The following is a 144,179-nucleotide window of genomic DNA, read 5'->3' as shown; positions in this document are numbered from 1 at the left end:
TTCCCCCGAAGTCCCTTCATCTGTTATGTGGTCATCTTAGGCAGGATTAAGACTGTCGCTCGTCTTCTCTCTCCCACATGACCCATTTCCAGTCCACAAGAGACACAGGTGGATCCTTTCGCTCTGGCAAACTCCCACAGGCAGGGTGACACCCAGCTCAGCCATCCTTCCTTGAGCTACCAGCCTGCTTTCCACCCTTTAGGATAGGAGTTAGATACCGGTCCACTGAGCCCACCACATCAAGCTAACTGTGGGGGTCCTGATGAGGTCCCACTAGGCTTGAAGTGCAGGATACACTGTTTCTACCCTGCTTCCTTGGATGGTTGTGGTGAAGTGGGGCTCAAAGCACCCCGATAGCTCTCTTTCATACCTTTTTAGTCCTCAGATGTGAGTAGGGGCTTAAGGATCATGTAGTATTTTTTTTATTTCTCTTTTGAGAAAACTGACATCTTGGCCTGACACCTGACTTAGGAGTATTATCTAACTAACTTGAGGTTGCAGTGGGAAATATATTTTTTGCAGATACAGAATCTTAGAATCAAGGGGATGCATTGATTGCATAGAGAGGACATACCCTTATTTCAAGGGAAACTGATCTGTCTTCCAGTCCCCACTTTTTTTTTTTCCCAGAGGGAGAGTCAACTGTTATGAGAAGCTGTCCCAGATTTACTCCCAGTAAGATCATTTGATTTTAGAAACTAGGATCCAATACCACACTCAACAGCTTTCAGACCTATGCAGTCATTCTAATAAACTTAATAACTTGTCTGTGAACATTATAAATCATGTTTCATCAGCAAGCTGTCATAAGCAACTTTAGTTGACTTACAGCCCAAGAGAAGGAATGGAATCAACGTCTTTTCCCGGAAGCATTCTTGTAATGTCGCTGGTGTTTCAAAGATTTCTCATGTCTCAGCATTGAAACATCCATCTTGACTAATGGCAAAATTACACCCAGGGGGTTTTACAAAAGACAAAAATTGGTCCTCATCTTCTGTCTGAGTATCTCTTAGAATGTTTCAGCTCAGCGTCTCTGGAATACCATGTTTCTTGACCATGTTTATCCATATGTAGATGGAGGACCCTGTATTATTTTTCTTCTTCCGGTTTTGCTGATAAAATGGCATATGAAGACATTTTCCATGCTCCAATTTCAGAAGAAAGTATGAAATTTGTATCAGGGAAGAGAAACAAGTTTTTCTCAGGAAACCAAAAAGCCTACAAAAATATAAAATAAACTGCACTTTGAAAGCAGGTATTTCACAATAAGCTATTTGTTAACATAGGCACCCATCTTCTCCAAACTTATTTTCTGTCATTGTCTTATACATCTCTTCTCACTCACAGTGTCACATTTTCCCCAAATACCCATTTTCTATCAGATGTCCCCAATTCTCAAGCATGTTTCTGTCTACTAGGAATATCTTTCTCTTTTGTTGCCCGATAGCCAAGGCTTAATTCAAACGTCTACCTCTTACTTATAGGCAGAGCTGGCTCTCGATTCCCTTGTAATCCCCTAATACAGAGCACAGAGTTTGGCAACCTATAGTCCCATGGATCAAATCCAGCCTGTCACCTGTTTTAATCAATAAAGTTTTATTGGAACACAGCAACCTCATGTGTTTATTGTCTGTGGCTGCTTTTTTGCTACCATGGTAGAGTTGAGTCATTGCAATAGGGACCATATGGCCTGCAAAGTCTAATTATCCATTATCCAGCCCTTGAAAGGAAACATTTGCTGACCCCTCCCCTAAAATATTTGCATGTGTAGAATAGGGCCCCGGACATCTTGAACCGTAATTGTTTGCTTAGTTACCCCTTTGCCCTCCCACATCACCATACTCTTGGTCCTGCAAGGGTCAGACCAACAGAGAGGATAATGGTAACCTCACAGCATTGCTGTGAGGATTAATAAATGAGATACTACAAAAGTGCTTTGAGTAGAACATGTTAGCTGTGAGGAATCTCGGTGTCCCACACTGTAAGAGTGCCTGAAATCCAGTGCATTCTCAGTACAGGTTTCTTGTATTTGTTGAAGGAGTGAATGAAGAGAAAAAGACATAAATATTCCGGGGCGGGGGGGGCGGGGGTTCAAATAATGGGAAATGCCCAAAGTTGTAGACTTCATTCCATGCACAAAGCAGAAGTTTGACTCAACATACTTCAAGCAGGGGCAATAAAGCAAAGACATGGAAGTCTTCATAGCAGAAAGAGAAAAGGAGGAACTGAAAAACTTTTGTGACATAATAGAAAGTCTCCGTGAGTTACATGTTTAGTTAAGAAATGGAAGTAAAATAGATAAATGTCGTAGGAAAGCTTTCTCTCCATCACCCTGCCCTATTCCGTTGAGTTTGAAAGGATGGAAGCTGTGACACCAACATAACCTTCCCCTGCAGTATATGCTAAGGGAGAAGCTTCTGTAAATCCTTATGTACCATGATTATTAAATTAACTGAATATGTACCTCCAAGAAGTGCCTTCAGCCCGGCCCCAAATGGGGCTAGGTCCTTCTCTAGCTTGTGTATATCCAGGTCCTCAGCTGGCCATCTGTTTCCTGAGCCAGTGCTACCTAGGCTCTTTTAAATCCTACAGCCTCTTAAGCAGAAGCCAAAGCCATAGCACTTTAGCTGTGTCACTGCTAAGGGGACCTGTGCTAATTTGTCATGACTAGATCTTTGAAGGTCTTTGCCAGTTTGTATCAAAGCATAAAAAGCCATTATTACAATTAATGCAATATACCATGTGTTACTCTTTCAGAAAAGCTATTTCAGGGTAGATTTGCCATCTGTCCCTTTCAGAGTTATAAACCTTATCATTTAACTCCGTCCAGAATCCCAGGTTTTACATGTAAAACCTCAGAGAGCATCCTGAAAGGAACCCGCTCCATCATTTGCCTGTCGGGCTGTCTGAGGTCTCAGGTCCATCAACCCTCTTCACCGCCATTGTGAGAAAGGCTTTTGTGGCTGGGCAGGAAGATGTTAGACTCCAGCTTCTAAAGGCATATTTCGAAGGTTGTTTCTGCAGAGGGAGCCCACAGCCTGCAGAAGGAGCTTCCTTTGTGCTGTCAACAACCCCTTGCCTTAACACACACTGATGCTTGAAGATGCAGTCGACCAACATCGCTCTTGACAACCAGGAAATATGGGAAAAACACCCTAATTGGCATATGTTGTCTCCCAAGCCAAGGGAAATAGAAAAATGCTTGCCAGAGGGATCCAGGCCTGAACAGAAAAAGAAAAAAGGAGGCAGCAGAAATATGACTCCTAGTTTATATCACGTGTTTTAAAAAAAAATAAAAATAAAAATCGACATCTAAGATCAAAGTTCGGCTATCAAAGATCAAGTTGAAATGTAAAACAACTACTTGTTATTATTATCCTTTTTGAAACACAATAAAACCCCACTTGATATCCGTCTTTATCTTCCTCTCTATTTAAATAGATGGTTGGGGATTCTTGTGAACTATGAATGATGTAACCCATTTTTTTTATTTTTTTATTTATTTAGTTAGTTAGTCAGTCAGTCAGTTAGTTAGTTTCAGGGTACAAGCAGTGTAATAGTTAGACATTTACACCCCTCACAAAGTGGTAACCCGCGCCCCCAGTCTACTACCCCTCTGACATCCTATGTATAGCTGTTCCAATACCATTGACTCTATTCTCTATGCTGTACTTTACATCCTGTGAATATATATATATATATATATATATATATATATATATATACACACATACATACATATATATGTATATATATATATATACACATATATGTATATGTCAACATATAGTTGACATTCAATGCTATTCTACTTCAGCTTCAGGTGTGTAGCACAGTGGTCAGGCATGTACACAGTCTATGAAGTGATCCCCCTGATAAGAATGGGGAGAAGGGGAAGGGATTAGAAAGTGCTAATTGGTAGCCACAAAACAGTCATGGGCATATGAAATACAGTATGGGGAATATAATCAATGATGTAACCCATTTTTAAAAGCATGGTACCAACCAAGTAGCTGGAAAGCTCATACTTTGCCTCTCACCAATCTCCCTCATTGCTCTAAAAGAAATCTGGCTGCAGAGCTGCTAAGTGTATAGTGAAAAAAGAAACAGGACAGCCTTTTACCAGTGCAAACAGGATTTACAAAGACAGTGAGAAACAAACCAGCTTTTCTCCCTGTTCATACGTTTGGCGGAAGCAGTGGTTTCTTACATTTGGCACCTCCTTTCTCTCCAATAACCAAGACAATTTTATATAAGATATTTATACATCTATAAAGTACTATCTATATGTGATTTTAAAGGCTAAATACTTCTATAATTTGTTTAAATTCCAATGCTTTGGCTTGTGTTATACAATAACTTTTTTTTATTATTTTTATGGCGATCCATGTAGCTCTGGGTGATTGGTGGAAAATAAATTAGGTTCTTTGAGATGATCTTTGGAACTTTCAGAATTTGTTTTTCAGGAGACGTACTCTTTCCTGCTTGCCTACCTTCAGATGGAGGCAAGGGACTGGGATGAGGGCATTTGTCTGAGATGTAATGACAGAGTGTCCTTCCTAGTCCAGAGGGCGTTGGAGGGGCAGAGAGTTACACATACTGTTGCTGGAAACGTCCCATTTTCCTCAAATCACACAAACCAACGTCATGCTCTCACTTAGGCGGCATGGGAAATAGAGACGTAGGTATTCCTTATCAGCTTAAAACATCATTTCCCTGCCGATAATTTAACCATGTATTTACTGTCACATTTTATATTTGCTATCAGACTTTTGTTTATAAGTGAAGATATATAAATGTTTAAAAAATTACTATCAAGATGTTGCCTTCAAGTTAAGAGATATTTGAAGTTTATATGAAAGATTTGCCTGTGCATTTTCACGAGCTCATGTGTAAATGAAATATAATTTGCAAAGTAAATTAAATCAAGTTAACAGATACAAAAATCACCAATAGAGAGACCATTATTGTTATCTTAAGCTTATGCCCAACCCTTATATACCATTTCAGACTGTGAGCATTAGGTGGCAACTGAGATTCAAGCAAAAGGGTTGCAAAACCAAGTTGTCCCGGACGTGACTGTCATGTCACAAACAGTTCATTATTCCTTCTGAAAGAGTGGACTCTGACTGGACCAGTGTGGCTTGTATACGGCCCACGCGTAGCCCCCGAGTCACTGTGTACCACCTCTCGAGCCCTGTTAGATGGCCCTGGGCAGCCAGGCCATACGTCTGTCCAGTAACCTTACATGACCTCATACAAAGGACTCTGCCCAAAATTACTATAGTAGTGAACTAAGCCAAGAAGACTAGGTCCTTCCAGAATCTGAGAACACGTAAAGGAATGATTCATTAGGACCTAGAGGAGAATTGAGCCCACACACAGAGAGTCAGGAAAACAAGAAGGGGTACTTAAGAGAGAGCATAGACACTAGAAAATCAAGCTAGTCCTTGAAGATACCTTACTTCCTGATGGTTTTTGCCCCAGCCCATGCATGTTTTTATAATATGCACCCTTTTGCTCCAGTCGTGAAGCGAGCTTCTGTTCCTCCTTTCACTATGATGCTAGTACCTATTGATACTACTACTATAAATAGTCTCGTTCAATCCCTGGAACAAATATTATTATACTTAACTATTCTTGTTCTTCTTAAATATCTTCTTAAATGTACTCTTAAACCGATATAGAGCATAAATGACCACTTTTCATTTTCACTTGGTGCTGGGTAGACTTGATTTCTAGGAATGGAGTTTTTCTGCCATACCAGACAATTGAAGCTCTCCAGAGAATGTAGTTACCTGGTACACACCACCTACAGAACCAGAAGGCCTGCAGACTTCCCTGGTTAGAGTGATGGGAAAAAGCTGATCTCTGTTGGCTGAAGGCCCTTCTTTTTATTTGTGTGATTTTAAATATATATATATATATTATATATATATAACATTGGAGAAAATACAAAGAGAAAGACTATAAAGCTTAGGTAAAAAAAGAAACATCAGGGAACATGTGACATTTTTCAATCCTGTGGAGTATACAGACATGGATATAGGACTGCTTTTGGATGGTGTTGACTCCCATTCCTTATGAATTGGTTATAGAAAATAAGGGAAAGCTATGAGTTAATTCTCATCTTTAACCTGACGTCAAGTGGTACCAAACTTTGTAAAGGGAATCTGGAGTGGAACATGTACAGGAGATATATGTACATGGCCCAGCATGCTCAGTTCATTTAGTCAACAAATATTTAGGGAATTCCAGGCACTACTTCAGGTGGTGAGTATATAGCAGTGATGAGAAGTGATGGAAGTCCCTTCCATCTGGAGCTTACATTGTAATTCATGGTACCCTACAAACAGTCTGATAGTGATAGTCTAAAAGAGAAGGAGTCAATTTTAAATCTTGGAAAATACCTGGTTGAATGAAATTAATTATTCTTTTTAAAAATATTTTTATTAAAATATGGCTAACATACTATATTGTATTAGTTTCAGGTTATACCATAGTTATTCAACATTTATATACCTAAAGAAGTGATCACCCTGATAAGTCCAGCAACCGTCTGACACTATCACAATATTATTCACTATGTTCCCCATGCTTTACTTTACATCCCCATGACTATTTTGTAACTACCAATTTGTACTTCTTAATCCCTTCACTTTTTTCAGCCGTCCCCCAACATCCTCCCATCTATCACCCCCAACAAATCTAGTACCCATCTGGCACCATACATGATTATTACAATATTATTGACTATGTTCCTCATGCTGTACCCTACATTCCCATGACTGCTGCCTAACAAGCAATTTGTACTTCTTAATCCCTTCCCCTTCTTTCATCCACACTCCCAAACCCCTTTCCATCTGTCAACCATCAAAATGTTCTCTGTATCTATGAGTTTATTTCTGTTTTTGTTGTTGTTGTTGTTGTTTATTTTGTTCTTTAGATTCCATATATAAGTGAAATCTGTCTGAAATTGCATCTGTCTTTCTCTGTCTTACACTCCACTCAGCACAATACCTTCCAGATCCATCCATGCTGCTCTACATGGGAAGAACCCATTCCTTTCCACGGCTGAGCAATATTCCATTGCATATATGTACCTCGTCCTCTTTATCCATTCATCCACTGATGGACAGCCAGGCTGACCACACATCTTGGCCATTGTAAACAATGCTGCAATGAATATATGGATGAACTCATCCCCTCAAAGTAGCATTTTGGGTTTCTTTGGATAAATACCCAGAAGTGTGATTACTGGGTCCTTCTTTGTCTCTTGGTATAGCCTTTGTTTTAAAGTCCATTTGTCTGGTATAAGTATTGCTACCCAGTTGTTGTTGTTGTTTTCCTTTTTTTCTGTTTCCATTTTCATGAAATAACTTTTCCTATCCCTTTATTTTCCGTCTGTTTGTATTTTTCACTCTGAAGTGAATCTCTTGTAGGCAGCATATGTAAGGGTCTTGTTTTCTTATCCATTTAACCACCCTATGTCTTTTGATTGAAGCATTTAATCCATTTACACTGGAAGTAATTGTTGATAGATATGTAGCTACTTCCATTTTATTATTCATAATTTTGCTTCTTTTTTTTTCCTTCTTCTTAAAGAAGTCCCTCTAATATCCCTTGTAATACTGGTTTGGTAGTGATGAATTCCTTTAGCTTTTTCTTGTCTAGGAAGCTTTTTATCTGTCCTTCGATTTTAAATGATAGCCTTGCTGGGTAGTGTACCCTTGGTTGCAGGTCCTATCTTTTCATCACATTGAATATTTTGTGCAATCCCTTTTGGCCTGCAAAGTTTCTGTTGCTTCCTTATAAGTTACTAGTTGCCTTTCTCTTGCTGCTTTTAGGATTCTCTCTTTGTCTTTAACCTTTACTATTTTAGTTATAATGTGTCTTGGTTTGGGCCTGTTTGGATTCATGTTGTTTGGGACTCTCTGCACTTCCTGGGCTTGTATATCTATTTCTTTTGCCAGGTTATGGAAGTTTTCAGTCATTATTTCTTCAAATAGGTTCTCAATCCCTTAATGCCTCTCTTCTCCTTCTGGTACCCCTATGATGGAGATGTTGTTACACTTGGTGTTGTCCCAGAAACCTCTTAAACTATCCTCATTTTTTTTTTTTTTTCTCTTCCAATTGGGTGTTTTCTGCTATCATGTCTTCCAAATTGCTTATTCAATCCTCTGCTTCATCTAGTCTGCTGGTAATTTCTTCTAGTGCAGTCTTCATTTCAGTTATTGTATTCTTTACTTCTGACTGTTTTTTGTTTGTTTCTTTGGTTGGTTAGTTGGTTTTTTATGGTTTCTATGTCTTTTATATGCTTGCTATCTCTCTGTTGAAGTTCTCACTAAGTTCCTTGAGCATCTTTATAACCATTGTTTTGAACTCTGTCTCTGGTAAGTTGTTTGCTTCCATTTATTTTAATTCTTTTTCTGGAATTTTCTCCAGAAGTCTTTCATTTGGGACACATTTCTTTGTTTTCTCAATTTGGCTGCCTCCATTTTTTTGTTTCTATGTATTGGGTAGATCTTCTATGTCTCCTAGTCTTGGCCGGGTGACCTTACATAGTAGGTGCCCTGTGGGGCCCTTGTCACCTGCTCCAGGTGCCCCAGGAGTGTCCCTTGTGTGGATTGTGCCCTCCTGTTAGAGTTAAGCCTTGATCCCTCAGTGGCTGGCACTGGCCCTCAGGCTGACTGGCTGTGGAGTTTGACCACATCCATAACTTACGAGCTGTGTCAGTGGGCCCTGGTACCTATTGTGACTGCCCTTTGTGTGTGCTGCTTGCAGTGCTCATTGGGAAATACTCTGTTGTGATCTGAAGCCAACATCCAAGTATGTTGTTTTTATGGCATCTTGGGAGGGGCTCCACTGCAGGCTTGGGTCACTTACTGGCTGTGACTGGCTGGGGACTACTTGGTAGGAGCTATAAAGTGATCTGTGGTTGTTTGCTGCCTGTGCTAAACCTGGTGGCATGTGAGAGAGGTCATGATGTGAACCAAGGATGGCTGCCACCAATATCATGCCTGAGTAGCTCCACAAAAAGCCAGGACACCCCGAGGCCTTCTGCTACCTGACGACTCCCTTAAGATTCAGCCTCTGATAAAGCCCTGTGTGGTTATGCAAGTTGGGTGAGGCAGGGTCTCAGGCAATGACTAGAGTGGGAAGAGTTGTGGTCACCAGGTTAATGCAGACTCTGGTTTGGTGCCAGTGCTGAGCCTGGAATGACTCAACGAAAGTCTCAGAGCACACTGAGGCCAGTCCCACCCGCCTGGGGCCTGTGGCCCGTAATAGTTTTCCAAGGAGAAATGCAATGTGAGCGGGGCTGGCAGCTTGGGGAAGTTAGGTGGGCCTTGTCTCAGTGAAGCTCTTCAGGCCAATCAGATTCAGATTTGGCCTGTGGGGGGAGGGCTGAACAGAGGAAAGATGGCGTCCACCTGCCGGCTGCCGGGGAGAAGGCCCACACACAGCAAAAACGGTGACTGTCTCCCGGCCCTTGCCTCGAAGCCTCATCCCTCAGGCTGCCCCTCATATGCCTCCAACGCCCCCGGAGTCAACACCGGAGCCCAGGGTGAGTGCCTGCGAGCGAGTGAGCCCATGCGTGGGCCGTTTACAAGGTTTCCCGCAGCCTTCTGTCCCACCCCGATGGTTGGAATCCTGACTATTTTTCACAGCCAGGTGTTGTGGGGGCTCCTCTTCTCTGTTGCTGAGGTAGCCTTCCTGATTCTCAACCACCACCACCACCGGCAGGAGTGGGACAAGTCCGTTTCTCATCTCCGCCTCACCTACCAGTCTAGACGTGGCTTCTTCTTTATAATTTGGTTGTAATTTTAATGTGTTCATGGAAGAAAGCAAGCATGGTGTTTATCTACTTTGCCATCTTGGATCCTTCCCAGTAGGTTTTCTAATAACAGGTCTTCACAGCTGTATTATTTTGCTAGTGCTGCCATAACTACGTACCATAGACTGGGGGGTTAGACAGCAGAAATGTATTGTCTGGAGGCTTGAAGTCCAGATGAGGGTGTGGCCAGGGTTGGTTCTTCTGAGGTCTCTCTCCTTGGCTTACAGGCGACCATCCTCTCCTTGTGTCTTCACATGGTCTTTCCACTGTGTGTGTCTTGTCCTAATCTCTTCTTATAAGGAAACTAGTTATGTGGGCTAGAGCCCACCCCCAGTGACCTCATTTTACCTTAATTACCTCTTTAAAGATTCTATCTCCAAACTCAGGTCACTTGAATATATAATTTTTTTTGGGGGGCGGGGGAACAATAACAACAGCTTTGTGAACCTAAGTCTCCCAAAATTGCAAATCAGACCACATCAGTTCCATTTCCCTGCCTATGCTAAGGACCCTTTAATGAAAGAATGAACCCTAGTGTAAACTAGGGACTTTATAAAATAACATATCAATATTGGTTCATCAGTTGTAACAAAGGCAAACAAGTTACCCAGGAACTCCTACTTTCTGTTCTGTTTTTCTGTACTCCTAACACTGCTCTAAAAAATAAAGTCTATGGATTTTCTTTCTTTTTTTTTTTTTTTTAAGAACAAATCCTATATGAACAGAAAAAGACCCTTTGGATTACCAGAGACATTACATTTCCCATTGACCTTTGTAAGCTGTACCCTTTCTGCCTCCCTGACCTCTTCTCCTGGCTTCACTCTGTTCCAGCCACACTGACCTTCCTTCTGGTTCTCGAGCATGTCAGTTTTGTTCACCTCCTGGGGTCTTTTGCTAGTTGTTTCCTCAGCCTGCATTCTTTTTACTTCCCCAGAGTTTCCAGGTCTTGGCTTACATATCACTTCCTCAGGGAAGTCCTCCTTGATTACTTCACCTAAGGTACCAACAGGGCACTGTCCCACCCCCCTGCTTTTATTATCTTCACAGAATTCCTCATTGCTGGGTACATTTTATTTCTGTGATTGTCATCTACTTCCTTTTCTGCCCCCTGGTCCATGTTCTCACTGAGCCCTCACTGACCACTTATCACCATTTCCTCTGAAACCTCCTGGTCTAAGCTGCCATCTGCCCTGATCTATTGCGGCAGCTTCCTAACTGGTTATCAATAAGATACAAATGAAGATGGGTGGGAGTCCTTGAAGATGATTCCAACAATTTGTTCCTTTCAGTCCAATTTGGGTTTAATTTCATACACAAGGATTTCCCCCCCTCCACCTTTTTTCTTGAACAGTGTAGCTGTAAACACAAGGGGAAAAAAAGATGAATGCCCTTCTTCCCAGAAAGATCTTTGTTTAGCATTTCAGATGTAACATCTTGGAACTGTTAGGGTAACCACCTGAGTTGATCTCAGCTGGTATAGTTCAAAAAGGTGAGCCTGAAAACAGAAAGAATTTATGAGGCAATTTAGGAAAAGATAGATTTAAAAACATTGAGTGTTCCTGGTAGATTTTGGAGCACAGGTGTACTTTCTTGTATTTGGAAAGAATTGTGAAGAGATCCTGTCCAACCCTGATGTTGGCGGATGCATGCCAACAGCCCCTCAATTACCTCAAAGGAAATGGGCTTTTAATAGATGATTTGAGAAGTGGTGGTAGTGAGGGAGGGAATAGGGCTTTTCATGCCTCACTTTCCTGAAGGAAATAACCTGCTGTTTCTCAAAAAGCCATCACAGAGGTGAGAGAATTGATGGTTTTGTTTTGTTTCCTGTCTTTTTGTTTTATTTTGTGTGTGTATTTTGTTTTGTGTTTGCAAGCAACAGAAACAAACTCAAACCAGCTGCAGCGAAGAAGGGGAGTTGATGACAGGGACACAGGGGTGTCTAGTGGAAACAATGGGCAGAAACAGAAATCGCCTCCAGGAAGCTCCTGGAAAGCTGTCAGGGGCCCTGTCACTGCTGCTGTCTGCCTGACTGCACGCTCTTTGGCTTGCTTTATCTTTCCTTCTCTGTGCCACAAGGTGAGCGTCCAGTGCCCTCCTTCCATTGCCAGAGTATGTAAAACTTAAGTCTTGCAGCCAGAAGAGGCCGTCATGAGCCTCTTGATGTCAATCCAAATTCCTGGGAAATGTCGCTTTCATGACACAGGATCCACCTCTGGTTCAGTGTCTGTGGCCAAGGGGAAAGGGACAGAGACTCAAGGTACAAACTCACCTATTTCACCTCCAGGCTCTGTACCTTGTGGAGGAGAGTGAGGAGTGGGGAAGTGAGAAAATCCTCAGTGAAGAGGGATGGTGGGGAGCTGAACTAGTGTCCCCCCAGGGCTCCACCATGTGGATTCTCACCACTCAGTCATTAAAGATTTAATGAGCAGCTACTACAAGAGGACAGACAGGCAGGCACTTAGGACAACACCTGCCTTCTTAGAAGCTGGGAATCAAAATAAACATGTAGGGAAATTGTCAGGAAACCTGTAAATAAGATATTTTGGGATAAAATATTCATGGAGTACCTGCCATTTGCAAGATACTACAGAATGTTAAGGAATGGGGTACTAATAACTAGCACCTCTCCTCCTTGCCCAAGTTCTAAAACAATTCAGAAATAATATAAAGCACACAGAGGCCAAAGTACTACCTTTATTATTGATAAAGGCAAAACTGGGGAATGTAGTTTTTGTCTTTAGGCAAATGGGTTTCCTTTGCTAAACCCCAGAATTAGGCAGAGGTAGCTGAGGCCAGGGGTATATAGAATGGTGTTAGAAGGATATTCCAAACTCCATTTAGTCAACGCCAACTCTATGCCAGACACCACTCTAGATATGGAGATATAGCAGTGAACAAAATTAAGTTTCTGCCCTTATGAACTTGACTTTCAAGTGGAGGAAATAGACCAAAAAATAAAAAGTTATGTAATGACATATACACCTGTATTAGTTTGCTATGGCTGCCATTACAAATAGTATGCATTGGGTGGTTTCAATAACAGAAATATATTGTCTCCCAGTTCTGGAGGCTGGAAGTCAGAGATCAAGATGTCAGCAGGGTTCGTTTATTCTGGGGGCCATAAGGGAAGCCGCTCTCCCTGGCTTGTAGGTGGTCATCTTCTCCCTGTGTCTTTACTGGGTCTTCCCTCTGTGTGTGCCTGTGTCCTCATCTTCCCCTATGAGGACACCAGTCAGCTTGGCTTAGAACCCACCCTCATCAGCTCATTTTAATTTAATCACATCTCTGAAGACCCAGTCTCCAAGGAGGAGACAATTCAGCCCATAACAGCACCATAAAGCAAAGCAAAGCAGGGTTCCAGGATTTCTATGGAGGATGGAACACTGTTACAGATAGAATGAATGATCAGGGAAGACATTGCTGAGGAAATAAAATTTGAATAAAAGTTTTAATCAATAGTAAGTCTCTTAAAAGCTAGGGCCTTTGAAGCTATTTCTGGTGGGGGTAACATAAGAAGGACGTAGGCCTGGAAATGTGTGTGAGATATGTCAGTGGAAAGTGAGGACACAGATTGGGGTTAATCAGAGGACCTTTTTCGGTAGTAATAGAAATTAAAGTCACAAGCAGGGTGTATGTAGGGAGGTGATAAAATGCACTTAGTGTGAAGTTAGGAATTTGGGATTTATCTTTAGACAACTGGGCTGGGAGTCCTTTGAGGACTCCAGGAAATGGGAGGAACAGTGAACATGGTCTCTTGGGAAGAATTATGAGTGAGAATGAATGTAGAATGAGTGAGGGCTGGGACAGGCTGGAGGCCAGGAGATCACGCCGGAGCTGTTATGAGGGCCCCAGTATGTGGTCATAAAGACCTGCTATAGTTAGCAATTGGAGCCAGAAAAATTCAAAATTAGAGATAATTTCAAAGGAAGAATCATCTGAGTCCAAATCAGAATTCCGATCTCTTAGTTACATGAAACAAGTCAGACTCATTAAGCTCCCTGGAAATGGTAACCCAGAGTATGACTCTGCCCATATCTGTAGTTCATCTGTTGCTTCCATTAAAATGCAGAAAATGCAGCCAAACTTGGGTTGCAAATGCGAAGCAGGTCTCTAGTCTCAGGAGATGGCAAGTTCCTGGCTATGCTAGTGACTGGAATTTTTATTGTTCTTCTGTCTCTCAGGCATAGCCACATGAAGCCCATTGGATTGTGGGCTGACTTATGTCCCCTTCCCTCCCCAAATTCCCAGTACCTCAGCAGGTGACTAACTGCATTTGGAGACAGGACCTTTAAAGGGGTAATTAAGATAAAATGAAGCCATATGGGTGGGCTCTCATCCAATATAACTGGTACCCTTAGAAAAAGAAGAGATTAGGATACAGACACACAGAGGGTTGATGATGTGAAGACACAGGGACAGAACAGCCATCTATAAGCCAAGGGAGAGGCCTCAGAAGAAACCAACCCTGTCAATCAATACCTTGATCTCAGACTTCTAACCAGAACTGTGAGAAAATAAATTTATGTTGTTTAAGCCACCAGGCTGCGGTACGTTGTTATGGCGGCCCTAGCAAACTCCTACACCATTCTAGTCTGATGGCCACTTCCGAGTGTTCCAGAGAGTTCCAGAACCTTCCTTGATCTTGTCCTCAGGTTTTGCTCACTGCTTATGTACAGCCTCATTGCTTCAGTTGCAGGCCATTTCTCTGGTTCTGTCCTTTCGTAGAGAAAAAGGATTCTAGTCGTCCTCGTCATACTGTGCTGTCCAATGCACAGCCACCACTCACCTGGACTTATTTAGATTTAACTTAATGACAATTAAACATTCAGTTTCTCTGTTGACCTAGCCACATGTCACGTGCTCAGTACCACATGTGACAAGTGACTGCCTAATTAGACAACACATAGGTAGAACATTTCCATCATCCCAGAAAGTCCTCTGAGACAGGGCCGGTGTAGAAGAGAGCTTAACCCTCCGTTAGATCCCCAACCGGGCTGTATTTGTTAAGGTTCCCTCAGTGGGAAGCCATGTAAACCCACTTGAGGCAGAATAAGTAAACAAAAAGGATGTATAGGAAGGTGGTCCTTATTGGGAGCTATACATTTCCCACAGGATGAGAAGGACAGTTGAGAGAAGCCTGGGCAGCAGGTCCCGTTTCTGGGCCTTTCTTCTGTGGAGCTGTCAGTTTCCCCGTGGTTGTGTTCTTCAACTGAAAAATCAGGGAAAAGAATCTGAAACGGCCCGTTTTGAGACAAGGTTCTCAAATGTGGCTGAAAAAGAAATGGCAGTAGGTTCCCAGAGGACAAAATGGCCACAGGATGTCCACCCCGGTGTCTTCCCAATGATCACAGAGAACAGGAAATCACTCTGAGGGGTGTCACGAGCTCAGTCAGGGTCCACTGCTCTGGATAATGGTATCTCTGTAGTGGATGACCCAGAACCTTCAATTGCATATTAAGCATTGTATTATTTTGATCTTTACTTTTAGTAGTGCAAATAAACAGCCCTCAGACCTAAGGCCCTTCCTTCCAAAGCAACCATCTCATGTACTTTAATCAATTCCTGTTGCCAAGATCAGCCATGATATCTTGCTGAAGCCCACAATTTTACATCAGGGAGAAAAATCCTGTAATTTTCCACTTTCGTGAATGGTTCTCCCTAAAAGAGTTTTCTCACTTCAATCTTGTACATTTCATTTAATCAGTACACAGATACCTGAATCATGCTGTAACACTGAGTTCTGTGATTGAAGCTAAATTCCACACAAAGACTTCAAATCCCTTTAAAATATGCTGTCTACCATAAAGAGGCCACATCATTGCAGATAATTCAGTTTAGATGGAACTCTCTCTTACTTTAAATTATAAAAAATATTACACAAACAGAATATTAAAATAATTGCATCTGTGTTTAAAAATTAAATCACTAATGATTCCAAAATTAATAATCAGGAAACAAAGGGGGGGGGGTGGTGTTTGAGTAGATGACAGCAAAACTGTATCTCCTGACCAACAAAACAGTGCAGATTTTAATTTGGGATTGTCTCACTCCCAGCTATCCATTCATAGTGCACGTCCATCGGGTTCCTGACGAATATGAAGAACCATAGTTTATCATGTCACCGGAGAACTGACTAAGGATTTCAACAGATTTTGAGTTGGTCAAAGGAAGTGGCGGGTACCTGTATAGTGAATCTTCACTCTTCCGCTCACTCCTCCCTATGGCTTATTTCCAGTGGCACTGATACTGTAATTGTCATTGCAAAGGGATTCTAATGCTATAGATATGCTCCTATTGCTTCAAAGTCTTTCTGTGACCATGAAGAAATTTAAATGCTGAGCTTCACTGTGCTGCCATACTTGAAACTTCATTTATGCTAAGAAAGCTGGGATGGAAAACCCTCAAAGAAAGAAAATCAGCAAGTCAATTGTCTCCCTTATTCAGACTCTCTTTTACTAGTTTAAACCACCTAGATTTATTCTTGTGTTTTTATCTTCTTGGCTCCATTTCTGTTTTTGTCCTGAAGTAGTATTTATTTTTTCCCCTTTTGTATTATGTACTATTGATCACTTTGTAAGAGCCGTTTGACGTGTTTTTTTTTGTTTGTTTGTTTTTTTGCTGGTGGATAAGTGTTACCTTTTGAGTGGTTTCTGGTCTCAGGTATTAATGTACCCATCACAGGGATGGCATTACCATCCACTGAACCCATTTCAAGTTCATTTGCATTGTGCAATTCTTATTACTATATTTGCAAGCATATCTAAAAGGAGCAGAAGATCATTAAAATTTTTCCTATACTGCATGATCAAAAATCTTCAGAAAATTCATTGGCTGTCTCAGGAGTACTAAATGCTTTCATCATTTACTTGTCTATATTTTTGACATTATTACACGTAAATATTCAATGACCTACTACAAACTAAATTAAGGAATTACTAGAGCTGAAATAAATACTCTTAATTATAAGTAACCAATTAAATGTGAAGGGAGAAAAGTGATTTTTTATATTTAGAGTAAGTTGATCAGTGCTTGCAATTCACAGAGGTGCGTATGATTGTTAAATTTTTATATGAGTAGTTCCTGGTATTTATGAATATTTTTACCAAATGGTATACGCAATCATTTTCTATTTTCAAAATTGGAGATTTAGGTGTGAGTTAGTTCACTTTCTACTTGCTCAAGGTTGTGTTTTTACAACAGAGTAATAATACTTTTATATCTGTATTAATTCATGAGTCAAAACATTGTAGGCATCTGCCAAATGGTTTAACTTTATTTTTTTCTATAGCTAATCACATTTGACCGATCTGTTCAAATTACGTACTAAAAAGCAACAGAAATGTGGAATTCGTTTGCATTTGTTTTCCCTAAGCTTCATCCCTCTAGTGATACCCTTTACTGCACTTTTGATTTTTATTTGAAAGTGAGTTGTCACCTCTGGTTTAAACTCTACTCTCTGCTTTTTATCCCATTCATTCTATCCTTGCTGACTGTGTATTTTCTGGGAGTGGCATTTGCCTCTTATTCAACTTGGCTTTCTTTGAACAAATTTCAAGACCTACTAGGGTTGGTAAGCAGAATTAGATTTGGGCTACTGGGAAGTTAAAGGGGACTTGTGGCAATATATGCAGAGCCTGGCATCCCGTGCTTAAGTAATTCTGCTTTCTGGTCATGCAGACTGTGAGGAAGTTATTGTCTCTGGACAGTGGTGACATGCTCTGAGCAGGGACTGAAGGAAGGTGATTTAAATGCTATGAATGAGATGGTTTGGAGATGGGAGGGGCTGGAGGGAGAGGAAATGGACAGCAAAGTCCAGTTCTCTTCTTGCATGTTTTAAATTAAATTAAATTGAACATATTAATGAGAAGATAATAGAAGCGACTTATCCAGAGAATTCATTCTAACTAGTGCAGTCAAACAGTAGATAACAGATTAGATTAGGGCCTTCTCAGCTTGTTATGAATTTCTTAAGGAAAAGTTAATTTTATAGTTTAGATCTCATGTATGATTTTCTCTGAGAACCACACTTGTCCTAAAACTCCTTTTAATTAGCTTCTTTTTTTTTTTCCACTTTTCTGTTCAAGGCCTTAAAGAAAAGAAAAAAAGCCCCTGTGAATGCCACCCTCAGTCCTGGGTGAAATGGGCAAAGAGAGCCAATCAGTGGTCTGTGTAATTCTAGAACAAATGTTCACATGTACTAGGGTGCCAAAATCATGTTCTGGGGTTTTGACGAAGAAACCGTCATGGGTTGTCCATATCAGGCTCTCTTTATCTGGCTATTAAGGTCTTCTGCCCACCCACAAAAAACGAACAAATCCTTAAGAAGAAATGTAAAAGAAGTCTCATATGTAGCTGTAGCTATAGATTTACCTAGATAGATATAGATATTTGGGAATCAAGACATATTTGAAAATATATACACACCCAAGTATAAATGCATGATGGCAGCTATTGTGTAATAGAGAGGTTAGGGCGGTCCTCTAACTTAGCCAATAGCTTTAAATTTTCCTCTGTGAAAATTCATAAGAGCGGCCACTGATCGTAACATAAGCAATTTGGCTTCTCTTCCCACCTATGTGAAGGTGTTGGATGACTGGAATGGTCCAGACAAGGCAGTGGCAGGAAGAAAAGGTGGAAACACCCAGAATGATTAGCATTGGTGGAGTGGCTCACAGCTCAGAATATTCCTTTCTGCTGACGAGCGTTAGAAGGGCCCGAGTGAAGCCACAGAACCTTGGTGGATATTGGCAAGTAAGAGGATGGCTACTTGGATCTTGAGATATACTGGAAAAATAAAACCACAAAACTCTGACCAAGTAGGACCAACTTTACTGATTTTCTCCACTTTCTATGGCCAAAGATAATTAATTAAATTATAAATCGTTACAACAACTTTCAAAGGGAAACACTGAAGTAAGTATGCAATTATTTATGTGATGCATACAACACTGATTAATTTTGTCTCATTTATTCTTTTTACAAATCTAAACTACCTCCACAATTTATTTTTAGGATCATGGTTTCCAATCACATCTAATTTTGCATAGTTTAAGACTATCCCTAAGAGACTGCCTCCATTAGGGAAAAGCTGATGTATCTGTTCGCCTACAAAAACCCAAGGGACACAATACTTATTCACAGGACATATTGTTCATATTTGAAGGTGAGTTGCTCTGGGTTATACTCATGTAGGAGCGGGGCTGAGTGCAACTTTCACTTGGCATTCATGCCTCCTGCAGCCTAATTACTCTTAGAACCAGATTCTAGAAAATGAGCTGCTCTTGGCATAGTCTGGCTTTCTGTAATATCACCTCTCAGGATGCATGTGCTTTAGATTTTTAAGACGAAACAAATCAGGCAAAACAATAAAACGATCACAATTCTTATCACTGTCTTCGCAGTTGATCTGTCTGTTGCACAACTTCTGAGCTGCGTCCCTGTAACATATCTTTCTCTTGAAGTTCCTTACAGTCTAATGGCAGCTGCTTTTAATTTCTTGGATTCTCCCATCTACCTTATCTGAACTGAGTCATCGTGACCATAGAGTAGTCCTCCCGTGATCCATTGGGGATATATTCCGAGACCCCCGGTGGAGGCCTGAAACCATGAACCGTACCAAACCCTAGCTCTACTGTTTTTTTTCTGTACATACCTACCTATGTAAAGTTTAATTTATAAGTTAGGTACCATAAGAGAGTAACAACAATAAATAACAAAATAGAACAGTTGTAACAAAACACTATATTAAAAGTTATATGACTATGAGCCCTCTCTTTCTCTTTCAAACTGTCGTACTGTACTGTACTCACTCTTATTCTTATGATGAGGTGAGATGATACAGTGCTTATGTGAGGAGATGAAGTGAGGCCAATGACATAGGTATTGTGACACGCATTAGGCTCCTATAAGAGCCACTTGAACACAAGCACTGCAATACCATGACAGTGGATCTGATAACTGAGACAGTTACTAAGTGACTGACGGGTGGGGAGAATCTACGGCGTGGAGATGTTGGAAAAAGGGATGATTCATGTCCTGGGTGGGAAAGAGCAGATTGGTGTGAGATTTCATTGTGCTACCCAGAATGGCATGCAATTTAAACCTTAATAGTTTATTTCCAGAAGTTTCCATTTAATATTTTCGGACAACAGTTGACCTCCGGTAACTGAAAGTGCAGAAAGGAAAACCTTGGGTAAGAGGCGACCACTGCAGCTCAGAGGACTTGCCAATATCTTACATTAAGTAGGGACAAAGGACCAAACATTCAACCCATAGCAAGCAAATATAAAATATCATTTCCACACTAGAGATTTCATCCTTCTTTTGATTGGTATAGCAAGAATTTGAGACCAACTTGAAGCCATAGATTGTAACAGAGTCTTATGTAATGTGCTAGTTACCATCTCCATCTGGCTATTTGATAATTTTCTGACAACACACTTGCCAAGCTAGCTTTCCAACTCCCTATCTTCTATGGAGAGTTTTGTGTTGAAATTTCCCCACTGAGTGTGGTTGTGACTTAGTCTCCTTCAGAGTGATTGCTCTTCTGGCTGACTATGCAAAGAGCCCTCTCTGGTGTATTTGCTTCGTTGAAAGTCGTCATCGACAGGAACAGTTCTGAATAACTACTTCAGTGATTCTTAAATATGCTTGCAACTTGTTGACTTGGGGAGCTTTCCAGAGGATGGAACAAGTTCTAATGCTTCTTATTGGGTTCTAAATATGAAACTGTGTCTATCAAACTTCAGTGAATTGAAATGACCTTGCTAGGCAACTCTGTTTTCTTTCTTTGGAGGAGGGTAAAGTGATCCTTATTTTGAGTTTTGTCTGATGTTTTATATGATAGAAGAATACAGATAGTCAACTCTCCTGGACAACTTTTGTATTCTTTCTAGTTTTGTCTAAATTTGTAATACTTATTGTTCATTTGATGCCATTTGTCTTAAATCTGACCCTTTAGTTTTAGCTTCCTTATTAAGCCTTGTGTTCTAGTATCCAATTCATAAACATATACACTACTCAGTAGTCCTACAATATGCTAAGATGAATGTTGACATTTCTTGGACTCTCTTATGCGTTGAGTGTCATTGTAATAATATGCCTTAACTCATTTAATCTTCACAACAGCCCTATGATTTAGTTATTAGCATTATTCCCATTTTATAGAAAAGAAAAATTAAATGTCAGGGAAACTACATAACTTTCATAGCTACTAAACGAGGAAGGCAGAATTCAAATTAAGATCCATCTGATTGCAAAGCTTCAAGTTATGATCCCGTAACTCCCAGCCGACCCTTTTTGTCAGGAAATCTACAATGCTTCAGTCAAGGGGGGTGTTTGTTCTGAAATACAATTTGGAGACCCAGAAATTATAGAAAAATAGGTGATCCAGTCTCAATTTTTTACATTTTTTAATCTATTTCTCTAGATAGCCCTTGGGTTGGTTTTTTTTTTTTTTTTTCCTGTTGTAAGAAATGCTATTTCTGTTTAACTGCTACTGGAGTTGAAAATCATTGTCATGACTAAATTTTTTTTTTTTTTTTTTGCCTAGTAAGAGCCCAGTGTAGGGTGCTCAGTAAAGATTAATGGATGGCCATGCACAGTTGTGTGGGAGTCATGTGCGTAGGATCTGCTCAATTCTCCAAAAGAGACAGAAAGCATGTGGGGAAGGTGAAAATCACAGGCTCGTCACCCAATTCAGATCTTGGATTTCTTTGTTTGACTTTATCGTTTAAGGGTCTCCAAGGTCCAGGTGCAGAAGAAATGGGAATATGGAGCCTGGTGTTTTCTTGAGAAATGATTGGGAAGTGCTGTGAAAATTAGATTTCAGTGTCTACTTCCAAAATTAATATCAATGAGGAGAGAAAACTTGGTTCTCTGATGAGGACTGAAGAGAGTCAAATATATTTTTTTAATCGACACATTTTCTATTATTATATACATATAAAGATGATGAGTAATATGCCATATCAGATGGTGTATTCAAACTGTCAGAATCAGGGCTGAAGCGTGAGTAACTTTCCAGAGAGATTTAAGCAGTGGAAAGTGGCAGTAACCAGCCATAAATTTATCTACTACCCAGGCATCCCTGTAAATCTTGGAGGAACAAAAAAGTTCCTCCCAAATTACAAGGTGGGTCATTTCTAGAAGAAAGGATGAAGACCAATCATTTCAATGTCACTGAAAAACCAAATGTCTACACACTGCCTGGGGGTGTGCACTCAGTAGCACTGGGGTCAGCCATGGACCTGGGAGATGACGAATGATGATTTCTGAGTACCTTTCCAAATCTCAGGAGACCTTTAAGGCGTTAGAGCCCTCACCAGCAAAGTCAAGCTTTGCTTTGGCATCCGAGAACATGGAAAGAGGAAGCCCTCCATTATTGGGACCAGTACCGTAGGTCTAAGCTGGATGGGATGTGTTTATATTGCAGTGTAGAGGAAAGGTACAGGCATACCTCATAGATATTGTGGGTTTGGTTCCAGACCACCACAAGGAAATGAATATTGTAATAAAGCAAGGCACACAAATTTCTTGGTTTCCCAGTGCATATGAAAGTTCTGTTTACATTATACTATAGTCTATTAAATGTGCAATAGCATATCTAAATATTATATATATATATATATATATATATATATATATATATATATATATGACCTTAACTAAAAATACTTTATTCCTAAAACATGCTAACCATCATCTGAATCTTCAGTGAGTGGTAATCGTTTAGTTGGCAGTTGTTGTCACAAACCTTCAATGTGTACAAAACACAATTGACCTGTGAAGTGCAATCAAATGAGTTGTGCTATACTGGCATTGGACGGCCCTGATTCTGCTCACACCTCTGTGTCACCGTCTCAGCATCTTTAAAATGAGCAGGTGGAGACTAGCTTCCTGGGGGTCGATTCCAACACTACCATTTCATGTCATCTGTGATGGGTTTCTCTACGAGATGGGAATTCTACAATGGGGAAACACATGTATCTTAAGGTTTTTGATGACAATGGATTTATACAATTCTACCTTTTAAAAAATTTTTAAAAACTCCATTTTTATCTCCCACTAAACTCTCTTGAGCTATAAAGGGGTTTTATGAAGTTTGATAATTTGGTGTATGAGAGGAGAGTTTATTTCATTAATACAGTACCCTCTATTGCTGGCACCACACTTTACTTTCCCCCCCCCCAAAAAAAAAAGGTGACTTTTGAGAAGCAATCCAGAAGGTGTATTAGGAAATAGGCATTGTGGCCAGGAGAGAACTTACTTGCAGCTTAAACATATGAAAATAAGGTAGCTCCTATGAACAGAAGTATTGTGAAATATATGTGTAATTATGCCCAAGGTATAGATGCACATTTATAAATAATAAAATTGAAGGGTTTGAGAAGTAGGAAGGACTGTTGGCAGTAGCAGGAGCATCTCAGCAGCCAGGCGGAGAGATAACATGGAGACCTGGGCCAGGCTTAGTCATACTGCCTGACTCTCAGGGTTGATTCTCCCAGGAAAGACCTGAAGGAGCTGCTGACATTTCTCTTCAAAGAATCAATGAATCTTTGTTTCCTTCAGCCTGCTCATTTGACCTTATTTAGTTTTGAAACAGCGAAGAAGGAAATAAAGAATGAGACCAGTGGGGTGGGGAGGGGATAGGCAGAAAGAACAGAGAGGGAGGTGTCCTGCTCTTGATGCCACAGATAAGATCATCACTCGGGATATTATGGTTTGCTCGCTGTAGTCTTATTTGTTCCTGCTTCTCATTTCACATTCTCGCCCTCATGTAATAAGTCACCATCTTCCCAGCCATCATCCTCGTATTGACAAGCAAATGTCACCCATGTTTGATTGACATCCATTGCTCCTGAATGCAAAAGTATGATTTACGAATCAATTCTACTTGTTTATTTCAAGCTGTTCTTGTGTGTCTCGTGTATGTGTTCGTGGGATAACTTGCTTAATATCTACTCGGGGGGCTTTCCATTAATATTATAAACCCAGGCTGTTCTGTCTCCTGCGCTCCCACTGCAAATGGGGCTCTTCTTTCTCATATTTTTTCTACTCCCCCCATCCCCCAACAGACAGGCAGGAAATGGGTTATGGAGCTTATAGGACTTGCCACATCTTAGGAAAAGATCTTGTCCAGTACTTGGTAAATGTTGCTTGCTTTATCTTAAGACTTTTGAAGGCATTTTGACAAGCGATAATTTCTCATGCAGGCAGCACCTTTAAGTAAATGCAACCTGAGGTCAATGGCTGTAGCTCCTGAAGGGTTGCTAGAATGTTAAGCCTGTAAGTGGAGTGCAGATGTGTACATTCTCCACTTACAGCGTTTGTAAAAAGAACCATACTCCTCCCCTTATGCGTTGGGCATTTTCATTTAAAATCATGGAACTATCCTTTGGCTTTTCAACACACCCTACTGCTCTCTGGATAACATCTTACTTCATTTTAGAAGGCTGGAGAGGAAAACCACAGGTTAAAAAAAAAATCCCATCTACCATCTGGAATATTCTAAAGGGCCTTCCTTATGTTAAAAGTGACATTTTGAAAAACACCTGAAGCACTGATTGTGGGTGAGCCTGTAGAGAAATATTGTCAACCAAGCCACCCTCCTTTCAACCTTCTCCACCTTCCAACTGGCGCTGCTGGCAGTGGGGACATAGGGGACTTAGGTGTGACCCTTGTGTTCTGAAGGCTACAGCACATTTGTCTCCCCCCCCCCCCATGTATGTCTAGAGAGAGCGCTGCCATCGCCTGGGTTCAGCAAGGGAGTATTCAGGATCTCACTGTTCATCCATTTGCAGAGAGGGAAAAGAGAGAGAGAGAGAGAGAGAAAGAGAGAGAGAGGCCGAAAAAAAAAAAAATCCCACATTGTCAGAGTAATGCCAAACTCTCTCTGAGTGGGATGCGCGGAGCAGATGCTGCAATGAGATGCCAAAGCGGCTCCCCTTCCTCTGTGCCTTGGGTGCCTATAAATTGCTCCGGCGCGCGTTTCCAGCCTCCTCTTCTCCTGGCAGGTGGTACCCAGGCAGAATTCTGCGTTCAGTCTCGCTCTCGCTCGGTTCCCGGCCGTGAGGCACTCGCCGCCGCTCGCTAGCGCCTCGGCTCCAGCCCGGGGTCTCCCAGAGCTACCCTGTCCGCTGCTCCACGCACGGGGGTGGCTGGCCCCAGCTTGCGCCTCCCGTGCGGGTCTTTGGGGGTGCGCGTCTATTAGAGTTGTGGTGGTTGCAAAGGAGGAAGAAAAAAAAAAAAGGCAGAGGAAGGGCCAACAGAGCGAGGGAAAGAAGAGGAGAAGGAAGCAGAAAAAGGCAACTTCAGACGGAAAGTTGGTGCGAACTGGCGCAGTCTGCAAAAACCGAAAAGTCGATCGCAGGTGGCGGCATAAAAGTGTGAGCGGCCCGAGTGAGCGCTAGAGGCGGCTGCTGGCTCTGCCCTCCTGGTGGTGGGTGGCCACCGGGAGCCACAGGTGCGAAGGGGCTCCTGGGCTCCCAGGAGGCGAGAGGGTGCCCTGCGCACCCCTCCCCCAGCCTCCACCCCCAGCTTGGGACTTCAGATCAAGTCACTTGGCATCCGAGCTCCCTCCCCAGCCGCAGCCTCAGCGGGGGGAGCAGGAGCAGCTGAGGAGCGGCCGGCGCGCACCCGCCCAGGGGAGTTGGGGTTCGCAGGGGGTTGTTTTCGGCTCTGAAGAGGTCCCCGCCCAACCTTCAAAATTTTGTCCAAAAGCAGACAAGAGGATCGCCCCGCGCTGAGCCGGCTGGTGGGCAGCAGGAGGCGCCTGATCGCCGCCGGGGCGCTGGGGGTGGTGATGGTGCTGCTCTTGGTCATCCTCATCCCGGTGCTGGTGAGCTCCGCCGGCACGTCGGCGCACTATGAGATGCTGGGCACCTGCCGCATGGTCTGCGACCCTTACGGGGGCACCAAGGCGCCCAGCACCGCCGCCACTCCGGACCGCGGCCTCATGCAGTCCCTGCCCACCTTCATCCAGGGCCCCAAAGGCGAGGCCGGCAGGCCCGGGAAGGCGGGCCCACGTGGGCCCCCCGGTGAGCCCGGGCCACCGGGCCCCGTGGGTCCCCCGGGCGAGAAGGGCGAGCCCGGCCGCCAAGGCCTGCCGGGCCCGCCCGGGGCGCCCGGCCTGAACGCAGCCGGGGCCATCAGCGCTGCCACCTACAGCACGGTGCCTAAGATCGCCTTCTACGCCGGCCTCAAGCGGCAGCACGAAGGCTACGAGGTGCTCAAGTTCGACGACGTGGTCACCAACCTCGGTAACCACTACGATCCCACCACGGGCAAGTTCACCTGCTCTATCCCGGGCATCTACTTCTTTACCTACCACGTCCTGATGCGAGGAGGGGATGGCACCAGCATGTGGGCTGATCTCTGCAAAAACAACCAGGTGAGTGCGGGCAGGCACGGGGAGGGCGGGGAAGGAACGCGGGAAGGTGCAGGCGAGAGGGAGGAGACCCCGGAAATGGGGTGGGAGCCCTGGGAGGAAGGGCGCGGCAGCCGGGCTCCCGGGAGCAATGTGAAGGAGGACGCTGTTCCACCCTGGGGAGGCAGAGGTCCTAAGCCAGAGAGGGCGGCTCCGAGGCGAGGACCTAAATTCGTGCACGCGAGGAAGAGCTAGACCCTCCAGGGACCAGAAGCCAGGAGCTAGGTCCCCTGCACAGCTTGTGTCCGTGGAAGTCCAAGGGCAGCAGGAAGCGACCCCCGGCTGTGGGCTCCTCAACAGTTTAGAAAGGCTCTCAAGCTTTGGCGGGAATGGGAGGGCTGGGAGTGTCCGGAATGGGCGTGCCAGGGCAACAGACCCAAACCCGGGGGAGAAAGACAAGGGCTCCAGGGAGAAAAAAAGGCCCCGAAGGAGCGAGTCCAACCAAGCAGGACCTTGGGACCTGCAGTCGCATGGTCCCAGCAATGTCTCAGACCTGGAAATCCACGGAGAGTCAAATTCAGGGCACAAACTCCCGTTCAGTTTTCAGCAGAAGAAGAAGGGGGAGAGGTAAAGAGTGCTGATAACAAAAGGGAAAGTTGACACTCACGAGTTTACACCGTAAAACAGGCTCCCAAACACAGAACTGAAACTTCGCTTACTGGAGTAGGTTCTAAGACGCACAGGCAGGTGGCAAGGAGGGCAAGAAGCCGAGCCCAGCCCTGCGGGTAAGGGCCTCACGGCCAGTGGGCCCCAGGGCGCCTGCGTGAGAGCGCCAGCTTTTGCTCGCACACCCGGCAGCGGCCTCGGCCTTGACTGTGAAATAGCCTCAGATTAGCCCCGGACCAGGAGGTTTTGCCCTCTCGAGCTAGTCGGCGCTGCCACAAGTGCCACAGGGCTTCAGTTTTATGCAGGGGACCCTTTCCTATTTGCGTGAAAAACTCGCGGTCATTGCAACACCAAGGTGTGTGATTCCTTAGAAGAGGAAAATAATATTTGTAACTGCCTAAAAGTGTAATTTGACCCTCTGCACACCCTGAATCAGCAGCCTCTGGGGGCAGAGTTCTTGTAGCCTGAAGTCTGTAGTCTAGGCTGAGTTCTTGGGCTGGAAGCTGGAACTTTGCTTACTGGGTAGCACAGGCGTGGCCCTCCACCCTGCCATTGCCAACTTTAATTTAACGGGCTCTTGGGCTTCAGGTCACTAGCCCCTTGAATTCACAACTTTTTGGCTATAACCCGGGTTTCTATTAAAGAGTATTAAAGCTGGATTTCTTCCAAAGACCTAATTCAGTGTCAGAATTCTTTCAAAAGTGAAAGACAAATATTTTGAATGTACCAGAGCTAGAAAGGACAAAAAAATCCTATCCTGTCCCTTCTCCTTCCTACCTCTCCTTCCTTCTAAAGAAATTTAGAAGTAGTAAGTCCTCAGGACTGGTGGAACAAAAGAGGGAAAGTGGCCACCAGGAGGCACTGATAGGGTTGTTCATTACAGTTATTATGCATGAAAATAATATTAAGATAAATAAAAATTAGTCACAGAGCACTGGGATAGTTATAGGTAAATGGATAAAAAGGGTATGACTCACTGTACCAATATAGAGCTATTGTGTCACACTTACAAAATGGTTTATGAACAGCCCCTCAGCAGGCAGCGATGAGGTGCCCATTTATTTACAAATTGGCTCTCTTCTGACTCAAAGGTTAGGTCTGGAAAATACTGTTACCCTGAAAAGATTGTTTTTTGAGGTATTCATTAAAATGGAATAAGATTCGAGTTTTATCAGCCAAAGTATAAAAGTGCTCACATCTTTAAATATCTAGAAATTACAGTTGCATAAAAAACCAGGGAACAATACGTTTAAATTAGTTTAAACATTGGTGTCTAGACTGATAAGCCCAGGTATGTTACATTGATTCCGAGATCCCCATCCCACATATGTGTTCTGTGTGCATTTTGTTTTTAAATGAGCTCATTGTTTGGAGTGTAGACTGCTCCTTTGTATCATCCCAGCCTGTACATTCTTTGAGGATCAGGAAAAAAGAACAAGGCAGACTATCTGACCTTAAATGTATAATGCTTTCCATTGGCATTCTTAATCTGCTACTCTGCAAAGGTGTGCAACAAGTAATTCAGAAAAAATAAATATAGTAGCAAACAGTATGTTTTCGAGTTCCCCATAGGCTATTTGAGGGAATGGTTATTACAATATTACTATTAAGGAATTTTATCTCTAGTATAGAACCATTTTGTAGAGTCTGGTCTGCAGGCAGTTGCAAAGGAGAAATCTTATAAAATCTTTCTTTATTACTATTAACTAAATAGTTTATCCTTGATTTTCAATTATGCTCTTCTCTCGTCACTTCTTAGAATGGCAGTTTCCCCCTCTGAGCTGACCTAATTTGTTTTCATAAAACAGAAACTCAGAGATCCATGTCAGTGTAATGCTCTGTGGTTTAAGTGGATTTGAGAAGCACAAAAATTAAACTGAAAATGCAGTTCACTCTAGAATAGAGGAATGCTTTTGGACAGTTACCATATGAGAACCATTTTATTTATGCTTCACGTTAACGCAGGATCACAGATGGAAACATCAAAGACCAGTAAATTAACATGATGCACCACTTAACCTTTTGTTTATGATTCCACAGAAGTACAATGAAAATGAAATTATGAGAACATCAGTAGCAATTAATTCAATTAGCAAATGTTACCATAAATATTGTCTCTAATGATAAACCCTCACTAATATGATAATGCTAAAGCTACACAACCTATTCCATTGTCACAAACATATCACTGAAAGCAATGTGGTTCTCAAATTCCTCATGAAACCATCAACCTAAATTTAATCTTACCATTTGCTGAAAGCCCATGATAGTGCATATGAAAGGTAAAAACTGGACTCAAATAGCCTTACCTAGAAACAGGAAATATTTTTCATGTGTTTGTATACTTTTAGCAGAAAACCTGAATAAAAAATATTGCTACTGGCATACAGTCACTGTAAACTACTATAATAAGCCACTATAATAAAAACTAAAACTAGCTCAAGATTAGAACTATATAATTAAAGACCAGTTTTTACTCTAAGAATGTATGTTATAGCACCAGTGAACAAGAGATACAAGTATATTGTAAACAGTGAATAGTTTGTAGGTTGATATTCTTTTGTTAGCAAGATGAGTAAAATGTCAAATTCATTATCTTTTTAGGGGCCATGAAATATGCACTAAAGATCAAGCAGAATCTAAATACTTAACTTATGATATGAAAAGATATTAGCATACATTTAGGTAGAAATGGGTATATCGAGCTAAGGAAAGGATGCTTCATATTTCCAGAGAAAATACTGAAATCAGTGTACATGCAGGAACCTGTAAATAGCCTCCAGGGTAGTTGCGTTACCTCTCTCAATAGTTTGATGGCTTAAAGGAAGAATCATTGGAAGTCACCGAGCTGGAGACTAGAGCTTGAAATTTCAAGTTCTATTATACCTTGAGAGTATGAGCAGGTGAGCAGGCATACCAAAGTCATGCAAAGTATACTGGAATATGGCAGTTATTTAATGGGGAAAGTCTTACGGTACAGGATAGGTAAAAATCTTAGAGAATCACTTTCATTAAAAAGCAAGCACACCGGCTTTATCCAACAAAGGAAGTGAAAACCGTAAGGGAAACTTCCAGTCTGTGGGATCCCACTAATGCCATTTACAGGTTTTTGTGGTTACCACTACTGAACAGAAATGGTCATATTGACATGGGTTTGTGGTTGTAACCTACAGAATAAAGACTACATTATACATATTTTTAAGATTATTGTCTCTAAATCAAGTGATTTTAATGAGTCCTTGTTTCCAAATGCCTTCATATAGAAAACAGTGTAAAACATAATTCCCATAGAATATATACTAAATGCCTAAAGTACTAAATAAAATGTGTCTGGTTTATTAATCATAGCTGGAAATATATTATGGATTGATGATATTTTGCTAATATGACTAATTATTATTTTGTATTTAAATTTTTCTCACCCATTAAAAATCCACACATAAAAAAATGTATCAGGTCATAATAGCACTGGCCTCCTTGTAGATTTTTTCCCCTGGGAATTAATGACTAAATGAAATTAATGAATCAAAGCACTCAACTCCTACAAATTGTGATTAATTCCTGGGAAATATTATGACATGAAATTGTATTATTACTTAATAATCAAAAAAGATCACCTCACTAAATTGGTGTATACATTTGAGTCAGTGCTTCTGAACGTAATTGAATGGTATATTGCTTTCATTATATTAGTGTCAATTAGTCCAGTGTTAAACAATGCTAAATCCTGTAAGTCCTTTTCTCCTTTTGCTATATGATATCCAGAAAGAAATTTTTAAAATACTACTCAAATTACTTGACAAGTTCAGCAGTGTCAAAGAGCCTTCTCCTTTTTTAACATCTCAGCATTAATGTGAGAACATACCACATGAAACTTTAATTTGAAAACCTATCATTTACATTTTGAAAGACATGCATGGAAATTCTTGACTTATGTCTCATTTCCCTCATTTTGCCAAGTGATAAAATCTGGCATATTGTACCCCAACTCATGCATTATTACATAGTGCAGGTTTATAAAACCACTAAATCACTTGCTATGTTATTCAGGGAAATATCATTAGACGGGAGCAGAAACAAGCCACAAACTAGAAGATGTTTTACTGAAATAAATCAAATACAAGTCTGCCTACTGGCAAGTTTTTTCCAAGGCAGAATCAAAATATAGCTACATGGACATGAAACCTAATTTGAGTTGAGGATATGACAGAATGTCCACGTTACTTGATATGATAGGCAATTTGACTGTTTGCAAATGTCTATCAACTCACTAATGAGATCACAGGCTCAACATGAGTGGGTTTATAGGCAAGCTCCATCTTCAGAGCAAACTCCACATTTAGAATCACTGAAATATAAAAGGGTGTTCAATGAGATCATTCAAAACTTCTAGCAATTGGAGAGACCTCAAATCATGGAAATTTAGCTCCTTCTATAACTTTTAGATATGTTGAAATTAAATGATTTAAGTGCACACATCACAATTAAGTGATAAAAAGGCACAGATAGGAGAGAAAAAAAAACCTCTTAAAAGTTGGGTGATATAGCCAAAGATGATTAAATAAGTTAACCTATAGTAAAAGGGGCTTTACTTGAATGAGATTTTGAAAGCCCCAAATCAAAAGGCTTTCTCCCTTTTTTTCTTCCTATATAGCAGAGTTAGAGTAGTGGTATTTCTCTGAGTCTGTACCTACTGTGGGTCTCAATCTTCCAATAACGTGAGGACTACCTGAAGTTTCGATTGAAGTTATGTATTCATCAACACCTCGTTAGAATATTGCTATTTGGCTTAAATTAAAATGCAAAATTTTTTTTACTATAATATTATTTCCACTTAATGAAGGGATTGGGTATAGAGATGCAAGCAGTAGGACAAGTAGTGATTTAGGAAGAGAATACATTGATAGGCATTGTTTATAACACGTCAGCTGAGGAGACCGCTGGAAAGATCCTCACAAAAGCACTATTTTCTCCTTTCCACTCCCCCTTTCCAATAACAGTTGAAACGGTTACAGAAATGTCCTCGTCGAGCTCTGAGGCCAAAGACTGTTCTGTGCTCAATGCTGGGCGATGGCAGAGCATCGGCTTCTGCTGCTGTGTGACTGGCAAAGAAGACAACTTGAGAATGCTCTCTGACAGATTCTAATTCTCGTCTGTTCCACGTAGGTGCGTGCCAGCGCGATTGCCCAGGACGCTGATCAGAATTACGACTACGCCAGCAACAGCGTGGTCCTCCATTTGGAGCCAGGAGATGAAGTCTACATCAAATTAGATGGCGGGAAAGCCCACGGAGGAAACAACAACAAATACAGCACATTTTCTGGATTTATTATTTACGCTGACTGATAGTGCAGACACTAAGCTTAGGATTCTGAGTTTGGACACTGGATTCGTGTGGCTAACGTCAGTGCATCAAGGATCCCAGGGGAATGCCAGTTGTGGGGCACCTCAGTTGTGTATATGTGGGGCATTCGAATGCTACCTGACTCACATCTGTATACTCAGAAACACTATGTAACAAAAAAAAATATATTAAAAGCAAGATAAGCAGATGTGTGATCCACTACCGCCAAAGCAAATACTCCTTATTGTAAGTGTCCATGTGAATGAAATCCTATATAGATCACAAATTTTTATAGAAAAATCTAAGACACTGAATTATTTCTTCGATATATATGATCCTTTGGTGTACCGTGATCCTGCTGCTCTACCCATGTCAGCTTTGGTTCTTGTGAGTGTACCTACTTATTATACTTGGAGTCCGACATCCATAGTGTGTGGGAGAGGAATGATTTTACCCTGCAGAAGGTCTAACTGAAATGATGCTGCTGTCCCCAAAGAAATGGCTTGCCTTGTACTCTTGTTAACTTTAGAGCTAGACCTGGGAAGGATTCAACTTCAAGCCTTAACCTGGAATTTTCTGGATGTGAGGGAATTCCCAAGCCTGTGCTCATGTTCCCGTTTTCCTTTTCTTAGGAACTTTCTTTTCTCTCTTTTCTGGTGATAATCTTTAACAATGGAGGTTGAAATGATATCATAGGATCACCCTATAAGTGTGAGAACGTGTCATTATGTACGGTATTTAGAAAATCCCCTATGTGTCCATTTTGTCAATAGAATGCATTTAGATCTACTTGGGAAGTCAGAGAAATTTATTCTGTAGTGTTAAATCAGGCTGAAGCTTTTGCCTTCTTTGGAACAGAAGATTATTCATAACCCAATGCACAGAGGTTTAATTTGAGCTACTGCATGAATCACCAAGAGGACACGAAGTTAGGCCTTCAAATAGTTACTTACTGTACGCCGTGGCCTGAGGTTATTCCAAAACAAACAATTTCACATACAACCAGTATGACAACAAAGTGTATATATTTTATACAAATACTTGCTACATGTATGTGTGTGTGCATATATATGTACACACATACACACACATATACACATATATATGTTAGATGAAATATAATATGCATATGGCTTCAGCCCATAGGCACAGTGGCTGGTATAGCCTCAAAAATTTAATTTAAATAAAAATGTACGTGTATACACACATACCAACACACACAAATTATTTGATTTTGGATTGAAATATATTTTGGATGACAAAAAATATAGAGAATAGCAAAATTATTTAAGTGACTTCTCTTTTAAGAGTTATCCAGAAAATTAAATTTTATTAGGTTAAAATGCTCTATACATCACATGTCTGTAAATTAAGCCTATGGCTTCTCTATTACCCTCTGCCAATCAATACTCTTCACTGCATTGTGTGGCCGATGGTTAATATTAGAACTGCTGAAACAAAGTGGCTCTTCTTTCCAATGTTTATGAATTATATGCATTTGAGTTATCAATTTTTCCTTTTTTTCTCAGGTGGATTGAAGCTGACAGTAAAGTAGATCTTGAGAGTAGTACTGCAAATCTGTTCTCTCTGGTTAAACTACACTGCCAAAATTCATCTCTTTAAATCTAAGAAAAAAATTAAAAATGCATCTTGTGATAGATCCTAACTATCCGACAACTTCCACTATTACAATGAAAAATCTGTTCCCTCTCTGCTGCCTTTGAAGACTCTTTGACAAGTAGATTTCAAAAACAGAGATTTAAAAATCTGCTTGTTTTAGTGGTGAAGGATATTTGCATTTTTTCATTTAAAAGAATGAGTCTGTTCTCCTGGCTCATTTCTCTTGGGTTCTTTCTGTTCTGATACACAGGAAGTTTGATCATCTTTGATCCTCAGAAATATTTTTTATTTAGCAAACCTCACCTTTCCAAAAGAGTTATGTATGGTGTTCCCAACTGAAGGTCCTGTTTGCTTGGTTTAAATGGCTTTGTCTGAGTAACTGTCATGATTCATATGGTCAAAAACACTTAGTCCATTCACCAAGAATAATGACTAATTCTATTTGGTCTTTCTAATATGTAAGATAACTCATAAAGGACTTGCAATGGACTTTTTTTTCTATTTAACAGTATATACTTATTAAAGAAGAATTGATTACAAGGGTTTGGAGATTTTTTTTTTTTTTTTGAACAGCAGAGTGAAGATTCAGGCAAAAGATTAATTTATAAACAGCAGTGCACATCAATGGAGAGTTTTAACTAAGAGTTTTTAAAAAGGCTTTATTTACACAAAACATCAGGGCTGTATACCTTTTAAAGAGTAGGCCCTAGAATCAGACTGTCATTTCTAATAGGTATGACCTTTTCTTCAGATAAATAAGCATTATTTTCTCTGTTTAGGTCCAAAGAAAAACAAATAAAAGGTAAAGGAAATAAAGAGAATATATATATAAGGCAAAAGTTTTTCTTTTTTTGCATTATACATTATTAATTAAATTGTGGCCTTTGTTATTATAAATGTAATGATTCATTAAACTATATTATGTAATATATTTTGACTTTTATGATTGAATTTTTATAATTCAGTACTATGTATGTGTTCGTGCCCCTTTATACAAATTTTTCAAAATACAACAAAATTTAGAGTAAAAATGGGTACCAGAAAGCCACAGGCAACACAATTGATTTATTACAAGTATATATAGATGGGTGGACAGCATATAATTAACCTTTCACGATATGGGTAACATTGTGAATTAGTTGGTAATTGTCTTACAGTATCTGTTGGGGAAAAAAAGTCTCAAAATTTAACTTCCCTTGCTGCAGAAGCTCTTTTAAAGTGCCATATTATTCATTAAACATTAATTAAAGAACAGCAGGATAATTAGTAGGATCATCAATATTACAAGAAACATTAGATTGCTCCAGAAGGGGGTAATTTAACTAGAAACACTTTAAATTTTCTCAAGTAGTGCAGCTGACAGATTAAGAAAACAAAACAAACTCTACTAAAGGGATATAGACGGTAAATGATTGTTTGGAAATAGGTACTTCTGTATTTATTTTGTTAAGGCAAAGCAATAGGGCTCCGTGAGGCTCACTAACCCCCTAAAGATGCAGATGTAATAGCCAGTTTCTGAGAAGGCAAAACTCCTAATTCTCATCAAAAGGAAACGATCCATCATCAGTCCTACTTAGCTCTGATTAATGTCTCTCATCACTGCGAATGTTCTTTTTAAGCTTTATACACAAGGTGTGAATTCATAACCATCCTATTTGAAAGTTAGCCATTGCTTAGGGTTCTCTATTAGTATCTTATCAAGTGCGTTCGCGGTTATACCTCTAAGCAACATTTTAGGAACAATGTTGGTGAGTATGTGAGAATAGCCGTGACCTCCATATTTCATCAGCCGATGCTTCGTGTGTATGTCATGTGCCATCAGAATTCGATCTTCATAGCCCTCATCCACCAGAAGACGCACCCTGTGAATAAATGTTAACTCATTATATGGCATTTGTCTCACATTTACAATTCTCGAGGTGCTTTAAACTTCTTACTCATAAACCTATTGTGCTCGTCGTATGGCATGTGTACTGGGAGACCCTTAATAAATATTGTGTGCTGATGGTAAAGATATTACTGCATTGTGGTAGGAACCTGATCCTTATTCCATGCACACAGAAACTTGTAGCCTGTGATATTTATAACAACGCCTGGCAATACCGCATAAAAGATAGCTTCTAACAGGAGGTGTCCATTTGAATGAATGGCATTTTACTAAATAACTTTGTTCTGCATTTGCAGCCAGCTCTCCACTCTGAAATGCTTCTCGTAGTGGGCCCATTTTTCAGATCTCATTTTCTCTCCCTTTTTTCTAGCAAATAACATCAATGACTATTTGTGATCAAAATGGGAAACAAAAGGAATCTTCATACAAGTGAAAAATTCTAGGACTAAAGTCAGTTGGTTTGAAAGTGAAGGGCACATTGATAATAAGCTAGACAGTCATTTTAAAAAGGTCAGCAACAGTCCCTTTGTATTTTGAGCATTTGTCTCTCGAAGTCTATGGGAACTTTGACTTACTCTTGGAGCATTCGGTTGACCCATACAAATTTCCTCTCCCCTCCTTCCATTTCAACAAGATTGTTATAAATAATGAGCCGTTCCTTTCAATTTATTGTCAGTTGACAAAAGGACTTTGCTATTGTCCAAACATGGAATCCTCTTTGCTTTGTTAAATGCTGTAATCTGTAGTGTGCGTCACTTCCGACAGCCACCATCTGCATCTGTCTGGACTCTGGGCAGTGTCTGTCGTGACTTCCATGGGTCTCTGATGGCAGTGATGCAACTTGGAGACAGTGGCTCTTCTGTGGCATTTGCTAGATCGTCTTGTCAGACTCTAGATTCCCAAATGGATCTAGGTATCCTTTTTGTTTCCATAGTATTTCTTGGCATCCTAGTGCATGAGTCATTTAATAGCTACTATAGTAAGCAAAATGTGGGGTACTCCCTAAAATGCTCAAGCACAAAGCCCTGCCCTCTGAGAACATACATTTTAAAATAAATTATAATTGAAGATTAGATCACGTGTTTTCCGGTCAAAGTGATACAGGTGCCAGAAAAGAAGACCCAACCAAGGCATTTTGTCTAAAACTCTGCATTCACGTCACATGTATCCCATGTGTGTCCCGTAAGTACATGGAATGCTAATTGTGCCACCACAGTTCTTTGCCTCCTTAAAATTTCTGTAATGTCCACAAGTTCTCATGTGAAGTTACTTTTGGAACAAACTCTCTACTAGGAATTAACTAAGAGAGTTATGTGATCACTTATGAAGAAGAGAAAGAGTTGAATACATAGTACTGAAACTTATTGTGACAAAGCTTGCTCCACAACCAAAAAGGAGTATTACATTACAGGAAATTTTAGGGTATACTTCCCCCCTTATTTCTTCTGAGCATCCGCCCCCCAAGTTTTTGTCTCTTTTCTTTGAAGGTAAAAAAAAAGATCTCGTTACTTACAGAGGCATATCGTATGGATAAACAAATTCCTGAAGGAGGTCTTATGTCATAGCCTGAATTACAAAGCTATTGAATTGTGAAGTAGTATGAAAAGACTATAAAGGGTAGGATACTCATTGGAAAATGGGAACCCTTAGAACTCATTAAGTCAGGAATCTGGAGACTAGTTGTCTCATGAGAAAGATAATGTTATGTGGCTCTAGAAACAATTATATCCGGACTATCAAGAAAATTGCCTGGTCACTCCTAAAATGAGCTCATCTGTCACGCTATGCCATTGTATGGAAGAACAGTAGTTCCAGAGATGCCGCCAGAAGGAAGGAACCACTAAAGATGAGAAGACAAAAAATCATAGTAATTATAGAAATACAAATGAGTTAGTGTTTTGCAAACAAATATTAGAGAGAGACTGCAAAGTGTGAAAAGGAAGAGATATAATAAGATTTGAGAAATGGAGCATAAGATTGAAAACAGGTGTTAGACACAGAATTTCTGGTGCTGAAAACCAGAGGTAGGCAGACGCGTGCTTGTATGTTATTGCACTTCAGAGCTTTAAGACTGCTAGGGCTTAGGGAAGGACTGCCAATGAATGGTGGAAATCAAGTGCCCAAGAGGTGAGCAACACGGGTACTGAGACACACACCACCCAGAAGGTCACTCAGTGACTACTGTGAGCTGACCTGTGTCAAATGATCTAACCCCTGGTTTTAACTTAAGGAAGATTAAGTATACATACATACATGTATATATAGGTATACGTAAGCGCACATATATATACACACACACACATAAACACATACACATAATATATATATATATATATATATATATATATATATATATATATATCCATACATCTAGAATGTTTACATTTGGTACAATGAAAGCTGACAAAATTAAATTCTTGTTCTTGAATTAATAACCAAAAGGAGCTAAGAACGAATAGCGGGGGAGCTGTTGGTCATCCTTCCCCCCATATCGCCTGCATAGATTCCTCCTCTGCAGATCCCCTCTCTCTTATTCCAGAAGGTCTTGGAGCCTCATGGAAGGCATAGGGGTACAAAAGATACACCTCACTGCCACAAAGGAAGCAGGTCCTGGGAGCTAACTTCCTATTTCTAAGATGAATTATAAAACATGTGTTGAGGATATTCATCAGGAAATCATGGTTTTGAGATCATGACAGATGATGAAAACCTACCATAGCGCTCCATTTTAATTCCAGACAATATTCACCTCTGAATACGGCATAAGCTAGTAGGGCCCTAGGGAAAACTGCCTGTATTGAATGAGGCTTCTGGACAATAATTGAAATCATAAAATTAAACAAAGAAATAATGAATCTATCAAATTGGTTTAAGTAGGAAAGAAGGAAGGAAGGAAGGAAAGAAGGAAGGGAGGGAGGGAGGGAGGGAGGGAGGGAGGGAGGGAGGGAGGGAGGGAGGGAGGGAGGCAGGCAAAAGAAAGAAAGAAAGACCTAGCTTCACTGGTCAGGACTTCAGAGCAGTTTGCTTATGTAGAGCTGAGTGTCTCCATTTTTACATAACTAGTGTAACGTTGATCAACTAGCTCTCTCCAATGAAAATAAACTGGGAGTATATTTTACTGTGAGTGAGGCCATTAAGGGGAGCCAATACACAGGGACAGCGCAAGGCACACAGATATGAAGGTGGACTTCTCAGGGCAAAGATCCTCAGGCTGTCCCAGCTGTGGCCACAGCTCAGGTTCTGCCCCTCATCCCCAGGGTGCATATGTTCAATTATTGCTCCTTGAGCCTCATAGTTTCTGGACATCACTTCTCTACTCCAGTTTTGCTTACTCCCGTTTCCACCAGTTTTCTACACTCATCACCATATTCTGTTCCTTGTCATCATGGAGAACTACTTCCTCTCCAAAATGTCAATCTTCAGTTTCCCACTCTGACCACCAGTTACATCTTTCTACTTTGTCACTCACCCTCTTCTACTATCTGTATTTCTCCATTTCATTAAAGCTTCCGGTTATTTGGCCCTGCTGCATATTTTCCCATTTCTCTCTCTGTTTTCTTCCCTCCAGCTTGGACCTCATGACCTTCATGTAAACCCCTCCCTTATTCCCACAGCTTTCGACCATGTTTCAGACAGAATTTCAACCCCCAACCTCTCCAACGTTTCACTTTTTTGTTCCTACTCACAAAGCTTCTTTGGTCCTACCACCAAAATACAAAACATTTTTGAGAAAATAATCACCAAAGCATGTGTGCCTTGGTCCCAATATACAGCCATGCTGTCATGGTCTCTAGCCTGCACTGGGTCTTCCACAGACAGTCCCTCGTCATATCTCTTTCATTCACTCGACATCCATTCCCAGCCTACATCCTCCTCTGCAAGGTCCGGCCCTGCATCTACTCCTTTCTCAGGAGATGACTGTGTCTACTTCCCGGGCATGTTAGAGAACATGTGAGGCTGCATGTTCTCAGTTTCATGTTCCTCCCATCAAGACATTTATCTGTATTCATCCCATTACTTGCCTCTCCTCTTCTCATTTCAGTGGAGAAAGTATACCTCCTTTCAACCAACTTTCTATCTGCCTCCCAGATTCCACCTATTTGTCTTCTTAGGAGCCTTGCTTTGTATCTCTTATCTCTCCAGATTTTTTAAAGTTAACATTGACTGACCACTTCCCTATTCTGTACCAGACACTCAGCTAAAAACCTGGCATATTTTGTTTCATATAAATTCTATAACAATGCTGTAGAATAGGTACCACTTACTTCCATGGATTCTCTCTCTCCCTCCCTCCCTCCCTCCCTCCCTCCCTCCCTCCCTCCCTCCCTCCCTCCCTCCCTCCTTCCCTCCCTCTCTCTCTCTCTGCTCTTGCTTTCAGCCACATAAACATTGCTCAACTCCTAACAAAACCTTCCCTTGATCCTGTCTTGTCTTCTAGCTTTAACCCTACACCCCACTTCCCTTTACTGCCAAGCTTCTTGAAAGTAAAACCTGCACATTATCTCTCTCTCATTGCCTACTTCTTCCTCAATCCTTTTCCACCAAGACTGCACTTACTGATTGTGAAATAAGAACCTGCTGATTGTGAAACCCAATGGATTCTTTTCAGTCTTTATCTCGGTTGTTATCCCACCTATTACAAGTGTTCAAGCCCTTCTGCTCTCAGCATCCTTCTTCACCAACTTCCATAAAAACATGTTTCCCTGAGATTATCACTTTGCAAACTTCTCAACCTGTCCTTGAGTGACTGTTCCTATCCCTTCAACGTGTGTGCTCCCCAGGGCTCTGTCCTCATTCTGTTCTCTGAGCGATCTCATTTATTCCCATATTTCCAGCTATCACATACAAACCAATGATGTCTAGGTTTATGTCTCAGTCCAAGTCTCGACCCTGAGCTTCACACTCTTATCCAAGGGCCCCACTAGGTAGCAACACGTAGATATTCTCAAACTAAAGTCATTCTTGTCAATCTCAAGTCTCTTTCTCCTCCCAGGTTCCCTAACTTAGTGCAACCAATGTTCATATCACCACGTAACCAAGACAAACCAGGTAGCCATCTATCCTTGATTCCCCAAGTCCTCCACTTGGTCACAGAGAATTACTTGTACAATTGTTTGCTTTCACCACATATTAGACAATTTCAAAAGGTTGGATTTTATATGATATTGGGTCTTTAGACATTATATTTACGACACATAAGTTGCCATCAACTCTTTAGTAAGTATTTTTAATAAAACATTTCAAAACCTCATTGTATGACATTATGACTTGAGCACGGTCAACTTGGGAAAGAAACAGCTTACTTCATTAGGGATAAGAAGAGGAAAATGTCTTTTGTTCTCTTATTGTCACGGCAGGGGTTGCATGTTATCTGTGTTTCTTGTCAGCTAGCTGCCCATCTACACGGAAGTCTCTGCTAAGCTTTTGCCAATTTAGGATGACTCATTTTCTTCTTGAAATAATATATAGAGATTTTGCTCCCTGAAACAGCGTTGATGTATTTTTTTCTGCAAGTCTCTGATTCTGCCTGCTTATCGTTTTCTGAATCTTTGCTAATCCCCACCCAGACATGAAAATCAAATGGGCTGGTAAAAGGGAACGATGAGAGATTTAATCATATTTACCTTCTAATTCTTTTATTGTCATCGGGCATGTCGATATCCGGGTTGAATTGGTAATGAAGGAGTTCCGTACCAAAGAGATCATAGTCCAAGTAACAGCCAAATTGAGCAAACTCCAGTAGTTCCTTCTTATCAAGTATTGTCCTAGAGACAATTAGACAGATGTGTCATTATTATCGAGAGCCTATTTTCCACACACACAGATTAAACGTTTTAGACACATGATGCACTGAAACATAGTTTAAGTAATAGAACTTTTGAATTGGCTCTTATGATGTGACTAAAAAATATAAGTGCACTGTGTTACCAGACATGAGCGAGTTTACCCATCCAAAAGGGAATTTCCCCTTTCAAAGTACTTGGGAACTATAGACATTTTAATGATGCTACCTACCATTACTCAAAAACAACTTTGTAATTCTCCTACAGAATTGTCTTCAGGATATGGTCCGTATGAGTTGAAAATCCTTAGTGGAACTGCTGTGAACTGTGGAAACTATCAAAGGCATTGGGCATGGCGAATTAGGTGAGGAAGAGTAACCTGCGTAACACCTGAAGCTAAGGTAAGCTAATAGGGTCCTTTCTTGTGGAGTTCATGACGTGGTTCTAACATTCATTTCAAAGTCTGTGTGAATATCATTGCAATTTTTTTTAAAGGGGTGATACTCCTACAGATATTTTTGTTCTGGTGTGCTTATTTCTTTACACACACAATGCATTACTTTACAATGACTTTTGTGGATATCTTCTCATTTCAATCGAAGTCACAGTAAGAATGTCACTACTTATGATGCAAAGCTATGTAAATGAATGGGAAAGGAGAAAATTGTAAGTACGTAGACAGTAAATAGCCAGAGGAGTGGAGTCTGGAGCAAGAGTAGATGATCTCAAGAAATTTCGATTATAACAAATAAAAAGGGATGCATTAAGTTAGCCCCCAAAATACCGCGGTAGAAATAAAAAAGCAAGAAAAAAAATACGTTCTACCAAAAGACAACAAATATGGAAACAATGTGAGGGAAAAATACACCCATTAGACATTGTGTAAAGGGAATTAAGGACCTAGAAAAAGGAAGTGATTATTTGGGAACGAAGATTGGTCAGGAGAAGAGTTAGAATGTCAGACAATCATTGTCTTATTAAGCTTTAATCTGCTCTAATATATTATTACTTTGGCAACTCCACGATACAAGGATTAAAGCACTATTTTATGTCTATAAATCTGCTTTTAAGAGACCAGAAGTATTTTCAAACCTTCCTTCCAAGCTGTAGGAAGACCAATTAAGCCTCTGTGTGTCATGAGTGCAAGAGGTTTCTGCTGTCCGGAGATGCTTTCCGGGAGTTCATGCCAAGCAATCGCATTGTAGCTGGCTCCTTTTTATTCTATTCACCAATTTAGCATAACTTATAGCTCACAATGTTATTTTAGGCAGGGAAGCTAAAATATCTTTATACTATAAAATACACATTAGTTCTGTGCTATCTTCTATTAATACTACTCCTTTTCTATCTTCTTACCATGGAGACCATCTTTTGCCTCCAAAATTTCTAGGCTGAAAGTTTGTGTTTTTCTACTCGTATAGTAAACATATTCTGTTTTCCTCAATGAGCCATACTTAAAAACAAAATTTACACAATTAAAATAACATAAGGGGGAAGAGATGAGTTTAGTATTTTTCCTTTTGAGTCAATTCATTCAGTCTGTTAATCACCAATGTAAGCTTAATTACCAATATAAGCAAGGTACTGGCAGATGGGCAGGGACTCAAGAAGAGGAATGGTGGTACCAATGACAGGCTGGATTAGACTCTTATTTATGCTCCTAATACCTGTTTCCTTCAAGGCCTAAAGCCGCGAGACTAAGTTTCCTAAATGTTAAATGATCTATCAAGGAATATATTCAATAAAAAGTACATGGTAAATGAAAAACCATAGGAAAATCTTTGGTCTCAGAGCCAACTGAAAACAATAAAGTTGCTTATCATAATAACTGAACATTATGGGAACTTACAGTGTGTCTGGCATCATGCTAAGTGCTTTATATATATTTATTATCTTACTTAATATTCCCACAATTCCATCACACGGTGATTTTACAGATGAGAAAACTGGGATTTAAGACATTAGCTACTTGAGAAAATCTGCTGAAGTATAAATTCATTTCAAGGCTAGAATCTACTCTCTTAGCTATCATATACTATACGACTTCTCCTTTCACTTAGTATTTTGTACTCAAAAGATATTTTCCAAAATTGTATTGACTGTGCACATCATGTTTTTTCATTTTTATTTTGAAATTTAATTTCCTCCCCACAGTACCCTCAAATTGAACTTTAAAAAATGGGAATTTACCATCAAAGGGGGTGATAAACCCCAACAGTAAGAAAGGATTACTTCGTGGAGGTCTGTAATTGCTAGTTCAGAGAGTAACCGTCAGTTACTTCAGACAATTTGAATGTCATTGTCAAAGGAGCAGGAACTATTAATCATGGCCATTGCTTACCTTCTTACTAGGAGCCTGGCAATGCGCTAAGCCTCTTACATGCAAGGAGTAAGGGGCACATATTATCGGTCTTCTACCACCAGGTCAGACCTCTCCCCTGAAATCCAGTCTTGCATGTCTCATTGCCTGCTTGTCATCTCCACTTGGGTGTCTAACAGACAGCTCAATTTTAACATGTCTCAAACTGAACCCCTCATCTGCCACCCTAAACCAGGCTTTCCAACACCCTTCCCTATCTCTGTTGATGGCAATTCATCCAGTTGCTCAGGCCCAAAACTTGTAATCACCCTTGACTGCTTTCTTTCTTTCATACTTCACATCTAGCCCACCAGGACAGACTTTTGGCTTGACTTTCAAAATATGAGCAGAATCCAGACAGGTCACCACCTCCCTGCTACCCTTCTGGTCCAAATCACCATCATCTCTTGTAGGATCCCTGCAATTGATTGCCAACTAGTCTCCTCTCTTCTACGTTCCTTCTACTATAATCTATTCAAATACAGCAACCAAAGTTTATCTTCATGCCCAAGTCAAATCAGGTCCCTCCTTTGCTTGGAACCCACCAATGGCTTCCCATTTCCCTCAGAGAAAAAGCCCAGGACTCAGAGTGCGTGGTCTCTTTGGAGATGGTCTTACAATAGCCTCATCTAAAAGAGGAATGGGGAATGTGTAGGGATCCATATCTCTAGATGTCAGTTATGTATAAATGCTACTTACATTATCAGTGTTACCTGAAGAATATCACCATAGGTAGAGGTATCTTTCTAGAGAAAGACTAGCAGATTCCATAAGATTTATCTACACATATAAGTTTCAAGAGTAGCCCCTGGGAATTCTTATGCTGTGGAATAGCATATAGAAAGGAACATGACTTTGAGGGAAATGGCCCCTCTGTAAACCACTTAAAAATTTTACAGTCATATGTAGGGGAGAAGATTTCTTCAGGAGAGAAGCAATTATGCTGCTATTTGGACATTAGGAAAATGCAGTTAAAAAAAGGAGGCAGACAAATTTGCTAGCATTAAGAATTACACACACACACACACATTTAAATATTATTTTTTTACTGACATTTAGTCATATGACACCCTCTGGATAATTGAACATTAGTGTGTAGGAAATTAAGAAATGAATTCACTTAAATTCTCCTTACTGAAATACCAAATTGATGAGGAGAAAACAGTGTTAGTGACATGCATATTTTTCATAGAGAAGTCCTGAAAAAAAAATAGAATTTGGTATTATATGTTAATGAGGGGTAGGAGGGGAGAAGCAGGTGAAGCAAGACTAATAAAACACTTAATCATCACCAGGTATTGAAAGCAGCCCTACCCATTTAATCCTTACAAACACTATATGAGGAAAGTATGATCGTCCCCATTTTATAGATGAGGAAACTCTCAGAAAAGATAAGCAACTCAACTTCCAAAATGAGGAGTTGAGAATAAACCCAGATTGCGTTTGTCTTCAGAAGCCATGCTCTTAGATCGCTCTGCCCCTCTGGTGATGAGAGGATCCACCTACCCACCCACAGCTGCTCCATTCCTTCTCACCAGCACTTCCCCGTGGAGAAATCCACCCCATTATAAAGACATCTCGGAGCACCCTGCACCGTGAATGTCTAACAAGGTGACTTAACCACATGAAATTGGCATTCCGTTGGATGACTTCCAGGGACTGTCAAGGTGCGACTGAAGTTGCATTTATGCAAGTGACTTTTTTTTCACTTGGAGAAAGGATTGACCCCAGATGTCAGAATTGTAAGGTGGGACAATGTTCTCCACTTGACGTCTTTCAGATAAGGATTAAACAGAGGTCCTGCCCCTCCCAGGCATCAATGATCTCACAGCACTTCTCCTATGAGTGGAGGTGTCAGCCTCAGCCAGTTCTGCTCATTCAATATTCTTTATCCATAATAATTATGTGCTTTCTTATTCCAATCTTCCCCAGGCTTTAAGGTAAGTATTTTTCACCTCTTGCCCTAAACAATCAGTGAGGCGATTGTGAGATGCAAAAGAGCCATTGCATTTCACACTGGAGAAAGTTCCTTCTTCAAGGTGGATGAAGTGATTGCAATGTCATTTGTAAAATATCCTGGGATTTCCCAGAAAGAAGAGAGATTTTTGTAGGAAGTATTTGTTCTTGGCATTCCTATTCTATTATTTCTTCTGTTGCGTGTTTTGCACTTTTGCTCCTCATCTAATAAACAAATTCTCTCTATATAAAGAACAGGCATAAATTTATGACAAACATATTGCCCTTAGCTAAGAAAATGGTATCTAAAGTGATTTGGCTACCTTTATTTTCAGAATATGGTTATCATTTCCTAGTGTTTTCAGGCTGGCACTAAAAGGCAGGACAGTTGATTCTCTTTTTCATAGCTCTTTATATTCTAGATCTTATCCAAGTGCTGAGGGGTTTAGTTTAATGTCAAAATGCACCCTGAGTGAGAGCAAGGAAGTCTGTGTGAAGTGATAACTTAGACAAGGGTCTATGGGTTATTTAGGTAGAAAGAACGAAGGAGCAGAGGAAAGGATGTGATTCGTGGGTGTGAGCAATAGGATAACAATGCCTTACATCTGTCTTGGGCTTTATAGTTTTAAAGAACTCTCAGATACATTATTTCATTGCATGCATTCCAACACACTCTCCTGAATTAATTCAGCAAACATCTACTCTCTTATGCTGTCACCTACCATGTGCTCACCTCTGTGCTGGGAATACAGATACGAATAAGAAATTTAAAGCGCTGTCTGAAGGAACTTAAAGTCTAGGGAAGGAGATAGATATTTTAAACTAACAATTGCCACTAAATGTGTTAAGCGCTTTTTATAATACAAGTAAATGCAAAGTATTATGAAATAATGAAAGGAGTGACTCATTTGAGGTGAGTCTTGAAGAAGACTATTCAGATAAAAGTTGGTGGCGTTCAAGTGTTGGGTGAGGGATGGACAATATAGAAAATAACCATCTGAGAGGCAGTAAAAGAGCTTGTTGTTCCTTAAGTAAGCTTGTAATTGTCAGAGCTAAAGTGCATGAAGGAAGAAGCATCATCCATCACTCCATCTATCCATCCATCCATCCATCCATCCACCCACCCATCCACCCATGCACCCGATATCCATCCATCCATTCACCCATTCATCCATCTAATAAGAAGTTGTTGGTCATCTACTTACCATGAGATATAAGCTAGAAAAACACAGACAAATAACACACAGTCCCATCCTTCAAGAATTTCAGTATCTATGAGGGAAAAGAGACATGGAAACAAATAATTGCTTTACTGACCTTACTCAGTATAATAATAAAAGCTCTACTAGGAACTGGGCTGGCACAAAAAGGAGCTGGCCAACACTGCTTGTCTTGTTCAGGAAAAGCTTTGTAGAGAAGAAAACCTCTGATGAGCTGCATAATGAAGAAAGATTCTGTCGAGTAGATAAGGGAAAATGGGATATTCACAGCAGAGGGACTAACTTGTGTGAGAAGAAGCATGTAAGAACAATCAGCACAGGACGCTCAAAGTCATGGTCAGTTTGGCGTTAGCCCGAATTCTGTGTGTGTATTAGAGACAATGGGAGATGAGATGGAGGGATGGGTGTGGGATCAGATAAGCAAGATGTTTGGATTTTGTGCTGAGGATGAAGGGGAACAAATAAAGGGCTGTAAATCAGGGTGGAGGGATGTAATCATATTTGCATTTGGAAAGCTCAAAATGGTGACAATGTGGAGACTAGATGAGGGAGTAGGGCTAAGGGAGTGGCTCCTGTTTGGAGACTCCTATGATAGTTCAGGTGACAAATGAGGGCCTGAATTAAGTTGACAGCATAGGGATGGATAAGAGGGGTTGTCTACTGAGCTCTTAGTGCGGCAGACAGGTCTTACCATGTGTGGGTGCAGGGGAGGGAGGAATGGAAGCTAACATCTGGCTGGGTAATGCTGTTGTCAATGCAGAGAGCAGGGGAAGAGTAAGCCATGAGGCTCTGTCCCCATCCTGATAGCACTGGATCAGGAGAATCAAGCCTGTCTTGGGCAGTTGATTAGATATCGGTGTCATTAAATGATACCAAGAACGTGGGAGAAACAGGTTCTGAAACTCATAATGAACCGGTGAAATAATTATGCCACATATTAACGGTATTCCATACAGGAAGAAACTAAAGCTCGGGTCTCCTATGTGATCAAGAACCCAGGTATTCCTACTGGTTGTCTAGTGCACTTTCCAGTATATTGCACTGTGACTTGGTTGCAGTTTGTCCGCCATTTTTTTTTTTAATTAAATTTATTGGAGTGATAATGGATAGGAAAATTATATAGGTTTCAAATGTACATTTTTGTAATACATCATCTATCTATCACATGGTATGTTCACCACCCAGAGTCAGTTCCCCTTCTATCAACTATTCTGACCTGTGAGTTCCTGGGCCTAGAAGGGTGAGCAGCATGAGGGCAGCTCTAGTTTGAGACCAGACTAGCAGGGTCTGAACATGGAGAAACACAGAATATAGTCAATGCTAAAACTTATGAACTTGACCAAATATATTTTTAATTGACATTCAAATACACTAATAAATGGATGCTTATATACAACTGACTTATTCCAAACAATGTTGATTTTCAATGACTTATTATTATAAAAATGTATTGACACCCTTCGCCACTGAATTCCTCAATATAAAACCAATGGATAGTTGTACAGTGTTATGGGGGATTCTTTATTATTTTATGAGTTTTTCAACAACTACTTAAATGATTTACTGAACCCACCTAGGACTATTCATGTAATAATCTAAAATGAATGTTAAAATATTTCTAATGCAATGTTTAGAAGAAATTAATACATAAGTTACTATAATTTAATAAAGTAAATGTTGATATAATTCTAAAACACTATTCATGTATATTATACTGCTAATGGCAGTTCCACCATAATTATAAAACCTGAAAAATTAATCAATAAATTTCAATTAATTTATTTTAATGTCAAAATAGAAACTACTAAATAGAATGAGGTACGTTTTTAATGTGTGACCTCAACACTGTCTATCATTAGAAAGTATAATTTGTTACTTCAGTGAAATATTTACCAGCAACTTTGGTTCCACACAAACTCAAAACCATCAATTAGAATAGTGCATTGACATTAATACACAAGTTTATCACCATTTATGTAGGTATTTTAAAGATTTATTCATCTTTTTTTATAGGATTCTTTCTGAGTTAAGGCATTACTTTTACGGAATAATCTTTTCAATATTAGAGAGTAACTAGGAATGAAAAGTAATAGGAACATAATTTAGATTGCCATGCATTTATTTTATTCTGCGTTATCTAAACACTCATCTTCCCCCCTCACTTTCAGTCCTCTGACTGCTTGGGCCCATACCATACAGAGATGTTTAATGACATCACAGGAAAGGATGATGTCATACTTTCAATATTATGACTTAAGTGTAGGCTTCAGCAAAAGGAACAGATGGCTGCAAGAGAGAAACCCCTTGTTTAAATTAGACTAACACCCGAAGTTGGCTCTGAATTGTGAAATATAATTAAAATATTATTTTAAAATACATTTTGTTGTTTATACAGCTTTTTACCATATGAACTTTCCAGCTGCCACATAGCACAAAAGAGGCTGTGTTTTTCATGTAAGGCGATACACAGTTCAAGGAATGATGGTATTGAGGAGAGTGAAGATAAATCTCATAGACATGGCAATCCTATTTGTTAAAATGTCACATTTCATGGGAATGGTGTCAGAGTCATGAAAAATTGCTTTAGAAGAAAAAAATTACTAGTGGAAGGTTTTGGTGTGTAAAATGTACTTGAGAGAATGCATGACCAGTGCCTGTGTTCGCCCTGACCTTGGGCTGGTCTGCCCAAAAGTCTGTTCAAGAATGCAGTTTGAGCTATTCAACAGATATCAATACCGGCATGCCTTAATTGTATTTTATTCAGCACTCATATACACATCGCAGAGCTTTTCTACATTTCAGTTTGTCAAACATTTGTCTGGATTTTCTTTGTAAACAGGCCCTGAAAAGAAGTCCATGATAAATCATAAAGGAAGACATTTGCATGACACTTAAAAGGTTAAAAATAACTTTTTTTAACCCCTTTTGACAGATGAGCAAAAGACTTGGAGGCTTATGTGACCTGCTCAAGGTCACGCAGCAAGAAAGTGCTGGTGTCAGAACTAAAATGAGGCCTGGTGACCCCAGCACCCCCTATTTCTCCATTGTCCCATGCAGGCAGAGACTAGTCACTGCACTCATGAAAGCATAGCTGTGGCAATGTCATCACACAGTTTCAAACTGAAATGGATCCAAGGTGTGTGTTTCTATGTCAGTGAGTACTCTTTGCAAACCAGTGTAGGTTTTACGTAAAATCGAGCCATAGTCAAACCCAAGAACGTATACCGGTAGCCACGATGACATGTTTAAAAGGTTTTTATTTCCTATTTTCCTATCATCTGCTGTAGTGATAACAGAAGAATTGTCAGTGGACACGAGTAAATGGGAATAACGAAGTGTTCTTAGTAAATATAGTCTTTGAGAAATGTTTACTTGCTTATTGTTGCCAGAGTGAATTTCTTAATTTCTCATTCTGTGGTTGGATCTAAGCCGATATGACCAACTAAGTTGTGCACAATATATATACTGCACAGTGCATACTATACATAATGCCTGCACACACATAACCCTGATAATAAACCGTTAGGAAACACAGGACCGTACACACAGGATTCTAAATGTTTAAACCATTTCATGTGTCGCACATTCCAACTGTTCATTTGAAAAGTGCCACTATTTAAATATATAAAAATGTTTTGCTCAATTTCAGTTTGCCAAAAATTTGCCTGGAATTGTTTTTGACTGATTTCATATTCAATAGTAGTCACAGGAATTAAAAGTCTACAGTTCCGAGGATACCAGATAATGATTTTCTAGTGGCTTTTCAAAGACAATCTTAAGGTTAAAAGTCACCATAATTATAATTAAATAATCGTTTTGAAGGCAGAGACTGGGTCTTGCTCTCTGCTACCTCCCAGTGTCTGGTTTATGGTAATTAGGTACAAAATAAATATTTGTGGAAGTGAGGGAGGGAGCAAGGAAGGAAGAAGGAAAGGAAAGGAAGAAGGAAGGAAGGAAACGAAGGAATATTCCACTACGTCTCATTAACAGCGTGAAAAAAAATGTATCAAAATTGTATCCTTTAAAGAGGTGGGCAGATTTGGCATGAATAATCAGGGGTAAAGAGAATAAAATGTGTTGTTAGCCCATCATCTGTGTTCTCCCTTCTCCCCTGTCAGAAACACTTGGGTCAAATTCTTCCACCTTCCACAGGGAGCAATTTTCAAAGAGATGTGCTATTTTCCTGCGCTTAATTTATTATTGTGCCCCTCCTCAAACTCTAAGCCCTGGATTTCCATCAAAGCCCTTTGGTTTGTTAAATAGATAACCAATTAGAAAAAGACTGAGGCATAGCACCTGTCTGATGCCTTCCTGGGGCCTCAAAATGTAATCAGTCAATAGTTAGCACCCAAATACCTTCCAGCCATGTTGTTTTACCCAAGTATCCTTGGTAATGAAAGAATTGTGTTGTCATTAAAATACTTACAGCTACTCTACTGCATATTAAGGATGAAACGTCCTTGGAAATGGATCTCAAAAAGACTATCTGTGTGGTGTCTTCTTCAATCACATAACCCCTATTAGACCGAGGGCTGAGGCAGTGCTGTGATAATATGCCACCTGGAAATGTGGGTACAGTTTTAACAGCTAGTAAAATTAGAATAAATGATTAAAAGGTATAAAGCCTTTGTAAGATTAACAGCCCCAAAAAGAACACCTCAGTGCTGCTCTTCTTTTGCAATGAATGTTGACTTTGGGCGACTGTAACTGTCAAGGGCAGCCCCCTACGAGGTTCCCTCGGGTTAAATTCACAGCAGTCCACGGCACTTCCACAGGCCCATATTTCTTAAAGAGAACAGATGGTTAGGGGAGGGCCTAGACACAGAAGCAGATTTATCTTGTCAGGCTGTTATCTCCAGGTAAATGACCTTAAGCAGGTCACAAGTGGTCACATGACAACAGTGTGGTTCAGAGGTGTCCTAAGGTGATGGCCATTTGTTAACTCTTCCCTCTCGGGGTCCCAACTGCTCCTTTTGAACAGACAGGCAGACAGCAGTTTTGTTGTTGTTGCTGTGTGTGTGTGTGTGTGTGTGTGTGTGTGTGTGTGTGTGTGTGTGTGTATTTTAAGGTTAAACGCCTTATGCATGAATGCTAGTGAAGATTTATATATTTTCAAAAACATTTAATTGTTCCATTGTGATTGTGGACATCCTGGAATATTTTATTTTGTTTTCTCCAATGATAGAAATCCTACATTTAAGGGGATAAATGAACGATTTTACAGATAGTCAAAGCTGAGCGTCAGTCTGGCTAGAAAGCCCAGTGTCTAAAAGGGACTGCAGGGCACAGCCAATACCTTGACTGGTTACCTCACAATCACAATAGCCCGTGGGTTCAGAACCTTCTCCTTTAAGCCCGAAAAACATGGTGGGAAAAACAAAATGATTTTCTGTTTTTGTTTTTGTTTTCCTGGAGGCCTTGTTTTCAGGATGCTTTCCTCTTTGTATGTCATCTGTGCACTTTGTTGCATGAAATACATGCCCTTTTGTGATTTGTCCCCGTTATAAAAGCTGAAGTCCTTGCCCGCTCAGTACAGATCAGATTGTGTGTGCAACCCAGCAGACCTCAGAGAGTCTGTGAAAGGCTGACCTAGTCAAACTTCAGCCTGGCAATGTCTTGCTGTGAACAGTCACATCAAAAGGCTAAAGTTGACTGCATCTGCCTCCCTGATTATTTTTTTCTGTTACTTTATCCAGTTTGTTTTTCCAAATGCACTGCTTTTTCTAAAGGCATTTTCCCCGGTTGCCTTTCTACTGAAATGTTCATACTTCTATGTACAGAGGATGCCCAAAAAATATACACACGTTTTAAAAAAGGAAAAGACTGTATTAAAATTGTAATAATATATACCAATAACAAAAGATGAATAAAGTCATGTGTATACATTTTTTGGCACCCCCAGTATTTCTTTGCCAGGTAGCAGAACCCTGAAATATCCCTAATAGAGACACAGAATGGGTTCTAGAAATGGCCTCAGGATTTTCTAGGATGCACAGAGTTTGTATGATGTCAGGTCAACCTCCCCATTTCATCCGGAGACATTCTAGAGGGAGGCATTGACGTGGTAGTCAATGAAAATCAGATAATGTAGCTTTATTGTTTAAAAGAAAATACATACACATATGTGTGTACACATATATGTTTGATTTTATGAGCAAGGGACACACATATATATTTATTTTATATTGATTTTATGAGCAAGGAATAAACATTGTTTGTGTTTATGTATGAGCAAGGAAGTTTTACTGTGCTAGGAGTTAAGGTTTATTTCACAATTTCCAATGAAAGTGTATTTCCTTTTCGTGCCAAGCATAATTTCCTAACTTACCTACATGTCTAACTGGAAATAGTGCTAGAAAGATTCTTCTTTAAGGATCATTGTGAGCCGGTTTTAGCAGGATGGCAGACTAAACGTTCACTGAAAACCTTCCAGACATAGCATATGTAAAATACTAACTACCTGGAAGGGAGATAAATCATAGTTTTAAATGCTTGGTTGAGATGGTGGGAAAGTAAAGGGCTTGCTCAGAGGACAAAAACAAGAGAGCAGAGGAAATGAGGAGTAAGGGGAAATCCAGAGCTACCATAGTCCTGGGGGTTTTATGGGGCCTGGTAACAGTGAGCCAGGGCCGGAATACGGTGGGAGAGATTGGATGCACAGTCTCTACCAGCACATAAAGGAACAACTCCTCTCACCCAGAGACAACACTCATGTGGGTGGACTAGGTTAAAACTGGCCCACAGAGGGAGTCTTTAGAGATTATATGTCTTTCTCAGTCTTGTCCTCTGGCGAATGGGAGGCAGGTTGAGAAAAACGTCCCGCCTGAGAATCCATAACCACAACCTGTACTCACTGAGTTTAGGGGCCAGAATTCATAGCACCTGTGTAGTTCTGAACCCCTCAAGTCAAACGTTTAGTTTAAAAAGTCACAAGAAGACAAATACTGAATCATTTTACTTGTACTCGTATGAGGTTCCTAAAGTTTTCAAATTCATAAAGAGGGACAGTAGAATGGTGTTGCCATAGGCCAGGGGCAGAGGGAATGGGGAATTGTTTAATGGCTATAGTTTCAGTTTTGCCAGATAAAAAGCGTTCTGGAGATTGGTTGCACAACAATGTGAATGTACTTGCTACCAAACTGTACATTTAAAAATGGTTAAGATGGTAAATTTTATGTTATGTGTATTTTACCCCAATTAATTTTCTTAAAATTTAGTTTAGAGTAATTCCAGGTTGCTAGTGCCCCTAATTGCCTACAAGAAATAAACAAACAAACAACAACAACAAAAAAAAAACACAGGGAAAAAAAAGCAAAAAACCCTAAGCCAGACTCATGATAATTTCCAAGGAATCTAACATCAAAATAAAAGAAAATTTTAATACAAGGAAATAATCTCACATTAATGAAAGCCAGAAGAATCAACAAACTATAAGTCACAGTAAAAAGAATAGAAATTAGATTTATTAATTACAAGGTAAACATTGTATGCCTAATATGTTTTAACAATTGAATTGAAAACTTGATGAAGGAAAAAAAAATTAACAAAATTAACCAAGCAGATTTGAAAAGTAACAAATAGAACTTACAGAAATAAAGAAGAAATAATAGTTCTTAGTATTATAAACCAAATCGATAGGCTAAGCAACAGATTGATTCCGCTGGAAAGAGAAGTGGTAAATGGGAAGACAGAATTGAAGAAGTTACAACTCAAAGATGCAAATGAATGGAAATATGAAGGAGATGTTAAGAGACATGGAGGATAGGTAATTAGATCCCACATATACCAAATTGCCATTTATGATGCAAATATAAAGAAAATATGTGAAGCAATATTTGAAGAGAATGCCAAGGTTTTTGAGAAACAATGAAAGATACATCCTCATCTCCAGGAATCCCAACTTAGAAGTAACTGCAATGTATTATTAGTCACATTGGTACTGTGTTCATTCCCTAATTGATTCAATCGAAAGGCTAATGTGTACCCTTTACAACATTGTTAGGCTTGTTCATAAAATGAACTGCAGGCAACGTCTGTTTATATAGTCAGTTATTTTGCTGGCCCCTACATAGCTAATCCTCCATAATCATGTGGTAGTTTGCACTCCTTTGTACATAGTCTGCTTACCTGTCAAGGTGTGACATAACTGTTTTGGAGATGTCTGCACCTGCTTCTTGCAATACTCGGATGATCTGAAAGGGCGCACTTGGATTCCTTCCAGGATGAATGATAACAGGACAGCCAAGCTGAGCCTGGGCATGAGCTGTTGCCTGAAGAACCCTTCTTTCACTCTCAGTCAGAGGCCAGGAGCAACCAATTTCTCCAATAACGCCACACTTGATACTGGTTCCATCAGCTCCATGGAGAATTTCATTCATGAGGACATCAGTAAGCTAATGGAAGGGTGGGAATGAAAATATGGTATAGACTGTGGAATTTGTCACCATAGAGTCACCACAGCATGTGAATGAATTTATTCATTTAGTCATTCATTGTTTTCAAAATGTATTCATAATTTATTCAACTCATAATTGATCAAAGAAAAAGGCATTTTGCTGGCCAAATCTCAAATTCAACAAGTTATTCTAAATCAAAGATTCAGTAATATCTCACTGTGATTATTCAACAAGAAAGTCATGGCTTTAGGAAGCTACAGGAAAAACAAACAAACAAACAAAAAAGCATGACTTAATGAAAATATATTCAAATGAGAAAAAGAAATCTGTAATTTAACCTTAAGAGCATCTAGAACATAAAAAGACTGCCCTTGAATCTGTATCAACTGTACCAAGTAATTCTTTAATTCTCTCTTATTGATGCAGTGCTTTATCCTACATAGCGTAGAAAGTTCACAGCACACAATACTGATGTTACATTTTTGGTCATGTGTAGTTACTGCTACGAGTGGTTGGAATACTGTGCAATAGCTGACATTGTGACAGTCCTCAGATAGTATAAATATATAAAAAAAGGAAAGGCCTGATTAGAAAATAATGCAGATAAAATTTTGAAATAAAAGTATTTTAAAGATTAAGTGATTCTTTGCAAAGACTACAGCTTGACACGCTATGCCTATGAAGCAGGCAATGGAAGATACATACGAATATGTATAAACACATACATGTATGTATAGAAAGAGAGCACATACGTGCAAAAAAAAAAGGCTTACTGTTTACTTGTTCTTTTTGTCCGTGAAATATTTGCTTCTTCCTGCCCATTCTTGCTTAAAATCTTATTATGACAAAAACAGGGGAATGGATTTTCTTCCACCCCTCCTGTTTTGTAAAAGGCAAAGGAAACATATTTGCAAATGTGCCAAGTCTCTGCCTGCCAAGTTTCACCCTACAGTGAATTTTTATTGCTGTTTATTATAAAATCCAGAAAGAAAATTGAGGTTGTATACCTGAAGCTTATCATGGGAAACTGAGGTTTACAAACAGCCTGGGGCACCACACTTAGCATGGATATGAAATACTCTTATATGAATCTAAGTATGAACACGTTGAGTTTTTCAGTGACCAGTGCATTCTGATCACTTTTTCGTTGTGAAATGAAATGTTCCTAATTTGAGTCTCAATTGGCAGATGTCTTTGTTAGCTAGCAAATTTCTGTAGCACGCCCAGCTACGTCGGAGCCAATGACATTTCCCAATGTAGATGACACGTGGGGATAATCCAACATCTGAAGTTCTGGCTATTCAGAATGTATACACAAACACTGTTACAGAACTTAAGGCTTTTTACCTGCTCCACTGACATGGCTCTGGTCTCTGTAGAGTGAGTTGCATCCACATAAAACCCAGCTCCGGATATGATATGAACGCCTGTCTCTTCGGCAAGCCACTTCAAAGTCTGCACATCCCGGCTAATCCCGGTGGTCGTGTTCTCCACCAAAGCCCCTCCACCTCTGGCTTTAAAATACAACAATTCTTCCTTGATGGCTTCCGTCTCCTGATTCAACTGAAGATTCTCTTTATGGGAATAAGGGTTTTTCTGTATCCAAAACAAATTTTTCATCATAATAGGTTCCTTAGAGGTAGCTTCGTGACATAGAGGAGGTGGGCAGTAACAGCAGTCAAAGGTCATTGTCAAATGTTCATGGCTCAGGGTGCGGCCCAGTCTGTTTGGCTCCACCAGGCCCAAAACAGTTTGGACTTTGCCACTTAAGGAAGACATTTCTGATGGTACCAGGAGATTCTTTAAAAAGAGTGTTTTCTGGAAAAAAGAAAACAATAATCAGAAAATTTAACACACACATAAATTCTTTACGTAGGGGATAGGAGGCTGTGAATGTACCCCTGTGTAAGAAAGAATCAATGAAACCAGAGATACGATCTCACTTATCATCCTGCGACAGTCAGAGTCTGTCCCTTGTAAATTGTGTAAGTTCACTGCAGCTCTAAGTGACATGCAAGGTGTTAAATGTCCCCCAAGCACTTCCACTGGGAGTCCTCTGCCTGATTAAATCCCAACCTCATCTACTGGAAATATGTCTTGATATTCAGTTCACATTTTTCTTTTGCTTAATTTTATCTCATTAGTCATAGCTATACTTCCTTGGATAATGCAGCAGTAATCACCATTAAAAAAAAAAACTCTTCATAATCAATAACATATCAAAACCAGCCATGTATCAGAACTGTTTCATTTGTCATTTTTCAGCTAAATTAAATGTATTGGGGCTACTGATCATTCCAGCCTTCATTCACTATCCTACTGAACAAACTTCTGTTGAAGGCCCACCATGTGTCAGCAATCAGAGATAGAAAGAGGCATGAGACAAAATCTCTGACCTTGATGATTTCCCAGTTTATTCCCCACAAAATAACCGAGGGGAGCACTTAGGTTTACTAATGAAAAAACAAAAACAAACAAAGCCTCTCCACTCTAGATATGTTATTTTGTTTAGGGCACATCGTCAGAAACATACTTCAAAAATAATTAAAAGCAAAATGCAATATACAGATGATGCATTACAGAATTGTACTGGAAACCTATATAATTTTAGTAACCAATGTCACCCCAATAAATGTAATTAAAACAGCAAAAATCCTTAGTTAAAATGAAAGCAACTATGATTTATTGAAACTGAAACCTGCTGTCTTTAAAAAAGAGTAAATACCTCTCTATTTATCCTCTATTCACTTTCATGTGTAACACAAATTAAGTTTTCCCCAAGTTTCCATCAGTGACAGCAAGAGCCCCAATTCCAGCAGTTTCATTCAAAAGTACCTTTCCTAAATGAAGGGATTTCACTTGGAGAGGAAAAAAAGGCACCAATGAAGGTGGCCAAGAGCAAAACCCCTGCCAGAAACCAGTGTTCCATACTGAGCACCCACCAGACACATTCAGAGAACGGTGACAAAAACTGGCTGGGAACTGGGTAAAAGACAGTGCCTTTGGAAGCTCTCAAATTATTCCTTTAAAAGACATTCTGAAATGATGTTTCCCTACATCCCTTTGAAAGACTTCTCTGACTTTCTGAGCATCAGTTTTCTCATCTGTAAATTAGAGTAAAAACGTACATTTCATAGGCTTTCATAAGAATTAAATTAGGTACCACAGGTAAAAAGACCTGTTAAAGAATTTGGTACATATTGTGTTTCCCCGAAAATAAGACCTAGTCGGATAATCAGCTCTAATGCATCTTTTGGAGCAAAAATTAATATAAGACTCGGTCTAATTTTACTATAAAACCGGGTCAATATAATATAATAATAATATAATATAATATAATATAATATAATATAGGATAGGGTAATATAATATAATACCTGGTATAATATAATATAATATAATATAATATAATATAATATAATACTGGGTCTTATATAATATCGGGTCTTATATTAATTTTTGCTCCAAAGGACGCATTAGAGCTGAGCTGATTGTCTGGCTAGGTCTTATTTTCGGGGAAACATGGTAGAACACACTCAACAAATAGATTTGTTACGCTAGTTCTAGGAGCTATGATGTATCTCCTAGGTTATTTCTTTTCACAAAGAGTGGTTGATTAGAGAAGAAGTCAAGTGGGGGAGCAGTGGGAGTAAGACAAATTTTTAATGGACAAAATGCCTACATAAGGCAAGGTAAGGGTTGGGAAAAAGGGCGCACTGAGTTAAAGACCAATTTGCATCAAGCTACTGCGATTATCTGGAACTTAGTTAGGTGTGTGATGCATATTGGCCCAAGACGTATAAATGATTGATTTAGACTGTGTACCAGAGAACTTTAGGACTTGTAGCTGGCATGGCCATTCATGTTTGGTTGACAGTACTCTTTGGTAAGCCAAGTTTCCAACATCTAAATAATTCACATGGCGGCCATGATGACAGACGATGGCATCTGTTTAGAGAATCACTGTAGCTGCCTGTGACAACACAGGGCAATATTTTTCACTGATGGTGGCTAGGAACTACTTTTCAATGCTTTATTCCCTCTTACTGAGAGCAAGAGGTACATAGCTAGTTCTTTTAGTTGATGAACTCACAGTACCATTAATAATCGATTCAGTCTTTGATGGCCGTTCATTTGTTCTTTCCTTCCTTTTGGCTGAGTATCTTATAGATGTGTTCCTAGAGAGTCACTGGGGGCCAGAAGACTGATAAAAACACTATCACTTTTACTAGCAAACTACCAAACTGCATATTTAATTGACATACATTTGAAAGAGCAGTGTTGCTAAGTTTCAAGCTCACAGCTGTGAGTCTTTGTGGGGGGGGGAAATCACTTACGAAATGTCACCTCTTCTGGGAAATTCCTCTAAACGCTCTCAGGCAGAACTAGTTGGTGCTTCCTATGATCACAGACAATGTAACCCCTACTTAAAGGATAAGAAAAGATTAAGGAACAAACTGTAGCCAGCACGGCTCTAAGCTGGAATGTATCTTGTAGTGGGATAAAATATGTTTGTAGAGCTCATGGTTTCTGTGCAGCTAGGGAATACTCTTTGGTCCACACTCAGTCTGGAAGTTGTTTTTTCCTCCAAATACAGGCCAGCGTTCCATCATAGAGATGAGGGTTCCCTAGACACAGAGGACAGTAATGGACAGTGAGAGCTGCAGTGACCCCCCGACAGGAGTGACCCCCAACAATAAAATGCAGGCTTCTGACATTTTGCTGAAAATCCATGGGAAGCTTCATTCAGCATTAACACGTTCAGCAGTAACACAAGGTAGTGGGAAAGGAATAACTGGAGCTATAAACATGTGTGTCAAAGCTTTGTTGTGCTTCAAAGCAGAAATCTGAGTGGATGGAGAGACTGAGCATAGTTGGCAATTACTATTACATCCTGGTCAAAAGAAACAATCCTTCTAATTCCAATGGGTATAGACTCAAAAAAGAACATTAAAAGTGGGGGTGGGGAAGGGAAGAACAATAGAAGAAGAGAATAAGAAAACAGTATTCAACACTGAGCTAGAAACCAGAGACAATAGGTAGGATTTGTCAATTTGAAAATATGGGCATAAATTCACTCTTATAGAATATATAGCAAATTTGCCCAAGTATTGAAGATTGGGTGGTAGGTGGGTAGTCCCCGGGCAATTTTAGTTTCACTGAGGCTTTTGCCACAGCTATTTCATCCATGCTGCTTAGATTTTTTTTGTCTACCTAGGCTGAATATCCATTTCAGTTACATTTCACCTTTCAGAAGGTAGGCCTTCCTGAATATTCTATGTATGAATGAGTGGAGTTTCTCTTGAATGCATTTTGCTGTCCTCCGTATGTCACAGACATATGCCCTCTTCCTGGCTCTGGTGCATCGGGTCCTATAGACCTGGTGAAAGGTCCCTGCGGTGCAATTTTACGTATACTCGTCAATTTGGCAAGTTATGTCTGGCGAATTGGTTTTCAGTTCACCTATCTAACAGGGGTGTAAACTCTAATCTCTATAATAAATCCCTGAGTACATTTCACTTATAGTTGTTTTCTTTCCCTGATCAAACCCTAACTGATCAAAAATGGGAAGGCATTCCAGAGTTTTATGCAGGAGGCGGTATGAACTGAATAATCTGGCAGCCCCTTGGAGCATGGGACAGAAGGAGGTTCAGTGGGTGTTGCCAGAATTTGGGAAAAAATCAGGTGGTAGCTTGTTTTAAGATGACACCAGTGGCGATGGTGAGGAAGCAGCAGCAGTTAAGAGGTGCAGCAGATGGAAGTTTCTAACCGGTCTTGCTGGTGCTATAAAAGTTCCCCCACATAAATGGACGCCTAAGAAAAAAGTCCCGGCTGATGCAAATATGTGGGCACTCCTATTTTTTTATGGGTTATATCACACCACAGAGCGACGGTACTCTCTGAACACTGCCCTTAAAGCTGACTTTGATTTGTGACCAAAATATTTTAAAAACCACATACTATTTGTTAAAGCTCTTTTGAATACTTCTGCCACATGCAGGTTCAAGCCTGTGACATGTCTTTTCTCAAACAGCGTGGGTCTGGTGGCTGAACCGCGGTGACACAAGGATTTCCTCCTTGCACATATTACATGTCCACTTGCTCAGATATTTATGGTTAAATGGCCCTAGTGCATGGAGATTTATAACTTTTCATATTAAACATTGTCAAAAAAAAATCAATAACCATGTTCTGGATAAAGAGAAAGAAATCCAACCACTTCAGTGTGCCGAACAATAACGGGACCCAGCAAGTTCTTCCAGCTATGACATAAATAAAGCAAAACCACTCAGAGATAGAATGAGCAGCTTGTATCTTGTATTTAAAAAAAAAAAAAAATGGTAGGTGTTGTTCCCAAGCCTTTTTACCCCCCTCTGTGACTAAAGAAGTAGGACATACAACCTGGGGATATTTCCAAATTCCAAATAACAAATATAAAGATGGTGGCAGAGATGTACCTAGGAAGTGACACTCCTGGAAAAAAGCTTTCACAGACGGGTCTGCCAGGGGAAGGTGCCCTCCTCTGGGTCAGCTCAAGCCTTTCCTGCCCTGCACTCTTTGAGGTGAATAGTTCATCTAAGCTGACAGGTCAGTTAAGTCAAGTGATTTTTAAAGTCAGAAATCACATCGGGCTGCTCCACTGAAGGCATCAGGCTTGTGGCTTAACTGACTCTAATCAAACCCTGTGCTAACTGGCCAACCCTTCAAGTCACACACACGCTATAACGTTCGTTGGTCAATAGCATTAGTATGACGTTGAGGTCAATGGTGGACCACATATACGACAGTGGTCCCCTAAGATTTTAATGGAGCTGAAACATTCCTATCGGTTAGTGATGTCGTAGCCTCCTAACGTGGTAATGCAACGCGTCACTCACCTATTTGTAGTGATTCTGGTGGAAACAAACATATTAGGCTGCCAGTCATGTACAAGTACAGCACAGGTAATTATGTACAGTACCTAATACTTGATAATGACAATAAACAACTATGATACTGTTTATCTAGTTACTATACTTGTAATTGTTATTTTAGAGTGTACTCTTTCTACGGATAGTTTTTTTAAACACTGCATTGTAAAACAGTATGCTGTGTTATGCCAGCAGCAGCCTCATGCATTTCATGTTTATTATGTTTCTTGATCGTATCATTTCTCTTGTGTTTGATTTAGTCGCATGTTGTTATGGACAGTTACATGCTGTACAGACTTGCAGCCTAGGAGCGACAGGCTGTACCATAGAGCCTGGGTGTGTGGTGGCCTAGACCATCCAGGTCTACGTAAGTGCACTCTAGAATGTTCGCACGATGAAATCACCCTAATGTCTCATTTCTCAGAATGTATCCCCATCATTAAGCGGTACATCACTGTACTGGCTTCTTAAATTTGTTATCTGTCAACAAACTGAAAATGTTTTCTCCTTAATAAGAGAAAAGGTGAGAGGGAGGAGGAGGGGAAGGAAGGAGAGTGGAGGGGAGGAGAGGGCGGGAGGAAAAAGCCACTATCTCTACTCAGGTCAAAATTCAGCATTACTCACCACATATTATACCGTGTTTCCCTGAAAATAAGACCTAGCTGGACAATCAGCTCTAATGTGTCTTTTGGAGCAAAAGTTAATATAAGACCCTGTATTATATTATATTATACTATACTACATTATATTATATTAAAGGTCCAGTCTTATAGTAAAATAAGACCAGGTCATATATTAACTTTTGTTCCAAAAGACGCATCAGAGCTGATTGTCCAGCTAGGTCTTATTTTCGGGGAAACACGGTAGTAACATCCGAGAGTTAGGACAAGTGTAGTGTTGTCAAAACACTGTCTATGAAACTGACCTTTATGTTTTTCTTCACTTGGAAAACTGAGATCTAGCTCATCTTAGCTCTTCTCATTCTCACAAGAAGGTTACACACTCAGTACTGTGAGAATGTGTGATGTAAATTTGATTTTGCTACTCACATATAATCCTGGGAGTGAAACATATACCACACTGCTTTATACAGCAGTTACAACTTTTTTCTTCATAAAGACCTCTCCACATTGAAGTGAGTGCTCAGCTTTTCATAGAAAAATTTCTCTTCCATGGATTCCTAGTAATAGGTTGTCTCCTGTTTTGAGCAAATTGCACAGCTGGCCCTTAACTGTATTTAGTCATTAAAGAGCTTAAAATTTGTGTTAAATTCCTGGAAAATCACAAATTAATGTTTAAAACATATAAAACACCCATATTCCTCACACAATTTCATTTGGAAAGCTATTCTTGAGGTGGTTTGGTTTTGTTGAAAGAACATTAAGTTTGGATCAAGAGCTCTTGGCTCTTCCACTAAGTAGCTGTGTGACTTTGGGCAAGTTACTTAACTACTCTGAGCCTGTTTTCCCACTTGTGAAATGAAGGGGTTGAACCAGATGACTTCCAGATGACATCCATGCTTCTGTGATATCCTTTAACTGGAAATGGATAGTATTGACTTTCTATAGATTATTTACTATCCACAAAGGCTATACTTTAAGAACAGTTTTTCAAATGTATATTTTATACAAGTGCATACATACATACATGTACATGAAGAGAGAAAGAGAGAGAGAGAGAGAGAGAGAGAGAGAGAGAGAGAGAGATTGAGATTATGTGAATGAATTTAAGTTTTACATCCTTCTAAGTTTAAATGAGAACTATAGGAGGGATGAATAACCCTGAACTGGGAGTCCAGGCTCCAGTGTTTCCTAGCTGTGTGATTGTAAAAGCTTATAATTCTCACCCCAATAAACGTTAATTTAAAAAAAAAAAAAGATTACAGTGAGTTAGTTTCCTCACTTGAAAACTGGAATCATATCTACTGCATAAGATTTGGAATGAAAAACAGGCAAGATGATACATAAAAGCACTACCTAAATTACCGGGTTTCCCCAAAAAATAAGACCTAACCGGAAAATAAGCTGTAGCATGATTTTTCAGGATGCTCGTAATATCAAATAAGCCCTAACGCGTCTTTTGGAGCAAAAAGTAATGTAAGACTCTGTCTTATTTTTGGGGAAATACGGTAGGGCTTATTTTATATTACAAGCATCCTGAAAAATCATGCTAGGATTTATTTTCCAATTAGGTCTTATTTTCGGGGAAACATGGTATAAATGTCCACAATTACTACATTTCGACTTATTTTCCAAATATTTTCTGAGTATCCTTAGGCAAATGAATTTAAATTTGTTCTTTAAAAAAAAAAACAATAAGGGGCTGAAGTCTCTGATCAAACTGAGGCTCTAATTTTGCTTATAAATGAATTCTTTCATATGAGGCCTGTGGTTGTTCAAAGCAGTTTGACTTTACGCTTGACATCTCAGCTCATTAGGTTTTGGGAAATGACCCACAGAAGTGATTATAGCTATAGGAGGTCATTGTTCTCTATGGATAACTGGTATTGGGAATGCCTTTTTAAATGAATGCACATAGTACAGTGTTAGCTGGTCTCCACAGATGGCTTTCGGTGAACCGTGCCTTCCAATAGTCACGTCCTCACGGAGCCCCCTTCCACACTGAACCTGAGCTCACCTGTGACTTGCTTTAACCAATAGAGTGCGGCAGAAGTGATGCTACATGTCAACTTGGGACCTAAATCTTTGGAAGTAGCTTCTGCTTTTGTGCTTTGGGGAACCTTGAGATGCAGTGTAGGAAGTCTGGCTACCCTCCCATGTGGAGAAGGAGAGACCACGTGGAGAGAGAGCCTCCCCCCCTCACCCGTCACCCTAGGGTGCCCACTGAACTCAGCCTTGTCAAGGGATTAGAAAAGTGAGTGAGTTATCTTGAACATTCTAACCCAGCCCAGATCCCACATGACTGCAGGCCCAGCTATAGCCAACCCGGCAGAGTCTCGCCCATCCGCAGAATTATGAGAGATAATAAATGGTTGTTTGAAACTAGTGTTTTGGGAATGGTTTGTTACATAGCAAGAGATAACCAAAATATATGGAGACCAATGCTGAGCCACATTTAAAGGACTTGATTAAGATTTCAAATTAGGAAAATAAAATAAATCTGACAAAAAGAAGTCATAATTATAAATATGTCCTAATTCTTAGAACAAAGAATTAATTGAATGTTGGAATTTGGGGGAGGACAAAATTATGTGATATGACATCCTTTACTTGACTCTTGCACACCAGTGATGAAAAAGGTGATTTTTGTAAATACATTTCACTTTTTTTTTTTTTTTTTACCAAAGTCCTCTTATTAACCAATTGTTATGTAACTTAATATTCAGAAGCACTTACCCTGACACTTTCCATGCCCAAGTTTTTCCTCTTGGGCTGTCAAGAGTCTAAGACTGTCACATCCTCGTTGGACTTCGTATGTGGGTTAGCATTTCTCCAATATTACTTTTATCAACTCCATAACAAACTGCGTCTTCTAAAGAAAGTTTACTTTGCAATCTATTCACATCTTATTACTTGATATTTATGCATGTTTATTGTAATCAGCCAGCAATGAAGAAAAAGATGCTGGATGCTAGGCAGGAACAGAAATTAGTGTAAGTAGGAATGCTTGAATGGGGATTCATGTTTGAGTGGTCAGTTCATTAGTGCATCGATTTGGTTTACCTCTTAACTCGGGTCGGGGGCACATGTATTGAAGATACCATATAACGAGATTTAACGGCATCTCCCAGCACATGTCACATTGTACTGAATTGATCTATTAAGGGATTTGACTCTGTTTAACTGTATGCTCAGTGTGTGTGTGTGTGTGTGTGTGTGTGTGTGTAGGAGGGGAACGGGGGGGGGGTCTCTCTTTCATCCCTTATACTTACATAGTCTCTAGCATTTGGTTTCCATCTTTGAAACCGAACTGAGAGAAAGAAAGTACAGTTGACCCTTGAACAATGCGAGGGTTACGGGTGCCAACCCCCGCACAGTTGAACATCCAAGTATAACTTTTGACTCCCCCAAAATTTAACTATAGTCATCCCTCGATATCAGAGGGGGACTGGTTCCAGGACCCCCACGGATTCCAAAATCCCCAGGTGCTGCAGTCTCTATGTAAAACAACGCATAGAGTCAGCTCTCCCCATCCTTGGAGTCAACCAAACAGGAATTGAAAACAGTGTTTTGGATCCAAGGTTGGGAACCTAAGGATGTGAAAGTAGAGCTATGGATGGCCGACTGTATATTTATTGAAAAAAAAAATCCATGTATAGGCGGATCCACGTAGTTCAAACCCATGTTGTTCAAGGGTCAACTGTAATTAATTTGTGCCTTAATTAAAGAATGAGCGAAATAGCCAAAATTTCATTGTAAAATGAATAAAGATTTAGTATAAATCTGAAATGCCAATAAGATGAAAGTTTCCCTTTTTTTGTTGTTGAAGTTTGCAAGTGAAATGCACATGTAATATATAGAATCAGACTCCAAATCCAAATTTGTAGAATGAAAATATCCTACAAATAATTACTTTTCCTTTTATGTACAAACATCACAGTCTAGTTGAAATTACACATTCTTAGTGACAGGTGAAGAGCGTGGTGGGTATATACATAAACTTCTCATGCTTACAAACTAAACCTGAAGCATGGTGTATTTTTCAAAAAATAATTCCAGATGATACAACATAATGGAATACTGTATAAACTTCAAATAACTGTCCAAATACCAAATAACAATTAACTCAGATATTTATTTGGAAGTACTGCTGCCAGAGAAACCCCAAAACATAATGGGAGAGAGGTATGCTTGATTTTAGTTTCTCATGAATAGTGCTAAGGAATAAAATCATTTATGATGTATAACACATTTAAGAAACTTAACTTGCATTTGAAACACAGGAAGCATCCAATAACCATTTGGAGTTTTTCATGACTAGAAACCTAGCTTCACACTTCAGGGAAAAAGCTGTCCGCTTACATGCCAGCTTAGTTCTAAAAGTTAACAGACGCGGTTATGTTGTGAGGATCCAACAGAAAGCATCATTTAGGAGACACTTAAAACTACGTAATATAATATTGTCAATTATAACTAAAGAAAAGACATCCAACTGCTTACTGATTGGTTTGTGAAAGATAAGAAAGAGGGACCTTAGAGAGGGTGGTGATGCAATGGCAGTCCATATACAATACCAGCAAAAATATACAATACTGGCAAAAATGCAAATTTACCCAACTTTTCTGAAAAGCAGTTTAGCAGTATGCACCTAGAGTCCTAAAACATTACTTTGCCTCTAGGAATCTGTCTTAAGGAAATCTTTAGATACGTGTAAGAAATATTTATGCACACATGTTTCACTACGGCGTTATTTAGAATAGAGACCAAAATAGCCTATAACGTGGGCCTGTTTACCTATACGATGGAACATTATGCAAACATTCAAGTTATATTTTCAAAGACTATTTAATGGTGGAGGAAAATGCCCTTATTATAAGAAAAAACAAAATACAAAACTATTGAACGTATTATAAATTTATGGAGAGTGTATACATCTACACGTATGTAGAGCTTAAGTAGAAATATTAAAATGTTACGTGTGTCTTTGGGTAGTAGAAGGAACAAAGATAGATACTTTTTTTCTTTGATGCAATTTAATGTACTTTTCAGATTTTTATGTTTATCTATTTCATTTATAATAAGTAAAGGGGAATAAAATGGGAAAAGATCAATGTTACCAGTGTAAACCTATCTGATGCTTATACTAATATCACAGGTAAAATAATAGAATATAGATCTTGAACCCTCCAACTAAAATACACAGACAGGAAAAGATTTATGAACTCTAGAGCTATTTCAAATCCTTCTTTATTATCATAGAATTGCTAATTTGCCAGTCATGCCTGAGATTTGATGTTGTTCGTGTGCAAATATTTCTGATCAAATTACAGGTCTTTGCAGTGGCTCTGGTTCACTTTGATTAAATTCAGATTGTCTGACCAAGTCCTTCATGGACTGATCTAGATTCTAGTGGAAGTCCTGAAGCCCAGTGAGAATTCTGGCAAAGGTTCAGCAGTCTGAGTAATTTTTATCACAGTCAAACCACACAAGGACCAAGATCCCTCTATTGAATACGCTCCTGTATGAGCTTAGGCATGCAGATAGGGGTTGTCAAGGAGACATTTCAGAGGAAAGAAATTATAAAGTATGGGTCATCATTTATTTATAAGTGAAAAAGAAGGATCACAAGAAATAAATGTTAAGTAAAGATAGACCATATAAAAAGAAAACCATAAAAAGAATTTTTTTTTCTTTTAGGAGGGTTAACAGCATTTGGCAGGTTAGCAGAAAAACAGTAAGAAAGATAAAACAAAAAACAGTTATCATAGATTCAATAAATATTTGGCATCCCTTAAGTATAAGACTAGATGCTAAGCAGGTGTGGCCAACGGGAGATACAAAGATAAGAGAGAATGCCCACCCTTATTTGGAGTCTGGGAACCAACGGTGATGCCTTTCATTCATTTACTAAGCTATTATTTACTGAGCTCCTACCGTGTATTAGGTACCACACAAAGCATGTTGTATTTATCTCAAATGTGCCTGGGTTGGTATTCTGTAAGGAAATTGAGGCCAAGAAAAGTGAAGAAACATATCTACAGTCACAGAGCTGGAAAGTTGCAATTGGAATCTGGGTCTGTGTGGAGAATGCACACAGATGGATTATGACCAGCACTTCACAGAGTTCTCCTGGGATTCATCAGACCAGTTTAGCCAACGATGACAACAACTGCAACCTTACTGGATAACTACTATGAGTCGAGCACCGCACATAACAATTTACTTAGGTCACTGTATTTAGTCCTCAGACAGAATTTAGACGACTGCATTCTCTACTCTTTTTCTGACATCACCTCTACCTAACTGCCCGTGTCAAAAAATAACCCAAGTTTCATCCAAGACGTTTGCCTCACTCCCACATACTTGGTTTCTAAATGCCATACATCCCACCACTTGCTGGCTCTTTAATTCGCCTTTCCGTCTTCATCCTCGTAACCACTACCTTAGCTGGAACCACTGTCATCTCTCAGATGGATCACAGTAAGAGCTTCTAAACGGGTGCTGCATGCCTTTCTGATCTGCCTTCACCCTGCCTTACAGACCTGGACGTATCTCTTGAATAGCCTTCCTTCCGACCCTGAGAAACAAATTTGAACCTGGAGCCTGGTGGTGCCCCTTCAACCCATGTAGGGCTCCAGCCATGTTGAACTGCCCGTCCTTCTCTGAAGTCAACACGTCTGCATTGGTCTCAGGTCTTTGAATGTGTTTCTGCCTCTTTTTCCTGAGCTTACAAACCCAATCCACTCCCACACCGCTTCCCCAACCCTTTTCCTTTCCTGGCTAACTTTCACTGGACCTTCAGGGTGGGGCTTTGGCGCCATTTCTAATTAGAAGCATTTCCAGATGTTCTTCCTTGTTGTTTAAGCAATCTGGGTGAGATGCTGATTTTAGGTTCTCTCCTAGCACATCAAGTTTAACCTTGAAACTCAACCTCGTACATTAATGTCTCTCTCTATTAGACTTTGAGCTCCTTCAGGGCAGAGCACATGTATAACTTCTCAGTTCCCATCTTCCTGCAATGCCCGGCACATAGTGGGTACTTAACTCACATTTATATGCTTGCTTGTTTTAATCAAGCTTTATTCCACAAAGAAATTGAAGTAACTTGCACAGAACACACATACGGTGAAGAAAACATATTAAAGCAGGAGCAGGGACATTAGAAATGGAAGAAAAATCAGGACCAGAAAGGAAGAACAGGTTAGCAATTGTTAGCAAAAGGCTAAAAAAATTGTCCTGGGATATTTAATATATTTCTGACAGGAGATCAAAACCCACCCCTTTCATGGCATATCACATGATTTTCCTAAGTCAAAACAGCTGAAAACTATGAAAAAACATGGCAAATGTTTTCCCCAACTTTTTGGGCTATGGATTTTGATACCATGTTTGGTTTTACAACTTTCCTGTATCTTTATGCTCCAAGTTCTCAGATGGTCATAAACATGCTGTTTTAGGTATTTCATCTGTGCCCAACACAATACCACACAGGAATACATGTGCTTTTTAACTTTTTTAAACTTTCCGTTGCTAAATAAGACTCTAGAACATATAAAAACAACAGTAAGTGACTTTCTCTTCAAGGGCATTTCCTATCTGAATGGGTAGTAGCCAATTATAAATCAGGAAACTAAAAATACTTAGTAAAATTACAGTAGGTAATTCATAGCAGGAACCATTTCTTTACAGGAGAAACACTAGATAATGGCTGTTAGGCTAGTTTTTTAGATGTATCGACCATCCACACTAATTTCTTTTTAAGGCAGTTTAATTTTTAAACTATCTTCCTTGAATCACAGAGAGCATTTCAGTTGCACGAATAACTATATATCTAAAAGGTATTTCCCAGAAAATCATCTCAGGTTCTTTATTTTGAAGACTACACAGTAGACTCTCTTTGGAAAGTCTTGACTTTCGCTATCCTGCTTAACTAATTCAGAGTTTAAAAGAATCAGTGAGGTGTGTGTACTTTTAGATTGTCAGGCCTACTCTGTTTCATGTAAAACATGGTAGTTAGGCTGAAAAATGGTTGAGTGTCACTGTAAGGAAATCTCTTCCATCCTGATTCTAGCCCTTCTTGTCTTGTTCTCCTGATTTCCAAACACGGCCTGCTGCCTACGTGGACAGGTGAATGACAAATGCCACCCATGCGTGATGAAAAGGAGAGTCTCACATGTAACTAGGTTTTGTGCTGGTAACCACTTTAATCCCATGCCACCCACAGAGAAGTAGGTACCAACTGAGCTATGTTAGCAATTGGCAAGGAAGCAGATATTCTTTAAGTGTCTGTTCAACCGATGAACAGTTTTCGTTCTTTCCCTGCTTCAGCTCCACACTGGTGGCCAAAAGTAGTCTGATGTTTTCATGAGCATCTTGGCTTCCTTATAGTCGTGTAACCAGCTAGTGTTATTCTCCTTGAAATATTGAGAAAAGCTGCTTTGATTTATAGGTTTGAGGGGATACCATGAGCCTTAAATTCTCAGAGCATAGGAAGGCAACATAAAGGAGTTGCTTTCCAGGCACCCACAGATTTCAGCTGAATACATTTCACGTCAATGTGGCAAATGTTTGCTGAGGATCTACTATGTCCAAAGGAGGATACTATGGGAAACAAAGATGAAAAAGAAACAACCTTGCCCTAGAAAGCTGAAGAGCCACACTATACCCTCCCCCGCACCCTAAAACCAGCCTGGCACATGGTGAGCATTCAATGCAGGATTGATATTTTTTTATATCTTAGTGGGACACCTATGATATAAAACACAGTGCAGTAAATGTTAGAAAAGAGGTCCAAAGCCAAGTGCATCAAGGCATTGCGTCTAGACATTCACTGCTACTGGAGGGATTGGAAATGCTTCCTGGAGGAGGTGACATTTCAGCTAGGCCACAGAACATTAAGAGAATTTTTACAAGGAGGCATTCTGGTGACAGGAACAATGGAGGGCATGTTTCAGGATTTGCCGAGTCTCAAACACAGGTTGTAGGTCAGGTCCATAGTGGAAAACACGGACTCCTGGGCTGTCCCCGAAGGATGAGGTCTGTATGAGGATGGTAGTTAAAAGAGCAGTATGAGTACACACCGGATGCTGGAGACAGGAGGCCAGAAGATGATTTAGGAAACTAAAGCACTTTTCATTGTTCCTCAGGGATTTTAAGAGTAGGACTACATTTTCAGGGCACAGGAAATCTAGAAGAGCACTCTTTCTTTTTCCCCCCTTCAAACTTACAAAAGCGTTACAACGACAGCTGTATAAGGTACTTTTCACAACCATAGTTTGGAAACCAAATTGGAAAGTCTTAAAAGTTAACTAAAATCAGCACGACTTCAATATATAGAGACCCTAAATGGGAAAAAATTTAATCTAAACATCTACAACAATGAGAAAGTTCATGGTTATTGAACTGTCAATTCTCAAACCCACACCATGACCACTATTAATATAGCACTGTATGAATGTGTCTTCCTGAAACACTAACTGCATTGGAGCCCAGCTTCCTATATTGCTGGTTTCATTCCCTTCAAGAGATGATGGAATTTTAAAGTATTATCTACAATAAGAAGGTTGTGTGCTTCTCTGAGGAACATAAGGCACTCTACACACTAATTAAATCTCCTAACGTCCCTGTGAAGTAGGCATGGGATCCGCAGAAGGTGAGTCACCGAAAAGTACCCAACTAGAAGACTGGACCATAGGACATAGGATGATATCCACTTTTATTATTATTGTTCCCATTTCACCACCAAGGAAATGGGGGGATTATTCAGACAAAGATGATGGCCTATCTTCCGTTTTCACTGAAGGCAGAATACACTGCTGTAGGCTCTGGAAGCATCCCTCGGGAGACGTTAAAGAACAGTATAAAAACCGTGATCTCTGAGAGTCGACTGACACTTAACAAAATGAGCACCGAAAATGCGCACCGAAGAAAATATACATCGCCCTTTTCTCACAAAAGAACACAGGACAAGAATCGTCCTTAGCTTTGATTGACTGGTTCCTCAGGAACTCAGCAGGGTGCTGCCCACAGCTTCCTTCCCTAGGCGCCCAGGGGAGAGGAGTGGGCACCAGTCTTAAGGGTGTCATATTGGGAACAGAGTTGGTTATGCTAAAGACGCAGTGTAAATTGCAGGGCTAGACAAAATGGAAAGGAGTAGAAAACTAAACTAGACCTGAGCCTTGGTTCTACCCTTTGGGTGATATTAATAGTACCGACTCTAAAGTCAACTTCTGTAAAGCCAACACATGTACAGTTATCATATATGAGCTAGTGGATAAACCAACTCCACTGTTTATAAAGGAAATGAAAGGGCCCAAACCACTTTACCAGAGTGTGACACCACTCTCCCAATCTATCCACCTCCTGACATCCCAGAAAATATAGTCATGGCTCTTCCCAGGAAGCAAAGATCCCAGTGTATGTGTGTGTGTGTGGGGGGGAATCATAAAGAAGATAAATGCTATCATTTACTAATAATCTTGTATCACTGAAGTCTGAAAAGCAAATAGAGATACAAATAATGATATCCTATGGCAGTATTTGGTTGTCAGATGGTTATATTCATCTACAATATACTTAAAATTATTTAGATTATCATAAAAATGAAAACACAGAATCAAAAATTTTGTTGAGACTTTGTAGATCCTCACGTTTGAGAAAAAGTTTTAAGATAGTGTTTATTAATGGGTCTAGAAAAGAAGACAACAAAGTTTGCCTAGTCCTAAAAGAGGGCGGCACCTGACACAGAACCTCTTTTAGGGGAAGACTAGTGTTTAATGTACTAAAAATAAATTTACAAAGAGCTTATTTCCTCTCCTGAAAACTGATTTACTGCAATGGGATCAGGGGCAAATTTGTAATAATTACACATGATGTAGAGGAATAATCACTCTTTCCCAATCTGAGATGAAAAAAAAAAATCTAATGGATTCTCTAGATTAAAACAAACTTCCAAAATTAGGAAAATTCCCTACAGCCAAATAAATGTTAACTAATCCCTGGTCACCTATATGCATTTAAACATAAAGGGGATGTGATTTCTTATATATTTCCCCATGAAAAATAAAGTGCCATAAAAGATTTAGAAAGATTTGTCTGGCACCGTATTTTAACTTGGTACCTTAATCATTGCTATCACCTGCTTCCTAAGAATTCACAGAAAGAACATATTTTAAATATTATTCAATATAACTATTTATATACTTGTATAATTGTGCAAAAGTTTCCTTTCTAACTGTACTTTAACAATATTGCACGTAGACCAAAGGAATATACTTTTAATCTTTGGATTAGATTTATATCTGCAACTTTAATAATGTTAATAAATTTCCTAAATTAAAAATAAATTTAAGTCAAATTACAAATCTGCTAAGACACATCACATTATTAAATAAGGTATTGTTTTGAATTAAGATGAATGGTTTTCCAGTAAGTAAAATATATTTATTAAATGTTAATATGAATAATACTGTATTTATAATTAAAATAGGTAAGTTTCAGTTAATGTTAAATGCTATTTGATCTCAGAATTTTTGAACTGAAAGGGACTATGGAGATACACCACTTAATTCAATGACTTTATTTTTAGATGCAAACACTGAGTCCCTGATCTTTTGAAGGCCAGATTAGAACCCAAACTCCTAACGGGTCAGACAAATGTTTCTTTTATTTAACTATAAACATCACATAAGTCATGCTAGTGTCCATTAATATGGAGGGACTATTCAGGGGTGGCATCACTCACTGGCCTAAGGAAGAAGCTATGATTATCTAGGACCGGAAAAGCTAACACCAACTCCACCGGTGACATGAAGAAGCAAAGCATTTAATTGCACTGTGCTTTCATTTTTCCTAATTACAAAAAATTACCTGAGTAATTTAGACTTCCCTACTTAAATTGGTTGTTGCCAAAAGTGGTAATAAAAATAACTCTAAAGCATACAGTGTATCTAAGTGAGAACTAAATACTTAATAAAAACAACTCATCTTCTCTATATTTAAACCAAGGAGTAATAACTACTTTGAATCATATTTAAGAGGGAGTATATATTAGCTAGTGTGTGTCCTTATAACAGCTGAACAAGTTAATGCAGGGGTATATGTAACAAGTTCCATTGCTCCTAAATTTTCCTAGTTTTTCATAACATGTCTTTAGGTTGACCTAAGCTGTAGAGTAACTACCAGTTGAGAACAAACTACAACTCTTTGCATCATTCAATCGTAAACAGAGGGAAGTGTTAATGAGCTGCCCCAACATGTTGCTCTCAGAATCTGAAAAGTTGACTACAAAACTATCCTGTAACCGATATATGCGGGGCATAAATCCTGCCAAATACCATTTCCTAACAGTAAAATATGTGTCCTGGGTGACATGTAAAATCTTCCAGCTTGAGCTGACCTTTAAAAAACAAACAAAAACTTATCAACTGGATTCCCCTGAATAAGAAATAGATCTTACAACTGGAAGGGAGGGGAAGAATGAATACTTATGTTTTAAAAGAATTGTATAATGCACCTTTTTGAAGCAAAAGAATAATACATACTGGTACTATACACAGGAATAGTCTGAAAGAAAATACCGAGAGATGCTCATCCAGGTCATTTCTAGGGAGTAACATTTTTTTTTTCTTCTTTGTGCTTATCTGTTTAGTCTGATTTTGGACATGGATTAATTCTGTTGTAGTTTTGAAAAGGTTACTTTTCATGGAAAAAAAAATAATTTGCTTTCATCTCTTGGATTGAAGGAGGTAAGGTACAATCCTACCCACTTCGAAAATGAAAACAAGAAGGCTTGAAATGTCAAGTGGCGGTAGTGATGGAAATGGGAGTTAGATCCAGGGTCCTCGTGTCCTGATGGTGGTTTGGGTTACTGAGAGGGCCAGCAGAGAGGGAGACAGTCTGCGGAGGCTCCTGAGTTGAGAGCTTTTACACCTCTCGTAAGTACTAAAGGGCAGAGTAGTAAATGGTTTCTACCCAATCCTAAGCTTACACTTGGCATTCATTCCTTCCCCCCAGTTTTCCTTTCTGGATTGCAGGTCTCCGTCTTAAATTTAAACAAGCATTGCTTCCAGTGTTTAATTACAATTTAATGGAAATACTACTTGCATTCCAATTAGCTTTTAGTTTTCACATCACGAAAAGTGCATCCAAGTTATTGTGTCATTATAATCTCATGTTATAATGGCTTCATAATGCAAGTCCCTGTAGAGTTCAATTAGTAGTTTCCTATGGTAATCGCCCATCACTATAATATCGTAATCACATAGCACAGTCCCCACGTGCTTCCACTGCAATCATTTTGACATTGTAAGAGCATTTTAATAGTATTAGCATAGATTCTCCGGAGAAATCATCTCGTCACCGCATTACCATATAAGATTAATTGTGATGGAGCCATGTTGTTATGACACGAAAGCTTAAAAAAAATATATGGTGCTCAGCAATGAAGCATTTCACTTCTCAAAAGGTCAGTGCATTTTGCAGTCAGGTTTGCCACACAACCCTTAACTGAATAGACGTTCTTTCACAGGATGTAAGGTTTTTGTTTTGGTTTGTTCTTTTTGTTTGTTGGCTTAGTACTCAAACCACAGTGATAAATTAGGTCAGGCCCTCTCCGGGGTATTGAAAGAAAAAGCACAATGTGTTATATAGATGATGTATTACACAATTGTACACTTGAAACCTATGTAATTTTACTGACCATTGTCAGCCCAATAAACTTTAATTAAAAAAATAAAAGAAAAGGAAAGAAAGAAAGAAAAAGCAGACACGATTGCTGTCTTCAAGGAGTTTCCAATGTAATCAGGTTTACAACAAATGATATACAGCGTGTCGGTAAATGCAATTAAGACTCTTGGGATAAACCAAGTCCAATGGAGTAACTGGTATTACCTAGATGTCAGAGCAACCAAACCATGTTTTCCTGAAGACAGAATGTTTGGTAAATAACCAAAGGGTTAAACATATTAAACATAAAGGCTGTGTAGCAGACACGGAGTGAGTGTTAGCAGGGTTCATTCACTAACTCTGGGGAGGAAGAAAGGCCACCAAAGACCCCAGTAGTGGACGCAGCCACAGCCCCCTGCAAAGAGGAAGCAAGAAGACAGGTTGTGGGCAGGAAACCTCTCAGCAGGGATCTCCACTGCCCTCAGAGCAGAGAGTGGAAGGCAGAGCCTCATTCTTTATTGCTGAGAAGAATGGGCAGAGATGTTCTCTGCAAGCATCAGATCAAGGGCTAGAAAAAGGAAACCCCAGCTCAGGAAAGCACTGCCCAGCCCTCAGTACTCTCCCCGGTTTAAAGCCAAGGTGTAATGACAATGTCGTGTCCATGACAAATGGCACACACTGCAGAGACTGGCAGGGTGGAGTGTTCATTTGAGGGGCCTCTGATCATCCGATTCTCTCTGGGGACATCACAAGAGAATAGCAAATGGATTATCCTAACTCTCAAGGAGTTCACAGCAGAGGAACTAACAACTGGCAGTGTCTCTGGAATTATTCAAGACTCGCTTGCCTTTTGGGTTGTGGCAAATCAGCATGTTCTGAGGGCTCATGGCTGCCAGTTTTCCCTTTCTCGACTCACATGTGCCTGTGAGATCTCAGCGCTGCTCCATAGCTCAATTTCCAAAAAGAAGGAATAACACTTGAAATTGGAACACAGAGGAATAAAGATATGCCCTCCTAGTGCTCACAGCTACTTTCACCAACAAGCTGTGGAGCAATCTAAATTTATTACATAAGCAAAATGAGCTGTCCTGTCTTCAGAAGTTATTTTTAATTTCATAGGTGAAATTTGAGGCACTCTCTACCCTATTCTACCTTGACTTTTTGTTTAGTCAGCCCATGAAGTTGAACTCTCCCTTCTTGGCCTGTTCTTCACTGTAACTCATTCCATACATTTTTCATTACGCGTTCATGTTGAAATGTTTATTACATTGGATATCAGTTTTAATATTATTTGCTCTGTTATCAGACATACAGATTAAAAATCAAGACTCTGGGATGCATGAATCCAAGTGCACTAACCATAAGAACAGAAATTTTATTTATTATGTAAAATATATCTTGACACTTCTAAGAAAAAGATCATAGTTCTCCTCTCTTCTTCAAATGTATTCAAGGCAACAGACATCATTCCTGATAATAGTCAATAATCTCTTATTTGATACAAACAATAGTAGCTGTAAAATATCTTGGATGCCACCAAAAATTAATGTTAACTCTATCTCACAAATGGCAGAATGCACACAGATGGGACAACATAATGCTCTTATGAACATATCATGATGTTCCCAAGAGAAGGAATAGCTAGAATGTTAACTATAGAAATATTACCAAAAAGTTGATATGCTAAAAGTGTGTCTTGGGGCAAATCACCTAGTCTGTGGGTCTGTTTTCTCATTAATAAAACAAAGGAGTTAAACAAGCAGATCTCTAACGTTCTTTTCAGATGCATGTTCTATGATTCCGAGTGAAGAGGCACTAAATGACCTCTAAGCCACCTCATCAGCAGCTCCTCCATTGGTTCATCTTGTTTAGACCTAAATGAATGGGGACATATACATATTCTAGAAAATCAGGCAGAATGTTTCCATACAAGGAATGTGAAACCTGCTGATATCTTTCTCTATACTAATTCTTCTTCTGATCTCACATCAGGGCAAACCATACTCTAACAAACCATAGTACAGTATTTACCATACTTTAAACTTCAGACTATTACTAAGGGATGAATGAAATAAAGAAAACCCAGATATTCCAGTTATTAGTTATTTATTATAACTCCTGATAGTACTTATGAATAAGAATGAAATAGTATACAATAAGGGTGGCCTTATTAGCCCTCAAATAAATAATGTGGACTGTGTAAGCTACTGAAAACACTTAACTATTTGCCAAATAACAGCTAAAACAATCCATTACCTATGTGTATGTGTGTACATACACAGTTTTCACATTTCCTAATCATCACATACGAGTACAGAAACTATTCTGAAAATTGTTTCATACCAACTTTACAACCAACAATTATTTTATTAATAAGTAAAAAAGTCAATAATCTGCTTGGTTTTTGTCAGTGTTTTCAAGAAGGTGTGACATATACCTCACTGGTGGGTCAAGCCAATTTTAGGTGCTATTTATGCATTTTAAAATGTTTTAAACAAGTACTTATTTTTAAGCTTGTAATCTCATGGATATTATTGCTCAGGACGAGGCTGAAGTACAACAGTGAGTTGGTTTAAAGAAAAATATTAAGTAATTAGTAATAAAGGTAGTATCTAGGCATAGCAAACACTCTGAAAGATGACACGAGAATGAATCAAATTTGACCAGTTTGATATTAATGAATGATAAATTTATTCATTCATTCTATGAATATTGTACTGAGTTTGTAAAAATTAAAGGGCATTTAACATCTCTATAACGTCCTGAAACACATTTATATTTTCAGGCCTAACTCCTGTTCTGTGTGTAACAACTCCCTAACTGATCAGAAATATAATCTTGATTACGAATTAGGCAGAGAAAGCCATTATCCAATTCTAACTCTCAGACCATTTTGTTGATCCTCTAATTGCTGATATTTTATGTTAATTTAAAAACATAAATATGATATTATATGCTGTAAAGAATATGGATAGGGACATTATGTTCAGACATAGTATAGCCACTTAATAAGCTTTCTAGTTTTTATAGAATAAAACTCCACAGTTTAATACATCATTCTTCATACATAAACAACAGGTAAAGAAACTCCCCTTTAATGCCAATGTTGTAAAATCACTAGATAACATACAAATAATTAGTGAAAGCATACTTTAGCCTAGGTATTACTATTGTGTTTCCCCGAAAAGAAGACCTAACTGGAAAATAAGCCCTAGCATAATTTTTCAGGATGACATCCCCTGAACATAAGCCCTAATGCGTCTTTTGGAGCAAAAATTAATATAAGACCCAGTCTTATTTTGGGGGAAACATGGTAACACAATATAAAAATAAAGAAGTGGAAACAAGTTTAAAAAAAACTACAGCATCCCTATGTAATGCACTATGAAAATTCCACATAAAAGCCTTTTACAGTCCTAATTTGGTATATCTAAAAGCAAAGGAATTTAGAAATTAATCATTTTGACCTCACCATAGCGAGAATAAGTAGTAGCAATGGTCCATGAGGTATCCTGAATGCTAAAAACTGTATATGTTCTTTGACATATTTCAAATCGAACAATTAAATGAAATTCAGTAGACAAGAACATATAGAACTATATAGAATCGTCATGGAGATCATTTTAAACTTGGGTCTGTTAGCTTGAAATGTTTTGCTCTTTCTCCTGAAATACACTGATAGACATAAACTGAAAAGGCAATGGCTGGAAGGAATGAGGAAGGTCAAAAAGGGGCGCGACAACTTGATTTGCAAGAAACTTCTCTCTCCCTGTATGGCCACCACATCAAATATGGCTGGAAGTCAAAGGCTCATGAATGTCAGTACTTAAAATGGCAAACTATTGACTACGTATGCACTGAGTTGCTCCAAAATATTTAGTTATGTGGGAGAAAGAAAAACATGTTGAAGATGTACTTTTCTGAAGGAAAATGGGGCAAGTTCCAAGCAACACAGAGGCAAAAGGGAATGGATGTCAGGCCTTATATTTATGCAGAAATGTCAGAGAGACTCTAGAGTGAGGCCCAGGACAGTCCCTAATCCTACATGTGGAAGCTGGGAGAACTTAGATAGGCAATGGCCGTGACAGGCAGGGCCGTTCCTCTGAAGTACGTTCAGCGGAAAACTTTTCTTGCTTACTGTCAGCCTATAAAGATCTTCCTGAAGCAGTGGAGGACGTTTGTGTTGAAAAGCATTGGGTAGAAGGCGTGAGCCAGGCATGGTGTGGTGGAAGCAAGTGCCCTCTTCTTGAATTCCTGTGTAAAATGGATTTGTGCAGTGGCAAATGGAAAGTCTCTAAAGTTAAAGACTGAACTTGGAGAAAATGCAGCCTGGGAAGCTCTGTAACTGGTCGAAAGGCATTGACTCATGAAGTGATAGACACGCCGTACCTCAAGGGAGCAATAAATAAAAACATGTGTCAAGTAATCTAGGTCAGAACTAGCAAAGACGCTGTGATAGTTTTCCTGAAGAAGGGTTTCAACAATTCTTTTCTGTGGAGCAACTGATAGGAAAAAACACATTCTACTACATGTGTGTTCTCTTACATATGCACGCCTACCTCAACATTCAAATTTAATCTATCCTTGAAAATGTGATGGTATCAAATTTTGTATTGCAGGAGGCTATCTATTTCATTCATTTCTTCTTTTTTTAAATTTATTAAACTTTTTAATATGGACATTTTCAAAAGTTCACAAACATAGAGAAAGTAGTATAGTGAACCCCTAGGTCTCCATCACCCAGTTTCAACAATAAATTCCAATTAAAAACAGTTTTTCAAGGGAAAAATAATGTGCAGCTCATTCAAAACTGTCAACCAATTATCCCCCAAATTATTAACCTCCGCCTATCTAACCACATAACAATCCTCTAAGGACTTCTGGCTATTCATTTACAACAAAAGACATAGTTCTACAATTAAAAAGACATCATTATTCAAGTTTGAAGGTACATTGCAATGCTTAGCAAAACACAGAACGTTTTCCAGAATCAACCATACCATGCATGGTAGATGTAGACAGGTAAGGGTCAAACTGAGGCCTTTCCTGGTTTCACATTCCCAATATTTCTTCAAATGTAAGAGTTTGTCTCACTTCTTAGGCTCATCATCATCATCTCTCTTCAGAGATTCTTCTGCTTTGTTAGACATTTTCAGTTGATAATATGGAGGCAAATGATGAACCACACATTTAAACAATGTGAGCACAAAACGTCGCCCCCTAGGGCAAAGCTGTGAATGAAGCTGACAGCGTAAGCTATGTCCTGTCACGCTAGCTGATGGCCCTTTGTAGACTAGTCATGGCAAGTGTTTGATTCAGAGAGGAAATCTCGGGTAAATACATTTGCAAGTTGTTATAACAAATATTTGGATAGTTGTTCAGATAACAAGGTATATACCTGATTATATGCATTTTATAAAATTTCTTTAGTTTTTATCTAATTACTTCAATGTTTCAAGTTACAGCACAAAGCTGTCCTCCAAGAAATGTGACAGAGAAGTTCCTAAACTGAGTGGACCCTCCAACACGGAGAGAAGACCACATGAGGACAAAGGGAGAAGATGGCCATCTGCAAGCCAAAAAGAGAGGTTTCATGAGAACCCAATCTACCAACACCTTGATCTTGGACTTCTAGCCTCCAGAATTATGAAAAAATTAATTTCTGTTGTTTAAGTCATCCGGCCTGTGATATTTTGTTATGGCTGCCCTAGTAAACGAATACAGTTAGTAACAGAGGCCATCTAATCCAAGCGACAGGGGTGGCCTTTAATGACACCTGGAGGCTCTGGGTTCGTCAAGTGAGTAGGAAATTTGTTGAGAGGGCTGGCCGGGCATATGCAATATAATCCAACCCTTTTTGACAAATTTGGATGACAGTGAGGTGGTAGCTCAATGTACAGACTCAGAGTAAATAAATCATTATTGCAGTTATTTGTCAGGGCCTAACAGGAAAGCTTGCTGAAAAGTTGAGCCGATACCACACAGGATGTCTATGGAAGCTGTGTGATGTGAAATACCTCTGAACTGGGGGTCCCACTTTATATTTCCTCCAAACTTTCAGAATCCAAGACTGGTAACATTTAACTTTTCAGTTGAAACTGTGAACATTCCTCTATATTGGAAAACTGGGAAGGATGCTGAAAATTAAAACAAACAAACAAACAAACAAAATATATATATTATATATATATATATGTTTATATATAATATATATATGGCTTTCATTTTTATTTTGAAAAATGCTATATATTATATAAATTATACATATATACATACATATATACATATATATGCGTATATATATATATATATATATATATATATAGTGTTATTCAAAATAAAAATGAGAGCCTTAATACGTATTCCTATATAAAGATGGTAGTGAATGAGACATAGAATTGGGATGGCATAAACATGATGACCTTGAGAGTCTATGAAAATATTTTAAATATTTCAGAAATCAACACATACATAATTTTGAAAATAGTAAGCCATATTAAAAAAGAAATCATTGTTGGCACACAGTCCAACTGAGGATTTTGTGGTTGCAGTGGACTTTCAACTGCACAAAGAAGCATTAAATGAACAACAGTATTTACCAATATTTTCTTTAAAGTGCTTTTCAAACACTAAATAATTACCCAATTAAGCTACTGCAAGATAAGCTGTTATTACTCTGGATTTAGTGAAAAGCACTAATAATTACTGTTTTAACAATTTCTGTGAAGAAAGACTCAATGTTTACTGAACACAGCTGTGAGAACACCCCACCTTTTTAGAGAGTGGGGAACAGAAAAAAAAAAGGTTGATTAGCTAAGTGAATTCAAGGGAAGATAGAGGATGATTAAGAACTAAGAACCATGATGGGGGAAAACAGAGAATTTAATATGCGCAGTGGAGACCACAATTGACAGAAGGTTATTTATGAATACTGCCGATATTCAATGTTGCAGACTGACAATGGAGAATCTTTAGCCATGCCCCAAATGACATAATTTATCACACTTGTGCTTAGGGCAGTCATGTCCAAGCAATTTATCATCATCATATCACTCGTGTGAGTAAGAGAGGGGGAGAATTTTGATTGTTAACCTCTAGGGAGAGTGAATTTATAGCCAGCATCCCTACGAAGGCAGCATGGCTCTCTCTGCCCACAGCTAAATGCTCCCTGCTTTATTTCTGCTTAAGTCAGAGTAAATGAGTGAACACATTGCCTCCAGGATGTTGAGAGCAAAACCTAGTTCTAATACTCTTAGATCCAAAATAAGATAGCCAGGAAATCACATTTAAAATACTCTTTGAAGCTGCTTTTAAAAATAAAAAATAGTCAATGGTAAGTATGGATGATTCATTTCAAATGTCCTTTGATGACAAAATAATTTCTGAAATGCATCCATTGATAACTACATTTGGGAAGAATCATGTCTTAACAATGAAACTGTGAACATTCCTCTATGTTGCAAAACTTGGTAGGATGCTGAAAATTAAAAAATACATACACACACACAGTGTTTGTTAAAATATAAATGAGAGCTTTAATTCCTATCCTCTCTGGGCATTGAAACTTTCTGTATTTTCATTTTATGTCTTTCAACACTAGCTGCCCTTACAGAATGTAATTGAACATCTAAATGCCATTTTTGCTACTTTTGATTAAAATCATGAAGCTGACTTGTGCATTCAGGAAACAAGGGCACCTGCTAGCTCACCGACAGTAAGAAGAGCATTAGTTATAAGAGCAAGCCCCCTGCAGCACCTTCCCTCTTAGGATCCCAAGGTGTCTGGTAAACTGGAGACCAGTAATTGTTGCATGCATGTGGCTCAGACCTTACCTGAGTACAATAGTCAAGATAGACTAGGGCATGCTGCATTAACAGACAGATCCCTAAATCTCAAGGTCTTTTTGATGATCTTGCATAGCAGTCTACTACAGAGTAACTGGGGGGCCGGGGGCTCTGCTCATTGTCATTGTCCCATGACCCATGCTGACAGAATAACCATGGTCTAGAAAACTGATGGTCACTCTGGCAGAGGAAAGAGTGTGTGACAAATCTCTCACTGACTTTTAAAGCTTCCACCTGGAAGTAACACAGGTCATTCCACCTATATTTCATTGAGCACAGCAAGTCACATGGCCCTGCCTAATTGGGAGGGGACAGGTTAACACTCATGCCTCCCATGCTGAGTACTCAGGCAGATACTGTTTTCATGAAACAGGTAATCAGAACCACAGAGCCAGTTTGTGCCAGGTGGCCAGGTGGGAGCAGACATTTTATTTTTCTTCATTTTTCTTTTTTTAAGTGAGGGAGGAATGTGTATGAATGACAAGGCTTTTGTTTTGTTTTATTTTTAATGCAAGTCTTTTTAGAGAAACCTGGACCATTGAAAAAATACTCTAAATAGCAGCTAAAGAAAACAGAAGGAAGAGGCCACACTTGGTGTATGAAAAATATATTTAACAACCATCTCAGGTCCTTCTAGTAACTGTAAAGTTCACAGGACTACTGAGCAGGACACAGCTTAACCAGGAATGCTTACCATGGTTACTGTGTAGTTCACTGGGGTATTTAAGACGTTTGAGGAAAACGGCTCCTCGTACCGTGACACTTTAAAGCAATATGGAATCAAGGATGGGTATTTTTCCAAGGTCACCAGCTCCTCCCATGCTGTATATACAGTTAAGTATTTTGTCTTCAAGCTAATTCCAAGAGCAACCTCTAACAGTCTTACATAAAGATCCACTAGCTAATCCCAGGGATCTTATGGCCACACCCCAGATCTAGAGGGCACTAAGTATACAGCGATAGACTTTTCGAGCCTCTAAATGTTCTATTTGGATATATGTTGTCTTGTTCTTAGTTCCTATCTGGGTCAAAATTTAACTACTCATACTTTAAGTTGTATGAGATTGCATTTTCTCAGAAAAATCTTTTTCTTCAGCCATATTCAAGGTATTTTCTGCCCTTCATGGGGAAGAGAAAGTTGTCTGGTGAAACTTACCTTTCAGTTACGTCACCTCCAGAATACACACTGTTCTGCTTCTCCTTCCACCTCTCTCATCTTCCTTTGCTGGCTCCTCCTCCACTGACCTCTAAATGTTGGCCTCTTCCCAAATGGGTCCAGGGTCCTCTTCCCCTGTGTATCTATAGTCTCTTTCTGGGTCCTCTTGTACATTTCCAACAGCTTCATATATCATGAAGAATGACTTCCAAATAATGAACTGTAGTCAGATCTCTCCTGTGAACTACAGTACAGTATACCCAACAGCGTGTATGACATTTCCCCTTGGACATCTCAGAAACCTTGTAGTAGGCAGCTTCTCCAGTGGCCTCCAACAACTCTATCTCTCCTGGAATTCACACCCTCCCACACTGTACCAGGGGCGGTCTGTGTGACCAATCACAGAGGTTATCGTTTGTCATATCCACAGATCAAGTTCTAAAAAGATGGTGGCTTCCATCTTGGGTTCTCTTTCTCTCTCGGGTCATTTGCTCTGGGGGAAGCCATATCATGAGTAACCCCATGGAGATCCATACGGCAAGGAACTGAAGTCTCTGTCCAATAGCCAGCTGTCAACAGCCATGTAGAAAAGCCCAAAGCTGGTCTTACAGCCCCAATCAAGCCTTGAGATGACTGCCGCCTTGTCTGATGGCTTGACCATAACCTCATGAGCGATCCTGAGCCAGAATCACGCAACTACTCCACGCCAAACTTCAAAGCCACAGACACTGTGTGATAATTTATGTGTTGTTTTAGTCTGCTAAATTGTAGGCTAATTGTTTTAATGCAGTAATAGATAACTAATCCATACACCACAGACTTAATATGTACCAAACAGAACTTTTGATCTCACCTACCCCAATTCCCAATTTATTCTTTCCCTAGCCTTCACCTTCTTAACTCTTTTGCCATGACGATCAGATATATCTGAATGAATATTTCCATCTGCTGACTGCAGATGGAAACTTCCAGAAGGGAAGTTTAGGAAAGCAGATGTACATTTTTCTATGTTTTTGTGTTTTTCGAGAATGAATAGGAAATTTGTATACATAAAATAATGGCATATACAAAGAAGCTCAAATTGTTATTAAATACATAGTCAAAATACCAACTTTTTCTTTTTTGTGGATTTCTGACACATTTTGAAAACAAAAAAAAAAACCAACTTGAAATCAATTTATGCTGCGAAAGAGTTCGATATCCACATCTACCCAGTTTCTAAGCCAGCATATTGAGAACCATCCTTGATTTCTCCTTTTCTTTCACTACCAAATCCCATTAATCAGCAAGTTCTACGGAATCCAAACCCAAACCATTTTATTAAATCCATTCATACAACAAAACGTTTCCCTGGCCTTCTCTGCATCAGGCACAGCTTCAGGTGCTGGAGAAACAGCAGTAACCAGAACATACAACCCTCATGTAGTTGACATTCTCATGGGAGGGAGTAAATAACAATCTACAAATAAAATATAGTGTGTCCTATGGGAGTAAGTAGTATGGAGGAAAGCTAAAGTGAATAGGAGGCTGGAGAGTTGCCAGGGAGTTTGAGGAGCGTTAGAACATTATTTTAAATAGGGTTGTCAGAAAGTCCCCACTGATCAAGTGACATTGAAAAACTCCACATTCTCTGTCTGTGCTGCCACTCCCCTAGCCTGAGGCATCATCGCCTTTTGTTTGGGCTTCATTATAGTCCCCTGCGTGTCACCCCCCTGCCTGCCACCCTTCAGTGGCTTCCCATTGCTATAAGGTGAAGATCTATAGTCTTCACCAGGCCGCAAAAAACCCTGCACGACTTGGTCCCACCCCGAGTCTCCAACTTCATCTGGAACCAATCACTCAAGCTCCACCCACAAACACCTTCTGGCAATTTCTAGAACATGCCAAGTTGTTTCAGGCCTCCTTTGCTCTTGCAGGTCCCAATGCAGGCAATGAACATCATTAGGCCCGACTTATCCTTTTAAATCAGAAGGTCTTGGCAAGGCCTCCTTTTTACCCCCAAATCCAATGGGTTCTCTCCTCCCCCCACCCTCCATTTTTCTTTATCACAGCCTTCTGTTTACAACTGGGAGCTGTTTGTTAATTAACTTGTTTGTTAGCTCCTTCTGCGTTTCTCCAGGCTCCTCTGCCTTAAGCCAGAAGACAAAGTCCAAGGGGACTCCGCATCTGCCGGTTGTCTCTTGGAGCCTAGTGCTACCCAGGTACACAGCGCACATTAATTGAATGAATAAACTGACCCTTCCTGACCACCCAGTAATTTCAGCACCAAATGTGACCAGCAATATCATTAATTGGCAAAAGCAGAATCTTATTTTTACAAATCTATAGATTTTTAGGTCGAGTAGAGACATAGAGACCAATTACTTTCATGTGGCTGGGAAAGACGAGTAGGCACAAAGTCAGGAGCTGGAAGCAGAACTAGCTTAGGCTCCGCTCACGGGTCCAGAGTTCTTGAAAGGAGCAACCTCTTCTCTTACCGTCTACTTGTGAAAAATAAAGTACAAGGGGCTAAGGGGTAAGAACACAGGTTGCAGAGTTCCAAAAACACAGATTTTTTTTTTTCCTAAGCTTTCCAGGAGTGTAGCCTCACCCTCTGTGCCTTACCTTCCTCTTCTGACATAAGGATATCTCACTGCGCTGTGGAGAAGATTACATTAGAGCACACAGAGCTCAGAGAAGACCCCTGGGGATTAGCTTTTACTGTCCAAAAATACAGGCTTGGACATTCCTATTATGATTCTAAGATCAAGGCATGGCAATAAAATGTATTTTGCTATTTTATTCCAAAAATCCGTATTACATATATTTTAGTAATTTTTATAACAATCAAGCAACAGTTAGCCTCCACCAATGAAAACCTAATTTCATCAACTAGCACTTTCTGCATTTCGTGTTTGAATTATCCTTTTTAAAAATTAGGTTGCCATCTTGCAGTCAACAGTCAGCAAGTTATCTGATTTTATTCTTTGCAATGTGCACGGACTTTTCTTTTGGAAGGGGGCTGGTTATTTCTGGAATTACATCAGGCCTATAGGATAACTGCTATACATCCCTCCTATCTATATGGAGTAAAATGTCACTGGATAAGTAGGTGTCATACATCTTAGGGCTGTTTTCTTACTGATGTTCATTCTGCATGACAATGAATGTGATGATACTTTAGGATAGGAGTAAATGCTTGTCAGTTTCCTCCACTGTAGTGGAGATTTAAGGACAAACGGACCTTACACAGGGAGGAAGTTCTCATCTGTAAACGTGCCCCCCTAAGCGGTGTCAGTGCACCTGAGGTGTACCCCCAAACATCCCCAAATCGCAGCTGTAAATACCATACTCGTATCTATAGGGAAGGCACACTTAAGTGTGTTTGGAATATCTTTAAGATATAAGAACTATGAGACTGAAAAATACAGGGCGAGGCTGAGGCCCAAGACTTAGAGGTAGGATTTCAAAACTTATTAAAGGAGAATGACATGGAACACATTCCCGGCCCCCCGACCCCCACCGCAGCACAACTGCCCACCGCCACCCGGGGCATTTCAGTCAAGCAACACTGAGCGCTGGCCACGTGGGGCCCTCGGGCCTCGCTCTGCGCAGACTCTCGGCCTCAGGTTTCAGGCCGGGCTTCGCCGGACCTTAGTCTTTGGGGCAACCAGCCACCTCCAAGCCCAGGCCAGCCTCCTAGGCCTCGCGCAGCCTCAAGATCCTCGACTTTGCAGCTTTCCCCGACCTCTCGGGGAAAGGCAGCAGCACGCCAAAGCGCGGGCGGTTTTAAGACTCCTTCCCCAGGGCGGACCTCCGCGGGGGCTCCCTGCAGGGATTAACGCGCAGAGCTCGGCCGCGACCTTGCTCCGGCGGCTCCTGGCGTGGGACCCCACCCTTCCTACCGGGCCCACCGCTTCTGTGCCCGCTCCGGCTCCCGGGCGCCTTCCCTCGGGTCGCCGAGCGCAGCCTTCTCCCCTGGGACGCTCAGCAGGGGCAAATTCGCGGACCTTGATCGTCTCCCCGCTCCTCTCCCACTTCACCTTCCTTTTTAGTCTTCTCCCCGCCCCCAGGCCCCTGGGTTGTGTTTGGGTGTCCTGGCCACGCCCCACCCTGGCCTTAGGCCACGCCCCCAGAGCCACACCCCGCCCCGCCCACCTCCGGGCCAAGTCTGGGCTCCAGCCTGCTTGCGTGTCCCTGTCCTACTCCAGGAAGGGACAGCAGGCTTGTAGCTCCAAGATCCTCTAAGTGGCTGTGCTGGGAACCCACTTCCTCTGCACAGGAGCCTGTTGTAGATTATCCCCAAATATCCTGGAAGGAGAGATTTCTCATCTCTGTCTAGTTTGGCCAAGTCTAATGGGTTAGGGGCTAGACCCCACGGGGAATGGGAAGCAGCTGCATTTACCTCCAATCCTGGTTCTCCTCCATAGAAAAACCTGGAATGTGGAGGCTTTAGCAGTTCTCTGAGTTTTCTCCAAGGATAACAAATCAGAGGGGCAGCATCGGCAATTTGGTGTCACGACTAGGATTTGGATCGCCATCCTGAATACAGGCAGCTTTGGGTTTGTTTATTCATCAGTTGTCTCATGTCCCTGGGCCTGAGGTTTCGCGTGTTTAAAATAGAGCCTGTACCAGAGTCCTTGAAGTAGTCCCAGCAACTCGTGGGACTGAAGTAGGCTTACTGACTATGGGTGACACTGCCTACAAAATGTTGTACTAGGATCAGTTGCCATAATACAGAGCAATACCTTTAAGTGTCACAATTAATCGTATCCTGGATTCTGAGAAAAAGAGGACAAGTACTCACATAAGTAGAACCTCCAATTGTCATTTGAAAGGAAAGTGAACATTTAATAATAATAATAATAATAGTAATAATAATAATAGATGGTGTTTCCTGAGGCCAACTCTGCCAGGTTTCCTAACAGGTACTCTGTATGTGTTATCTTAATTTTTAGAACAACCTGCATGTGGTAGGATCTCTCTTTCCTCCGATTACAGACAAGAAAACAGACTTAGAGAGAGAAGGGCCTGGACGGTTTGGTTGATGTTACTCCAAACCTTAGTAGAGAGCGGGCACTTAGCTAGAAGGCTAGGAAACAAATTAACATATTGAAGTCAGAAAAAGAGGAGAAAAGGATATAAAGCTTTCATTTTGTGTTTTTGTTTTTTTCAGGAAGAAAAAGTCTAAGAAGTTATTGGGAAGTTGGCTAGGAGAGGCTAGGCAGGGAGAAAATATTAAGGGAGAGCAGTGGTCCTTAAGGATGGTGGCTGCTTCAATACAAGGAACAGGGAAGGGGATACAACTAGGGCCCCGAGGTAGGAGATAGCAGAATAAATGTAGAGGTTAAAAAGTTCAGAGGGATGAGTACTGAGAGAGCTGAATATTACTAGGAATGGCTGGGGCTCATACTGAGGTTGTATAATGAATAGGTGGATAAAGGGAACCTTCTAGAGTGATTTCAGTGCTGGCTACCACTTAGATTACATGTGCTCTAACCATGAAGCCGGATAAATGTGTACCTGACAATGGTTGTTAAGGAGAGGCCTAAAAGTCCATTATTTATAATATTATGTATTTTACTAGCCCATGCTGCCAGACATGAAATTATACACCAGATTCATGTTAAAAAATGACTTCAGTTTTCCTTTATGGAAGTTACTAAATTCTCCACTGCCCACATGCACCCATTGTATAAGATTTGTGATGGATTTCACATGCAGGCTCTCATTTCTATGGCTTTACTCCTTAAAAAGAAAACGTTAGAGAGGAACTAGTCTAGATTTAATTTTTCTTTGGAAGAAGTAGCTTCAAAGAAACATCAAATTAATAGGCAGGAGTTTTATTTCAGGAGATTTGTCAAACTATTGTGAACAGGTGTTTTCCAAAAAGGGGAGAGAAATTCATGCAAATCCAACACACAACAGTGAAAAACTTTGGTGGTCTATAGTATTTGAATATATACTGTAATTTCATTTTGTATCGTAAGTGATTATTAGGCACTACTGTTAGTTAAGCATCACATGCTATCCTATTTAAAAATTATTGACAAAAATAAATATTATTTAGTACTGGCCCTCAAATCTACTCACCCTGAGGACAGGCGGATAAGAATGGATAAAAGAGATCTTTTATGATGTTCTGCTGTCAAAAATGATGAACTGGCATCAAACCTTGTACCCAGCTTCATTTTTCAGCCTTTCATGTTGGAAAAGCTTAACTTGGAGATACTTTTTTGAACCCTAGAATATCAATGTACTGTCATATGTGTGTGATGAAACAGTGAGGTTAAAAATCACATTATTAAGGAACCAAAGGTTTCCAAATGAATCTCTTAGTTAAGGGTTTAGTTCAAATGCACTCTCATTTCCACAGTACCTGCTTTTCATTTTCATCGTGTCTTTGAATTTTGACAGTACCTGTACTCAGAAACACTAAATTGGAGGAGAGAATGCAATCAAAATGAAACATCCAAAACCCCTTGCTGTTTGGGTTAAATCTCTGGAAAGCACTCAGGTTTTCATCTCACCTAGTTAGTTTAAATATTTACACAAAAAAAAGAGTCTGGAGAGGACAAAACATAAAACAGTTCAGAAAATTTACAATGAGCAGCAGAAAAAAAGCACAGTGATGATGATATCATTTCCTAAATGGTGTTGCTGTCAGGTTTTAATTGTTATTTGGAAGTTAAAATTTACAGTACTGCAGAGATTTTCCTGCTTTAATTTTTAGTCATGGTGTAATAAATCATTCCCATCATTTCCAGGAAATTGATTACATACCAATATCACAAGAGGGCTAGGACAGAGCTTTCAACACACATTTTTCTATAAATTCCTAGTTTTTATATCTCCCAGAGAATACAGCTAAGTACTCAATATATTTTAATACTTCACTAGTGGCAAAAGAAAAATGAAATTAAAATTATTCTGTTGTTCTAAGACTTAAATATATATATATATATATATATACACACACATATATATAGCTAACATACAATATTATATTAATTTCAGAATTACACCATAGTTATTTAGCATTTATGTACCTAAAGAAGTGATCACCATGATAAGTTCAGCAACCATGTGACACTGTACTAGCTATCACAATATTATTGACTATATTCCTTATGCTGTATATTACATCCCCATGACTTATTTGTTTTATACCTGGAAATTTGCATCTCTTATACCCCTTCACGTCACCCCCCTTTTAAAAAAGTTTTCAATTACAGTTGCACCCAATATTTTATATTAATTTCAGGTGTACAGCATAGTGGTTAGGCATTTATATAATTTAAGAAGTAATCCCCCTGACTAGTCTAGTACTCCCTGGTACTATACATAGTTATTACCATAATATTGACTATTCTCTATGTTTTACTTTACATCCCCATGACTATTTTGTAACTACCAATTTGTACTTAATCCCTTACCCTTTTTTTACCCACACCCTGAACCCCCTCCCATCTGGCAACTATCAAAATGTTTTCTGTATCTATGAGTTTGTAGTTCTGTCTTGTTTATTTTGTTCTTTAGATTCCACATGTAAGTGAAATCACATTGCATTTGTCTTTCTGCATCTGACACTAGATATATATATCACCTCCTCTTTATCTATTCTTCCATCTACGGACACCCAGGCTGCTTCCACATCTTGGCCATTGTAAACAATGCTGTAGTGAACATATGGATGCACATGTCCCATCAAAGTAGTGTTTTGGGGTTCTTTGGGTGAATATCCAAAGTGGGATTACTGGGTCCTTCTTTATCTCTTGTTACAGCCTTTGTTTTAAAGTCAATTTTCCTGGTATAAGTATTGCTGCACCAGCTTTTAATTTTTTTCGTTTCTATTTTCATGAAATACCTTTTTCCATCCCTTTACTTTCCGCCTGTGTGTGTCTTACAATCTGAAGTGAGTCTCTTGTAGGCAGCATATGTAAGGGTTTTTTTTTTCTTCTGCATTCAGCGCTCCTATATCTTTTGAGTGGAGCATTTAATCTCATTTACATTGAAAGTAATTGTTGTAGATATGTAGTTAGTACCATTGTAGTATTCCTGTTTTTGATCGCCTCTCTCTCTCTCTCTCTCTCTCTCTCTCTCTCTCTCTCTCTCTTTCTCTCTTGCTTTCAATCTTAAAGAAGTTCATCTAACATTCCTTCTAATACTAGTTTGGGGTGATGAACTCCTTTAGCTTTTTCTTGTCTGGGAAGTTCTTTATCTGTCTTTCGATTTTAAATGATAGCCTTGCTGGGTAGTGTACCCTTGGTTGTAGTTCCTTGCTTTTCATCACATTGAATATTTTGTGCCAATCCCTTCTGGCCAGCAAAGTTTCTGTTGAGAAATTACTTGATAGTCTTATGGGAACTCCCTTAAAAATTACTAATTGCCTTTCTCTTGCTGCTTTTAGGATTCTCTGTTTGTCTTTAATCTTTGTCATTTTAATTATAATGTGTCTTGGTGTGGGCCAGTTTGGGTTCAATTTGTTTGGGACTCTCTGCACTTCCTGGACTTGTATGTCCATTTCCTTTGCCAGGTTAGGGAAGTTGTCAGTCACTATTTCTTTAAATAGCTTCTCAGTCCCTTTCTGTCTCTCTTCTTCTGTTACCCCTATGATGCAAATGTTGTTACACTTGATGTTGACCCAGAGGTCTTTAAACTATCTTCATTTTTTAAAATTCTTTTTTGTTTCTTCTGTTCTGATTGGGTGTGTTCTGCTACCTTGTCTTCCAAATCACTTATTTGATCATCTTCTTCATCTAGTCTGCTGGTAATTCCTTCTAGTTCATTCTTCATTTCAGTTATTGTATTTTTCACTTCTCACTGGTTCTTTTTAATGGTTTCTAGGTCCCTTTTTTACGCTTGCTATCTCTTTGTTGAAGTTCTCATAAGTTCATTGAACATCCTTATAATAATTGTTTTCAACTCTGTATCTTGTACATTGCTTGCCTCCATTTAGTTTAGTTTTGTTTCCTTTTTTGGAGTTTTCTCCTGTTCTTTCATTTGGGATGCATTTTTTGTTTCCTCATTTTGGATGCCTCTCTATGTTTGTTACTATGTATTAGATAGATCTGCTATGTCTCCCGGTCTTGGCCAGGTGGCCTTATGTAGTATGTGCCCTGACACAGTCTCCCAGGTCATTAGCTCTAGGTGCTCCAGGAGTGCCCCTTGTGTGGGTTGTGTGTGCCTCCTGTTATAATTGAGACTTTATTCCTATTGGCACCTCAAGAGGTGGGATTGACCCATAGGCTGATTGGCTATGGGGTTTGGCCATGTCCACAGCTTACTAACTGCTGTGTAGGGGACTTGCCCCCCCACACACACTGAATGGGATTCACTCCAGCGGGTTCTGGTGTCCGTTGTGGCCACCCTTTGTTTGTGCATCTTGTGATGCTAATTGGGCGATACTCTGCTGTGATCTGAAGCCAACCAACATCCAACTATTTTGTGTGTGTGTGTGGCATCTTGGGAAGGGCTCCACTGCAGACCCAAGTCAACCACTGACTGTGACTGGCTGGGGACTACCTGGTAGGAGCTACAAAGTGATCCATATTTGTGTGCTGCCTGTGCTAAATCTGAAAGCATGTGGGAGAGGCCATGGAACAAACTGAGGACAGCTGCCACTGGTACCAGGCCTGGGTATCTCCACAAAACACCAGGACATTCTGAGGCCTGCTACCACCTGCCAACTCCCTTAAGGTTTAGCCACTGATAAAGCCCCAAACGGTATGCAAGTTAGGTGAGGCAGGATCTCAGAGTACCACTAGAGTGGGAAGAGTTGTGGTCACCAGGTGAATGTAAACTCTGGTTTGAGCTTGAGCCTGGAGTGATTCAGCAAAAGTCTCAGAGCACCCTGAGGCCAGTTGCTGCCCACCTGGGGACTGTGGATCTGCCTAGTTTTCTAAGAAAGAGTGCAATGTGGGTGAGGCTGGCTGCTCACAAGACAGTGCCTCTGACATTGGGGGAGTTGAGTGGAGCCTGGTCTCAGCAGGAGCTCATCAGGCCAACCAGATTCAGATTTGGCCTCTGGGAGGAGGGCTGAACACAGGAAAGATGGCACCCACCTGCCGGCTGCAGGGGAGAAGGCCCACACACAGGGGAAATGGCGACTGTCCTTCGGCTCTCACCCTCGAAGCCTCAATTAGCCCCCTGTATGCCTCCAACACCTCCCAAGTCACCATCCCTTTGCCAGAGCCAAGGGTGAATGTCTGCAAGTGAGTGAGTCTGCGCATGGGCCGTTTAAAAGGACTACTGGGTTTCCCACAACTTTCCATCCCATCTGTATGACCAGAATCCCCACTGTTTTTCACAACCAGATGTTGTGAGGGCAGCTCTTCCTGGCACCGGTACTCTGGGCTGGGGAGCTTGGGATGTGGCTGGGTCTCTAGATCCTCTGGGGAGAACTTCCATGACTGAGATATCCCTCCTGATTCTTAACTGCCACACAGAGGTTTGGGGCCATCCCTTTTCCTGTCTCCGCCCCTCCTATCAGTGTCAACATTGCTTTTTCTTTATATCCTTAGTTATAAAACTTTTGTTCAGCCAGACTTCAGATGGTTCTCCAGGTTGATTTTTCTGTAATTTAGTTGTAATTTTAATGTGTTCACTGAAGGAAGCAGGCACAGTGTTTATCTACTATGCCATCTTGGATCTCTCTTCATTCAAAATTATTCTAGTTCTTAAAGGGCAAAATTGAAAACACATAATCCCCCAATTCAAGGAAGCTTTTATTGGGAACTATACCATTACAGATTAATCATAACAACCTTTTGTAAATGCTAATTACAAGTATGTCTTTGATACTATTCTGACTTTACAGTCACTATGGAAAACAGGAGAGCAGTTCCTCAAAAATTAAACATAGAACTAGCAAATGAACCAGCAACTCCACTTCTTGCTATATATCCAAAAGAAGTGAAAGCAGGGACTCAAACAGATATTTGTACACCCATGTTCATAGCAGCTGTTATTCAAAATTGCCACAAGGTGGAAATAACCCAAGTCTCCATTGATGGATTAATGGATAAGCAAATGTAGTATGTGCATACAAAGGAATATTATTTAGCCTTAAAAAGGAATGAAATTCTGATAGTGCTACAACTTGGATGAACCTTGAAGGCATTATGCAAAATGAAATAAGCCAGACACAAAAAGACAAATATTGTATGATTTCACCAATATTGAAGTGCCTACAAGGAGTCCACTTCATAGAGACAGAAAGTAGAATAGTGGTTGCCAGGGGCTGAGGGGCAGGGGAATTGGGAGTTAGTGTTTAATGGGTACAGAGTTTCAATTTGGGAAGATGAAAAAATTGTAGAGATGGATAGTGCTTACAGTTGCCCAACAATATGAGTATAGTTAATGCCATTGGAATATGTGCTTAAAAATGGTTTAAATGGTAAACTTCATGTTATGAATATTTTACCACAACAAAAAATATTTTTACTTTAGACAGTTGTTTGTAAATAACTTGTAAAAGGTTGACTTGAATTTGCAAAACCTATTAGTCTCATTAGATTTGCTAGTATAAATAAAAGGTTAGAATTTGAAATTATAGCATTAATTTTTAAAGCTTTTAAATTGAATTGCCTGTTGTTGTTTTTCTTGACTAGCTATTTCTTTTGGTATTTGTGGCAGAGAATCAAAGGTATTTAACAGTTAGGTGCTCACTAAACCCAGCTTTCCTCTTCCTCCTGGGCATATAGCTATACTACATTTCCCAGCCTCCCTTGCAATTAGGTGTGGTCCTGCCACAGAGTGCCAGCCAATGGGATGATAGAAGTGGTCTGTGCCTTCCAGAACTGGCCCATCAAAAAACTTTCCACCCACCCACCATCCTCCACTCTTTCTTCATTCAGGGGCATGATGGAGAGAATGCCTAGAACCTGGAGAATGGAGCCACAGTAGAGAATGGGGCTGTATCTGAATGGTCATGTGGAGCAGAGCTGTCCTATCAACCCTGACTATGAAAAAATGGGAGTGAAAAATTTACTTGTATTGTCTTAAGCTACTGAGATGTGGGGATTATTTGTTATAGCAGGTAGCCTACCCTGATTGAGGTAGTGTTTGTCCTGGGAAGAGAATTGGATGGTTCTATATGCAAATTGAAAACCACCTTCTTTTAGCCAGTCATTAAAACTAATATTAAATGGCTTCCATGATGGCTTCCAAATCATTGACAGAATTGTTTAAGTGTTAGAGGCATCTATTAGCACACAACAATGTCATTATTGATCTCTAATAAATACAGTGGTAAGAGCTAACTTAAACAGAATAAAATTAAACCCAAAAAAGTCAGCAGGAAAGCTGTTCATTAACTGTAAGTCCGAACGTATGTGTCTGTGAAGAATACCAAATGGCAGTTTTCTCAGTGTTGAAAAACAAAACAATGTGGACTCAAAGCAAACATTAAAAGGATGACTTGAATTTACAATTCAAATAACATGACATGTTCTTTTCTTTAAGTAATATGGATAACTGCTTTCATTTTACGATCTTTTTAAAATCATATCTGCTGGGGGAGGGGTTTGACATGGAATTAGTTCAAGTTGCTATTCAGAAACCTTGTTTAAACCTGGTCTTAAATACAGAGGGTGCCAAAAAAAAATGTATACACATTTTAGGAAAGGAAAAAACTGTATTAAAATTACGCTGATGGCAACCACTTTGAGCACCTCTTGTAATTGCAGAAGTCAAACATGACTTGTATTCATCTTTTGTTCTCAGTATATATTTCATATTACAATTTTAATACAGTTTTTTCCTTTCTTAAAATATGTGTACATTTTTTGGGGGGGCACAGTATTTTGTACTGTGTAAGGAACACAGCCTCTGCAACCTTAGTTGCCAAAGAACTCTTCTTTGTGATTAGTTGGCAAAATTGTGTCACTTACTTAGTAAATATTGTTAAGAGAAGTAACAATATACTAGGGTACATAAAAATATACGAGGGTATGTAAAAATCGTGTTGTAGATAAAATAACTACAGAAAAGAGTTTGCTTCAATCTTCTTGTTAGAATAAGGGGAGAAACCAGGGTCTTCTGTTAGAACTGACCTCCTGACAGAGTGCTGGAAGCAGCTACCTTCTTGTTGAACATGGGAAGCCAGGCAGTACCCACCAGGACCTGCAGAATTCTAGCTTCAGTTCCCGGCTCCTCTACTTTCTTGCTGTGGAACCTCTTAACTTCCCCAAGCCACAGTGTCCTCATAGAAAATGACACTGCTAGAAAATTACCTCACTCTGGCAGCTTGCTGGTTGCCCTTAAGATCTGTTCTCCTTGTTCTCCTTTTCTCTCACGCTAACACCCTGTTTCCCCGAAAATAAGACCTAGCCGAAAAATCAGCTCTAATGTGTCTTTTGGAGCAAAAATTAATATAAACCCGGATATTATATTATAATATAATACTATATTATATTATATAAGACTTGGTCTTATATTGCAGTAAAATAAGACTGGGTCTTATATGAATTTTTGCTCCAAAAGATGCATTGGAGCTAATTGTCCGGCTAGGTCTTATTTTCGGGGAAACCTGGCAATTTAGCAGGATCATGGCCACCCAGTTAAAGATTGCACATTGCGGCCTCTCTTGCAGGTAGGCATGGCCATGTGACTTAGCAGATTTGATACATGCCATGTCCCACTGGGAGATGATGAGAATTGAAGATGCTGCCTTGGGACGAGAGATACAGTTTATGTGTTGAGGATGGCAGACACCCTGTACCTTCATAGGGTTTGCATGGGGCTTACGTGATATGCACTATGAAAGTGTCTTACTTGGAGTCTTCAGAGCAATACTGAGAGGTTGGATAGACAGGAGGGGTAATTAGGGTTGAAGTATAGAGAAGTCAGAAACAGCAAATAGAATGAAGTGAATCGTGTGCTTTTAGGTAAGAGGGTAGTTGGGCCTCAGAGTGCAGCACTCTACGAGATCACCCATGTGAGTAGCATCAGACATCCAGAGGTCAGGGGAAGGGCAGGAAAATCAAGCAGGAGAGTCTTGGGAAGGAGCCTAGGTGTAAGGATTTAGGGATATTGACCAACATAGTGGCCCTGGCAATAATGCTAATAATAGTAACAAAAATAACTATCAGATATTGACAGCCCATGTACCCATCTCTGTTCTCCTAGCCCTTTGTAAACATTTTTTTTCGATTTTATACTTACACAATCTCCATTTTACAGATGTGGAAATGGAGGCTCAGAGATGTGAAGTCTTTTTGCTCAAGGTCTCATGGCTAATGAAGGACTAAGCTGAGATTCAAATCTAGGACTAGTTAAGAACTAACTACCCAGCAATTCAGTACTTAGCACAGTACATAGTGAAGGGATCAATAAATGTTAGCTGTTATTATCTAGACAAGGGAATGAGTGTCTGGCACAGATGAGCAGAAGCGAGATTGGAGCTAATCTAGAGAAACTGTGAGGCCAGGCGCCTATATGTGATGTGTGTGGTGGATGGTGGGGGGCACTGGGCAGGTGGGAGGATGCAACAGGTGGTCCACTGGTGACTAAGGATAGTTGACTCACATGGGAGAGTAAAGAAGTAAGGAGTCAGGGGACAGAGTCATTCCTAATTCCAGGCATTCTTCTTTCTCTTCAATTGTGTGAAGAAGGAACTGGATTATTTGACAACAGGCGAGCTGGAAAGATAAGCTAACACTTTCCTTGGTTGTCACAGATGTTTCCTTGGTCATCAGAGATTTTTAGAGCCAGAAAAAGATCTTAAAACAATTTAGTATCTAACCCTCTCCTCTTGGAAGGAGGCAAAGTACATTTGCAGGGATTTCAAAAAATCACCCACTGCTAAAGCGTAAGCAAACTCAAAAAGGTTTTTTAACTCAAAGAATCTGAGGTCTCAGAGAAAGGTTTGAACTTTAGAGAAGCAGAATGAGTCAGAGGACCCCATAATCACGGCCCATATGTGAGATTAAGGGTAGAGTTTGTGTTAATAATAACAAATGTAATGGGAAAACTTCTATATTAGTCTTTGGCACTCTTTTTCTTAAGGTTCCTTAAAATAGTTCATTTAATTATTCTGATATTTAGATGATAATAGGATGTAAGGATGGTGTGGTCGTCTTAATAAAGAACCGTCTGTTTTAACATAAGGAGCATAAATGTGTGGAAGTTTCAACTGACAGTCTTATTTGAATAGTAGGTACACGGTAATTTTAGTCGACAAAGAAGAATGTATTCAATAAATATTATGGTAGTTATAAAGCCTAGTAATAAAATACTCATACACATCTGTGAACCCACCACCCAACACTACCAATGTAATAGGTGCTCCCTGCACACTCTTCTCTAGTCTCATTACCCTCCCACTCACCCCCTCTCACAGACCAGAAGCAGCCATTCTCCCAACTCTGATGTTAACTATCTCCTTGCTATTCTTAGAATCACCCAGTATTTCAGGCACCTCCACCACCACCCTCTCCTGGGTGTAGGATTCTATAAAGCAGGGAAAGGATTACTGCTACAAATCAGGGGCGCAAAGTGACAGCAAATGACATATTTCTTAACACAGTTTTGCCCCAATTTAACTTGTCTTTAAAATGAGCTAATGGTGGTACTCTTTACAAACAGAAAATAAGGCAGAAGTGACTTACAGAAGTTCCCTCAACAACAGAATTACACACATAGAACACTAATAGTTAAATTCCATAATAAATGAATACACTTGACCTAGTCTCAGCCTTGTAGGGATTATAATTCCCCAAAGAATAATGTCTACAATATTCACACATTGAGGAGACTATTTTAACGCTAATACTCAAAATTCTCCAGCATTCAGAGCGTGAGTGTACAGAGGCTTAACTAAGTCAAAAGCTGTGTATTTGCAAGAAAGACTGTTTCGTATTAGGCAGATTTTGAAGGAAGGAGAAGACCTGGATCATTCCTCTCTGCCCCTTAAATCAGAGCTCCCAAGCTTTCCCTGGTGAAACATGATGTAGCACTTCTCCCAAGGGCTTCCTTTTTATAGGTGCGGTGTGGGGCGGGGAAGTTTGGCAGAGAAGATGAGACGTTGATGGGCATGGTTCTGTCCTCAGTGGCTTCCTGCTGGGATTAGGACAGGGCAGATCTGGAGAGCCTGGGCCTAGAGGGGCACCAGGAAAGACTTCATGTCCACTGCAGGTCACTTAGAGCGTCTGGCCTCGGTTAAGCCCATGGTACCCAAGGAATACCACTGACGGTAGGTAGTCCATCTTAATGGTGCTTGGGCTGTCCCACTAAACATTCTGTCCTGAGTCACTACATAAAATGAAACCTGGTAACCAGAGACCTGGAGCCAATGATGGTTTGAGATAAGAAGTCCTTTGACTTTGTCAGGGGGTGGAGAAAGAAGACAATGCAAGCAAGTGCTGGATTTGTTTTTTGCAGGCAGGCAGGCAGGCAGGAAGGAAGGAAGGAAGGAAGGAAGGAAGGAAGGAAGGAAGGAAGGAAGGAAAGAAGGAAGGAAGGAAAGAAGGAAGAAATAGAGATAGAATTAGAGATAGAGAGAAAAGAAAGGAAAGAAAGAATGAAGGAAGGAAGGAAGGAAGGAAGGTAGGAGAGAGAGAGAGAGAGAAGGGAAGGAAAAAGGCAACCATGTTAAATAACTTGTTTCATTATTTTGATTGGAGCAGTATTTTGGTATCAGTGGTCTGAAAGGAAATGTTGCTTGTGTCTTATTTTGCAGCAAATTTTGGTCCATTGTATGTGCCTTTGGTCATGTACTCTGCAAACGATGTTCCAGTGGTAACACTGGCAGAACTTTCAGAATGAAGATGCTGGTGGGTAATACATGCCTGTTCTAACTCAGTTGTTTAGGTTGTGCTTCGTTCCAAAGCAGCGCTGTGCTATTCCTCTACCTGGCCCACAGACTGGATAGAAATCCCTTTGCCTTGGATGGAAGTCGTTTCTTGCCCATAAATTGCATGAAAACCTAGTCTGGCTCTACACTGCTCGCACCTGACGTAGCAGACACCCCTGCCCTCAGCGATCACTATAGTTCAGCTCAGATTCTCGATCCCAAACCAGCCTATTTTTAAAGATGACTTCCTAATCACTGGGGGACAGACAGAAAGGCCAAGAGGAAAAACAGGTGGAAAAGACAGAATTTCAGATTAATCAGGGACCTATTTAAAAGAACAAGGTACTCTTACATCATTGATTATAGAAAACAACATCATTTTTTTAAACATCAGTCAAATTCAATATTTTAAAATAAAGTCCGTAGGAATGAGATATTGCTTAGACTCCTTCAGAGATGGGATTATTATTTTTCTTCTGGGAGCAGGTGAAGTCCTGTAAATGTTTATTTCCCTACCTTTTTGTTTGCCTCCTTTCCTCTTTCAGATAACAGGACAGCCTGACATATCAGCGTCAAAAATATTTCTGTCAGCATCCAGAGAATGCGGACAAAGTGTTAAATGAGAGTAGTTTATGTCAGCCTGTGCTTTTAACCTAAGACTAGAAACCAAGAGGTACACTAAATCGGAAAAAAAAAAAAAAATACTCGCAGGTTGTCACGCTAATTAACAGTTGATAGGGTACAAATATCTTAGCACATCGTATAACAGGCAGATTGCGCTTTTTGACAGGCCGTACAAACTTCCCATAAAAATATTTCATTGAATGTGAGTATTAAAAGTGGGAAACATGACTTTAGGTGGGGAGAATTAAAAAAAAAAAAAAAAAAAAAACTCTTGTTATGGCAAGACACATTTTTTTCTTCAGTTGGAAAAAGATGCAGTTCAAAGTAACAGTCCACACACGTATCATGTCTTCATTGAACAACGGTGCTGATGTGACAGGCGCATCTCCCCAAAATAAAACCTGTCACCACTTTCTCTTGAACTATATTCAGTTAGGAGAGGTAGTGTACAAAAGTTGCTTTTAGGTTCAAGTGAATCCCTAATCGTTTAAAATATCTGAGAACTTTCATTTTAAAATTAGAATAGTGTTCCCATGTTAGTTCAGAGTCTTGACTGAAACTTCACTTTGCAGTAACAATTAATATCCCATGGGAAACTATTATAGGTGCTTTCCCTAGGATGTGAGTCTTTTTTTTAATTTTTGTTTTTTAATTACAGTTGACATATTATTTTATATTAATTTCAGCTGTATAGCATAGGGATTAGACATTTATATAATTTAGGCAGTGGTCCCCCCAATTAGTCTGGTACCCACCTGGCACTATACGTAGTTGTTTCAATGTTATTGCCTCTATTCCGTATGCTGTACCTTACAGCCCTATGATTATTTTGTAACTGCCAACTTATGCTTCTTAATCCCTTCACCTTTTGCACCCAGCCGCCCAACCCCTCCTCCCATCTGGCAACCATCAGTTTGTTCTCTGTATCTGTGAGTTTGTTTCTGTTTTGTTTGTTCATTTATTTTGTTTTTTTTTTAGATTTCACAAACAGGTGTAAGTGAAATCATAAGGTATTTGTCTTTCTTTGTCTAACTTATTTCGCTTAGCATAACACCCTCTAGATCCATCCTTGTTGGCACAAATGGCAAGCTTTCATTGCTTCTATGGCTGAGTAATAGTCCATTGAATATATGCACCACCTCTTCTTTATCCAATTGTCTACTGATGTATACTTAGCTTGTTTCCATATCTTGGCTATTGTAAATAGCGCTGCAGTGAACGTATAGGTGTACGCATCTATCTATTCGAATTAGTGTTTGAGTACCCAGAAGTGGAATTGCTGGGTCATAAGGTAGTTCTATTTTTAATTTTTTGAGGAAACTCCATGCTGTTTTCCATAGTGGCTGCACCAATCTGCAATCCCACCAACAAAGCACGAGGATTCCCTTTTCTCCACATCCTCGCCAGCACTAGTTGTTTGTTGATTTATTGATGGTAGCCATCCTGACAGGGGTGAGGTGGTATCTCGTTGTGGTTTTAATTTGCATTTCTCTGATGATTAGTGACATTGAGCATCTCTTCATATGTCTATTGGCCATCTGTATGTCCTCCTAGGGGGTGAATCTTAAACACTCATCATAAGAATACGTTCAAAATACAGAATTTAAATTTGTGTGGTTTTGAGTATAGCAGGTCCTCAACATCATTCCACTCAATGTTGTTTTCTTGTAATATTGATGAGAAAAAACAAAATCGATTCCCGGCGGGAGTCACTGCCTGTGGAGTTGGCATGGTCTCCCCACACCTGCATGGGTTTCCTCCGGGGACTCCCGTTTCCTCCCACATCCCAAAGATGTGCACATGAGGTTCATCGGCATGTGTGTGTGTCGCAGTCTAAGTGAGGGTGGGGTGTGTGAGTGGCCCTGTAATGGAAGGGTGTCCTGTCCAGGTAGGTCCCTGCCTTTCTCCCTCAGCTGCCAGGAGAGGCTCCAGCCACTTGTGACTCTGAACTTGAAATTAAGTGGGTTGGAAAATCATTCTTGCTTGTTTTTATGAATCTTTCTTAACTGTATGTTAAGAAACATGTGAAATAGCTCACACGTATTTCAATGTTTAATATTAGAAGTGTTTCAGGTCTGCATTTAGAAGTTTGCTGCTGTTCTTCTTACCAGGTATAGACTGTAGTAACTTAATTCTTGTTTTTTCAATTAGCTTATGGTAAAATTGGTTTCATTAGGTATTGTTTCATTTAAAGTCATAGTTTCCAAGAACCTATTGATGACATTAAGTGAGGGCTTCCTGTAATGGTTTTAAAATAGTGAAATTAACCTATTTTCCATAGAAAAAGTAGTTCAAATATGATTGGTGTTAAACTCCAGAGCATTGGAGAGTCACAGTATATTGACTATTGGGCTTTCATTTTGTATTCCTGAAGATCTCCACTATTTTGCAACTGTAGTTATACTTGTTTATATTTGACTGCAGACAGAATTACATTCAAAGGACTTACAAGTAAAGAGGGTGATCATAGCTTCTAGGAATAAGAAACAGTGATTTTTTTTTTTCTTTTTTACCCCCCAGGAACGGTACTCTTTGGCAAAAGATTTCCATGAACAAAAATTGCCTGTAATATCTTCCAACATTTTCCCTATTCACTTCCACGTTAGTCTGTTTGGTGATTGTCACCTGTGCTCCCTGGGCTCTTCATTATGCCCTGTCTGGTAGCGCTGGGATCTGTAGTAATTCTTACTGAGTAGTGCTCCACCTGAGCTCACCTGCCCGGCAGGCTCCTCAAGCCTATGCTAGAATCCTCCAGGCATCACTCTTTGTCTTTCAGTCACACCGAAATGTTAAGTCCCTTGTCACTGCAAGTTTCTGTTCTCTAAAGCTAATTATGTTGATGGAAAAGAAATCCATGCTCAAGTATTCATGAATGATAATGGGCTCATGAGTTGTCCATCTAGTTAGGACATTTGCATACTATTAGGGGTCTTCTGGGAAAGGTGAGTTTTCTAATCTGAGAAACACCAGACAAATACAGTACATTGTAAAAAAAAAAAAAAAAAGTATCCCGTGGTCAATCACATTTGGAAAATACTGCCTATTTATGTCCATTATTGAAGATTAATAAAACGTTGTAGTTTTTCCCAAGCACAGGTTAAATTCTACAGTAAAGAGAGCTATTTGTTTAAACCTGAGGCTTTCCCAAATTTATGACATTGAAGAACCTATCTGTGTGTATGGTTTTTTCTTAATAAAACACCTATTAATGCTCCATGGAGAACACACTTTGAGATATATTTCCTTAATCCAAAGCAGTGATTTGTCTGATGGTGTGAATTTCAGATTACAGGGTGGCACCTTGGGTAAGCATTTTGCAGTCAGAGTCTTTCAATATTCCTAACGTCACACTGTGTGCGCCGCCTTAGCAATCTATGAGTAGTTGATTTTCTTATTCAGTTTACTTTAATAGATGATCAGTTCTAGTTTTACAATAGCCAAGACGTGGGAAGAACCTAAGTGTTCACTGAGGGATGAATGGATAAAGAAAATTATATATATTATATGCATATATATAAAACATTTGTTATATGTGTACATATATATTAAATGAATATATATATACATATATATCAAATATATATATATGTATATCAAATATATATATATATACACATGTATATATACCAAATATATATATACAGAGGGTGCCAAGAAATGTGTACACATTTTAAGAAAGGAAAAAGCTGTATTATAATTGTAATACTCAATATATACCGATAATAAAAGATGAATACAAGTCACGTTGATTTCTGCAATTACAAGAGGTATTCAAAGTGGTTACCATCAGTGTAATTTTAATACAGTTTTTTCCTTTCTTAAAATGTGTATACATTTTTTTGGCATACACACACACACACACGCGCGCAAGGTCAGACAATTAAGTTCTCGAACTTGTTACAATGATATTGGTAACCTTTTTTGATATCAAAGGGATTATTCATTATGAATTTGTACCAAGTGGACAAACAGTTAACCAAGTTTACTATTTAGAAGTGCTGAAAAGGCTGCGTGAAAAAGTTAGATGACCTGAACTTTCGCCAACAATTCATGGCTCTTGCATCACCACAATGCACCAGTTTACAGGGCACTGTCTGTGAGGGAGTTTTTAGCCAGTAAACAAATAACTGTATTGGAACACCCTCCCCACTCACCTGATCTGCCCCCAATGACTTCTTTCTTTACCAGAAGATAAAGGAAATATTGAAAGGAAGACATTTTGATGACATTCAGGACATCAAGGGTAGTACGATGACAGCTCTAGTGGCCATTCCAGAAAGAGTTCCAAAATTGCTTTGAAGGGTGGACTAAGTGCTGGCATCGGTGCATAGCTTCCCAAGGGGAGTATTTCAAAGGTGACCATAGTGATATTCAGCAATGAAGTATGTAGCCCTTTTTTCCAGGATGAGTTTGCCAACTTAATTGTCAGACCTCATATATATCATGGAATGTTACTCAACATTAAAAAAACGAAATCTTGCCATTAAATAGACTGATGGTTGTCAGAGGTGAGGGGTAGTGGGTTGGAGAAGTAGGTGAAGGGGTCAAAAGATACAAATTTTTAGGTATAAAATAAACTAAAATAATCCCCATGACTTCATGGGGATGTGATATACAGCATGTTTGCTATAGTTAATAATATTTTATTGAATATTTAGAAGTTGCTAAAAGAGTACATCTTAAGAGTTCTCATCATAAGAAAAAAAATTTTAGCTATGTGTGGTGATGAATGGTAACTAGACTTACCATGGCAATCATTTTGAAATCTGTACAAATATTGAATCATAACATTGTACAACTAATATAATGTTATATGTCAGTTAGATATCAATAAAAAAGGAAAATAACAGCTTTTACACTGTTTTCTATTCTCCACCCTCCTCATGTAGTTATTGAAGTTAAGCTTGTAATTGCTTCTTCTTCTTGTTTTTTTTTTTGTTTGTTTGTTTGTTTTTTTTGTGCTCCTATCTTTTTAATTCTGTTCACGGGAACCAAGAATATTCTTGATATCTTATTTTCCAAGACACTATACAAGCTTATTTCCTTTATGTATTTTCTCAAGGAGGTTACTGGATGACTGTATCCATTAGCTGGGTGCTTGTTAAAAATGGAGATTCCTGGACTTTTCCATAATCCTTCTTGAATATATCAACGTTTCTGGGAGGGTAGTCACAAATACTGAATGTACAGGAGATTCTTGTGCATACTGCATTCTGAAATACTTTGCAACTTACAACGAGCCTATTTTCTAGATGACAGAGAATGAAATAAGTACAGCAGTCGCCATTATCCTTTGGGGATACCCTTTGGGGATACCCAGATCCCCAGTGGATGCCTAAAGCTTTGGATAGTACCAAACCCTGTTGATACTATGTTTTTTTCCTTACATACCTACCTATGGTAAAGTTTCATTTATAAATTAGGCAAGTGAGAGCCTAATAATAATAATGGATAATAAAATAGGACAATTATGACAATACTGTAATAAAAGTTAAGTGAATGTGGTCTCTCTCTCCTTCTCCCTCTCTCTCTCTCTCTCTCACACACACACACACACACACACACACACACACACACACGTAACCAAGATGGCTACTGAGTGACTAATGACGAGAAGCTTCTACAGCATCTATAGTGTGGAGACGTGGGACAAAGTGATAATTCAAACCCCGAGTGGTTCAGACCATGACGGCTCGAGATTTTTATCATGTCACTCAGAATGTCACACAATTTAGGAATTGTCTGTATCCTGGATTTTCCATGTAATATTTTCAGACTGTGGTTGATTGCAAGTGAGTGAAACTGAGAAGAGAGAAACTGAGGATCAGGGGGGACGACTGTAGTTAAGAGTATGAATAGGCATTATACAATCAAGTCCCTGCATTTTTCCTAAAAATCAGGACCTCTGATCACTTTGGAATGAGTCTAGGCCCGGCCCCTCTCACAGTAAAAAAGCCTTCCTTTAATTGAGAAGGTATGAAATGTAGGCAAGAGCTAGGCACACCGAGGCCTGATTATAGCAGTGTCCTCTTATCTCTTCATTTACCTGGATTTTAGGCATCTCACACATAAGGTGAGATAGTTGAGAAAAACAATCTCTAAATTCCCATTGAGCAATAATAAATAATATATCACTCCTTTTCTCCAAGGAAGCATAAAGTTGAGTCGGAGGCTAAAATAGAAATGAACATACAAGTTTCTAAAACAACAAATACTGAAGTTGTATGCCATTTTACAGCCAAGTTTCCTTCCTGTGTTTTTCTTTAAATAATGTGACAGTATTACACATCAGTGGGAAAGAAGAAAATATGGCTACACACATCAAGTTGACTGTATCTCAGAAAATAATCCTGAGTGAAAAAATCAACTTGCAGAAGAATTCAGACAGTGATCCCATTTATATCAACTCAAAACATTCCATACTAAAGTATGGATTGAAGATATAAACATATACACCAAATTACAAAGAAAAGCAAGGGAATGAGAACCCAAAATCCACGGTAGTGGTTTCTTCCAGGAAGGAGCATTATGACATCATGGAGTGGCACCTGGGAGCCTTCCAAGGTGCCCTAAACACTCTATTTCTTATCCAGGGTGGAGGCTGCATGTTTGTCAAATTTATTGTGATTCATCATACCTTATACACATAATTATTCTTTGGTATCCATTCCGTGTTTAATAAAAACAATTTTTAAAAAGTCAAGAACATGCACATCTTCTATAGAGCAAATTTTTCTCTTGTGTTGTTTTTCCCTACTATTCCTTTACAGATTTCCATGTTTAAGTCAATAGATAGTTTATGAGAAACATGAAACAGAACCTTGTACTTTGGTAGTTCTTCATATAAACGCAAAACAGCATCAACAACACAAGGTAAGAGAACATCAACAAATATGTAACAGATACCTTTGCTTAAAGTAAACCAGAACTCTATAAACACGGCCTGTGTGAGGTATGCAGTTCTGCAAACAGAGACATGTGCTGCCAGATTTCCAAAGCATCATGCTGTAGAGCTATCATTAGCTCCTTACATTTCAATAACACAAATTCCTTTTGTTCACAAGTACTAAAAATGGAAGGATCTTGAGATTATGATGCTAAGCGAAACAAGTCAGACAGAAAAAGTCGAGAACCATATGATTTCACTGATATGTGGCATATAAAACTGAAAGCAACAAACGAACAAGACAAACAAACAAAAATGCACAGACACAGACAACAGTTTAGTGGTGACCAGAGGGTAAGTGGGGAGGGGGAAGGTAGATGAGGGTAAAGGGCCAACTAAATGGTGATGGAAGGAGAACTGACTCTGGCTGGTGAACACACAGTGTGATATATACATGATGTATTATAGAATTATACACTTGAAACCTATATAATTTTACTAACCAATGTCCCCTCAATAAATTTAATAAAGATTAAAAAAAAATAAGGATCACTCTTCCTTATCTCCTTGGTCACAAATGCAATAATTCCTTTTTAAATATTATTATCCAGGCACCACTAGCCTTCCAAACCACACCAGGTTGTCTGACTGTTGATTTAGGATTTCTTGGCCACACTCTTGAACCAAGGAATCTCTCGCTAGTAGATGGGTGACTTTTGGGGCTTTAGAAAATGTTAAATGAATCCTCATGCCCATTTACTGTAGTTGGCCAGGCTTCTCATCTCATAGGAGATAAAATATCTAGTGAGGTAGGGAACACAACAGGGAGGTCTAAGATTTTAGAATGTACGGACTTTACCCCAAGTCTAAACACTGTCAACAAAGGCCACTGTGTTCCCCACTATACAAACACACTCTACCTCACTCCTGCTTTCACCAAATCCTAGGCATGGTTCAGATCCTGGAGGTCATATAGCCGTGTGTGTGTGTGTGTGTGTGTGTGTGTGTGTGTGTGTGTGTGTGTGTGAGAGAGAGAGAGAGAGAGCGCGAGAGAGAGAGAGAGATCTTCCTTAAGCACATATCTAACTTCTATCCCCCAGATTATATAAAAAGAAACTGATCTCATCTCTTATGTGAGTACCTAGTACAAAAATTTACTTCTCTGAAATTCAGTGTATAATACCAGTCATAATTAAAAATATAGCTAGAAAAGAAAAATTATTCACTCAGTTGGTTTTGAGGCATGCACAATAAATGTTGGGGTCGGTCCTATTTGCGAATGTTGCAGGAATGCATTTAAAAGGCAAAATCAAGGTAGCTCACAGCCATTTATCCTAGAAAATGCAAAAGAAAGCCATATTCTTTCATATATCTTGTTGCTATGGAAAGTTTCACAGTCTGGATATGCACCCTAAACTGTTTTCAAAAATGGAGCAGACAATGCAATAAAAGTGAACTTCGTTGTTATTTTAACATTTAAAAGAGAGAGAGCATTTGATCATAAAATTTATAGGATTTCTCTTCTATTAAGATGGAAAATAAGTGTCTCTATTTGTAATTTTTATAGAGGCAAGATCTCTTTTGTAGTTGTTCGAAAATAGAGTGATAAAACTGGATATAACATACAAGACACCTAAAAATGGATGCAGAGAAAGCCATACATAGCAGCTGAAGAGAGATGGCTGAAAAGATGTGCACAGAATACTGACGTGAGGAACCTCACGATTCGGTGAGTTATTATCAGATGCACATTTGTTCAAACTGAAATGAAAGCAGAGAAACATTTAAGTGTGTAGAGAACAAGATAATATCTTGTAGGAGCCCAACCTTCTGTACCAGTCAAATTAAAGGTCCGCGTGACAACATGATCAAAAGCAAGTGACATTTCTAACATAAATAAGATCTGAAAATTTTGGTGGAACTGCTTATACTTCTATTCAGACTCCCCGAGAAAGACCCTATTAAGTCAAACTAAATTGTACCAAGTGCCTTAAAGAGGTGCCTGTCTGTTTTAATTTTCCTGACATGCCTCGCTGAGGCTTGGTCTAATAGTGATTGTATAGAACTATTAGAAATCCATCTGATAGAAAAATGCAATTGCCAGGTGCTGCTCTATTATTTTGATGCTACACAATAATTTCTCTCACGACTATTGTTACATAAAGAAATATATTGGCCTACTAGTTCAGCCTCTAATTAAGCAACAATGAAATTTTATACTAATATTGGATTTAAAGGGAAGATTGTAAATGCATTCATCTTTAAACCTTACCTAATTATCATTCATGTACTATTGTAGACATGAAGAAATCCACTTTACAAATGGATTTAACAATGCAATACATTTTGTATTATTTTTCTGAAATCCTAATTCTCTAAATTGTTGTTTTTTTAAGTACTTACCTTCCCTTTAAAAATACGGATTAGAATGACTTTATATGCAACTAAGACATTTTCAGGCTTTTTTTTTTTTTTTTGCATTGTTACAAAAATAGGTGCCATAGAAATGTCACAGTTCATTAGGAATTAGTTTTGATTTTGAAGTGATGAACCAATCAGAGAAACACTGAGCAGGTAAAACATTAATCTAAAGGAGATAGGGAGTTCTTTTACAAACAGGTGACTGCTTCCAAATTAGCTAGAGAATCAATGAAAATAGCTAGTGAAACTCAAGGAAACAAAGCATTGATCACAGCTATATCCCTTGATTCATGTGTGTCCATTTTAGGCATACGTAGTGTTTTCTCTCAATACCAGCTATTTTTACTTCCATCTTCAGTCACCATATTTCCTGGCCCTGATCATCATAACCGTTCAACTGCCTGCAAATGCCCAAGTGATCTGTACCCACTTGTGTCCCTGCTGTCTCTCCTGACCGTGCTTTCATTCCCAATACTGGTGGTTTTGATTCCTGTCCTAGTTGATCAAACAGTATTTCAACTCCAACTGGCCTCCTGTTATTACCCTCAAAATATTTCTTTGTGTCTACGCAATATATGAGGTCTGACAATTAAGTTTGTGAACTTGTTGCAATGATGTTGCTAACTTTTTTTGATATCAGAGGGATTATTCATTATGAGTTTGCACCAAGTGGAGAAACAGTTAACCAAGTTTACTATTTGGAAGTGCTGAAAAGGCTGTGTGAAAAATTAGACGACCTGAACTTTTTGCCAATAGTTTATGGCTTTTGCATCACGACAATGCACAAGTTTACAGGGCACTGTCTGTGAGGGAGTTTTTAGCCAGTCAACAAATAACTGCATTGGAACATCCTCCCTACTCTTCTGATGTGGCCCCCAATGACTTCTTTCTTTCCCCAAAGATAAAGGAAATACTGAAAGGAAGATATTTTGATACATTCAGGACAGCTCTGATGGCCATTCTAGAAAGAGTTCCAAAATTGCTTCGAAGGGTGGACATCAGCGCATAGCTTCCCAAGGGGAGCACTTCAAAAGTGACTGTAGTTATACTCAGCAATGAGGTATGTAGCACTTTTTCTCGGATGAGTTCACGAGTTTAATTGCCATCTCATATATCCAATTTTATAGGCTGTCATGAAATAAGTACCTCCAGATCCTGGTAGGGACTTAACATACAGTACCACTTCATCAGTCACATTGCTTTAGGGTAGATATGTGTTCTCTCTCTCTCTCTCTCTCTCTCTCTTCCATATAAGAAGTCAACACCCGGAAAAGAAAATGATTTGCCTAAATGTCTCGTGGCTTCTAAGTGGCAGAGGAGGATTTGAACCCAGGGCTCACTAACTTTGCAAGAAGTACTGTATAGAGGCCTTAAAGCAGTTTGGTGGAGTTGTCAGCCCACCAGTGCCTAAGAAAACGAAGTGACCTGCACAAGGAGCATCTAAGGGGAAGAAAAGGGTGAACTGCTAAAGGTAAGATGGACCAACACCTTTGGAAGTGAGGCCTGAGATAGTGGAGAAGTTGGTGGTGATATCAGATGAATCTTATGAGGAATCTGAATGGACAACAGGCTACAGATCAATGAAAAGCAAGACAGTGTTCAGGGCAGTGGTTCTCAACTGGGGGTGATTTTGCATCCCTCCCTCCTCCCACCCTGGGAACACGTGGCAATGTGTAGAGTCATTTTTGGTTGTCACAACTTGGAGGGTGGATACTATTAGCATCTAGTGGTTCGAGGCTGAGAATACTGCTAAAAAGGACCTCACAGCAAAGAGTTATCTGGCCCCAAATGTCAATGGTGAGAAACCCTGGGCTGTGGTGAATTGAAGGTGTCAGAGTGGAGAATATTGCTCACTCTGGTTCATTTTACTCCACTGATTTGTCTTTGTGGGGCCAACTGTTTTCACTGAATTATTTCCAATGAATTGGATTGAAATTATTTCAGAATGAATGAAACAAGTTTCTGCTTGTTTGTTTCTGATAGGCTGAGAGATGATCTGCTATTACTCTATAGATGCAAAGTAGTTAGTAATCTCTTCTTTCAAGTGCTCTTTCACGTTAAGGACGTTGAAGTAACTACTAACTTAAAAATAGCTCCCTGCTTGGTCCTTGATGGACGGAGCATCCTCACTCTTCCCATTGTTTTTAAACCAGAGGTAAAAAGGGCTTTTTCTACTGTTCTGCTTGTGTCAAATTCTATAGCTATCTGGGATGCTATTATGGCGGGTGACAGAGAACAACGTCGCAGAATGTGATATCACACTCTCCAATCTTTAAGTGGAGGCACTTCCTCTTCATTCTCTGTAGGTTTCTTTTCAAAACAGCATAATGAAATCATTCCTCTTCCCTCCAAGATGGAATCTTAGCTATAGCAGTGTATTAGCAGCTCATATATTCATCAGAATGTTGTGTGTGGTTTCTTTTTTTTGAAGATAAGATTTCTTCTATGTCGAATATGAAAAGGCATTTTCATGCTATCTCTCTGACTTATTCTGCCGGGCTTTTTCCCAATGCATGCCCACATTATTCACAGAAATATCTGCACTTCTTTCTTTTTAAATAGTGTGGCTTTTAAGCTGGGCAGACCCTGGCGGAAATGATCAGGGAGGATTTCATAGAAATATTGCTTTTCCAGTGCCGTTTTAGTTCTTCCTCCTAACAGATTGAATGAGACCAGTGTTTATCCTCTCCCGGCTCCACAGCCCAAAGAACGTTTATGGTCCTTCTTTATCAAAATCCCCTCCTCTGGAGAGCTTGAAAGATGAATCAGAAATAAAGGTTTTTGTTTTTTTCTTCCATTTCAACCCTTGATAGGCCATTTAGTGCTAAAGGATATTGATGATGATCTTGGGTAGAGAACACAGCAGAAGGAGAGAGCGGAGTAGACCTTGGTTGTATCTCCCCCCCCCCCCCCAGGCTGCTGCCTTCACGAAGCCGTCGCTCAGCTGCATGTCCCTGGGGGCTTCAGTGTCTTCATGCCCTAGAAGTAATGTGAGCCCCCGCTGTCCTTCCTCATCTCTATACAAGGTACTTGATGCTCCAGGGGTAATGGTGGGGATTAGTTTCAAGTTTATCAGAAAGATCAGCCAGACAATGACTATTTACCCAGGCACTCACTTATCACCAGAGTATTGAGGCTCATACCCAGTTGTTCACACCCAAATGACGTGGCCTGCTCCAGACTACACCCAGTGGTATTGTCATCATAATTAAGTGCAAAGGACAGACGCCATGGACAATATTTTAAGGTTCTAAGAGGGAGTATACTGCACTCGTCACAACTTTCTTGTTTCGGGGTAACCCCATGAACGAAAACTGCTATGAGGGAACAAAAACCCGCTGGTGAAGTAGTGTCTCATTTGCTTTCCTGTAAAACTCACCTCTCCCTACATTGCCCTCCTACCCGCCTCTCCCCCAAAAGATTTGCTCCAATCGAAACAGGCACTCTCTCTACCTATAATGTTTCCTCTTTGCTTGATTTTTCTCTAGCTCTGCCTCCCCTTTGTTCTTCTGAGACTTATTGAGTACTGATTACACACTAGGCTTAAACATTCTAACAGTTCCAGAAAGTAGGTACTATTATTAGCTCTCATTGCACAGATAATAGACTGTGATGTGGATAGTTAGCAACTCGCCCTGGGCCAGACAGGGAGCAAGTGGAGACACTCAATTTTGAACCCTAGCGTTTAACTTCAGATTCAGTTGTGTCTATGCTATCTGCTTATTTGACCGAACCAGAGAAATGAATCAGTAGTTGATAAACATCTTGCTCTCTGAACCCTCCTGCTCATGATTGCTCTGGGGACCTAGAAATAGCATAAGCCATGTCCCTACCCTCACAGGTTGTTAAAGATCACCCTACTGATGGATAATTCATTGTTGTTTAGTGAAAAGAACTGAGGCCTGGCTGAGAGTAATGAGTCATGAAACTGGAATCAAAATCAAAATTTAGGAAAAATATTGAGTTGGTTTCAAAAACAAAGTGCAACATAAATGAATTTGTTATAAACGCATACTTAACATTAGGTAAAAGACACACAGAGGCTCGTGACAGGAGCCTAGCTTCCTTGCCATTCCCTTTGAGGGGATGGCAGAGAGAGAGAGAGGCTTGAAGTAGCCTTTCTTTTCTACTTCCCAAGATGCCTTTCCAGTGGTTTCAATGTTTTATTTTCTGGGAATTCAGGGGGGCCCTGGGTTACTGACTATTGCTTCTTACACACGTGTTTTCCCATGATGCTTAAGTGAAGTGACATTTTTTTGTTTTGCTTCTTTAGTTCTTGGATAAACTTTCATTTTCCTTAGAGAAAATTGAAGGCTCCTGTTACTAAAAATAAGAGAGATGAATCGATATTTAAATGTATTAAATAAAAACATTATCCTTGGCTGAGTGTGAGAATAGCAAAACATAAAAAAATGCCATTATAATATATTCCACTTCTCTTAATTTGACACTAAGCTGATTGCTTTCCTTTATACACAGTCAACATCAGCTCACCAGAAGGTTGGTAGTTAAAAAACAAGCTGTTAAATATTAAAGCTGTATCTATGTAATTGAATGTTTTGGATATGGCTGTGTTCTAAATATATGCTATTAAAATACTGTTCTACAAAGATATTTAATTACTGACATCTAATCATGTTACTGCTGTTTCTTTAACCATGCAAAAATATGAAGTGCTGGAAAGAAAACAGTTTCATTTTCAACAGCAGCATTTGTTAATCTCAGCAATAAAACCAAACTCAAATCTCCAAATGAAATCATCCCATTTTTAACGACAGCACTTCTGGGTTTGGTAGTCCTTGTGCAATGCTAAGAAAGATGGCTATACTTACCATGTTAAAACATTCCCACAAATAATGCATGCAATAAAAGTTAATTAGGCTCATTTATTACATCAGAATAAAATCTGAACTATGAAACTCACAAGGAGAATTTCATAGTCAACTATACAGCCTTTTTATAGATGTTTATGACCATAACATTTTTAATACCATAGACAATTTGGGGAGACGTTAATGCGACAATCAGATAATAATAATATCTTTCACTTGTATAGTGTTTGCACAAATTCACAAAGATGACCTCATTTTATTAAAACAGCAGTGCTATGGATTAGTTAGGCACAGAAGATATTGTTGTAATTTTACATATGGGGAAATCGAGGCCACAGAAATTCGTGTGACTTTTAGCTCATATGACAAGTGGCAAAACTGGAATTATTACTCAAGGTTCTTAATGTCAATTCCTGAGAATTAGAAACTAGGTTCAATGGTAGTAGTTCTATAATAGTGGTTTCTGATGTTCTGTCTTACAGTTTCTTAAAATGAAAGGGATATTGCTCAAAATGCTGTGGCAAAAATGACTTGACCAATCAATATTTTCTCTCAAACTAAACATGATGAAAGTTCTAACTTCATGCAAATACCATAGATAGTGGCCTAGTTTTTTTTTTTCCTTTGTTTTTTAAACTACAAAACCATCTTTGTTGAAAGGTAATACTTCAGAAAAATAATTTACTTTCTGACTTTTGTTCTTTTCCTCATTTCATTTCCTGTTACAAATAGGTTAATTTCTATCAAAGAGAACTGAATGACTTTCGCCTTAGTGTCTGTGAATGCATTCAGAAAAGGCAAGTAGGAAGTAGAAATGATGCATCTTGAATCCTGGAATAATTATCTAAGGGCACCTTAGAAATAATTTTCTGTTCAGCACTGACAAGACGATTGAGTCCATAGTCGTAAAGAAGGAGTTAGGAAATTTGACATTTGATCATTTCTTAGGAAATTAGATACACCCCTAGCTTATCTCAGCTCTCTTAAGATACCCAAAATAATTCAATTAACCACCTTGATCATTTCATGGCTGGATTAGAATATTAGCCTACTCAGCTAAATCGTTGGTGTTCAAATGCCATGACGGTTGACTATGTGAATTCAGCTTTCAGAATGATTTAATCCTACCTGCCTAGATCAAAATTCTGATTTAATCTTCCTCACTTTCTAGACAAGGAGTCAGCAAATGTTTTATGTAAAGGGCCAAATAGTGAATATTTTAGGCTTGCAATATTCACTAGTATATTCTCTATTCACTTGCAATAGTCTCTATTGCAACTATCTAACTTCGCCACTAACTCACAAAAGCCGCTGTTAGGTAAAGACATAGACATAGCTGTATCCCAATAAAATTTTATTTGCAAAAACACGTGGCCACGGCTGTAGTTTGCCGACTCCTGATCTAGACCAGTTGTGTTTTGTTGTTCTGTGATTATCTATGAAACATTATGCCAACATGCTAAATTTATTGTGTTTTTCCAACCATTTGTTTTGGTGTCCATGTAGATGTGAAACTCATTTATTCTATTTTATAGTCAAATAATAGTGTTATAGTTAAATGGCCCTTACTATTTTTTTTTTTGTTTGTTTTTCTTAGTTTCTTTTCCATAAGCATTCAGTTTGATTTACTGAACAAATGCTCAGTAACGAACAAAATTCCAGACACTGAAGAAACAATTTAAAGACCCAAGGTACCTCCCTGTGAGAGACAATAGCCAGTTGGGGTGACCTTTATAAATAAAATGTACCCAAATGTTATGCAGCTAACATGGGCATTTGACACAGGACAGTAGTGCTTCAAACCGAGATGTGGTAGACAGAATAATACCCACACCCCAAAAAAGGTGTCTGTCCTAATCCCTAGAACCTGTGAGTATGTTAATTTACATGCAAAAGGGACTTTGCAGAGGGAAATAATTGAAGGATCTTGAGATCTGGTGAGTATCCTGGATTATCCAGGTGGGCCCAATGTAATTAGAAAAGTCCTAAGGAGGGAAAGAGGAAGTCAGATGAGTCAGTGAAAGGAGGGAAATGTGAGCACAAATCAAGGGTGATTTGAGGGAGGGGCCGAGTGCTGGGAAATGCAGGCAACCTCCAAAAGGTGGAGAAAACAGGGGAAGGGTTCTCCCCTGTCACCTGGCCTCCAGAAGGAATGTAGTCCTACTTGGCACCTGGATTTTAGGACGTCAGACCACCAGAACTGTAAGATAATAAATTTCTGTTGTTGCGACCACAGTAGGAAACTAACGGTGGGGAAGAGTTTATTCCTCTGAGGTGGAGTAGGGTGCAGAAAAGATCATGGGAGGTGGTTTCTGAACTGTGTTTTGGAAGATAAGTCAGCGTCTGGAGGCAGGAAAGGGTTGGAGAAGCAAAGACTGTTCCTGAAAGTGTAAGAACAGACTCGGAGGCCAAAAAGAGCTTGTTGTGTTTGGGCAATTCTGAGAAATTTGCTAATTCAACGTCGAGGTTATGTTCCGGCACGGCTGTAGAGAACGAAGTAGAATGTGTGTGGAGGAGAAAGGGGTCATTTATAAGCTATTATGTCGGTAAAGTGCTACTTCCTTCTTTCATGTGCCCCAAAGCCCTCAATGTCATGGCTGGAAGAAAGGGGACCAGCCCAGCACCTCTACTCACTGTCACTGAAATTTGGTAACTAGAGGCCACTGCTGTGTCCCTTAGTGTTCCCATCTTGGCTGTCTCTCTAGTGCAGCTTGCAGCTGCAGGCATGGTGTTACCACAGACTCAAAGGATCTGCTTGCCCGCACGCATCCAAGCCAAACAAGCCATGAACAAGAGATTGTAGAGAAGGGAGTAAAGGTTTATTTAAGGAGTTGGTACCAAGCCGGGACACAGAGGTGAGCTAGTGCTATCAAAATCCTGGCTCCCAGATGGCCTCTAGTGGCTAGGTCAATCACACAAGGGCACAATCAATAATCATGGTTACTTTGGGAGCTGGGGTCATGGGCTCTACTGATTGGTTAGGGCTAAGCCTGGGAGAAATTGATCATGGCTCCAGGTCCTGGTGTCAATCATAGCATTGTTCTATCTGGTTTCCAGGGGATGCGGTGTGTGGGGGCTGTTCTGCTTTCGTAAGTCCAGAGCTAAAACATAACTGAGGCCGCGGTATTATCTTTGACTAAAACCTTATTCTAGTTGGAGGCTTGGTTATTGTATCTTGGTCACGGTTGATAGACCTGAAGCTTTATTCTTAAGTGAGTTTGACGCTGACCAGAACCTAGTGTCCTAAGGGCTTAATGATTAAAGGGAGTGGACATATGGTATGAGTGCAGGTAGGAGAAGCTGGTTGGAAGAATGCAAGTGAGTCATGGTTCCATCAGGCTAAACAAAGATAGTTGGATTAAAGCAGAAAGCATGCTAAAGAAAGGAAGTTCGTATGCAGCTACAATGGGAGAGAAATGTTGCAAAATGTGTATTCTGAGCTTAGCGTTTATTGAAAAACCTTTTTTGGACTGGAAAATAAACTCCTTTAAAAGAGCCTCCCCTAAAAGAAAGATGGCTAGGTGGCAGGAGAATGCATGCACGCTGAACTGCCACTACTGCTTTGCTTGGAACAGATCGCTGCCCCTTAGGCAGAAAAGGCAAAATGTCTTGGTGATTTTAATTAACTGCATTGGCAGGTATTTCCAGGTATAACTAATTAGCTTTGCTTCGTTGCGCTTCATAGATGTTGCATATTTTACAAATGGAAGGCAAGACCCTACATCAGCAAAAAAGAGTACGACCCACTTGATTGCAAGACCTGCCTTATTGAGGTGGTCTGGAACCAAACCAGCAATATATTTGACGTATGCCTATACTGAAGATAACCACGTATCTTACACTGTGTTCATGTATGACATATGTGTATATCCCGCCAAGAAAAAAAAAAGGCAGTCTGGAGTTTTGGTCATGTGTGTAGAGATAAGTTTATTTTTAGAGAGAGATGCCTCTCTGATCATTGATTATTTCTGCATCTGTCATGAAAGATGTATTCAAGTCTAAGTGACCATTTGAGAAATGACTTTTCCCTGATTATACTACTTAAGAAATGAAAGAGTATTTGAACTTTCGCATTTCAAATCAGGGACCTGGCCCCAGGAAAACATTTTTAAATGGGAACAGCTCTGATTTAGGCAGATATCATCAATATAGGAGGATGAAGAAAAAGATAATTTGTGTTTAACTCAGGTGTATGCTCACTTTTCCTTCCTAAAGCTGGAGTTATGCTTCCCAAATTTTAGACCAGGGTGAGGTATGGGAGAATAAGCTTCTTGAAGGCAAGAATTGTATCTTTGCTGCATCTTCCACAATTTCTTTACTTTTTCTTTTTCTTTCTTTCATTTTTTCAATCAGCATCCAAAAGCTTATTAATCACACGGCATGATCCGGGGTTTTTGTAGCCGTGGCTGGCCCTACGGCCTCTGGCGCACTCGAAATTCCAGCCCTTGAAGCACACGTAGGGTTTGGTGTCATTGTGTGGGGTTCCAGGAGCCTTATGGAAATGCCTGCACACCTCTCGGCCCCTGCAAGGACCAGAGAGCAGGACAGTGCCACAGCCCTTGGGGGAGTCCAGGATAGGCTGTCGAAGGTGAGGATCTTCCCCTGGGTTTGAGGTTGCAGCTCTGGGCACGGCTGCTCACATGAAGGGCATGCACCTTCAGTCTGGGGCCCTCCTGTACACGCACGTCATCTGTTAGCGTCCCTACAACCACAGTAGTTTTGCCCTTCCGGCCAGGAAGTTTCATCTTCCGCGTCATCCGGGAAAGGGACAAAGGTGGCCGGTTGGTGCGACTCATGAACCATCTCTTTAGCACCACCTGGTTGAAGGCGGAGTTGGTTCCTCTGGCCAGAAACCTATATAGCTTGACCAACAGCCTTAGGTAGACGTCCTGGCTCTTGGACTCCTTGCACCGAAACTTTCTGTTTTTGTTGTGACAGATGTCAACTCTCATGATGGCACCCGCCTGCTCCCCCAGGTCCAGAAAGCCGCCATTGCTAATACAGTATCTTACACACTTGAGGTGTTTAAGACAATGAATGAGTGAAGAAGTGAATTAATAAAGGAATGAGTGGATTTCTCTACTTTATGCTGGTAGAGTTGGAGTGAAAACAAGAATAGAAATATCAATAGCATGTTACCTCTCTTGCTTAACTGCCCTATTTTCTTTTCTAAATTATCTTGTTGAATTGGATTTCTTTTTCCACTTGTCTATTTCTCTGTTAGAAGACTAGCATTCTCTTTTCTAAAGACTGGTGAAAAAAAGGCCATGAGGTTCACACGAGGTTCATAGGGCTTTAAACAAGAATTCAATCCAACCCTAGCAAACTATTGAAATTCTGATCTCTTTCCCCATATATGTCTGTGCGGTACTGGAGGATATCATATTGCCAAACTTGTAATAAGAGTCAGTCATTCTGATAAATATAAATTATTTATCACTTACTTCCCATTTTATGGCCTTGGTGGTATTTAGAATTATATTACCCAGTATCATAATGCTCCGTTTCCCACTTCTCACGCTATGGAGCCCTTCTGATAAAGGAACAAGTTGGCAAATGCAGCAGAAGAGTGACAGGCTTTCAAACAGATAGATGACGTGATTGCATAGTTTAATCCCAGCCACTTACTGCATAGAAGCCTTTATGAAGGAGAAAATCACATTAGCTATTTTTCCCTTTCAAAGATCGAAGCAAAGGAACATTAGTCTTCTATGATTGAGGTATTGGTTTGATTGGTTGGCAAGAATGCAGCACCCTCACCAACGTGGCATACGTAGCATGAGCTATGTGGGTTGTTAGTCTCCCATAACAGCTTGGTGAAAAGCTCTCAGGTAGTTCAAATTGGGCCCTGTCTGGGAAGAGGTCCCCTGGCAGCTAGCTGAGCATCTAATTCTAGGGGGAGAAATATGAGTGTTCTAGCAGACTAGAGATCAATGTAGAGTGGCTTGCTGAGGTTGTTAACTTCAACACCCTCACCGTTGACCTTCACGGCCCAACAGCTGTTTTCCTGGAGGTGAACAGAATTGCACAGAAACCAGGAAGAAAAGCAGAGAGAAAGTAGGGGGGTTATCTGATTCTGTAAGACTTAGCGCTAAAGCCATTCACTGCCAAAGGTGCCTGGAGACAATGAAAAGACAGTCTACCTTAGAAGACGCGAAAGGAAACGGAAACAACACTGGAATTGGAATTTGACAAAGTGTTTGAAGTTCTCCTAAAGCAAGGTAAACAGAGCCAGGGTCCAAGAAGATCATTAAGTCAGAGATAGGAAATAGCCGCTAAAAGAGGTAGGCAGCTGAGTATGTAATTCAGGTGGACACTACAATCGGGAACATCAAAGACGTACACACTGTTAGAACCAAGAGTGATCCATTAATTAGAGAGGAGGCTGTGGCCACAAGACAAGAGAAATGAAATAATCAATATATCAAGGGGAACTTGTTTGCAGTGATGGATGGAACATCTGGTAGGTGGTGACCTCCTGTAAAGAAACCAATATTGATAGAGTCAGAGAGTCATTTGGGGATGTTTAAAAAGGGGGTAGGGCCAGAAAACGTGCCCTCTCTAAATGAATAGACTGCAGTGCTTTGGAGAAGTCAGTGAAATCTTATTATGGGATAGATTACATTGATAAGCAATCTTGGGATTTATTTAGACTGAAACGTATTTGTTCAAATAAGTCCTTGGCACAATTATGCTTCTGTTTCACTTCCATTTATTTTATTCTGCCGTCTCATAGCAGGAAGAAATTACCAAATCCCCTGGCATAACTGTTTCTTGATAGAATAGAAGCTCTATGAGGGCAGGGGTTGGGGTTGGATTTGTTTTTCTGCTGTATCTCTAATGCTTAGAATAGGGTCTGGCACTTAGTATGCGCTCCATACACAGTTATTGAACGTCTGTATTCCCTTTTTGTTTTTAATTCCCACTCCTAGGTGCTTTCAGCTCACTCTCTTCAACTTGCTGCTAAAACCTTTAGGTAGGTAAGAGGAAAGAAATCACAGAAACCTTACTATGGAGTTTAAAGCACCTCATATTTGTCCATTCCCATCTCCAAAGAATATCATTAGAGAAAATCCATTTTGTAGCAGTTCTGACCGTGTCATCATTTCATTTGCGCTTGATTACCTTCACAACAGGGAGCTCACTTCTATACAGGATTTTCTCCTTGTATCTTTGAAGATATTAGTTGTTTCATTGTTGTTGTTTTTACAGTTAATATGTCTTCTTACAACTATCACATACTCATGGTGTTGTCTAGCACCAACTGAGTAAGTTTACGGACAATCCATTCTTTGAAGAAAGACAAGGCTTTGTTTCCCCCAAGCTATCGTATGGCCTATACACAGAGGGTGTCAAAGGAAAAATGTATACACACTTTAAGAAAGGAAAAAACTATTAATATTGTAATACTCAATATACACCAATAACAAAAGATGAATACAAGTCACATTTGACTTCTGCAGTTACAAGAGGTGCTCAAAATGGTTACCATCAGCGTCCAGACACTTCTGATTATGGCGAACTACTGCTTCAGCCACGTTGACCAAAGTGTCCACTTGTGTACATTTTTTGTCACCCCTGGTATTAATTTATAGACTCCTCACCACCTTAGCAATCCCTTTTTGGCTACATGGAAATTTGAGCCTGTATCTTCTTAAAATCATGCTCAGAAATGAATCTGTTCCAAAAAAAATATAGTTCGAATAGCACAAAATAGAGTAGCACTGTTCTCTTCCAAGAACTGGAAAAGAAAACAAAACAAAACAAAAAACATGCGCATATAAGAAGAGCAGTAACAGTATTAACTGTATTTTACTATTGGCTCAAACAAACCTTGTATCCATGACACTCTCCTGAAACAGCCCTGGTTTTCTTTTCTTTCCACTCACGCTCTTCAATTCCATGATCTTACTTGTTTTTGGTTCTTGTTTCAATCTGTTGGAATTACTTTGCAGCTTAATCATGCTTTCTGGGCATTTATTCCTTCCATGTTTTGCATCGTCTGTCTATTTGTAAGCATGTTTCAAAGGTCTTTGTTCACATTATTGGCAACAAGGTTGAATGTGTCAGAACAAAAGAGTGAGCATTTTGTATTTCTAACAGAAACCTTGTTTCGGGCTTTCGTGGCTGGTAATCCACCTTCTTCAGGAGGATTGTGTCCCTCTGTTCAGTAGATCCACATTTTAGCTAACATTAAACCATCTTATCCGCAGTATATAAAGAAATACCTGACCTTGCTGAAATTGTGATACGTGTCTGAATGGCATGCTCTTTGTCGACAATTGTGATAGACCTATTGAGGAGGAAAATGTACAAACCAGACACTTGTCTCTTACCATGGCAGAGAAGGGCAGTACTACTGGCAGTAGAAACTTGGTCGTCCTCTGAGCCAAGCAGGAACGTATATGGAATCCTAAAAAATATCTGATCTGTTGTTTATTTCAGGTTCAATCTGTAAGCAGGGGTTCTTAAAGTAACTGGGATTCAGAATAAACCTGGGTGGGGCAGCATATTAAAAAAAAAAACAAAAGCAGAAGCCTGGACTCCATCTCCAGAGGGTGATTTAATGGGCTGGGCTAGGCCGAGGAGGTTCTGTTTCCATCGAGGTTCTTTAGGTGGTTCTGATGTGGATGGATGACAGAAACATGTGCATAAATAGTCATACTGAGTGCAAGGAAAGCATCAGTTTTGGTTCTTGTTCATTCGCTCCCCACTCCCTCCATGATGAGGCCTTCCCCCTGCCACCCTTGCAGATGGCTCCTTGCCCTTGACTTTCATATTTCTTCCTCAACATTGATGTGGACCCATCCTGTGATTCGGTCACTTGCAGCCTAACTTCCTAACATACCCAAGTATAGTTACACATTGGATATTAAGGCTGAAACCAAATACGTTGCTAGCAGCTTACTCAGGCATCTTACCAGCTTCAGGGTGACACATTTTAGGATGGGTTACACTTTATATAACTTGTAAGCAGTGTCATTATGTGGTCGACTTCTCTGCATTTACTTAATGCGAGTTCCAAGATAAGGCCTGTGAGCCTGGTGACAATACATAATACCATTTATTCAATGATTGTTATGGGCTCATTATCTTCTATTTATTATCCTGTTTAATTGTCATACAAGCGTAGATGCAGGATTTATGGGGCCAATCTGGATTTTATTCCAGTTGGGAAATTCTGCTTAAGGAAAGGAAGTAAAAGTACAAATACAGAATCAGGTACAGGGTCTTAAAGAGACCAGGCAGGTGAGCAGTCTTGGAGATTAAGCTTCGTTACCTCCACTGTGAATCCACCTGGGCCTTGAACAATGCTAAGAGATAGGCGCGTGTATAACCCGTGGCACAACTGAAAACACTGACACGTAGCAAGTTTGAGCACCTTGCTTGGGGTCACTCAGCCAAATCTGGTAGCAGTGGGACTAGAACCCAGACCCGCTTCACTCACAGGCTACACTCCCTCACGCCACCAGCCACCACGGACCTCTTCACATGAAAAGTGCCCGAGGCTCCCAGCTGCCCTGGGCTTTGGTGGCATCTTGTTTTAGGATGTCCCTGCGCACCCTGAACTGAGGATAAGGAAGAATGAAGACATTTGAAGTGAGAAAAAACACCAAGGGGACTAGAAAGACAGGGCTCTGTGGTGAGGTTTATAGGCCGTGTGTTCTGCCCCCTTCCCTCTCATCAATTTCCCAAAGATTCACAAAATGATGGGTCTGAGGAATTAAAAACAACTTTCTTTTGTTTGCATTTTGACTTCATGAAAGACTAATAGAACTAAGTTAGAATCTTATTAAGAATATTTAACATAAAATCTTGACAGAAAAATTGTTAGTGAATGGAAGCGATCCGTAACTCAAATTTTTTGAGAAACTGACAGGCCAAGCATGTAATCCGCAAAGCGAACCGATGGTGTAGACTCACACATCTCAGTTTCTTCAACAGACTCGGAGATTAAGCAAAGAGGTCAAATCTATACTATTATCACAGCAAAGAAGAGGTTGCTATTTATCTTAAAATGCAGCCATTTAAAGTAAAAAGGATTTCTGCAAAACGCAGTGTCAAATCTGCATTTATTTTAATGCAAATTAACACAAGATAGTGTTTTTCTGAAAAAAAAAATTATTTTCACAGATACGAAGTATGATTTATCCTATGTGGTATAACACCGTCGAAATTCTTTAATTGCAGTCTATTTAAGGAGTTAGTTAAAAAGAGTTTGAAGGACCTGTTAACACAATACAAAAATGTGACAAGAACGTAAGAGAACAGACAATTCCAACTTCTAATTGTGAAATCATTCTGTGTTTGGGTTCAGCGCAATTTTCAGCAAGCTCATTAGAGTCTGTAAGGGACAGGCTCTACCTAGAACCCACTGCACGCAGCGCCCCGGAGAAGCAGTCTGACTGCCACCTGTGCCTGTCCTGTCACATGGGGCTGCGTGTCAGCCTCTGACCTAACAAAGATGGGAAATTTCCATGAGGACATAGGAAATACCTCTCCTTAGAATATGTAGAGAATTCTCCCTAGATTGTTCTCCACACCAAATGCCCGCTTTGAAGGTCTTAGAAGGCGCAGAGGAATAAAGTAGGTGTTTGCCTTACAACAGGTAATGAATGCAAGATGTTAACTTCCGACTGGAGCAGTTTGACCTCAGCTTTGTGAGTGCGTAATTGCCAACTTCACACAAGAGTAGGAAACTGTCCATATTTATGTGTATGTATTTCTGGTTCTCAATTCTATTCCATTGGTCTGTGTATCTGTTTTTCTGCCAATACCATGCTGTTTTGATTATAGTAGCCCTGTAGTACAAGCCAAAGTCAGGAAGTGTGATACCTCCAGTATTGTTCTTTTTCCTTAAGATTGCTTTGGCTATTCGGGGTCTTTTGTGGTTCCATACAAATGTGATGATTTTTTGTTCTATTTCTTTAAAAAGTGCCATTAGGGTTTTTATGGGGATTGCATTGAATCTGTATATTGCTTTGGGTAATATGGCCATTTTAACTATGTTGATTCTTCCAATCCATGAACACAGAATATCTTTCCATTTCTTTGTGTCTTCTTAAATTTCTTTTTAAAATGTCTTATAGTTTTCAGTATGTAAGTCTTTCACATCTTGATTAAGTTTATTCCTAGGTATTTTATTCTTTTTGTTGCAATTGCAAAAGGAATTGTGTTTGTTTGTTTTTTAATTTTTACTGAGATTTCATTGTTAGTATATAGGAATGCAATGGACTTTTGTGCATTGATTTTATAGGAAGAAAGAGTAGGAAACTGGTTTTCTGGTCTTGTTTGGGCTACTGGGAAGTTAATTTTACTCTAGAGGTCATACAGTACAGGTACATATTTTCTTTTACATTTTTCCCTCATCCATCTTTTAATTATTCTCTTAGAGGATATCTCAAACACAAATCACAAATCTATGTTGGGACAAGATAGCAGAAAAATACTTAAATTAGATACAGTTCATCCTGTTATAACCTGTACAAAAGTGTTGTAAAATGCAACAATTTATAATTATGGTAGCATTTCAGTTTAGGCTCCCGTTGCTTTCTCTAACATTTTCAAAAGATCACATTTCCCTGATTTTCCTGCTACTGTGTTGCTAGTGAAGTGACTTCCTGATTTCAATCCAGTTAGTTGTATTTTTGCTGGCATCCACCAGTGTCCTTTCCGGGGGTTGAGCAGGTCTTATTTCCAGAGCGTGGACCGCGACCATCTGAGCTGAGACAGATGCACCCAGTCAGATTCTGGGGTGTGGGGTGGTGGTGTGTGTGTGTGTGTGTGTGTGTGTGTGTATACACATGCATACGTGTACATACGAACAGCCTAATTGGCAACAGCAGCCTGTCTCAAGGAGGCATTCCTTTGAAGATTGTCAGAGAGGCTTCTTCCATGGCTCGGAATTTTACCTTGCCCCTCTATAGGGTGAGAGCCTCTGATTATTGCCATGGTGATCAATTTGTCCCCCTGGGAACCAGTCTATGCAGGCCATTAGATAATGCTGAGAATCTTGGAGAGAATTGCATTTCTGTATGAAAGGAATCCCTGTGGACGACCAGCGCTAGGTTTAATTGGGCTGTATAGTTAATGCTGACTGAGAGGGGACAAAGGGTCTGCGGAAATAGTCACAGAGGCTACCTGACGGATGGCTTAGTCATATTTTGCTCCATTGTCCTTTCCTTCCCTTTTAAGATATTTAATAGGAAGAGGCGAATATCCGTGTTTCAGGGCCAAAAGCTATAGGCTACTTGCTGGTAATGGATTTGCAGATAACAAATAGTTGGGACATTTTCTTGAGTACAGCATATATTTAGGTCTTCACTGACAGGACACCTGAAAAGTAATTGTTGCCTCTTGGACACCAATTACTAGACATCAGCCCTGCTGGAGACCACATGGCCTCCCTCCTCAGTTCTGGCTGAGATTTGGCCAGAGAGAGCTCACCATTCATAAGTACCATTTGGGTCCTTAGGAATCGCACCCCTATCTTTGTAGACGTTACCCAGTCAACCCTGTTCTCCTACCAGAAAGTCGACTGTGGGTTTGTCGTGAGCGGCTGGAAGGGCAGTCGCCACTTTTCAGTCTCTTCCTGGAAGTCAAGGGGATGTTAACCCCTCGACAGGGCCCTATGTCCCTGAGTGGTACTCATGACGCCAGTGGGGAACAAAGTCCCGACACACAGGGTCAGATAGAGTGAGTAACACAGCTTTATTTGGGAACCAATGTCCCTCCAGAAGCCAATGCTCTGGTAAGCACCATAGGTCATACAAGATAGAATAGAATTTAATAACGAACCAAGTCCCAGAGTCAATCGAGATGGAGAAGGTGCCTGGTCTGGGAGAGACGACTGGGCCCACGATGGATCTAAGGCAAGTTGGTCTTGCAAGGAAGAACTTCGGGGAGTCCCAATATCACGCCTTACACCTCACAGAGGGTCTTAGCCCAGTTGGACTGACTACTCATGGCACTGCTTTCGAGCTCTGCTTTTATCCTCTTTTCCTTGGACTTGTTTACTTCTTAGGTGATAACCAGAAGTTGTTTTGTGAACGTGTTTACCCCTCTATTGTTATGCTCAGTTCCTCACATAAACATAAACATATTTACTTTCATATGTATGCTCTACACATAAACATGTTTACTTTCACTTCCCTCTTATCAGTCCCTACTAGTAAACAACTTGTTTTGTAAGCCTAAATCCAAAAACAACCTTGTTTATAAACAACTAGTAAACAACTAGCAAACAAGCCTCAATCCAATCACAACCTGTTTGTAGTATATTTGGTATGCTCTGCACAGGGTGTGAGTAGCCCTGTCCTCCGTGAGGTCTTACTGCAGTCTTCAGATTACAGGAGATTTCGGGGTGGAAGCTTGGACTGTTAATGAGAGCTTCAGTGGGCTCATAGGCTTGGTGGTTAGATTAATTTCTCTGCCTTTAGGTGTAGCTTTTCTACGCTGTATCTGTAGGCCCTGAAGGAAAAGTTGTCGCGACTTACCTTAAGTGGAGATACAGCCAATTGGAGGAGGGGGTAAGACTAATATTAAAGTCTTTTCCCTTAAATCAAGTGCACTTGATGGGGCCAGGGTTACATCTGCCTTGTTGCTCTTTTTTTCTGTTCAGATTTTCCAATTTCAGTGTGGATTGAGCTGGTTTTACATAATCCCAACTATGCCTACTCCTGTGTTCACATGTTTTGTTTTGTTTTTCCCACTGGAGATTTCCATGCCCAGAAAAAAAGAAAATAAGATTTTCAGCAAAGAAAAACATTACATTCTGGAATATTCTAATCCACAGTGCCAAGGCCTGCCCTCCGAATGTGGATTTTTGCAGTTGTTTTACCTCCATCTTCCCTGGTATCTTCCGCAGCCCATGGTCTCCACTTATCTCTGGCACGTACACAGTGGGTCAGGCACTCACACACCCACTTAGGCCAGCTGCTGAGGCCCTGCCTCGACTCCCTCTCTTCGCCAGGACACTAAGCTGTTTCCTTTTAACCCATTACTAGAAATGCTCTTGAATTTCCTCCTTCTCTCTTCAGGTCTCTCAGAAATGAGAACAGAGCTTTCCGTTTCCTCTCACAGTGAGAGTGTTAAACTCAGTGGCTACTTTCTTTGAAGCCATCTTGATTATGTACACCTTAATTTAAGTAGCTACTCAGTGACATATTTTGGACCACTTCTGATTATTTTTGCTTTGGTATTCCTATACATGACAATGTTTGTCAGCTGAACAAAACAATTAGCAAATTATTGTGTACTTCATGTGTACCAAAGTGATGTGCTAGGTAAAAACTAAGAATATGAAAATTTCACACACACACACACACACACACACACACACACACCAAACAGAACCTCCCCAATCAAGCACGATTGACATTTGCTAGATGCTTGTGGAAGGTGATGGTGATGGTTTGTGACATTTGGGTAACAAATCATACCTGCTCAAATGTGATTGAAAAATTACCTACTTTATTTGATGGCCTTAACAGTTTTTGAATTGTGGATTCTGTTGCTATTACTTATTCTCTGTTATCCAGAAGTTTCTCTCATTTTGTTTAATGTATGTAAAGTTTTATTATTTCTCCTAAAGGTCCAGCTTTCTTGAATTTTTCCTCTCCTTTCATTTTCTGAGATTTTTTTCTTCCTAAAACTTAATTTCTGTTTCATATTCATTTCCTGTAGCTTCAGTACTTCCTGCATAATGCTTTTGTCATCACTCAGCAACATCTTTCCATCACTTCTCTATATTTGGGTCACCATAGCATCCTCTCTTGATGCAGGCACTGTAAGTAGCTGAGGGAAAAAACCAAATTCTTCACTCATTAATCTCTTGCTCAGTCCTCAAGTCAACTGAGCCCATAACAGAGGTTAATCATGAAGCAGGTGTCCATCCATACAGGACAGTGCTCATGGACAGCGGTCACCAATGAGCCACCTCTGAATCACGAACTTCTGTGGATGATTATTCACTTTTCAAGTAAAGGTCAACCATTTGCTCTAGGTTAAACCTCTGGTTGAGCAAAACTGCAGAAAGTGATGAGTAGGTCAAAAAAATGGGTCAGCAATGTGGTAAAAATTAGTTTGCAGTGATCCCGGATTTTTGCACTCTTCAGTACGTTTTTTTTGTTGTTGTTGTTTGTTTGTTTGTTTTAACGTAACTTTCTATTTCTTTGTCAAAGGATTCTTTGTACTAAGGGTGGTTTCAGATCACTCAAAAGTTTCACTTCTAAAAATTCATTAATTCACATTTAAGTTTCCTTAACCTTATGAAAATCTCCACTTGATGAAAATTTCATCACTTTTAAAAGTTAATTCCATTAATTTTCCAAGTTATTCCTTGGTCATCTTAGGTGATATAAACTACTGTTATGCAGTCTTCTGTAGAGAAATGTGTTTGCATCGCTGTGTAAAGTCCTTGTTAATTTCTATTGAAATTACTTGCAATATTAGGATGTAGAAAAGAGTTTGTCATCCTATTTTTAAAGCAATCTATATGAGATGAGGCCATATTTGTTTTAATACATAGGCTTCAACACTGTACTCAAAACTTACAAAAAGAATGACTTGAATGGGTAAGAAGTTGAAATCAAGATGGAGTGAATGGAGGGCAGCTGTTTGAGTAGAAAATCTGAGGCAAAGTATGTCCATCAGACAAAAAAAAGGGAAAGATAAGGAGAATGAACCCTGAAGTCTAGCAGACATGGTCTGGAGTCTTGGCTAAAGCACACTAGCTGTGTGACCTTGGGCAGGTAAGTTAACTACTTTTTTTGTTCGTTTCATTTACAAAATGAAAGTGATAATAATACTTCATAGTCTTATAGGGTAGTTCTGAGGAATCAATGAGTAGAGCATTTTAGCAGTATGTTTGGCACATAGCACTACTAAATGTTTCATTTTGGGGGATTATTATTCACTCTCTGCTGTTGTTTATGCTTAGATAAAAGCCTCTTGATTTGTTTAGACTGCTCATTAGGCGTAGAGGATACGACTTGAGAAAAAGTAAGAGAGATCTCAGTCCTGAGCGAGACATGGAGCACCATTTTCATTGACTCTTCGGTGAAATTTAACCTAAGCTAAATCTTGATTAGCCTCGAACAAACAAGTTTTAGAGTGAACCAGAGAAGGAACTTCCCCCCATGTCTAGAAATATAAGCAGTGTCAATATAAGCAGAAAATGATATTGAAGTATGTGTGTGTGTGTGTGTGCGTGTTTGCAAGAGACATTATGGTGAAGAAAACACTGCACTCAGTGCAAGCTTTGGGGTTTGGTTGAATTGTGTTCTTTCACTTGGGACTGGGGACTGGGAGTTGTGTAGCGCCTGTAAGCATTATATCTGTAATATACATATTTGGTATTGTAGCAAAAATTATTTTGTATAATTTTGTAATAGTCTCATAGGATGGATTACAGTGGTTTCAAACCGGCTGCCAAACAGCAAGGTGTGATTGGCAAATAAAATTGTATATATTTAGTTTGTACAGTGTAATTTTTTTAAAGGTGTACAGTGTGATGATTTAATATCTACCACATAAGTTAATTAAGCATCCATCACCTCCCATAGTTATCATTTGTGTGTGTGTGTATGTGTGCGTTAAGAACACTTAAGATTGACTTTAGAGTGTTTACAAATTGCTTTTGAATTTCAAAGTTCGGAAGGCATGAGCTTTCTATAATCGTTTGTCACAAGTTCCAGTATTCCTACTGTGTCACCTTTCACCCAGTTGCCCTGTTCCTCCAATGTCTGATTGAAGTTGTGAATTTAGTGACACACAGAGCAGTTTTAAGTTATGTGGTGGTGGTGGGGTGGGATCCTTTAATCTATATCCAAGCCCTGAAATTTAGGGGGCCCTACATAATTGCAAACACCTACCACAGATACGTACTTGTGCTCACCACGGGCACAGCTATATCCATAATCCTGCTTGGCTGCAGTGGGGTCTAAAAGCCTTCATGCCCCAGGGAAAATGGACCCACAGTTTCTGCTCTCTCACCTTGAAACAAAAGGCGATTTTATTGAACACCGTCTGAGTTCTGTGGGTTTGCCGACTTTGTAGTGCTGGGTTGGAGAAAAGGAGGGGGCTGGGTGGGCTTTGAACAGTGGAAGCTCTTAATTGGGGGAATAGACGTTGTTACCAAATCTTTCCTCTACGATGCCATGAATGCAATCGATTCTTGCATAACAAGTGTAATTTCCAGTAGAACCTACAGTCCAGTTTTCCTTCCTTTTCTAATCCATGGTTTTGGAGGTAGTCACAACTTTTGCAATATTTGCAATAGTTGCAGGTGTTGGCAGAGGAACATGTTGTGACACTAAATAGCTCATCCCACTCTTAAATTTGCATATGTAGGTCTAGGTGTATGAAGCATGACATCAGTTCTTTACAATGGCAATTAAATGAACATTGAACCCTGAAATTAACTGTTTTATTTTAAATATATTTAATTAAACTATCAAAAAATGAATATATAATTTCGCTTAAAATTTTTTTAAATTTAATCAAATTAAAAATTTTGCTATACATTAAATATAATTAGTATTTTCTTTATTTTAGCTAATTCTATTATAGAAGAAAATATCTTTTAAAAAAGCATGAAAAATGGTTTTGGATTTTTTTACATTTACATTAATTTACATTTTGGATGAAAATTACATTCAAATGTCATTTAAAATCACTATAGTAAACAATTCTTTAGGTGATTATTGACAATTGAACAAAAATATACTTATCTTTATCATAGCAGCATAATTATTTATTTTGTAGAAAGGAAAATAAGAAAACTAACATACAGAATTATTTATATTTTGAGTTATAAGTTTTTATCTTATTACTCATTGGTACACCATCAAAATATTTTGATGTAAACAAAAACAACTAAATTTAGACATTTGCTATTTTACTGATTTTCAGTGTTACAGAAGCCATAGCTTTACATACATTTTTTCATTTTGTTATTTTGAAGGTATATTTGTTTAGGTGGAAGAACATATTTCATAGTTTTCAGCCTGATTTTTTAATGTGTACATAATTAGACAAGTATAATTACTTTATGACTGCTTTTTTTATCTTAACTCTTGTAATTCAAATACAAAGGGCAGGTGTAGACTAAAGCAGAGGGAATGGCATGTCTGCAGGAAGACAATTACCTTCGTTTCTCCTGAGTTCTAGAGATGACTACAGAAAAGAGCTTTATGGCCACATGATAGAATTGCATCATCTATACTGATTTCACAGAAGCTGACACATGCATCTCTATGTCAGTTCATTGTGGTCCCACATTCCAATTCCTTGATCTCAGAAATTTCTGTAGCAGCCCTTGTCTATAGAAACAGAGCCTTTGCTAGTAGACTGTGTCAAATACTGATTTAGAGAACAAAAAGGAATTCGAGGGTGGAATTAATAATACCTACTCTTCTTAAAAAAAAAAACACCAAAAAACAAAAAATGTGTAATTGATGTCATATTGTGGGAAAAATTAGATACATGTAAAACATGTCATTTTTGCTGAAAACCATGCTTACATTTTTGTGTCATTTTGAGGATGAACATATTTACGTACTATTCCTTTATAAAAATGTTACGCACTTAACTGATATTTAAATGAAAAGGGAACATTACAGATGCGTTAGTAACTGCCTTCTCATGAGGTATGCATCACACTGAGATTACGTGGATTCAAGATAAAAATATATTCAAAGTGCATTCTTTACAAAATTCATATTATAATTTCAGTTCTTTTTTTTTTTCCTTTTAAGTATTTTAAAAGTGAAAACAGGGCTTTTTTGGTACTCCCCAAAAAATACATCTGTGAAAATGTGACTATGTCTGTGCTGAGGTTGAAGTTGGCTGAGTTTTTCTCACCTTACTCCATGCTGTCAGTGAAATTAATCTGCAGGGACCAAAGGACAGGCCATGTGATTTGCCATTCGGGAAAAGTCATGAACTTGCACCTGAGAGCCAGTGCCTTTCTCTCCTCCTTTGCTTCTCTCATTCTATTCACAAGGGAGCAGGGGGCCATTGAACACCTCTGGGAAGGGAGTTGATGCCTCTTAGTTAATTCTAGATCCCTCCTCTTCCCCCTGCAATAAATAAATAAATAGATAAATGAACAAAAAGAAAGAAAGGCATGACCTTCAGCAAAACTAATCCTTTAAACCCCAAGGAGCTGCTGCCTTTACAGAAGCATGTCCCTGCCGCTGTCTTGAACCATTGAGCAGCTTGATGTTGCTGATTTCTCTTGTTTCTTGTGACCGCCAGGACTGCTCTCCAGGAAGCTTCTGGGATAAAGACCTGAGTAGTAAGCTCTGTCACTCCCAGAGAGGAAGGAGCCTAACTCCACCTCTCTAGGGGTCCCCTTTGCAATGCTTGGATTTTTAGTAGTCGCCAAAGCCCTGTTGGCCTGTGGTACTGGCTCTCTCAGACCCCCAGAAAGAATGCATTATAAAGATTCAGTGCCTTTTTACATTTTTAGGTGGTGGAAACTACATATAAGTATTTAAAAGTAAGTGTAATTATCAGTGGCCTCTCATGAAATTTGTCTATGTGTGTCCGTACTATAAATTGTGCGTGTTGGTGATCAACGCAGACAGATAGTTTTGTGCAGTGATCCAAACACTTAACTGGTCATCAGGGTCCCCTGTATAGCTTTTAAAACTTCAAATTCCTGGGCCTACTGTTGACCTACTAAATAAAAACTGCGGCCAGTGAGAAGGATTTGGAAGAGTTGGAAGTAATGCTTTATCTATTTCACTTGCCTCTCCACATCTATGCTTGAGCCTTCTCCACTCTGCTTATCTGTACAAACAGAGCATCCTTGCCTTCTGGCTTCCAGCTGTGTTCAGCAAAGGCGGGCCCTAGCAGAAGATAGGAGGGAAAAAGGAGGGTGAGTCTACCGTGTTTCCCTGAAAATAAGACCTAGCCGGACCATCAGCTCTAATGCATCTTTTGGAGCAAAAATTAATATAAGACCTGGTATCATATCATATCATATCATATCATATCATATCATATCATATCATATCATATCATATCATATCATATCATATCATATCATATCATATCATATCATATCATATCATATCATATCATATCATATCATATCATATCATATCATATCATATCATATCATATCATATCATATCATATCATATCATATCATATCATACCCGACCGCGTCTTATATTAATTTTTGCTCCAAAAGACACATTAGAGCTGATGGTCCGGCTAGGTCTTATTTTCGGGGAAACACGGTATGTATTTATTCCCCCTACCCTCACTCACCCCTCCCTGTAGGTTGTTTCTCGCTGGTGACAGTTCTCCCTCCTGAAGGTTCTATCAAGGCAAACCTGTCCGTAGTGTTCTCTTCTACATGTCCTGATAACCATTCCCTTCTTTTCCCTTTGGTTTTAAGGTGATAACCCTCTGGGGTACCACACTTTCTCTTAGGGTCTTCTTATATGTATTCTGCCCATGTCTCTTAAATATATTCTCTTATTTAATAAAAAATAAAATCCTTTATTAAATTCTCCTTAAAGTATCTCATTTGAGTATATCATCTCATTTTCTCTAGAATCCTGGTATGGAGTTTCAAATATCCATCTAAAATTTTCAACATCTCTTTGTTCCTAGAACTAGCTAGCACCATTGATGTATATCTTATGAATACATTGAGTTTATTTAGAATGAGTTCTCATTCTGTATATGTTTATAGCTAGTGATTTTTCACAATTTTGATTTTTGAAATAAAATTTATTGCACCCATTTAAGTGTATAGTTTGAGTTTGAAAAATGTATATGCTTGTGTAATCAGCCCCCAATCAAGTTAAACAATATTTTAATCACACCGAAAAGTTCTCTGTGTCCCTTTCTAGTCTATCTCTTTTCTGCCCCAACCCCAGGCAACAATGGGTCTGCTCTCTGTCTCTATGGATTAGTTTTGCCTGTTTAGAATTTTATATAAATGGAATATACAGTATGTACTCTCTTATGTCTGTTTTTCTACTCATCACGATGTTTTCGAGATGCACATATTGTTGTGTCTGTCAGTGGTCTGTTCTTTTATTGCTAAGCAGTATTTCAATATATGAGCATACCCCAATCTGTTTATCGATTCTGCTATTAATGGACACGAGTTATTTCCAGTTTTTGGCTATTATGAATAAAGCTGGTAGGAACATTATTGGATGTCTTTTTGTAGATACTTGTTTTTATTTTCTTTTGAGGAAATATCTGAGAGTGGAATTACTGGTTTGTAAGGCAGGTATATGGGTATATGTTTAGCTTTAACTGACATCTTTACAATATTGATTTTTATAATCCATCAATATGATATATTTATCCACTTATTTAAATCTTGTGTAATTTCTCCCTATAATGTCTTGTAGTCTTCAGAGTAGAAATCTTGCATACCCTTTCTTAGATTTATCTCCAACTTATTTTATGTCTGTTGATGCTATTGTAACTAGCATAATTTTTAAAATGCCACTTTTTATTTGTTGCTCATCGTTAGAAACACAATTGACTTTTATATATTGACCTTGGAACCAGTAACCTTGCTAAATTTAGTTACTAATTTTAATAGTTTTATTTTCTTTTGCATTTTCCATGTGTGGAAAATTATGTTAACTAGAAATAATGAACACTTATTTCTTACCTTCTAATTCTTACGCTTTTTTATTCCTTATCACATTGTCAAGAACCATATGATTTTCAATAGACTTATAAACAGGCATCCTCATCTTTTTCTCAATTTGGGGAAAGCTTTAAATATTTCACAATTAAATATGGCTTTGGGTGAGACATTCTTTATCAGATTAGAGAAGTCCCTGTTATTCTTTTTAAGTGTTTTTTGTTGTCGTGAACAGTACTGAATTTTAGCAAATCCTTTTTGGTAACTTATTTAAATGATTGTCAGTCATTTTTTATAGTTTTGTTATTTGCAGACTCACTAATTTTTTAAGAACCTACTTTTATTTTCTGTCTTACCATCACTTGGATAATATAATTTGATGTTTTCTTATATTTATTTCCATATTTTCCCTAAAATTCTAGAAAACTGTCTTTTGGTATCCTGAGTAAAACCAAAAAAAAAAAAAAAAAAAGGGTATTTATTTAATTCACATATTATATTTTTTATAAACCAATTGAAACCACTTTCACTTTTCATGCTTTTTTAATGGCTAACACCCCAAAACATACGTTTAAACTTTCCAATTTACTTATATTTTCAGTCTGTTACACTCTGTATGTGTTGTTTTATTTCCTGTGAGCCTACAACTCAAATAATGATTGTACCTAGTTTTAGAACAAATAAAGTTAACAAAAGAAGCGTGGGCTATATGTGGCCAAAAATAGAGAAATAATAATTGGTAAAAATGATCTTTAGAAAACGTATATGCACAGTTAGTTCTTATGTGCTCAAAATGTGAAATTCTTTGACTTTTGGGATCAGTCTGATGCTATTGTTAGAGGTGGTCACGTTCCCTAGTGAACAGGCTCTGAGATGGAGAAGAGATTGCAGGAGGTTTATTAGGAACCATACCTGTAAGGGAGAGAGGGAAGCCAAAGTGCATCAATGGGGAAGGCAAATTGCGATGCAATTATAACAGAGACCTCAGTGATTTTTACAGGAACTGCTAAAGCTCAGATGGTCTTCAGAGTCATCTCACCTTGAGACGTGGGTTCAGGATTATACTCCTCTCTGGGTCAGTCATTGTGGGCTGCCCTCTGGAAGGGCATGTGACCTTGGACCAAGGGCAGCTCCTGGAGAGAGACTGCTAAGAACTCAGTCACCAATATTTCCAAAAGCCAGGGAATGGGGGTCTCAATCCTAAAGGTGAGATCTGGACAACACCCCACAGCACCCATTGCACTTCTGAGTTTAAGAAGATATGGTATTAGACCAAATGATTTAGAATCGGGTTAATCCATATGTTTCTTGATGATATTTTGATTTTGCTTAGTGTCCTACAACGCAGTTTCAACTGTGCTTGATGGGAAGAAAAGGAATTTGGAGATAGAAAGCTGTTTTTGAGTTTCTCTTTTGTACTTGTAGGTAGGGTCACTTGAATCTACATCTGTTTTCAGTGGAAAAAAAAAAATGTGTCTTAAAGTTTAAAGGCATCAGAAATTATATGGTAAGCTGTTACCTTATACATTCTTTTTGTGTTTTTTGCTAAAGAGCTTTCAATAGTCATTTGCAGATTTACTTTAGCTTCTCACAAACCATATCCCATGGAGTGACTTTAAAAATATTTGATTGCAGTGTTTTAGAAGCATGGCAGAGTGGATGATTCTGAGAACCTCTGAATAGATTAATTAGTCTCACATAGGCTTGATTTACCCTAAAGTAGATAGGAGTGAACAGGCAGTGGCTTTTTCAATAGAACACCTACTTGAACCCCATAAAAAGTTCTGCCCTTATGATTAGCCTTACACTTAGTTTCAAAGGAAAAGTGGGTCTTTACAGGAAGACCAAATGGACTCTGCAAGTTGATATTATTACTCTTCATTCAAGCATTTTTTTCACCCAAATCCAAATGTTAATGTAAACAAGAAGACAAATGACGTAATGCAAGCTCATGGGTTTCTAATTTGCAGGAAAAATGCCCTCTAAAATTTTCCTGCTGAAGATTGCATAATGTCTTTTCTTTAAGGTCTAATCTTTTCCTTGTCACGTAGAGGCAGCAATTGCTCTTTTCCAATAGGACATAGATGGTGTGCTTTCTCTTGGTGAGGCATAGATTGTCAATTCATAAGTGGTGGCTGTTTGGGGCTGAATTTTGATTTTCTCTGGACTGAGGTGGACATTATTCTTGTGGCTCATCCTTAATAAAGGCGTTGAATGTGGACATTGGAACCGGGTGCAGAGGGTGGAGTACAGTGGGAAAACATATCTGGAATTAAATAATGGCTACTAGTCAGTCTGTAACCTCTGTGATCCTATACCAGTTTCGAGATGTATTAACATCTCCTAAATACTCCAAAAAACTCCACTGTCCTGCCATGTCTCCTTTCCTCTCCCTGCCCCTGAAATGACATTATACAATTTCCTCTTCTGTGAAAGTTAGTTAATAGTTAAAATTCAGTCAAAATCAATTTGTGAATTAGTAAACACCTTGTAATAAATAACACTTCCAAAGTACCTGTTTTTTGGATTGATCTAACATCATTCAGTAGGAACTGCCAATATCATTTTATGTTAGCTTCTGTCATGTTTAAATGCTTTTATAGGCTAATGGGGCAGTTTGTAATTTTGTTATACCTATGCTATTTCTCAGACATATGGCACATAACAGATACATAAGATGTTCATAAAGGTATTTGTATCGAATGTTCACTGAGGATCTCCTCTCTTACTGCCCTCACACACAGACGCTACCCTGGGAGATGAATGTGCCAGGATAAGTTATCTGGGGCTCATAAAATCTTTTTCAGAAGATTGAAATAAAGTCAGTGCTTGCAGAAGACAAATCAATTGTGACATTTCTGAATAGAGTGCGATGCATTTAATTAGCACAAGACATACTGGCAAATGCTGAATTACCCAATAAATCACTGGCTGCTGGAACCCATACAGAGCGGGGCGTCAGCTGTCTTGTGAGATGTACAGCAAGTGATAATAGGGAGATCTAGCCATTTGTATTGTCACTTTGCCCCATTTTCAGCTATTTTTTTTTCCTATTTTGACATTTGCACATGGAGCTCCTTTAATTATTCTAAACTATCAGCAAACTCTCTCCCTACCTACTCTGATAATTTTTTGCAAAATATCTGTATTTGCAAAAGACGTTCACTACTGTTGATGTGGCAGATAAGGCATATAAGATCCTCTGTGGAGGGGACATAGGTGCACATAAAAATCCTCGCACAGACAGCCTGAAAAGCAGCTAACAGGGTCATTACATTGCAGTTCATTGAAAATATCGAAGGTGTTACTTCAGTCATTTTAAAGTCTCACAAAGGTATCTACCAGGTTAGGGAGAAAATGGCTTACTTTAATGTCTGACACCTCGGTTTAAGAGTTTTTAAGCCTGTAACTGAGACGCAACTTCAGTCTGTCTTTGAAATGCTACAGCTCAAGAGCATCCAGGCTTAAATCCAACGATTTGGCTATTGAGAAACTTGGACAAAAGTGAAAATGATTTCTAAATGGGTCTTGTTAGCTGTGGAAGACGAGGCAAGAACTTCCCTCTAATTAAAAGATATTTTATACATAAATTGGTAGTTCTTCTAGTGAGCCTTTTATTAACTAGCTTTCTCTGATACAAATGATAAGGTAGCTTGCCAAATAAACGGTAGACCATGTGAAAGACTCCTGCCCCACACCCACTCCGCATGGCTTCTGTGCCTGTGATACCATCGGAACTGGTGATATTTTAACCCCTCAATGGTAGACGGGGTGATGATATTACTGACTATTGGAAATATGAGGGGTGCACTGTGAGGACACCAACAGGCCTGTATTTATAAAGAATTTGGAACTGCGAAGCTGGAGTCTGATTTCCCTGGAGAGCGGGAACTTGAGAAATACTAGTACCACTCGTCTGAAGTCCTGGAAGTCCAGCTTGTATTACTAGGGCTTCTAATCATAAAAAACAGGGAGGAGAGAAGGCATCTCAGAATCACCTGGGAAGGTCCTATTCCTTCCTTCCCCTAGACATTCTCAACTGTGAATGGGGAAGAGATCTCCTCCCCCCAGGGCTGGGGAGTCAATCATCAACTAAAAAGTAAATCCCATAGGAATCCAACAATATCTGCTATACAAACGCCACCCACGCCCATTAACACCCTGTGCCTTTCTTCCTTGTTCTCTTCATTACTGTGCTTGGGGAAAATGACTTCCCAGCCCCAGGGGGCTGAATCTTGATCGGGGTAAGCCTGTCATGCCAATTCCATTTCCTTTGCCAATGATGCTTTGAGGAAAAGGGATGGCCTACCATTCTGACCAATGGGACATGGGGGAAGCCTGTTTGCTAGGTTCCAGGACAGTTGATTTGCTCTTATACAGAGGCATAGAAAGAGAAGTACCTTTCTGTTTCTGAATGCATTTGAAGAGAACTAGAGCTAATGTAATCATTTTTAGCACCAGGAGCCCAGCCTGAGGACTAAAATGAACACTCTAAGGACAGACGGGGTCATAGGGTAACCAGTCATCCAGTTTTGTCAGGGATGGAGGAAGTTTCCCAGATTTGGGACTTGAAGTGCTAAGCCCAGGAATGCTCCAGGCAAACAGGAATAAATTGGTCATCCTAGAGAAGAAAAGGCCAGGTTTTGGGCAATGTCATCAAGCTGCTGAGTTCACCAACTCTGCAAAAGGCCTGGCTCTGGACTTTAATCATTGCGATAAATGCCTTTATCATTGACACCATTCTGAGTTGTGTTTTGTTTCATGCATCTGAACATGTCATAAATGACCAGTAGGGAAGGGATTTTATTCTAAATAAAACCCAGCAAGGAAGAGTGTTGCTGTAGTCATAGGAACTTACAGTCTTTTAAATCTGCTGTTCTTAATCCTACACCTTTCACTTACAGTGATTAACTAATTCACAGGCAGTTATTAAAATTCACTTAATAGGAGTTAATAATCAATTCATAAATAGCCATATCATTTTAAGTTATCATTGTATGGGTCCAGTCTCTGCTCTTAAAATATAATACATTCTTAGAAATATAAAAACCATAAAGCAGACCAAGCAGGCACTATTGTTCAAACATCATTTATATCAGCAACAATAAATGTCAAACGAGCAGAAAAGCATTCAAAAAGAGAAATAAAGTCTTGATTAGCTACTTCAAATGACCACAATTGCAACATAACCAGCACTGACAAAAAGGGGACCTTAAAATGATCTTTTGTAAGTTAATCTTTTCTTTTTAAGCAACTGTCAATTTACTGTTTTCTTTGAATTGTCTGGAGGTGTATTTCTCATTCTGTGCTTCTAGGAATAAAGGTTGCATTAGGAAGAAGCCTATTTCAAAGTCAGAGCAAAGCGTCCGACCAACAGAGACT

The 144,179-nt window shown here is 39.5% G+C and overlaps 2 protein-coding genes and 1 pseudogene across 6 annotated transcripts; 1 reads left to right on the top strand and 2 right to left on the bottom strand.

Moving 5' to 3' along the window:
• The first annotated feature begins 24,745 nt into the window (after positions 1 to 24,745).
• C1QL3 (complement C1q like 3) lies at positions 24,746 to 34,371 on the top strand. The gene is made up of 2 exons (XM_019746077.3): positions 24,746 to 26,225; positions 32,034 to 34,371. The coding sequence occupies exons 1-2, from the start codon at positions 25,638 to 25,640 to the stop codon at positions 32,211 to 32,213; spliced, it is 768 nt and encodes a 255-aa protein (XP_019601636.1). The 5' UTR covers positions 24,746 to 25,637; the 3' UTR covers positions 32,214 to 34,371.
• Positions 34,372 to 34,877: 506 nt separating this feature from the next.
• Positions 34,878 to 89,666, bottom strand: PTER (phosphotriesterase related). Of its 5 annotated transcripts, none has more exons than XM_074324808.2 (6): positions 89,514 to 89,659; positions 87,994 to 88,109; positions 56,781 to 57,251; positions 55,165 to 55,430; positions 41,344 to 41,484; positions 34,878 to 35,693 (listed from the first exon to the last, which is right to left on the bottom strand). In XM_074324808.2, exons 2-6 carry the CDS (start codon positions 87,997 to 87,999, stop codon positions 35,483 to 35,485), a joined length of 1,095 nt encoding a protein of 364 aa, XP_074180909.2. In that variant the 5' UTR covers positions 88,000 to 88,109; positions 89,514 to 89,659; the 3' UTR covers positions 34,878 to 35,482. The 5 variants fall into 5 exon arrangements, with proteins under 5 accessions (XP_074180909.2, XP_019601640.3, XP_019601641.3 ...); XM_019746081.3 differs by lacking the exon at positions 87,994 to 88,109 and adding an exon at positions 65,701 to 65,935 and having other exon boundaries at positions 89,514 to 89,653; XM_019746082.3 differs by lacking the exon at positions 87,994 to 88,109 and having other exon boundaries at positions 89,514 to 89,666.
• A 31,845-nt stretch (positions 89,667 to 121,511) lies between these two features.
• LOC109454900 (large ribosomal subunit protein eL18 pseudogene) lies at positions 121,512 to 122,118 on the bottom strand (annotated as a pseudogene).
• Between the last annotated feature and the right edge of the window lie 22,061 nt (positions 122,119 to 144,179).

This window comes from Rhinolophus sinicus, chromosome 1 (genome assembly GCF_057876585.1).
Source record: "Rhinolophus sinicus isolate RSI-liver-muscle chromosome 1, RSI-T2T, whole genome shotgun sequence".
NCBI lineage: Eukaryota > Metazoa > Chordata > Mammalia > Chiroptera > Rhinolophidae > Rhinolophus > Rhinolophus sinicus.
Note: the sequence above shows the minus strand (reverse complement) of the source record. Positions and strands in the feature narration are given on the sequence as shown.

Coding starts and splice junctions, on each gene's coding strand:
- C1QL3 (XM_019746077.3), top strand. CDS start 25,638: ATGGTGCTGCTCTTGGTCATCCTCATCCCGGTGCTGGTGAGCTCCGCC. Junction 26,226..32,033: donor ATCTCTGCAAAAACAACCAG/GTGAGTGCGGGC, acceptor TGTTCCACGTAG/GTGCGTGCCAGCGCGATTGC.
- PTER (XM_019746081.3), bottom strand. Junction 41,485..55,164: donor GTTATGTCACACCTTGACAG/GTAAGCAGACTA, acceptor AATTGTCTCTAG/GACAATACTTGATAAGAAGG. Junction 35,694..41,343: donor GACAATAAAAGAATTAGAAG/GTAAATATGATT, acceptor ATTTATTCACAG/GGTGCGTCTTCTGGTGGATG.